At 50.1% G+C, this 112,531-nt stretch overlaps 25 protein-coding genes across 25 annotated transcripts; 12 read left to right on the top strand and 13 right to left on the bottom strand.

The window, feature by feature from the left end:
* Positions 1-17,612: 17,612 nt before the first annotated feature.
* On the top strand, positions 17,613-23,342 carry CLAFUR5_11619 (Threonine synthase; the record flags this gene model as incomplete). The annotated part of the gene is made up of 3 exons (XM_047910767.1): positions 17,613-19,761; positions 20,609-20,880; positions 21,714-23,342. The coding sequence occupies 3 exons, from the start codon at positions 17,613-17,615 to the stop codon at positions 23,340-23,342; spliced, it is 4,050 nt and encodes a 1,349-aa protein (XP_047765494.1).
* Positions 23,343-23,818: 476 nt separating this feature from the next.
* CLAFUR5_11618 (uncharacterized protein) lies at positions 23,819-24,970 on the bottom strand (the record flags this gene model as incomplete). The annotated part of the gene is made up of 1 exon (XM_047910766.1): positions 23,819-24,970. One exon carries the CDS (start codon positions 24,968-24,970, stop codon positions 23,819-23,821), a length of 1,152 nt encoding a protein of 383 aa, XP_047765495.1.
* Positions 24,971-25,057: 87 nt separating this feature from the next.
* On the bottom strand, positions 25,058-26,608 carry CLAFUR5_11617 (uncharacterized protein; the record flags this gene model as incomplete). The annotated part of the gene is made up of 1 exon (XM_047910765.1): positions 25,058-26,608. The coding sequence occupies one exon, from the start codon at positions 26,606-26,608 to the stop codon at positions 25,058-25,060; it is 1,551 nt and encodes a 516-aa protein (XP_047765502.1).
* A 545-nt stretch (positions 26,609-27,153) lies between these two features.
* Positions 27,154-29,061, bottom strand: CLAFUR5_11616 (uncharacterized protein; the record flags this gene model as incomplete). The annotated part of the gene is made up of 2 exons (XM_047910764.1): positions 27,154-28,798; positions 28,880-29,061. 2 exons carry the CDS (start codon positions 29,059-29,061, stop codon positions 27,154-27,156), a joined length of 1,827 nt encoding a protein of 608 aa, XP_047765503.1.
* A 43-nt stretch (positions 29,062-29,104) lies between these two features.
* On the bottom strand, positions 29,105-30,132 carry CLAFUR5_11615 (uncharacterized protein; the record flags this gene model as incomplete). The annotated part of the gene is made up of 3 exons (XM_047910763.1): positions 29,105-29,313; positions 29,430-29,702; positions 30,042-30,132. The coding sequence occupies 3 exons, from the start codon at positions 30,130-30,132 to the stop codon at positions 29,105-29,107; spliced, it is 573 nt and encodes a 190-aa protein (XP_047765500.1).
* Positions 30,133-30,585: 453 nt separating this feature from the next.
* Positions 30,586-32,752, bottom strand: CLAFUR5_11614 (External alternative NAD(P)H-ubiquinone oxidoreductase B1, mitochondrial; the record flags this gene model as incomplete). The annotated part of the gene is made up of 2 exons (XM_047910762.1): positions 30,586-30,602; positions 30,661-32,752. The coding sequence occupies 2 exons, from the start codon at positions 32,750-32,752 to the stop codon at positions 30,586-30,588; spliced, it is 2,109 nt and encodes a 702-aa protein (XP_047765501.1).
* Positions 32,753-33,107: 355 nt separating this feature from the next.
* Positions 33,108-34,572, top strand: CLAFUR5_11613 (Lactaldehyde dehydrogenase; the record flags this gene model as incomplete). The annotated part of the gene is made up of 2 exons (XM_047910761.1): positions 33,108-33,512; positions 33,571-34,572. The coding sequence occupies 2 exons, from the start codon at positions 33,108-33,110 to the stop codon at positions 34,570-34,572; spliced, it is 1,407 nt and encodes a 468-aa protein (XP_047765498.1).
* Positions 34,573-36,076: 1,504 nt separating this feature from the next.
* CLAFUR5_11612 (uncharacterized protein) lies at positions 36,077-36,800 on the top strand (the record flags this gene model as incomplete). The annotated part of the gene is made up of 2 exons (XM_047910760.1): positions 36,077-36,214; positions 36,300-36,800. 2 exons carry the CDS (start codon positions 36,077-36,079, stop codon positions 36,798-36,800), a joined length of 639 nt encoding a protein of 212 aa, XP_047765499.1.
* Positions 36,801-37,291: 491 nt separating this feature from the next.
* Positions 37,292-38,216, bottom strand: CLAFUR5_11611 (U2 small nuclear ribonucleoprotein; the record flags this gene model as incomplete). Its single annotated transcript, XM_047910759.1, has 4 exons — positions 37,292-37,651; positions 37,704-37,964; positions 38,016-38,056; positions 38,138-38,216. The coding sequence occupies 4 exons, from the start codon at positions 38,214-38,216 to the stop codon at positions 37,292-37,294; spliced, it is 741 nt and encodes a 246-aa protein (XP_047765496.1).
* Positions 38,217-38,601: 385 nt separating this feature from the next.
* CLAFUR5_11610 (Thioredoxin-like protein 4A) lies at positions 38,602-39,033 on the top strand (the record flags this gene model as incomplete). The annotated part of the gene is made up of 1 exon (XM_047910758.1): positions 38,602-39,033. The coding sequence occupies one exon, from the start codon at positions 38,602-38,604 to the stop codon at positions 39,031-39,033; it is 432 nt and encodes a 143-aa protein (XP_047765497.1).
* Positions 39,034-40,238: 1,205 nt separating this feature from the next.
* Positions 40,239-40,886, top strand: CLAFUR5_11609 (uncharacterized protein; the record flags this gene model as incomplete). The annotated part of the gene is made up of 2 exons (XM_047910757.1): positions 40,239-40,475; positions 40,539-40,886. 2 exons carry the CDS (start codon positions 40,239-40,241, stop codon positions 40,884-40,886), a joined length of 585 nt encoding a protein of 194 aa, XP_047765068.1.
* Positions 40,887-41,475: 589 nt separating this feature from the next.
* CLAFUR5_11608 (uncharacterized protein) lies at positions 41,476-42,274 on the bottom strand (the record flags this gene model as incomplete). Its single annotated transcript, XM_047910756.1, has 2 exons — positions 41,476-41,754; positions 41,807-42,274. The coding sequence occupies 2 exons, from the start codon at positions 42,272-42,274 to the stop codon at positions 41,476-41,478; spliced, it is 747 nt and encodes a 248-aa protein (XP_047765067.1).
* A 422-nt stretch (positions 42,275-42,696) lies between these two features.
* Positions 42,697-43,688, bottom strand: CLAFUR5_11607 (uncharacterized protein; the record flags this gene model as incomplete). The annotated part of the gene is made up of 2 exons (XM_047910755.1): positions 42,697-43,059; positions 43,116-43,688. The coding sequence occupies 2 exons, from the start codon at positions 43,686-43,688 to the stop codon at positions 42,697-42,699; spliced, it is 936 nt and encodes a 311-aa protein (XP_047765074.1).
* A 375-nt stretch (positions 43,689-44,063) lies between these two features.
* CLAFUR5_11606 (Pre-rRNA-processing protein esf1) lies at positions 44,064-46,157 on the bottom strand (the record flags this gene model as incomplete). The annotated part of the gene is made up of 1 exon (XM_047910754.1): positions 44,064-46,157. One exon carries the CDS (start codon positions 46,155-46,157, stop codon positions 44,064-44,066), a length of 2,094 nt encoding a protein of 697 aa, XP_047765073.1.
* Positions 46,158-46,433: 276 nt separating this feature from the next.
* CLAFUR5_11605 (Ribonuclease P/MRP protein subunit POP5) lies at positions 46,434-47,018 on the top strand (the record flags this gene model as incomplete). The annotated part of the gene is made up of 1 exon (XM_047910753.1): positions 46,434-47,018. One exon carries the CDS (start codon positions 46,434-46,436, stop codon positions 47,016-47,018), a length of 585 nt encoding a protein of 194 aa, XP_047765076.1.
* A 475-nt stretch (positions 47,019-47,493) lies between these two features.
* CLAFUR5_11604 (UPF0643 protein) lies at positions 47,494-48,700 on the top strand (the record flags this gene model as incomplete). The annotated part of the gene is made up of 2 exons (XM_047910752.1): positions 47,494-48,481; positions 48,534-48,700. The coding sequence occupies 2 exons, from the start codon at positions 47,494-47,496 to the stop codon at positions 48,698-48,700; spliced, it is 1,155 nt and encodes a 384-aa protein (XP_047765075.1).
* A 318-nt stretch (positions 48,701-49,018) lies between these two features.
* Positions 49,019-51,637, bottom strand: CLAFUR5_11603 (uncharacterized protein; the record flags this gene model as incomplete). The annotated part of the gene is made up of 1 exon (XM_047910751.1): positions 49,019-51,637. One exon carries the CDS (start codon positions 51,635-51,637, stop codon positions 49,019-49,021), a length of 2,619 nt encoding a protein of 872 aa, XP_047765070.1.
* Positions 51,638-52,755: 1,118 nt separating this feature from the next.
* On the bottom strand, positions 52,756-54,411 carry CLAFUR5_11602 (uncharacterized protein; the record flags this gene model as incomplete). The annotated part of the gene is made up of 1 exon (XM_047910750.1): positions 52,756-54,411. One exon carries the CDS (start codon positions 54,409-54,411, stop codon positions 52,756-52,758), a length of 1,656 nt encoding a protein of 551 aa, XP_047765069.1.
* Positions 54,412-61,101: 6,690 nt separating this feature from the next.
* CLAFUR5_11601 (uncharacterized protein) lies at positions 61,102-61,428 on the top strand (the record flags this gene model as incomplete). Its single annotated transcript, XM_047910749.1, has 1 exon — positions 61,102-61,428. One exon carries the CDS (start codon positions 61,102-61,104, stop codon positions 61,426-61,428), a length of 327 nt encoding a protein of 108 aa, XP_047765072.1.
* A 1,653-nt stretch (positions 61,429-63,081) lies between these two features.
* CLAFUR5_11600 (Cytochrome P450 monooxygenase lcsK) lies at positions 63,082-63,836 on the top strand (the record flags this gene model as incomplete). The annotated part of the gene is made up of 2 exons (XM_047910748.1): positions 63,082-63,490; positions 63,544-63,836. 2 exons carry the CDS (start codon positions 63,082-63,084, stop codon positions 63,834-63,836), a joined length of 702 nt encoding a protein of 233 aa, XP_047765071.1.
* Positions 63,837-64,379: 543 nt separating this feature from the next.
* On the top strand, positions 64,380-65,397 carry CLAFUR5_11599 (uncharacterized protein; the record flags this gene model as incomplete). The annotated part of the gene is made up of 3 exons (XM_047910747.1): positions 64,380-64,655; positions 64,709-64,945; positions 64,999-65,397. The coding sequence occupies 3 exons, from the start codon at positions 64,380-64,382 to the stop codon at positions 65,395-65,397; spliced, it is 912 nt and encodes a 303-aa protein (XP_047765048.1).
* A 1,078-nt stretch (positions 65,398-66,475) lies between these two features.
* CLAFUR5_11598 (uncharacterized protein) lies at positions 66,476-67,555 on the top strand (the record flags this gene model as incomplete). The annotated part of the gene is made up of 1 exon (XM_047910746.1): positions 66,476-67,555. One exon carries the CDS (start codon positions 66,476-66,478, stop codon positions 67,553-67,555), a length of 1,080 nt encoding a protein of 359 aa, XP_047765047.1.
* Positions 67,556-68,423: 868 nt separating this feature from the next.
* Positions 68,424-69,680, bottom strand: CLAFUR5_11597 (uncharacterized protein; the record flags this gene model as incomplete). The annotated part of the gene is made up of 1 exon (XM_047910745.1): positions 68,424-69,680. One exon carries the CDS (start codon positions 69,678-69,680, stop codon positions 68,424-68,426), a length of 1,257 nt encoding a protein of 418 aa, XP_047765054.1.
* Positions 69,681-70,766: 1,086 nt separating this feature from the next.
* On the top strand, positions 70,767-71,715 carry CLAFUR5_11596 (uncharacterized protein; the record flags this gene model as incomplete). Its single annotated transcript, XM_047910744.1, has 2 exons — positions 70,767-70,812; positions 70,865-71,715. The coding sequence occupies 2 exons, from the start codon at positions 70,767-70,769 to the stop codon at positions 71,713-71,715; spliced, it is 897 nt and encodes a 298-aa protein (XP_047765053.1).
* Positions 71,716-74,804: 3,089 nt separating this feature from the next.
* Positions 74,805-77,026, bottom strand: CLAFUR5_11595 (Maltose permease MAL31; the record flags this gene model as incomplete). Its single annotated transcript, XM_047910743.1, has 6 exons — positions 74,805-74,993; positions 75,028-75,499; positions 75,854-76,143; positions 76,198-76,269; positions 76,321-76,500; positions 76,964-77,026. 6 exons carry the CDS (start codon positions 77,024-77,026, stop codon positions 74,805-74,807), a joined length of 1,266 nt encoding a protein of 421 aa, XP_047765056.1.
* Positions 77,027-112,531: the final 35,505 nt, after the last annotated feature.

Here is a 112,531-nt window from a genome sequence, read left to right as displayed (position 1 = left end):
AGACGCCGGACCCGCCTTCTTTACGTATAACTTATAGGTATAGTTTCTTAGTCTATATTAGCGTAGCGGAGGTGAAACTAGGGATAGTTTCGTAATAGGGGAGGATATATTAACGAGCTAAGGGCCCCTTTAGACCCTGAAATTTGCGCGTCGAATCTCGTTAACCTTTAACGGTTAATTACGTAGTAGGGGTGTATAGGGGTACTACTAAGATATATATAGCTAGGAGGCGACCTTAGTAGGAAGCTAGGATTTACGAAAATATCTCTATAAGGTAAAAATACGGGAATCTAAGAATTTCAGATTCATTATCTTTTAGGATCTTAGTATATATTTTACGGCCCGCGGACCAGCAAATATATACACCTACGCGAAGCCATTCCAAGGTCACTAGGCGCGCCCTTGCTTACTAGGGTGGTTAGTCGTCTATAGTAGTAAGCTAGAGAAATACGACTAGGAGGATTCTAAGCCTAATACTATAGGCGACTTTACCTTTATCGAGCGCGGCGGCTATACTAATTGTTTCTAGACTAGTAAGTACTCTACCTACGACCGTAGCCGGTCTCGTACTAAGTCTAGCTATACTAAGCGGTCTTTCCGGTTAAAGGACTCTAAGCGCCTAGTCACCCCTAGTAAGGTAGCTAACTTCTCTAATCTTTCCTAGGCCTACGATATTACTTAGGTTACGGAGTCTAGTTAGTTCTAGAATACTAAGTTTAAGTATCGTAATCTAGCTTAGATTAACGCCCTGACCCTAGCTATATATAGTCTAGTCTTCTAGGTTAGTCGTAAGCCTTATACTACCCGCGACGCCGCTAGCCGCCTAAAGGCCGCGTTAAAGGCTAACTTAGCTCACGTCCGCGCCTTTATTTGCGAGAACGCCGAGACTAATATAAATAGACCCAGCTAGGAGGAGAACACCTTAGATAAGGAGGACGACGGCTTATTCGTGTTACTAACTAAGCCTAGTAAGTCCGCTAGTATACCTAAGGTACCTAGGAAGCCTCCTAGTAAGAAGCCCGTGTCTTTAGCTAGTAAGAAGCCCGCGGCCTTAGCTAAGAAGAAGTCGGCTCCTAGGACTCGGCGTAGCCCTCGGTAGATATCGCCGCGCTATATCCTAGACCGTAACGAGCCGTAGGAGGGTCTAAGCGATACCTCCGACTACGTTAGGTAGCTCCGCGAGATTCCGGTATAGACGCCTCTCCTAGAAGACTCTAAGGGTAAGGGCGAGGCGGACGTAACCTCGCCTACGGTCTACGGTCGTATAGCTAGTCCTCCCGTTCTTCTAGTAGCTAAGCGGTTTATACGGTTAATCGCGACTAGACGTACTTTACGATTCGGCTCGATTACCGAGAGGCCGAGAGGGGCTATAGTTCTATCTAGCTCCTTAGCTCGTTCGCCTATACCAATAATAGAGGATAATAATATAGAGGATCTAGAGGTAGTACCTAGTAATTTCCGGTTCCTAGGTTAGAAGTAAGGCTCTAAGAGCCTAGATAATAATAAGCCCGAGGCTACTTTATAATTTAGTACTACGTTCTTATTTTATACGAGTAATAGGTAGCCGAGTAGCCTAACTTAAGAGTACTATAGACTAATAACCCTAATTAATAATTCTTACGACCTAACTCCCTTAGCGCCGCTTCGGTAACTAGGCTTACTCCTATAGTTTCTTCTTCGTTATCCGCTACCTTAGTCCCTTTAGGCGAGCGGTCTTAGCTACTACCTCGGCTTCTTAAAGTAGCTACTACGATAGGTTAGCTTATCTAACCTCCGGGTCTACTAAGTCCGGTATATCTATATCTAAAAGGCTATTAGCCGCTTTAGGTTCGGCTATAACTTCGTCCGCTACGCTTGATCTAAGTAATGTTCCCTAAGGTAGGGCTTACTCTTTTTCGTCGGCCTAGGGATAGAGCGTTGAGCTAAATACTTTAATCTCCCTAACCGGTATCTCCTACGGGACCTTAGCGGGTTTAGCTAGGGTAGGGATGGCTTCCTAAGGACTTTCTTATTATAGAGGCTAACGATCTTCCTAAGTGTCCTTCTCGAGTAGTAGGGAATGTACCTAATCTTACTCCTTACCTACTCTTCTTAACTTAATCTAATAAGATCGCCTTTAAGACCTAAGTGCTTTAGCTAAAGTCTTTTACTCGCTCCTTTTCCTCTAAGTATTCTTCGTAACTCTTAGGTCTCGCTAAACTTACTCTAGTAAGTTAGCTTCTCTTCTTTAACCTTCCTCCCCTACTAAGAACCCTTACGCTCCTACGTAAGGTTAGCTACGTTCTTTCGTAGTCTAGAGTTTAACTTATTCCTTTAACTACTTAGCCTCCGGTATAGTTAAAAGGTCCTTTAGATTAAGACTCGTGTCTTAACTAGGACCTAGAACTTCCTTAAGTTCTAGCTTATCTTCTAAAATACCGGACCTATCTAGAAGTCTCCTAGCTAGATACCAATACTAGAATTTAGCTAGATCCTTATATACGGCTAATATAAGCCTATTCCTATAGACGAGATGCCTTAGAATCCTACCCGTAGGGGTCTAAAGTGTATACGTCCCTAAGAAGCTCGCTTTACGGATCTTATAGGGTCTAAAGTACTTAGGTTCTAGCTTACGCGGATCTAGGTTTATTAGTAAGACCTATTCTCCGACTTTACGTCTTAGCTATACCTCCGGCGGAAGCAACTTTAGACTTATTAGGTTCCTAGTCTAAGCTCGAGAAATTAGTCTTTTATTTACGAGCTAACGCGTATAGCGGACGCGGACGAGACGCTTTCTATAGTCGTTAACTAATATATTCTTAGCTTGTAGCTCGTTCTCATCTTCTAGGATTCGTAGGTGTTAGCTATATATAAGGTAGAAGGGGCTAAGGTAGGTTATTATATACTAGCGGTTAGTAAAGCGAGAACATACTATAATATAAAGGCGGCGGTAAGAATCTAAGGCTACGAGACAAAGCTATTAGCGGAGCTACGAGTACTAGGGATCTAGCTCGACCCGAAGCTAAGCTAGAATATACAGGTTAAGAAAGCCTAGAGTTAAGTACAAGTTAACGAAGCCTTAATAAAGAGACTTACGGCATCTATATAGGGAGTAACATTCGATAAGGCAAGAGTAATATATAAGGCGATCGTTAGACTAGCTATGCTATACGGCGTATAGATTTAGGGAACAGGAGGCGTAGGCAAGCCGAGCCCGAAACGGATAGAGCAACCCCTAAATAGGACATAGGTAGGCAACCTACGTAGGGTACTAGGCGTATATAAGACAACGTTAATAAGCACGGTAGAAATGGAGACAGAAATACTACTAATCGGCTAGTACATCCGGGGAATAAGAATTCAATACGCGGTAAGGACGATAGGTTACCTAGTATAAACTACGATCTAGGAGGCAAAGAATAAGATAGAAAGCTACTACCGGAGAGGGGCCGGACATAGGACAAGCCAAAAAGAGGATGACCTTACTACCTTTACGGCTATACAGACAAGCACCAAATAGCTAGCACAAAAAGAGGAGGAGCGTAGGGCTCGCTAGGCCGGCGGGAGCAAGGCTAAGACCTAAAGCCTAGCGGAATAGATAGCGAGCTACCTATAGGAGTAGGACTAGAAAAGGAAACCCCCTAAGACAATAGGCCCGATAGCGCTCCGAGCCTTCTAGAGACACAATTACTAGCTATATAGGGACCTAATAAGGGCCGAGGCAAGCATAGCGATCCAAATTAGGTCCGAATATATTAGGTTAAGGACCTACCTATTTAGAAGACGCGTACTAGACATCTATAGCCCAGCCTACTAGTATAGCTACCTATCGCAAAACCTAGAACATATGCTACTACGATGCCCGTAGTAGGCGAGAGGTAGGGGAAATTGGAGGCACTAAGCGGGAAGGAGAGACTATAAGTCAATTATTAGGGACAAAGGTAACATTCGCCGAATCTCTCGGTAGATACTATAGTAGGGATACTTCTAGCAGTTTAGCCTCGCTAGCGAGACGGAGGAGTGGATAGACAAGAGGCGGAAGCTAGGGGGTAGCAGATAGGGTAGTTATTAGGGCAGGCCTATAACACTAGCGTACCCCTAATAAGGGAAAATTAAGACAATAACTAGGAGGAAAAGACAGGCGGGAAGGAGGAGGGGTTTTTACTAACACGGTTTCCCCTCTATATATACGAAAACAAGATAGTATAGCTATATAGGTCAAAGGGCACTACAACAGCTTAATAAAATATCTATCTATCTATATACTAGCGGTATCTAGTATAGTAGATTACTTTAGGTAGGAAGGTATCCTATAGCCTAATATCGTTACTAATATATAGCTTCGTTAGTATCGATCCTAGTATACCGTTTAGGTTTTCTACCTTCCTATTCGTTATAGGATAATATAGGGATACTAGACGATAATTAGCCTTAAACTGCTTTATTAGGTAGCTTATAACTCTACTTAGGAAGTTCTTACTATTGTCTAAGAGGAGCTCGCGGGATAGCCCGTAGTCCTAGTAGATTCTCTCGTATAGGAATACTATAGTCGCTTTAGTATCCGTACGCGGAACGGCCTAAGCGACTAGTTAACCCGTAGCGTAATCTATCGCCGTAATAATATACTCGTTTCCTAGTAGACTCTTCGGTAAAGGCCCTACAATATTCATCGCCTATCTCTTAAAGGGTCTAAGCTTATTATTAACCTAGTAAAACCGCGGCTCGCGTGTTTTAGGCTTATTAGGCTTCTTTTTCTACGTTAGCTAGTATCTAGGGTAGGATTCGATAAACTTTCGTACGTCCTTTCTTATACTAGGCTACTAGGCTCTTATCTCGAGCTAACCTATTAGCCCGGGTACCGTAAAGTGTCCGTATCGCTAGTATACGTAGTTTACTAGATCAAGACGCTAGGTTAGTACGAGGAAAGGCGCTATTTCCTTATCGTCTAGAAGAATAAAGCCTAATCTAGGTTCCTTAGACTCGTCGATTAGTAGGAGTAGCTCGAATTCCTCTTCTCGTACCTTAATTAAGCTCTCGAGGTAGGGACCGTAAGTTAGTATCTGTCCCGTTAACTTGAACTACCTTATTAGTTTAGGGAATAAGTCGGTCTCGTTAGCTTTGAATCTTATAGCTACGAGTTGCTTAACTAGCTAAGCTAGGTTAGTAGGTCCTTCTACGATAAAGTTAGGCCGACGGGAGAGCGTATCGGGAACGATTGCCTCTTCTCCCTTACGATACCTAATATCTAAGTTATATTACTAAAACTCTTTAGCCTATCGTACGATCCTCTTACTCTAGCCCTTAGTACTATTGAAGTACCTAAGCGACTAGTAATCGGTTAGGATCGTAACCGTATAGCTATTTTCTACGTAGTTATCCTAGGTTCGGAGGGCTTCCTTAATTACTAGGCCCTCCTTTTCGTGAACTAGGTAATTTAGCTCGGCTCCCTAAAGCTTCCTTCTAGAGAAGGCTATAGGGTATAGCTAGTTATTAGCTCCTATTTAATAGAGAGTAGCGCCTATAGCCTATTTAGATATATTAGTCTTAATTATAAAGGGCTTCTTAGGGTTAGGCGGGATTAGTATAGGCCCTAAGATTAGCGTAAGCTTTAGGCTCTTAAAAGCGTATACGTACTAGGCGTTCTATCGTACTAGGCGACGCTTTTTCCGCCTAAGGGACTCGTCGCTTTCCTTAAGAAGACCTAAGAGGGGTGCTACGAGTTTTGCGAAGCCCTTAATAAAGCGGCGGTAGTAGCCTACGAGGCTAAGGAACTACCTAATCTACTATATATTAGTAGGCATAGGCTAACTATTAATCGCGTCGATCTTGTCTTATAGTAGCCTAATCGAATTCTTCTCGATCTAATGCCCGTAGAAGGTGACTAACTTGACTCTAATATCGTACTTCTTAGGGGAGTAGAATAGTTTAGCTTTCTTTAGGCGGTCGAAGACCTCCTTTAGGTCTTTTTTGTACTGTTCCTTAGAGTCTAAGAAGACTAGGATGTCGTCGAGGTATACGACGACCTTCTTCTAAAGTAGATCTCTTAGGATCTCGTTTATTATAGACTAAAACGAGGCTAGGGCGTTTGTTAGCCTAAAGGGTATAACAAGGAACTCGTACTTCCTATCCCTAGTATTAAACGTAGTCTTATACGTATCGGCTAAGTCAATTAGTAGCTACTAGTACCCTAAGACTAGGTCTAGTTTACTAAAGTATTTAGCCTTCGCGACCGTATCTAGGTACTCCTAGATACGTAGGAGGGGGAAGCTGCTTTTAGTAGTTACGGCATTTAGGGCGCGATAGTCGATATATATACGCTACTAGCCGTTTAGCTTAGGGATAAAGAGGACTAGGGATCCCTAGGGTAAGGACGAGACCTTAATTAGTCCGTATTAGGGCGAGAGCCTAGCCTATAAGATATAAGAATAAAAGCGAGAATATAGGTACGAAGTATAGATATAAAGGGTATAGTATAATTGCTATATAAAACGAAAGACGAAGAAAGTAAGAGAGGCCTAGGGAAGGCCGGATACTTATACGCGACCCTCGCGAGTATATATCCCCGTATTAATAGGGCTAGACCCTCGCGAGTACGTGTCCCCGTATTAATAGGGCTAACCTATACGAAGCCGCGCTTAGTAGCTTTACTTAAAACCTTATTCTAACCTGCCCTACGTTCCGAGTCTTCTACGTGCTTCTTCTAGGGTCTAGCGTAGTCGCGGGTACTCGCGGGAGTACCGTAAGTTATATAGCTACGAGCCGAAGTAAATCTATTAAGGTTTAGTAGAGTAGTAAATTTGGAGGGCTAGGTCCCGTAGTAAATGTTACGGGGTATATAATTCTTAGCGCTTATATACTAAGCTAGAATTTTACTTCTTAACGACTTCTAAGCACTCTAAGGCTCTTCTGTCCCTACCTTCTATATACTCTATAGAGAGACTATAATAGTAGCCCCCCCGAACAAAGCTAAGTTCCTATAAAGCCGTAGTAGTTCTATATATCGAGGATATTTAGCTTTAGTACTAGGCTTAGGCCTAATGTTATAGTCGATATACTATTAGTAAGCCCCGTCGAAGAGCTTAGATTCGAAAAGCCTACCGATATTAACCTCTAGGCCGTCTACGCGGGCGTAGTATTCTTCGATTACTTAACGATTAAAGATAATATGTTAGATAGGTTCCTATAAGATATCCTACTTAGGGCAACCTTACTATTCGACTTTATACTTAATTAGCGGTAGCCCTTTAACGTCGTTAGGCTCTACGCGGATTCCCCGGATCTTACGGACGGTATAGTCGTTAGAAGGTAGGTTAACCGGCTCGTCGACTTCTACTTTATCGGGAGGACCTAGTATGTCTTAGTTCTAGTTTAGGAATAGGTCCTTAGCCGACGGCCGAAGGCGTACGGGATAGAAGACGTCGTAGATCTTTATGTTTACGGGAAGAGCTAGACGGTAGGCGTATAAACTAATACGCTCGGTGATCTTAAAAGGACCTAGGTTTTTCTAGCTTAGCTTCTTAGAGGGGCGGTCCGTCTTAATGTTCTTAGAGTTAAGGTATACTATATCGCCTACTTAGTAGTCGGGAGCTAGCTAGCGACGACGATTAGCTTGATCCTCGTAGATTACTTATACGTATACTATCTCGTCGTAGACTTCTTTATAGATCTAAAAGAGTATAGTAGCGAACTCGTCTACTACTTACTCGTTTACGTCTTCGGTAGGCGGGAGAGGCTCTTCTAGTTCTATACCTATACGAGGGTAGTAACCTCTCGTAGTATAGAAGGGAGAGTAGCTAGTAGTCTCCGAGTCCTAGTTACGAGTAGCGAACTCTACCTTAGGGATATACTAAGGCCAATCCTTCTAGTAGTAGTCGACGAAGTAACAGAGGACCTATTCGAGGATAGCGTTCGTAATTTCGGTCTAGCCGTCGGTCTATAGCTAAAAACTAGTCGAGAGGTTATGCTTAATACCTAGGATAGTATATAGACGCTTCTAGAAGTACGAGATAAACTAGGAGCCTCTATTAGAGGTGATACTATCCGGGAGGCCTTAAAAGCGCTAGACGAATTTGTAGAATAAGCGAGTAGTCTCCTTTACGGTTATACTCTAGTACGGGATTATATACCGGTCCTTAGAGTAACGGTCTACGATTACTAGAAGGGCCTTTACCTTTACGCCGCTAAAGGTCTTACCGTAAGGAAGATCGGTAATAAAGTCTATAGTAATATACTTCTACGGACAATTAGGAGCCGGGAGAGGGTATAAGAGACCGTAGGGGCGGTAGCGGTTAGCTTTAGCTCTTCGATAAGTAGCGTAGTTTAGTACGTAGCGGCGGACGTCCTTCTAGGAATACGGCTACTAGTAATACCTTACGAGAAGCTTATAGGTCTTAGCTACGCCTAGGTGACCCCTAGAGGCGGAGTCGTAGACAATTTAAAGAATCTTAGCTCGAATATTAGAGCCTTCGGGCTACGGTACGTAAAGCTTTTTACGGAAGTAGACGACACCTTCCTAGAGCTCGTACTTAGATAGCGAGAAGCCCGGGAATGTCCTCGCGCTAGATTTAAGGGCCTAAACTAACTCTTAGGCGTCTAGGTCGGTATCGTACGCTATTCGTACTCGTACTATAATGCCCTTAGGTTGCTCCTTATTATTAAACCCCTTAAAGTCTAATTCGGATAAGCCGTCGGTCGTTATTAAGCCCTCTTTATCGTCGTTTAAGTCCTTAGCGTCCGAGGCGTATTCTTTAGGCTCGGATTTATTATTACTCTCGTTAAGGTAGGTAGGAGCGAGCACGAGAGTAGTAAAGGAAGCGGCGAGCGTAGGCTAGCCGTTCGATAGGTACTCTCGAAGCTCGGAAGAGAGGTTGTACTCTTTAATAACTTATTGCTCTACGATTTGCTAGCCCCCTCTTCGATTAACTAGAGAGTCGCTAGGGCGGCGGGTAACGGCGTCGGCTATCGAGTTGGCCTTACCGGGCGTATACGAGATTATAAAGTTGAACCGGGAGAGGAACTCGCTCTAGCGGGCCTAGCGACGATTAAGTAGCTTGCTCTTTATAAAGTAGACGAGGTTCTTATAGTCGGAGCTTACTTAGACGGGTATAGTAGAGCCTTCGAGCTCGGGGCGCTACTCTTTAAAAGCTTTAACGATAGCGAGAAGCTCCTTATCGTAGATCTCGTAGTTATACTCCGTAGCGGTCATCTTCTTAGAGAGGAAGGCGATAGGTAGCTAGGGAGATTTAGGCGAGCGGCGTTATAGTAGGACACCGCCTACTACGCCGTCGGATACGTTAGTCTCTATACGGGTCTCTAGTTCGAAATCGAAGTACTATAGAAGCGGGTTCTTAATAAACTTCGCTTTAAGTAAGTCAAAAGCTACCTAGTACTCGTTAGTTAGGCAAACTTCTTACCCTTACGTGTAAGCTTCGTTAAAGGGCGTACTACGCCCGAGAATACGTAGATAAAGCGGCGGTAGAAGTTAGTAAAGCCTAGAAAACCCTAGACCTCCTTAACGTTCGTAGGAGTATCCTATTCGACGATAGCGTCGATCTTCTCTTAGTCTATCTTAATGCCGTCTACGGTAATTATTAAACTAAGGAACTTGACTTCGGTCTTCTTAAACTCGTACTTGTCGATATCGAGCTATAAGCCGGCGTCTACGAGCTTCTAAAGGACCTTATAGATATACTCGCGGTGCTCCTCTTTAGTCTCGCTATAGACTAGGATGTCGTCGATATAGGTAGTATAGAACTGATCGAGGAACTCCTAAAGGATATCGTTAATAAAGTTCTAGAAGGTACTAGACCCGTTATAAACGCCGAAGGGCATAACGAGCGACTCGAATAGCCCGTAGCGAGTACGGAAGGCTATAAGATACTCGTGTCCTTCTACTATTCGTAACTTGTTAAACGTAGCGATAACATCGAGCTTAGTAAAGTACTTGGCCTTAGAGAGGCGTTCGAGCGTCTCCTAAATTAACGGTATTAGGTAGCGGTTCTTCTTTATAATAGCGTTTAAGCCTCGGTAGTCTACGTAGAAGCGTAGGCTACCGCCGGGCTTCTTAATAAACATAACGGGACTACTAGCGCTAGAACGGCTCGCTCGAATGAACCCCTTCTTTAGGTTTTCTTCGAGGTATCTCTTAAGAACGATAAGCTCTTCTCGGGACATAGAATATAGCGGTCCGAACGGTACCTCTATACCTTCTTCTAGCTTAATCTTATAGTCGTAAGGGCGATAAGGAGGTAGCTCGTCTACGGCTTTAGTATCGAATACGTAGAGGATATAGTATACCTAAGGAGGGACCTTCGTAGTAGAGTCGGTAGGTGTACGCTTCTTATCGAGCTTCTCGAGGGCAATATCGATATCGCGGAGAGAGGCGGCGAAGACTTAAGCTTTAGGCTACTTAGTAGTAGTAGTGAAGGTAGCGGCGTTTACCTAGAAGATCTTAGTATACTTAGGACCGCGCTAAGGCGGCGGAGAAGGCGGAGGTGCCGGAGGAGCTTCTAGAGGGAAGCTAATAGTAAGGGAAGTCTAGTCGATAATAGGTTAGTATCGTCTAAACTAGGGGAGGCCGAGGATAAACTTCTAATACGGTAGGGACGTAAGGAAGCTAGTAATCGGTATACGCTTACCTCCGAGAGTGATTAACGTATATGTAGTATAAGTAATCTTACTAGTAGTAGTCTCCGTACTGTTAAAGAGTTCAAGGGTACGAGGGTACTTTAGTTCCTAGGGTTCGAGGCTAAGAGAGGTCACGAGTTTATAGTCTATAAAAGACTCGCCTAGTACGCTAGTATCTATAAGAGTAAGATTAGAAGAAGAGAGTTTCTTTAAGCCGATATTTATATTCGTAACGAACGGTTTATAAGCGTAGTCCTTACCCGTCTCGTCGTATAGGTCTAGCTATACTATATTAATCCTCAACTTCTTCCCTCTCTTCACTTTCGGTAAACGTTATTCTTAGTCTTTATCGCGTCGATAAGGAAGACCTAGGCTTTTTCCTACTTAGCGGGAGTAGTAGGAGTAGGCTCGATAGCGCCGATAGCGCTACGAACCGGGTTACGGGCGTTACGGGTAGCGAGCTACGGATAGTTAACTACGATATAGCCTAGACCGCCGTAGTAGGTATAGAGTCCGGCCTAGCGACGGCGAAGCTTCTCTTCGGGAGTAAGCTTACCGTTAACGAGGCCCTAGACTCGAGGGACGGCGGTACTAGCGCTAAGATCTATAGTATTACCTATAGAGACGGGAGGGAGAGCCGTAGGAGCGGCGGCGCCTAGTAGAGTAGCGAAGTAGCTTCCGGGACTACGAGGCTAACGACCTTAAGAACGGGAAGCGAGGAGAGAGGCGGTATATTTTATATTAGAGTCGAGGCGCTAGTAGGTCTCGACGAGCTTACGGAAGCTTATAGTACCGACGTCCTTATCCTCGAGGGCTCGAAGAAGCTCTACTAATAAACCACGGCGGAGAGTGCTCTTCTTAGTCTCTTCGTTATAGCCGGTAAACCCGATGTCGCGGTTAAAGGCCGCGAGGTACTCGGCGAAGCTCTTGTTCCTCTAGAGGAGGTTATAGATAGCGTTCTAGGCGGTAGCTCTACGGTCTAGATTACTAAAGGTAGCACGGAGGTCCTATATTAAGGTAAGGACGTCCGGGCAGCCGATAGTCTACGTAGCGTTATCGATATAGTACTATACCTAAGCCGCGGCGTCTCCCCGAAGGAGGGAGAAGACGTACGTAACCTTGTCCTTCTCTTACGGAAAGTAGTCGGCATTAGCTAATAGCTTAATAGTGAGCTATATCTTAAATGCCTCGAACTTACTCTTATTACCGTCGAACTTATCTAGGTTATTAACCTTCTTAGAGAAGTACTAGCGGCGGTTATCGTCGGCGTACGGTACGAGGTTCTAGAAGGTATTTATAATACCTTAAAGGTATATTACTTAGTTGTTTACTTACTCGACCTACTAGGCGGTCTCGCGGAAAGAGGAGACGGTGCGGTTAATAAGAGTATAGGCGGTGTCGGGGTTAGCGTTTACCTAGGTACCGAAGGTAGCGGCGTTCGAGAAGGGGATATTAGCCTACTTACTAAAGCGGAATAGGGTATCTTAGTTGTCGAGGTTGACACCTTCATTAGTAGCGTAGTTACCTATAAGGATGACTCGAGTAGTTAACAGTTTGTTAGTCTTTTATAATATTAGGGCGAGAGCCTAGCCTATAAGATATAAGAATAAAAGCGAGAATATAGGTACGAAGTATAGATATAAAGGGTATAGTATAATTGCTATATAAAACGAAAGACGAAGAAAGTAAGAGAGGCCTAGGGAAGGCCGGATACTTATACGCGACCCTCGCGAGTATGTGTCCCCGTATTAATAGGGCTAGACCCTCGCGAGTACGTGTCCCCGTATTAATAGGGCTAACCTATACGGAGCCGCGCTTAGTAGCTTTGCTCAAAACCTTATTCTAACCTGCCCTACGTTCCGAGTCTTCTACGTGCTTCTTCTAGGGTCTAGCGTAGTCGCGGGTACTCGCGGGAGTACCGTAAGTTATATAGCTACGAGCCGAAGTGAATCTATTAAGTTTAGTAGAGTAGTAAATTTAGAGGGCTAGGTCCCGTAGTAAATGTTACGGGGTATATAATTCTTAGCGCTTATATACTAAGCTAGACTTTTACTTCTTAACGACTTCTAAGCACTCTAAGGCTCTTCTGTCCCTACCTTCTATACACTCTATAGGGAGACTATAACAGTCTACGATTAAGGAGTATCTAGATCTAGCGAGCCTATTCTCGAAGCTAACTAGGGTTTAGACGGTATACGGGCTAGTTAATAGGTCGAGCGTTACTAGTAGGGATAGTATAGTCGAAAGCTCTCTTCCGTAGGAGTCTAGCCGGGAGCTAAGCTCTCTAGATCTCTAGGAAGAGATTAACTAACGTCTAGAAGACCTAGTTACCTATCTACGGTAGCTAAGACTCGTCGTCTAGGTCCCCTACTATAGCTATAAGGCGTTCGTATACCTTATCTAAGCCGTGTTCCTCGAAGTCGATATTAACTAGGGTATCGTCGGGGAGTCGCCTAAGCGAGTAGAAGAGCTAGGGTCCTTCGTATCGTATAGCGAAGTCTACTAAATATATAGAGTTGAACATTTTTAGCTCGCCTTCGTTGTCCTTTAGGTTGAACACCTCAGAGTACGACCTAATCGTATAGTACCGGCTACGCCGGTCCCGTAGTCTAGTAGAGCTAGACTACTAGTTTACGTTAGGGTTAACTTCCTAGAACTACTTAAGGCCTAGGATAAGGTTAAATTCTTCTATATCGATAACTCTAGCGGGGACTATATCCTACTAGGTACTAATCTAATATAGTAGAAGGACACCCTAAGTAGAAATGATCTCCTTACCGTTTAGGAGGACGATCCTTACTAGCGGTAAGTCCCTAAAAAGCGATCGAGGGAGTTACTTCGATTTTTAGGCTAAGAGGTATACTTTAGAGGCTACGTAGTCTAGGGTAACCTTAGCCTAAACCTAATTAGGTCCTAGGCGGGTATCGATAGTAAAGAGCCCTCCGCCTATCGCTATTAGCCTCTCTATCGTATAGTTAACCTCCTCTTTAGTCTCCGACTCGGATTCTTTAGATAAAGATAATGCTCTATCCTCTTCTACTTATGTCTACTAAGCATTACTCTTAGTAGCTAGGGTCGTCCTATCCTAGTAGGATTCTCTAGGTAGAGGTATAGAGGCGTCTAATAATCCTAAGTACGTCTACCTCGATTAAGACGTCTTAGGCTCTATTTTTTTAGCTTAGAGTAGTCGCGCGCAAAGTAGCCTATCTTACTATAGTTATAGTATTCGTCTAAGCGCCCGGAGGGGCCTCTACGATTGCCTCGCCCGCGTCTACGTCCGCCGCGGCCTCTACCGCGGCCTCTACCGCGCGCCGAGCTACCTAAGTCGCTCCGGAGAGCTATAAAGGCTTTAGTATCCCTATCTACAAACTTCTCGACGGCTAATATTATTAGGGCTAGCTTCTAGTCTCTTCCGCGGCTAAGATAGAGTCGCTAGTCGGCTATAATAGCCTACTAGAAGTAGACGCGGATATTTATATTAATCGCTCGGAAGTTACGATTGTCTAGTTTAGCTAGTATATCGGGCTTTAGGCCGGCTAAAAACTTACGTAGGTAGGTAAAGTTATCTAGTAGGGGAGTTATACGGCTCCTAGTTAGCCTAAGCGACCTAATAAAGGTCCTAATACTCCTAGTTTAACGGGTAGTCTCCTACTTACGCTAGATCTGCTCCTAATAGTCTAGGTCGACTATAAAGTTAGAGATCTACGTAATTATATCGTCGAAATCGCCGTGCCTAAGATAAGGGGGCTTTAGGCGCGTTTCTTCGATCGCTTTAAACTATAACTAGTTAAAGTCGCTACCGACGAAGCTACTAATAAGCTCTAGTTTCTCTAGGTCGGAAAGGCGTTATTTGATAATATATTTCTTATTTAGGCTAATCTAGGCTCTAATAGACGATATCTAGTTAAGGTACTCGTCGTTCTAGGCGTTAGACTTTAGAATAGGGGGATCTCCTATCCTAGGCGCCTTACCTCTACTAGCTAGCTCGTTATATAGGCCGAAGTTATCTTCGTCTAGGTAGTCCGCCCTATCTATCTCCGCGTCGCTAACGCGGTTAGGGCGGCGGTACGACCGAGTAGCTAGGGGTATAGCCTAAGTAGCCCTAAAGGTGTCATTTAGGCTAGTAGGCTAAGCTACGTAGTTATTACCTAGGGCGCGACTATAGGCTAGACCCTCTCCGACTAGATAAGTAGCGAAACCTTACTAATCCGGTAGGTAATAACCGCCTTAATTAGGGTATTAGTTAGTATCCTCTATACTAAAGGTTTAAGTAGCCCGCCCCGTTCGTAGGAGCTAAGATAAGGTTAGTAAGGTTACCTCGCTTAGCTTTAGTACTAAGGTCCGACTAAGGCGTAAGTTAGAGACTTATAGCTTAGGAGATTTACTTATAGACTGATTTAACCTAATAGAAAGGCTAAAAGGAAGGGAAGCTACTAGATGTGAGAACGTTGGCGAGTGTGAATCTGAGATATAGAAAAGCTACCTGAGAAAACTCTAAGTACAAAGCTGAGCGCCAAGCCGGCGGTGTGCTCGGATAAGAACGTCACACTTCACGGATCACACCAACGCAGGCTAGAGCAGCTTCATCACACAATCGCGCCAACGTCCGCGCCCATGACGCAAAGGTGGATCAAGGTTTTGAGGCCAGTACAGTACACGCGCTGCCGCATGCGTTTGGCAGTTTGAGCATGGATGCTAGGGTGACTTTAGCTCTAGCCCTGGCAGACGCTCACCGGAAGATACCCACCCGTCATCATCAAAGTAATGAGCCGCACTGTTTCCTTTCCACGCCCCGACTTCGTATCCTGACTCCTGTGATCAATATCAGTAGACTACATAATGAGCGCGTTGTTCGCGGCTCGCCGTGCCCTACTGCGATGACGACGCCGTCGGTGCCGAGATCTACCGGGAGGATGGAGGCATGCGCACCGCGACCCGCTGCGAGATCATCTCCCCTCCCCCTCGTGAACGAGTTGAGATGTTGGTGGCGTTTTCGTGGGTCTAGGTCTGGGCGTTGCACGGTTGTAACCGTTGCTCTGATGTGATCGCAGCAGGGTCGCAATCTAAACCCGCATATGGGAGGAATCACATGATGACATGCGGTGGAGGCTTCTGTTTTGAAGGCCGAAGAGCTCGCGTTTGCAGACTGGCTTGACTGGTGGAAGGTCGAGAGTTTATGGTCAGGCTAGAATTACTTGGTTGATCGTGAGCTTCACAAATGATGCTGACGTGTACGAGCTTCGCGATATGTTGTCGAAAGTCACGCACGAGTCAACTAGTCTACACTGGTCTCTAGGACACAGGACAGAGTGGTGCTCGTCGACATCGAAGTAACCACTGGCTAGTTGTTCACGATCTTTGAGCATGACGAAGGCAATGCGCTCGGTGTAGCACGGCCGATTCATCTACGACCACCGCAATGTCTAGCATCGTCAGCGACATTCTACAGCTGATTTTACATTTGCAGGTGTGAGGACTATGGCCTCAACTTTCCATCAAAAGAATCACGATGGCCTTCTCTGCGGCATGTCCCAGGTGCCGGTTCACTCCTACAGCAATGGTGTACACAGCTTACGATGTGAGTCCGGACGGAAACACACACAGGGCAACAATTCCCTCGAGCCTGGCTATGTACCTACTTGACAGCCTTTCCCGATTGCACGTCGACCCTCTCATCAGATTTCCAAAAACGTAAAGTATCATCCGATGCGATAAGACAGGACACTGCTGGACTGTCCAATGTACAGTCGTCCCTACGCTTCAGGCTCTGGACTTCATACTGCGTGATGGAGATCCGTACTCTGCTCTGGCACGAGGATTGCAACCTCGAGAATGCCACACTGGTGAATCAGGGTGGATGACAGACACCGTCGGAATGATTCGTCCGGCTTGGTGAAACATGGGCCATCGTGGGAGACATGTGCTGACGTTCCTTGGGTCAGAGCAAGACCCTGATGCGAACGTGGATGGTGAAATTCTGAACCATTGCGCGTGTTTCCGGGCCATCCAGACATGGCGGTGGCACGCATATCATATCTGCTGCCATTCGTACTGCGGCCATGTTCGGGTAGGGAGACGGCCATCAACCACGCCTTGCTGCCTCGTTGCTGCCATTCATGCAGTACTGCAGAGGTCGCAGCATCGCTGTCATATCTGGGGGTACCCATCCAAGATGTGGTTCTGATAAGGTCCAAGAAGCATCGTTGGGAAGTAGCCACGAACACGCCCACGCATGCATCGAGGGGAGTCGGGTGCAGTGCAGGATCCGGGGCTAAGCATTGCAGATCTTGATACATTTATTGGTTGAGCTCACTCCGGACTCCAGACTTGATCTCGAAGTGGCAACGATCTACTCTTCACCACCGCTGAGATACTCGAATAGGTGCTTGTAGCCAACCGGTGCACGCGTCTCAGTGGAATGCGGCCGTCGCCAGAAACACCGCCATGGCGCCTCGGTGTGCTGCACCACGGCCACGCGAGGTAAGGGGTTGTCGCATCACCGTTTTCCTATTCTCACACCCATTGATGTTGACCTTTGCTAAGTTTGCAGGAAGAGATCTAGACAAACAGCGCACGTCACACTGGGACCGACCTGCTTGGCCGCGGAACCAACGCAAACCAACCGCACTCAGAATCGGGTAGCGTAAAGGAGCTTGCTGCTCCGCTTGCGACATCCTCTTTCCCGCGTGCCAGCGCCGCATACCTCGAGCGCCCCCGGCTTTGATCTCTTCAGACTGACATCTTCCCATTTCCGCATTCAACGAGCACAAGCTCTTGCCAGCGACCTGGCTTGCTTCCCGGACGACAGCCGGCACTCCAGGCACTGCATAGTGAACAACGAATTGTTGCGCTTTCAGCTATGCCGTTATAGCACAATCTGCGGATTGGTGCACATTGAACGCACCTTCCGCTGAAGCTACACCTAAAGGCTCTGGCCACAGATCTTGGACCCACTTGCTATTCCATGACATAGCAAGACTTCAACTGCTGAGTCGTCGCTGCCACGCATGGACGCCGTGGACTTGATCGCTCACGAAGCTGGGAATGCCGTGAGAGATGTCCTCGGTCTGACAGCCGCAAGTGCGGTCGCAACGCCAATGGCTCCGTCTTATCCTGATATACAACAAGACATATACAAGAGATCTCTCCTCTACCAGTCACGGGCGTCTGGTCTGGGTGCCGATGGAGCATTCAATGCTTCCTCAATCCTGGCAAGACAGCAGCAATACAAGATCCAGGTCATAGCCACAACCTTCTCCAGTTGTAGCATAGCTGCAACACTATGTGCGATCTACTGGTTCTGCATGATGAGGAGGAACTTTCGGAGGGACCTGGTGTTGCTACTAATCTGTGGCGACTTCTGGAAAGCCGCCTGGTTCCTGGTGTTCTCCGCTACTACTCTTGGACACGGCCATATCGAAACAGAATCTTCCTTTTGTCAGGCTAGTGCATACTTCCTTCAAGTCGGACTGGAGGCATGTGATATCGCGATTCTGTTGATGAGCTTGCACATGGCACTACACATCTTCCCGCCCAACGACTCTTTCCTCGGACATGACGGCCTTTACCGCGTTCGTTACTACGTGCTCGCGGCTTGGTTCACTATACCGAACTTTATAGCGTCCTTGGCCTTCATCAACGACAACAACGCATTCGTCTCCCAAGGCGGCTTCTGTTCCTTGCCCATAAGACCCTTCTGGTACCGATTGGCACTTTCTTGGATTCCTAGGTATCTGATCTGGATCTACGTGATGTATGTAGCTATCCGGATATACCGCCATGTCGGCTACGAGTTCAAAGTCTTCGGCCAGGTTAGGGATCAAAGCTCGAGCATCGGTATGATAGGTGCCTCCAGCGCCAACACTAACCCGGCAGACGTTGTCGTGCCCATGCAGCGCACTCAATCCTCTAGGGACGATGCGACAGTAGAGAAGCAGGCGGGAGGCGATGATGAGGAGGTCGCACCGGATGACGACTCACTGAATCACAACACACCGCCTGTGACCTCAAGACTAAGCCTCTTCGATCCAAGCCGCCGACAATCTACTCCCAGCTGGGCATTGCCGTTCGGACTGTCCCCTTCGGATAACCTCGCTGGATCTTCGAACATGCGACCCAAGAGCAAGAGCAATCCGTCATCTCGCCGGGGCAGCAAGCAGATTGGGGCCGGCATGAGCGCGGAGGACTTTGCGCCGCCCCCTCTGCTCACCACTGACCACCATCGCGGCTCAGTCTCGACTGTGGGCTCCATGAAATCGTCCGGTGGCCACTCCTCCTGGGACACAACGTCGCCAGCGCTGCCCCAAATAACAGAACAACACGTCGCCACATCCCTAACCCAACCCGACCCCAACGATGGCGCAACTCGCGCCCTCCAACAACGCCACAAAGCCATCCAGCGCCAACTCCGCCTCCTCTTCATCTACCCGGTTGTCTACCTCGTCCTCTGGATCTTCCCCTTTGTCGCTCACGCCCTCAATTATAGCAACTATTATGCTCAACACCCCATCTTCCCCATCTCCGCTCTCAACATTTTCTGCCAGAACATCATGGGTCTTGCGGATGTCTTGATATTCTGCTGGAGAGAGAAGCCGTGGAAACACATCCCAGGCAGTGACGGGACGTTCCTGGGCAGCTTTTGTTTCTGGAGGTACATGTTCGGGACGAGGTGGATGGAGCAGAGGCGTAAAAGCAGTGCGCCTAGCAATCAGGGTCTTCACGATCGTGAGGAGAAGAGGGACAGTAAAGCTGGACTCCTGCGGACGATTAAGCGATGGAGCCTCAGCATCCTGGGCAAAAATCCTTCACCAAGACCTTCAGAGGCATCGATCAAACCCCCGGGTACTGCTCCACTTCCTCGAACGAGAACCTCAGCACCGCCAATGCACCGCCGCACCCGCAGTGGTGGTAGCGACCGCCGCGTCATGCAAGCAGAGCAAGCACAGGAGCGTCTCGCGCTGGAGAGAGCAGACTACGAACGGCACCGGACGAGTTTGCAGGAGAGGAGGGCTAGTGTCGTTAGTGCACCGAAAGCCGAGGGAAAAGAAATACAGGCGTCGCCGCCGTTACCGTCTCCGCCTCCGACGCAGAGGAAGGAGTGGTGGGATCGACATATGAGTGTCGGTGGTGATGGCGATGAGATGCATGAGGATGTTAGTCCGTGATGAGGACGTTGTAGGATAGAGATAGAGGCAGATGAGATGATACCCCGTGAATGATATCTGATGCGAAATGGGTTTGGAGTGGTGTGACTTGAGAGGGTGAGGTGAGTGAGGTTGTGATGCTACTACTGAGTCGAGATTTAGAAGACTAGAGAAGCATATGGCTTGCCGCTGTTGATGCAAAGCACCCCAATTCTCGTGGCCCCTAACTCTCATCCTTGGTCGTCGTGGCAGCTACGATTCTATGTATCGCCATCACGTTGCACTAAACTTCATCAGGTAAACCGCATCCTTCGACAACGAAAAAATATGCAAGCCATGACGCGGTCCAGACTGCCATTGCGACTTCTCGCGCATTATTGTGTTCCCTGCTAGAAGAATGTTAGCGCTCACCTGCCAGCTCACTGTTCTATCGAGTTGGTCGTTACATGGAGGGAATGCGTCCTTGCAGGAGACCTAAGCACCACATAGAAGCATTTGATCAAGATCACATGTGAGATGATCTCCACAGGCCGGCACGCTAGCGTCTAGCGCGGCTTTCTTCGAGGCCAATCCAGGTATGAGCAGCAAGATGCCGTATCGAATCAGGCCTCCCATTGATCGACGAGGAGGCCTTAGCTGGAGAAGCAAATGCAGAAAGTCGATCGCAGCATCGCTACAGTACCGAGACAGGATGTCTGCGACTCATTCCTGCGATTGTGTCTACTCATCCTTCCTTCGTTCTACCACCCCTGGTGATTCGTCGCCACGATAGAATTCCCCTTCCCATCCACACTACGCACCACGACACACCTCACCCTCCTCCTCCCAACACTAATAACCCCCCCCCCCCCCCACCCTAGTAACCTCCCAACCCAACCAATCCACCTTCAACAACACCGCCCTCTGCAACGGCTCCTTCACCACCGCCAACGCAACAGGCCTCCACTACCTCAACCCCCGCGTCGACCAAGGCTTCCAATCCTCCCAACCCGACAACAACCCCGGCAAAACTCTCCCCGTAGCCATCGCATCCACAATCGCCGAAACTACCACCAACAAGCGCCTCTCGTACACCGTCTGGCCTAACCCCGGTGGCGCGAATTACTCGGATGAATTCAGTTTGGGTTATGATGTGTGTGGAATTGTGCTGGGGCCGTTGATGGGGAATATGAATAGGAGGGGACAGGCGGATAATGGGAGTTGTGTGTAGACTTTTGATGAGTACTGAGTTGACGATACAGTAGCCAGTGAGATCTAGAATGATTATTTTCATGAGATGCAGTCGCAGTATGTCGACTATAGCGACCACGCGTACGACACTCTCCAGATACGGTGGAGGAGAAGAGCAATGCATCCTACGACGGAGTTGCAAGGGAGTGATGTTCCTGCAAACATGAAAGGTCAATAGTGCGGGTACAATGATCTCGTTGGGACTCGAGTGATCAAGATACTCGTCATGTGCATGGCTTCGATATGCTTCGTTCTCGCCAAGGACAGGGCAAGAACGATGCCGTGATCATCCGCACACGAGTGTAGAAGAAGGCCTTCGAGCTGCAGACAGCGGTCTTGTGTGCACGACAGATGCTCATTGTTGCTGCCATCATGATCGTCGTGGTCTCAATCGTCGTTGTCCTGCTGACTTTGGTCCTCCAGAGGCTGGTGGGAGGGCTCGGCATTGTCGTCGGTCCCTGGAAGCGCCGATCTCGCCGGCAACTTGGAAATGTTCCATTGACTCCATCGTGGACAATACCACCATTCACCCACCTTCCTTTCACACGATCAAGACACAGGCAATATGGTCGCACACTCTCCCTCCCAACGCTACCTTTCGACCAGAGGCGGCAGCTACGATGTAAGCACTGCACCCACTGCTATGCATTGCATGGGCAGAACAATGCCCCTCCATCGTGCATTCAGTGTCCTTCGTACAGCCTTGGAGCGCACACTCACCAAGCACTTCTCTAGCTCTCCTTCGAGACCGTCGTCCTGAAAGGTCTTGCCCAAGATGGTGGCCTCTTCATCCCCGACGAGATCCCACAGCTGCCCAGCGACTTTCTGACCAAATGGAGCGACTACACGTTTCAAGAGTTGGCCTTTGAGATCTTCTCGCTGTACATCAGCAGAGAGGAGATCCCGGAGCAGGACCTGAAGACGATCATCGAGAAGAGCTATGGCACTTTCAGAGCGAAGGACGTCGCACCGATCATAACGTTGGATGAGCAGAAGAAGATACATCTGCTGGAGCTCTTCCACGGCCCGACATTTGCATTCAAGGATGTCGCGCTGCAGTTTGTGGGCAATTTGTTCGAGTACTTCCTGGTGAGGAAGAATAAGGGCAAGGAAGGCGCAAATCGCGAGCACTTGACAGTCATTGGCGCGACGAGTGGTGATACGGGATCTGCAGCCATCTATGGCCTGCGGGGCAAGAAGGATGTCAGCGTATTCATCATGTACCCCAAGGGCAAGGTCAGCCCAATCCAGGAAGCCCAGATGACGACCGTGACGGATCCGAACGTACACAACTTGGCGGTCGAAGGCACATTCGACGACTGCCAGGACATCCTCAAGACACTCTTCGCCGATGAGGACCTCAACTCGACCCACAAGCTCGGTGCAGTGAACAGCATCAACTGGGCACGTATCCTCGCGCAAATCACATACTACCTCCACTCCTACTTTTCGCTCGCGGAACAGCTCGACCAAGAACAGCCAAAGGCACGCTTTGTTGTGCCAACAGGCAACTTCGGCGACATTCTAGCAGGATACTTTGCGACACGAATGGGTCTCCCAACCGACAAGCTGGTCATTGCGACGAACGAAAACGACATCCTGCACCGTTTCTGGAAGACAGGGAGGTACGAGAAGCAGGCCAAAGATCAGGGTGCGTCAAATGGCGTGAAAGAGGCAGATGGAGCAAAGGCAGATCCAAGTGGTGTGAAGATGACATACGCTCCGGCGATGGATATTCTGGTCAGCTCTAACTTCGAGCGATTGCTGTGGTACCTGGCGTACCAGACGAGCGATGTGGAAGAAGTGAACAGGAGGCGGATGCAAGCTGGTGAGAAGGTCAAGACCTGGCTACAACAGCTCAAGCGAGATGGTGGTTTCGGTGTGGACAATGCGATCTTGGAAGCTGCAAAGCGTGACTTCGAGTCAGAAAGAGTCAGCGATAAGGAGACGATCGACACAATTAAGCACATCTACAGCCAACAGCTGTCGAGTTCGAAAGCTTTGTCAAATGGCTCCGCGAATGGCACGAGCAAGCCAGCCACAACCGGCACTTCGAGAGACGGCCACTACATCCTCGATCCACATTCCGCTATTGGTATCGCAGCGACACTACGATCAGTCGAGGGCAATGGCAAAGACATCGATCACATCTCACTGGCAACAGCACATCCCGCTAAGTTCTCGAACGCAGTCGAGCTGGCGCTGAAGGACCAACCTGGTTTCAGCTTCGACACCGTGCTTCCCGAGCAGTTTATTGGATTGGACAAGATGGAGAAGCGTATCACAGAGAGCAAAGCGGACTTTAAACAGGTGCGCGAGATCGTCAAGCGTGAGGTCGAGCAAGAGCTGCAGGCAGAGCGGTAGAAACGTTCCCCGGGAGGTTTAATTGCTGCGACTACAGTTTCCGCTGCTGTGAGCGCTGGTATAGCGCTTTGGAATGCGTGATGGTGTTGACGAATAGATGTTATGGGAAAGCTGGATCGCTTGGGTACTGGTGGTGTTATGCATCTTACGCAGGTTTGAGGTTTAGATATGCAGCTGCTTGGTAGGCTGATCGTGATGGAAACCAGGAATTCTTGACCTACTGCTGAAGTCGAACGCATCTTCCTTGTCTGCACTTCACCTTCAAGCCATCCTTGGAGCGAGTATCGATACGCCGTTGCTTAGTATACCGACCATGACAGACCCCAGAGAAAGTCGACCACACTGCACCCCTTCATGCTTCGTAGCCTAGAAACGACCAACCTCATCCTCGACCCCCTCCTCGATCACGCCTCGCCTAAACACATCATCCCCGCCCAGCTGGCCGCCGCCTTCACCCCGACCTCACCGCATCCATCTCATCGCGCCAGCTCTGATACCCAAAACGCGCTCTTCCCCCGCCGGATGCATGCGGTAGTCCCGGGGTCTGAACACAACGTCTCGGACCTCTTGGCGCGGTTCCGACAGTGGGTGTCGCTCTGGCTGTTGTGCTGCCCCGCTGTGGAGGTGGAAGTTGAAGGTGCTGTGGCGGTGGTAGAGGTTGAGGGTTTCGTGGTGTGTGTGTTTGCCGGGAAGCGCGGTTGTGGGGTGGGGTGGGGTCGGGTGGGGTGTGGGGTCGGGGATTGTGTTGAAGCTTTGCTTGGGGGAAGAGGTAGGTGAGGGTGGTGTGTGAGTGGGGGTTGGGGAGGGATGAAGTCGTAGAGTATGTTGCGGAGGGGCGCAGCGAAGTCGATCATCTCACCGACTTGGTAGAGCATCGTGTTGCCCATACTGCGTCCAGCTTTCTCGACTTGGCCGGCATCCCAGAGGATCTCATTGACGATCGCGGCGATAGATAGGTCGTGTGATTTGCTTACGCTGCTCGGGTGCTTGTAGTATGCCTCGCGGACCTTGTGCATGATAGTGAGCACGTTCGTGTAGAAGTGATAGAGGTTGAAGTGTAGGTAGACGTCGTCGCCGAGCAGAATCTCCTGAATTACGGTGAGGAGCTGGCTTGTACTGAGCTTTCGGGTCTCCTTCCGTTGTTTGGCGATGGCAGGGTCTTGCATTCCGTGTGTCTTGGCGTAGACCTTGAGGGCTGAGTAGAGACGGCTCAAGTCCACGCCCTTTTTGTGGACTAGTGTGCTTCTTGTAGCAGCTTCGTGGCGATGTCTGGTTGAGTGTGGGTCTGTAATACCAGAGCCTTCAGGGACGAATCGTGATGTGTTGGTCAGCTTCAGGTGGTCTTTCGTTTCCTTTGGAAATTTGACTCGTCCCTTGCCAGCGAGCTGCTTGACTTTGAACCCCATGGCGAGGCAGTACTGCGTTGCGGCATTGTTCACAGAGCCATCACCAGGCGAAACGAAAGGAGCAACCTCGTTCTCACGGTCAACAACGAAGTCCATATCCTCCCATGGCTCGCTCGATGCTTGAATGAGCTTGGTTGCGCTGTAGAGATGTGCGGCTGCCAGGACAACTGCTTTGGCATTGCATAGCATCAGTCCCGAGCTGTTTGTCTCCAGAAGCATCATGTTGATCAACTGTGCCGGGAAGACGGGAAGCTTACGCAGCACACCGATCGGAACGAATCCCTCAGGCCGAAGACCAGCGCTCGCTAGTCAGGCGACTTTGTCTGCGCGATCCTTCTCATCAGCCTCCCTGGCCAATGTGTTGACACGCCTGCCGCTCTGGCCGTCTTCGACACTGTCCTCGAAGATCTTCTGCTCCGCCATGTGCCTGTATGGATATCCCGGGGGCATATAGTCCGTGACGGCCTTGTCAGACTTGATGTAGAACGCGGTGAATGTGGCAGCACTGAATGTGACAGCCTCCCTGGCCGGCTGGATCTCGCGAAGGCCTCTATCGAGATCCCCGCCGAGGGCATCGTACAGGTCCATGTAGAGTGTAGTCGCAATGACCAAGCCAGTAGTCATGTTTGCGTAGAACATATACTCGCCCAGCTCGCGCGAGTACATGTCAGAGACCGCATTCTGAGTACGACAGTGGCATGTGTGACACTCTTTGCCAACAGCGAGAGTGGCAAACGTGGGTCGCAAATCGCCAGCGACCTGCAGTAGGATCTTAGCGAATGGGTGTCCAGGAAAGACCGATGCTGGGACTCGTCCATCATAATCCTTGCCGCCGGCTCGTCTATGGATGTAGCGTGACAGATCTCTCACGTCTTGCAAAGCACACCATGCTGGCTGCATGAGGAATTGTCGTCTGTGATCCATAGCCACATCATGAGCGGTCATAGAACTCCCTGCCAAACTGCTCATGTAGCCCACGCGAGTGTCAGCCTCGCGAGCCTCCGCCACATACTGGTGGAAGCCCAGCTTCACCGCGACGACGTCGAAAGACTTGATGTCCGGATACTGCGCCTCGAAACGCCTCGCTAGCATGAACCCAATGCTGACTGCTTGGTCGAAGATCTGACAAGCCAGGAGAAAGGTGATGCGACCGTCGAGACAGTCCTGCCAGACTTTACGTGTCTGCATGCGCAGCTCGCCCAGGAACTGGAGATGACAGTAGAGAGCGAACAGCTGCTCTTCGGTTCCGTCTTCGTCAAACCCGCCCTCGAGTTCGATCTTCTCCGCCTTGGTCTTATTCGTAGGCTTGGCCTTGCGCTGGGAAGGACCTTGGCTATTCTCGTCATCGGATGGCAGATCTTGCAACTCGAGGTGAAGGTAGAGATTGGTAAGGTCGTCGACATCCGTTGCAAGCTCGATCTTCTTCTTCCGCTTCGGTCTACGGCTCTTGGCCTCCTTCCGCAAGATCTCGTCGCCTTTTTCCAGAACGCCGATGAAGTGTTGATGCCTCGAGTTGGACTCGATGACTTCTTCCGCCTTATGTGCCTTATTGCTAGCTGTCAAGTTCGAGTACCACTTACATGAGAACCTCCGGCCTTTAATCACATCGTGTGTGATATCGAGTATGTCAATAGGGATGTCGATCGTAGTAGGGTCTGCGGCGATGATAATAAGCGCAAGCTGCACAAGCTCATCTACCTTCAACTTCCTCGACGGTGCATGCGATGTCGTCTTGGATCCTGCCTTTGTTCTGGCACTCTTCGAGCTGGCTTCCTGTGCCGAGTCCAACAGCCACCGGAGCAGTTTATTGGTACTAGCTTTGTATCGCCGATATGTGTCGATGAGCAGGATGGCGTCCATCGCAGATAAGGGTGTTTGGCAGTCGTGATTGTGGTGCGCCTAATGTACAATGATAATGTGGGATACTAAGAGTGGCGTGGGAGAGCAGAATTTGCTGTGGCCAAGTCTGTGTCGTGGCGTTGTGTTGAAGTGGGCTCTGCAAGTTTTATGCGCTTCTTAACAGCATAAACTGTGGTGTTGCGCACGGTCTCAACCCAGAAAGCTTCGCGGGCGCTTTGTTGCGCATGTGAATGGAGTGAATGAGCTCGACATCGTGACATATCTCGACTCAGCGGCGCTATGACATATCAGCATCTTAACTCACCGTGTACATCAAAGCGAAGGTAGCTTAAACAGTAACTGTCTGGTACTGCTCGCAATGCAGAAGTCTCTCTCTGCACATTGTCCAGCAGTCCATAACATCGGATAAACAGCACTCGGCGTCAGTCTCCAACTGTAGTCGTCCAGCAGTAGTACTATCAAGACGCTCCAGTGGTTTCACGTAGCTCCCATAGACGCCTCCAAATTCTCAGTCGTCGGCACTACACAGTGCTTCGTCAAAGTAGTTAGGCGGTCTGTGCATCCAGCATATTGCCAGAAGCCCGATGCTCGCGCAACACCTGCTGCATGCACTGAATCCGCTCCAGGGTGAACAGCCTGATCCCATCCTTGCCGTGACAGCAAGGACAATCCGCGTTGGGCCGCAAATTATCAACAGTGATGCCGTCCTCATCCTCCCTCACAGCGAACCCGTCATCTTCGTTGATCTGGCCAGGATCACCCCAGTCTCTTGTATCGGTCATGTTGACTGTGTACGTTCCTCGCAAGCGCTTGTACTCGTCCAGCTCGACTTCATGCACGACCAAGGAGGACGGCTGCAATGCAGACGGCGCCATGACTGCGGTGTCGGAGTACAAAGTCGCTGGCTTGAGGTGCTCTGGGATCCGACGGCTGGAGAAACGCTGAGCTTGAGTCGTGGCGACGCTGAGATTGCTGGGTTGCATAGCGTTGAGGATCTGGCCGACGTGGTATAGCATTGTGTTCTTCATGCCGTGCTTTGAGCCCTCCAGCGCGACGGCGTCCCACAGGATCTCGTTGACCATGAATGGAAAGGACATCTGTCGTCGGCTGTAAGCCATAGCTCGCTTTTCGCTGATGAACTCGCGGTGGTGCTTCAAGACCTCATACATGAAGCTAAAGCAACGCATGTAGAATTGGTGGAGGTCGAAGTGGATGTAGGCTTCATCTTCCACGAAGATTTCTTCGATGATCTTGAGCAATTGACTCGGGCTTAGTCTCCGTGTGGCTCGCCATTGCCCCGAGAGTACGGGATCCCTGATGCCGACGGAGGATGCGTAGCCTTTAATGACTGAATAGAGCCGGCTGAGGTCAAGGCCATTCTTGTGAGCGAGCGTAGTCCATGCAACCTTCTCGTGTCGATGCCTCGCTGTGTGCATGGACCGGAGTCCCGAGTCGTGAGGAGTAAAGCGCGAGATGTTGCTCATCTTGGCCGACTTGTTCTTGCCAATGTGCGGAATCGCCACGCGAGACTTCCCCGTGACCTGGGGGAGAGTCATTCCCAATGCAAGGCAGAACTGCTTAGCAGCACCACATACTGTTCCATCTCCGGTTCCCAGATAGCGTGAAACTTCATTTTCTCGCTCGATGACAAAGTCCATATCGGGCCAGCTTTGGGGGGCTGTACCTGAGATTTTGGCAGCGTTGTACCAGTGTGCAGCGGCCAGAACGAGATCCATGTTGTTGCACAGATTCAGGCCGTGGCATTGAACGTCGTGCAAGGTCAAGTTGACAGCTTGTGTTGCGAATATGGGCAGCGAGCAGAGAACATTGCTGGATATGAATGCGCCTGGCCAGTCATCCTTCTTCCAGCAGCTTGGATCGCGCGCAATGTCGTCTCTCGTCACATGCTTGTTCGCTCGCCAACCAGTAGTTGTAGATGTATTGCGAACCGGCAGAAACTGCTCTCGTAGACTGTCATATTTGAGGGGACCCTCGTCGATGGCATGGTCGCTCAGTAATGGGTTGCGTTCGTGAGCGGGGTCATTGTAGTCCTTCCAGTCTTTGAGAGTCGTCTCGAGTCTCTCCATGTAAGGCATAATCTCTCGGATCCCACGTTCAAGGTCACCGCCAAGAACGTCGTAAATGTCCATGTAGAGCGTGGTCGCGGCAACAAGACCAGTATCGAGGCACCTACAGTCGAGACTGTGGCTTAGCTCACGGGTATACGCATCTGCGGGACTGTTCACGGTGTCAGATGAGCAATCAGTGCACCTGGCACGGAATCGCAGCTTCTCGGAGAAGCCCTTGAGATCTGGTGCGATGGCAAGCAGCACTCTGGCGAATGGGTGCCCACTGAAGACCGAGGCGGGTTCCATGCCAAGGTATTGCTCCTTATCAGCATTGATGTACTTGCGAAGCCCTGTGACGTCCTTGATAGCACACCAAGCTGGCATCATCAGGAATTCTGGATTGTGCTTGCAAGCCAGATCGTGTATATCAGGGAGCGTGCGAGTTGTGTTGGAGCCGAAAGCAGTCGCGGTGTATACACGGGCCTTTGGTGATGTAGTCCTGCCGACCAAGATCCTCGACGATGTTGTCGAACTTCTTGAACCTGGGGTGTTCCGCTTCGAATCTTTGAGTGAGCATGCGAGCAAGGTTCGCGGCCTGGTCGAAGATCTGGCTTCCAGTGAGGAAGGTGAGATCACCTGCAAGATACCGTTGCCACATCTCTCTGGTCTGTAGGCGAAGCTCGAAAAGATCAGTGACTGTCAGTTTCACGTTTCCACGGCATGCGAGGACCAGCCGAGTGGGCCAGACTTACCTGTAAAGTGGCAGTACAGCGCAAAGAAATGTTCTGCCATGCTATCCTGCTCAAGTCCGCCTTCGAGTTCGATCTCGACCTGTTTGGGCACATCCTTCGAAGTGCGGCTGCTCTCGGACGGCTGCGAGGAATCCAGTTGCTCGAGAGGCTCCTCAACCTCGAGATTCGAAAACAGGTTCGACAAGTTGTTGGTATCGGCGGACAACTCTATCTTCTTCTTTCTCTTAGGGCGTCGAGCCTTGACCTCCTTTCTCAACACATCGAAAATCCGCTCTAGCACACCCAGAAAGTACCGGTGCTTCGCATTGGAGTCCAGGACGTCCGGTGACAGTAGGGATCCCTGACTCTTTGTGAAACTCGTATACCAGTCACACGCAGCGCGACGGCCGTTGATAACGTCGTTGGTGATGTCGAGGATGTCGATGGGAATGTCGATGGTTGGGTCAGTGGCGCTGACGATCTGGGTAGCGAATTTCGCGAGGTCATCGACCGCGATCTTCTTCGTGTGCGAATGTATGGGTGTGGTTGCGTTGGACTGCCTGACGGCCTTGGGTGCTGTATGTGATACTGGAAGTCAGTCACTAGAGAGTGCTGTCAGGCATCTGTGCATACCGTCTTTGGCGTTGGTCGACAGCCACCTTATCAACTTGTTTGTGCCAGCTTTGTACCGCTTGTACGTGTTGATGAGCGGATCTCCGTCCATGTCGAGTGTGCAATGTACTGTGCTGGGGGACAGCAGTGACATGTTGTGATGAGGCGGGAAGTCCAGAGGATGAAATCCAAGAATGGTCGGCCGAGAGCTCCACAATACCGCGAGCAGCCATCCGTTAGTGCGATGAGATGCTTGTCGTCACATGCATGCAAACGCTGTAGTCAACAGCCGACCAGGAGACATGCCCGCCGTGATGCAGGACCTGATCAAGTTGTCTTTCGAACAGGTGAGAAGTGAAGTAGAAGCGCAAAAAGTAGTGTTAAGTGAAGTGAAGCGAAGCGTGATAGGTCCAGGACTCTGCTTTCACATGTGAGGATGGCCTCGCGTCGAGCCGCACAGCAGAAACATCACAACAACATGCGAGCTGCACTACACCATTTCAGTACGTCGAGTGCCCGTTTCTGCCATGGGTCCATATCAATGTACAGTTTATCCATTCCCGATCTAGTAGTTCATCATATCTGCATACCACATTAGCACACAACCACAACCACACAACAACATTGAATCTGCACTCACCTCTTCCAAAAAGAGCCCTCTTACTCCAATCCATCGCCAGCAACATCCTCGTCCTCAGACTCACGCTCTGCGCAAAGTAAATACTCCTCCACAAATACACCGCCAGCAACCCACCTCCCCACCCCACTCCATTGAAGTCAAAGATAGCCGCATTACCAATATACGCCAAGCTCCCCATATGCTTGTAGTCAAAAGCTTTATACGCCGCCTCATCCACATCGCCATCATAGATCTCATTCAACTTCATGCCATACTCTGCTTGAGCCAGCTTGTTGAACTTCCGGCCGAGGTAGACACCCTGCTGGTTGGCGCGCTGTGCTGTTGCCGGGAGGGAGGTTAGTTTGCTGTCGATTTGCTTGAGGAGTTCGCTGAGTTCGCCAAAGTCTAGGGTCCCGCTCTTGTCCTTGTCGTATTGTTCGAAGAGTTTGCCGAGACGGCGGAGGTGGTCGTTGGCTTGGGGGAAGCGGGTCTTGACGCGTTTCGCTACTTCGCACCACTGGTTGTAGCTGATGGTCATGTGCTCGGGCTCCGTGCCCTTTTCCCAGGCCAGTGTGCGGAGGAATGTGATGATGTGATCTGAGACGTTGTTCTGGACTGTGCTGCAGTCGCCAATGGCATAGACGTCACCAAGAGGTGCACCTGCTAGTCGAAGATGGGTGTCAGTCTCGAGGGCGTGGCGATTGTTTTGGTTATCGAACTTCTTGGCCAGGTTCTGAGCAAATTCGGTCTGTGAGACACCTGTGGACCACAGGCAGAATCCCATAGGCAGCTCTTTCGTAATCGTTTTGCCTTCGCTGTCCTTTTGCGTGTACAAGATGCTGTCCTCTCGAACCTCCTTCACTCTGGCGTTGGTCTGTACGTCCACATTGTCGTGAGCCAGTCGATCTTCGGCGTACTTGCTGAGCGCTTCATCGTAGGTGTTCAGGATGTGACCTCTAGACTGGATAACGTGCACCGAGATTTCATTCCGCAGAAGCTTTGGGTAGAACTTGGTCAGGTCCTCGTTCAGCATGTCGTAGAGCTCTGCAGCGAACTCTACACCGGTTGGACCACCGCCAGACACAACGAAAGACAGCAGCCTTCTTCGCTCGGCGTCCGGTGTGGTAGGCAATGAAGCGACTTCGAGGTTCTGGATGACCCTATTTCGGATCTTGCGAGCATCGCTAATGTCCTTGAGGAAGTGGCAATGCTCGAGACCCTTCACACCATGCGGGTTCGTGGTCGATCCAACACCGATGACCAGCTTGTCGTAGGGCACGTAGAAGCGTTGTTTGTTCCCATTCGCATCCTGCGACTCCAGCTCAAGTAGCTTGTTACTAAAGTCCACATCCACCGCTGACGCCTTGATGAAGTGTCCCTTGACGCGTCGGATGATCTTTCTGACAGGCTCTACCAAACTCCTAAACTCGAGGGTGCCGACTGTCGCGGAAGGTAGCATGGGCGTGAAGAGGAAGTGGTTCGATGGCGAGACTACGGTGACGTGGTACTCGCCAGGTATGAGCTGCTTGAGCATTGCTATGCTGCCCCAGCCTGTGCCCAGGATGAGCAATTTCGGCTTGTGCTTTTGCTCCAGCATGTCCGGATCCTCCTCATCGTCGATGAAGTACTCTGCGATCGGAAGGTTCTTCGGGCCACCTTTGCGCGGGCTCAATGCCAGCTCCGACACTGACATGTCGATGGCCTGTGGGCCATCTCGGTAGGTGGTAGCATCGAAGATGAAGAATGCCACAACAAGACCACCACTGATTGCCACGAAGAGACCCAGTGCTGCGGCCGGTTTGTATGCCAATTGCACTATGCGTGATGGTGGTCGGGGCTGCACGGTTTCTGTCGCCTTCTCGATCCGACCTGACGCCCATCGCGCGTGGATGTACTTGGTGGTGGGAGCTTGTTGACGGGCATTGCGGCGTACTGTTCGTAGCATCTGTCGTGGTGGTGGTGGCTGGGTGGTCATCGCTCGTTTCGCGGCGTCCTGTGCCGTCTGCGCGAAGGCATTGGGTCTGTGTTGGCGCGTGGCCTGCTGGATCTGCGCGTGAAGGAGAGACGAGCGAGCAGAGCCGGCCAAGGCTCGCTGCGTACATGTAGGAAGCATTCTTAGGCGCGCAGTTAGCGCATCGAAGCTCTATCTACTGCTCAATGTCGGGGATGTTGTTGCTGCGGGACCAAGATCAGGTGTGGGACCGAGAAAGTGAACGACTGGCGTGCCGCAGACAGCCTACGGCGATGAGAGGAAACAGGAGGACGAGAAACAATGCTACACTACTCGTAGGAGACAACCCGACGGATGCCACGGAAAGTTCAATGTTGTTGCAGCTGTTGCTCGCCCACGTCATTGCTCCGATTCTGGTCCGCTGCTTCAAAGGTTCAAAGCCTGCCATCGACGGCCAACGATAGACTACTGTATATGACTGTATCACCAATACACTCCTCTACTACATCACACAAACATGGCCGTCGAGAAGATCACAACCATCTCTCCCACAACCAACAAGCCCGTCGTTGAGCGCGATGGCCCAACCGACGACGAGTTGGCACAATTGCCCAAGACGGCAAAGAAGGCTTTCGTCAAGTACAGCAAAACGCCACTGCAGGAACGTCAGCAGATCGTGAAGAAGGCTCTCAAGATCATCAATGGTAGGCGGGATGAGCTCGCAAAGGAGATCACAGAGCAGATGGGAAGGCCTATCGCTTTCACTGCAAAGGAAGTCACCACTGCTGTGGCAAGAGGCGAGTATTTGCTCAAGATCAGCGAGGAAGCCCTTTCAGACACGCCAGGTGAGCCGGAGAAGGGGTTCAAGCGTTTCATTCGCAAGTGTCCTCTTGGACCAGTGCTTATTCTGTTCCCGTGGAACGTAAGTTGATCCTGGCTATGTCATACTATGCTTGCTCATCCTGCTAACATGTGCACAGTACCCATATCTGACGCTAGTAAACTCTCTGGTGCCAGCGCTCCTGGCCGGTGACAGTGTCATCCTCAAGCCGTCGCCTCAGACCCCAACCACTGCTGAGCAAGTCCAGAGAGCCTTCGTCGAAGCTGGCCTTGACAAGGATGTCATCCAACTCTTCCACTGCGGCGACTTCGGCAAGATCGAGAAGCTCGTCCAGGCACCCGAGATTCAGCTCGTCTGCTTCACTGGATCTGTTCCTGGTGGTCTGGCCGTGCAGAAGGCTGCTGCAGGACGAGTTGACTGCCGTGTCGGTCTCGAGCTAGGCGGCAAAGACCCTGCTTACGTCCGCTCTGATGTCGACCTTGCTTGGGCTGCCGGAGAAATCGTAGATGGAGCCGTCTTCAACTCTGGTCAGTCCTGCTGCAGTCTCGAGCGCGTCTACGTCCACAAAGATGTGCACGACGAGTTTGTGAACGAGGTGCAGAAGGTACTCGCAGGCTACCAGCTCGGCCATCCAAGCGACAAGGGCACTCACGTCGGACCTGTCGTCAGCAAAGCCGCTGCTCAGCGTGTCAAGGAACACGTCCAGAACGCCATCAAGCAGGGCGCTCACGATGCCACACCTCAGAACGCCTCCTTCAAGAATCCACCTGCCGACGGCAACTATGTTGCTCCAGCCCTGCTCACCGAGGTCAAGCAAGACATGCAAGTCATGCAAGACGAGACGTTTGGCCCCGTCATTCCAGTTCTCCGCGTGGACTCGGACGAGCAAGCTGTCGAATGGATGAACGACAACCAATTCGGTCTGACCGCCTCCATCTGGACCAAAGATGTCGCAAAGGCCAACGAGCTCGCAGACGATGTCGAAGCCGGTACCGTCTTCGTCAACCGTGCAGACTACCCAGCTCCAGATCTCGCATGGATCGGGTGGAAAGACAGCGGCAAAGGCCAGACACTGTCACGATTCGGCTTTGACCAGTTCGTGAAGCTGAAGAGCTACCACGTCAAGGACCACCCAAAATGAACGCCTGCATCAATTATAAATCATCGCAATGAGGCTCTGATATGCTCGGCAGTACCTTGCAATGTCGCGGCAGGAATGCAATTCATCCTTATATGCGCAGACCTGCATACGGAGCCACGGCCGAGCATGCAGGTTTCAGCATGAGACCCATGACTGGCGATCTGTGAAACGAAGCGATCGAGTGGGCCTTGGCGACGCGCGACGCGTTCGTGCCACCCCTGCGTGCCCTGCAAGGCATGTAGCACAAAGACGACATGCAAGTGGAGCTGGAGTGTGTAGGCGTGGTAGGAGATTGTGAGATGATTTCTCCAGCCTCAGCGATTCATGTTGCGAAATGTGGCGTAGACTATTCGAAGCTGTTTTCCAGAAGAACTCTCTTTGGAGACATTTTCTCCATGACTTATCGCCTCCTTGGTAACTGTGAAACGGGCAAGAAGACTTACATGTACTGATTATGATGACGTTTGTGCTATAGGTGAATCGATCGGAAGACAGGCCCTCCCGCGACCGAATCCCAAGCACAAGCACTCACACACCCCAGCACGTTCCTCACCACACACCCTCGCACGATCGACGTCAAGGTGTAGCAAGAAAGTCAAGTACATGATTGTACCCACGATGCGCCACAGCGCCAACGTCTCTTTTGTGGCCCTGCAACATTCCAACGAAAGCGGGACCGGGTCTCACATGGCTGGCTCCTACCCACCCACGCAAAGAATGTACACCTAATCGCTACGGGCAACTAACGCATTCACTGTACTCTCCCATTCAAGCAAGGACGATCTTTGAAGTTACTAAGTTCTTGTCACACCAATCTCATCAAGACAGGCACAAGCTTGTCCCTCTCATCAGTGGTATTACATTACAGCACAGTTTACAGGCACGACTAGTCAGTTCAACTGGACTGCAGCACAGCACAGCACGGCGAAGGCGACACAAGGCACGGCACGCACAAAGCTGGGGAGAGCCTTTGATATAGGTACCGTACCGACGAACTGTACCTCATCATATTCGACAATCGGCTGTACCTTCGCTGCACAGTCTGCCTGTGCTGTACACACACTTCCATTACTCATTACCCCATCTTACCGGCTCCAGCGCACCGCACCGCACCGCACTGCACGCTTCATTATACGTGCCATCGTTTGTTCTATATCCCGTGTCTTTGTTCTTGAACCTTCACCTGACCCCGTTCTGGACCCAAGGCTTCATCAAACCATGCGAATCACGACGCGTCTTCCAAGCACGACAATCGCCTACACAAGATCAGATCAGATCACTGCAACATATCCGACACCTCAAGCCCCACTCGCCTGGCCCGCGAAACTGTCTCTACAGCCGCCTCCCGCCCGTGCATCAGGGACCCTGGCGCATCCAACAAAGGCTGCATCTGGAATTATACCCCGTTTCGAGACACGACTCAGGCTATTGCTGAGACTTTGAGACAGCGTGGACGTCGGTGGGGGTTTAAACAAACGCAAAGCGCAGCTCTTTCTTTCTGAAGATGTCAACAAGTACTACGACCGATCAACAACAACAACAGTCATCGAAACCATCCTTCTGGAAAAGCATGTTCCTCTGCTGCGGCTCCAGCGACGCATCAGACGATGAAGATGAGTATCCCAGGAAACCATTGCAGATTGTAAGTGTCCCCCTTCTTCCTTCCTCACCACCCTCTCCCCCAAGCCCCACCAACCCCACCTCTAACCATATCCCCCTCTCCACAGTCCTCACCAACCAACTTCCGCCGGCACGAAATAAACATAATCGGCCTCGACCCGGAACTCCAAGACCGTTACCGCCGAAAACAACAAGAAGACGCCATCGCCATGTTCAACGACCTCCGACCCCTGCAATCCTCCCCTTCCTCGCAATTCGCGGAACGGCCTGCCACTGCGACTAGACTCACGTACGAGCAGTTTACGCAGCCGCGGGCGGCGCCGAGTCGTTTGTCGCTTTCGGCGGGCCAGAGGGTGGTTAGTCATGCGAGGAAGTTGAGTGAGACTCTCACTGGGTCGAGGAAGCATTCGGCGGGTGGGGGGTTGGTGGGGGAGGAGGATGTGGAGATGAGGAGGTTGATGGAGGGGAGTCGGACTGATGTGAGTGGAGTTGCTCCGCCGAGTGATGTGGGTGGGATCAAGAGGGGACAGGCGAGGGGGTATAAGATGAGTGAGGAGAGCCTTGACAGTAGGGACGATAGTGCCAAGGGTGGGATTGGAAAGTTTTGATCTGAGCAGGTGTTGTGGGTGTAGGATACCGGGTGTGGTGATGGCCGTGGGAAAGGATATGGAGACGACTCTGTACAACACATTGGCATCTTAGCGTTGGGTATCATAACATAGAACGAGACGCGCGTGAAGCTGCGCTCGCGGAGTAATGGGAGATGGGATCCGATCTGTGTGGTTCATCAGTCTTTGCATTGGTGGTGCTATAGCGTGTGCTCTACCTTGGCCATCTCCTGCCAGATGTTAAAAGTCGTGTCTTTCCCCATGCTCTTTCGCTCCTTCCACTGGAGCATAATATGCCGCGTTCCTTCCGAGTCTAGCATGCAAAACAAGCATGCCTCTCCACTCAAGCCTCGCCAGTATAGAGTGGCTGCCAGTTGTCGGCTGGGGCGAAGTCATCTGGGACGCCAGAGGCACCATCCATGTCGTGTCGAAGTAGAGACCAAGGCTCGCTAGCTCCTTATCAAGCTGCTCTTGGCGATACTGCTCAGTGTTCAGGTCTCATCCATAGCCTCGCCACCCATGACTCCAGTGGGAAGTCGCCCTTCGTTCAACGCCTTTTCGAGACGCTGTACTTCGGCAAGTGTCTTCGCTTTCTTAACGAGGATCTGAAAGCGTTTTTTCTCCTCGTCCGTGATCTTCATCTTCTTGCTGCTGCCGTTGCCGTTCGCCGTAGGCGCACCTCCGAAACTGGAGCCCTTCGATCGTGTCGCAATGATCTGTTGTGCAAGTTCTGTAGGTGCGTCTTTGGTGCCGAACAGCTCGGCGGCCCTCTTCCGCTCGGCATCCTTGACCTTCTGGAAATCAAGAAAGCGGACTGAAGGACACCGCCAGAGTACCCAGTATCTGTAGTTCTGCCACATAATCAGCAATCGCTCCTTCCATGTCTGCCTCTGTTGCCCTTACCTCTTTCTCTGCCACTGGGTTCTCCTTCAAGCTCAGATATGTCAACTTCGTGAAGCCCTGCAACGAATCCAAGTCTGCCAGCTCGTTGATGTGGTTTTCTGTGAGGACGAGCGTGTGGAGGTTCGGCACGCTTTTCGACATGTTCTCGGAGATGGTGGATATGCGATTCTTCGCGCATAGCAGCGTCTGCAGTCGGTTCGATAGTGGGAAGTTGCCGAGCATGGAGATGTTGTTATCGGTGAAGTCGATGCATTCTTGGTCCTGACCAGAGTGTTAGAACAGTCACTGCCTTCCGTAGACTGGTAGACTCACTTTTGCGACACCCAAGTTCTCGACGCCAGGAATTTTGTGCCCTTGTGTTCACTATGAATCAACTAGCTCTTGACAAAGTGTAGTATCTGTCCCTCTCAGGGCATCGTCTGGGCAGTCCATACCTCGTAGGTCGAGTTCGCGCTCGTTTAATGCGTTGTTGTATGAGAGAGAATTCGTGATCAGCTCTGCCGTGAGCCTCATCTTGTGATCAGGTGGGGATTGGTCGCGTGAGAGTCAGGAAGGTGATCAGAATGTACCGGGACCAGCGTAGTGTGTAATGCGACAGCGATATGGCAGGGTAGTGAAGCACGCGAGGGCGTAGAAGAAATCATCGAGCCGGTTCTGAACTTCAAAGAGCCTCATCGGCGAATCTGCATGACAAGCTCCGACTTCACCATCTGCCACCACCTGTGAGTCTTCTTCCACAAGACTTCTCCTTCTTTCCTACATACACACACTTTCTTCTCACGACAACCTCAACCTCAACACACAGTCAAAGAGCGACTCATTATCACACCGAACCAACTCTCACGCGCAAAGACAACCACCACATCACCATCGATCACACCCCACCACCTCCACCACCATGGGCTCCGTCGTGATCCCCCATCTCGTCACCGGCTGGCACGTCGACCAAGCCATCATGTCCGAAGAAGATCGCCTCGTCGTCATCCGCTTCGGCCGCGACTGGGACCCGGACTGCATGCGCCAAGACGAAGTCCTCTACAAAATCGCCGACCGCGTCAAGAACTTCGCCGTCATCTACGTCTGCGATCTCGACCAAGTGCCCGACTTCAAGCAGATGTACGAGCTCTACGATACCGTCACCCTCATGTTCTTCTTCAGGAACAAGCACATGATGTGCGATTTCGGCACGGGAAATAATAACAAGTTGAACTGGGTGCTGGAGGACAAGCAGGAGTTGATTGATATTATTGAGACGATTTACAAGGGCGCGAAGAAGGGACGGGGTCTTGTGGTGTCACCGAAGGACTATTCCACGAGGTATAGGTACTAGGTGCTGGTTGGAAGTGGGGACAAGCGGAGTCAGAAGCACTGTGCTGTGGTTGGGCAAATGCTGCTTGTGACAGCATAGCAGAAGCATGATGAGACGCTGAAGCCGCGGCTTCGAGATCGTGCGGATGGAGCGAAGGGCGATGAATCACGACTGAGATTGGGCACTGCGGGGAGTCTAGGGAGCGTTGGTGTTGAAATGGTTGGTCTACCCAGATTGCTTTCTGTACTTGAGTTGAATGCTAATACGACTTGCCCCTCGAAGGCTCTTGAAGTTGCTCCTTAAGTTGCATGTGAGTGACTGTCATTCTTGGCTGCTGATACTGTAGGTGCCGTGACCGTTCATATCCAGGCTTGGTTGCCTGCTGCCCGCACCAGAAACGCCAACTGTCTACAGTGGCCGTGAAGAGATCGCATGCCATGTCCACATCCATGGACCCGTGACCGTGACTCGGTGCCATCCCCATGGACCTACTCTGAAGAAGGACTCTGAAGAAGCCGCGTTGCCTACCAGTCGAGACGAACCCCAGGCAGCTACTCACCACGAAAGCGGCGGCCACCGTTGCAACCCCTCCAACAATCTCACCCCTCGGCCGCTCCCGCACCTACCTATATATCCCACTCCAACCACCGCTTATTCATCAATCAAGTAAACCAGAATTACCAACGTAAAGACCTCCCGCAGCCAACATCTGCGCAAACAAACAGTTACTGGTCCTCAAGTAGGACTCGAGTTCAATCCCCCGGGATTGTAACTTGTATAAATTCAGAGTAGATGCGAGAGAATCCTTGACACAGTGCACTACTTTAGGAGGGTTGTTGGTTGGATATTCGAGTTTCTTGTCCTATCACGTTGAAGAATGTGGTAGGTTTTCTTTTTGTCGGGTTCTTTGAGGAAGTGAGGAGGCAAGGTAGTGAGGTAGGTGAGATAAGTGAGGTCGGTCAAGCTTGTGCATGCGAGCATACCAAGTGAGCTGCATGAGTGTTCTTCTTTTGCTCTTCTACTACTCGCGCGCCTTCCATGCCGCAATACGTTTTGCCCCACTTTTTTGCCTACAAAAAGGTTGCGCTGTTTTGTTCACACCTTTGCCACCATCTCACCAGACAAGACAGCAGTCAGCTTGATACCACGCCACCCCGACTTGCAACTTGCAACAGCTACATCGCGCTCTCCGTGAGACCAACCACGCTCGTCAACCACAAGCAGATATGGACAACTTTGACCGCGCTGCTGAGACACAGTATACCATGAATGGTCTGCTGCGGTATGAGCTCTGGCAGCTTTTGGCACAAACACAGTATGCTGACTACAATGGTAGCTTCTACAAAACTGGGGCTTTCTCCGACGTGACCGTCACATGCGGCGGGCACGCTTTCCCTTGTCACAAGATGGTGCTGGTCACCAGATCTGAATGGTTTTTCCAGGCATGCGCGGGACGCTTCAGGGTGAGTCGTAATCATCGCGCCGCGTATCCTCTCCCACAGACAACTTACTGACGCCATGCTCAGGAGGCGAACTCCCGCATCATCGTGCTCCAAGAGGATGACCGGGAGCTTGTTGGCGCGATGCTCTACTTCTGCTACGCCCTCGACTACGACCAGCCAAGCGCAGATCTCCCCGCCGTCCTCTTCCACGTCCGCATGTTCGCACTCGCTGAGAAATACTCCGTCTATGGCCTGACCTGTCTCGCGGCGGACAAGTTCAAGAAGGAGGCTAAGAACGGCGCTGATAAGGCAGTTCTGGCAGAGGTCGTCCGCGAGGCCTACGATACGATATCTGATGAAGAGGGCATGTTCGGGAGGGCGATCATGGAGATCATGGGGCACGAGCTGGAGACGATCAATCTGGACGGGTAAGTCCTCGACCGACTGTTGACGATGGTCGTGGGATTTGGTGGCGACATGGCGCGGGCTTTGGTACATGAGCGGGCAGAGCAGACCATTGAGTGGCAGACCATGAGCAGACCATTGGGACAGAACGATGATTGAGGTTGGGGAGAGTGTTTGACATTCAGCGCGGCGCTTGGACGGGGCTTTTGGAACTGGACGCGACGAAGCAGGCATGGAGGACGATCGATTGGCACCAGGATGAACGTGTCCTTTGGCGCGATTACATTGGCAGGCGACATTGGTAAGTTCAATCGCGACCGATGAGCTGCAGACTACTGACCGAATGTCCAGGACTCGATATACGATAGGATGATGTTCGAAACCTCCACTGAACAGACCATGGGTTGAAGTACGTGAACATGAGCATGATACAGATGTTTGTTCTCCTTTCGAATCTCCAACGCAGGCAAAAAAGCTGACGATCAACAGTTGACGCAAGTCTCAGACATCGGTATCAGCAATAATGATGTTGTACGTGGCTACATGGCAGCGACTCCTTTCTCTAAGCGATGACCAAAGCTCCTTCGTCCGGCTCCATTAGTGATGCTTCATCTGTTTATGCCTCACCTTCATCCTCATCCACCTCATCCCAATCTCCAATTTCCTCCTCGTCCTCGCTCCACCCGTCGTCGTCTTGCCAGCTGGTGCTCTTGGTGCCTTTGCCGAGTATGTGGCCTTCTCCACGAAAGTTGCCGTGGCTATGCAGCTGAGATGGCGCTGTGATGGTCTGCTGAGGTGTGCTGGCCACAGAGACGTTGGCTGAATCGTTCTGCTGCTCAGAAGTCGCTATAGCCAGTATTGCTTGACTCAGGTAGTCGTCCAGGTCTGCCGTGATCTGTTGCGTGTTAGTCACCTCGCCACTCCCAGTCTCAAGCTCATCCTCTCACCTCATCTTCGCTCCCGAACCGCACGGCATGTTCCATCCTCAGCACGCGGAACTTCCCACGCGCATCAGCTTCGAAGGCATCGTTCCAGGCAATCGAGTCGTTAGACGCCACCGTAACACATCGAATATCCTTCACCTGATAGCGCAGCTCCTTGTCCAGCGTCTCCAGCCACTGCACGCAGAAGTCCACCGATTTGCCGCTGAGGTAAGGGACGATGAAAACTCCGTCGAGGAAGCTGTTGAAGAAGATCTTCCTGGTGCGTAGGCAGATCGTACGCCGGTCCATTCGTGCAGGTGAAGGAAGGAGCAGTCTCGGGCTTGTCGCTGGCCAGTCGTGGTAGCCCAGGCGTTCTGCCACTTCGTCAAGGTAGCGGATTGCTGATGGCGGTTTGACGATTTCGTCTAGGATCATGTCTTGGAGCTCTCGAGGTAGGGTGCGGATCGCGGTTGTCAGAGTTGGTCTGGACATTTCGGTAGGTGGTTGCGTCCTGCAGCTAGTGATCAACTTTGATGGTTCTTGAGCGGGTCGCGACTGATGATAGCGATCGTTGAAATGTTCAGATGGTGAAGATGGTGTAAGTTGCTAGAAGCGCATAGAGTATGATATGCGGCGACATGTTCGTGCCTTCCGCATGTCTCACCCCCGTTTGTCCCATTCGAAACAAGCTAGTGGGAGCTAACGCAGCGCACGGTCAATCTACAGGTGTTAGGAAGCAGCGACTCTACCAATGTAGGTGCCATCATACATTCTGAGACAGGTATGCCTTGCCGTTGCTGTTGTTCAGTTCAGAGCGACGAGTTTATTTTAATGCAGAGAGCGACACAGGGCTGAACAAGGCGAAACTTGACACAACCAGAACGTAGCAATTGCCCTCAGCTCACGAATCCGTCCTATGCATATTCCTCATCTGGATCGGCTTCGCCAGTATCGTCCTCGTCCTCATCGCTCTGATCGTCGTTGTCCTCAGCTAAATTTTCCGGGCGGAACTCATTACCATGCATAAAATCATCATCATTGTCAACCACGATACCAGCCGCTCGCGCTTCTTTGAGGGATTGATCTTTCGCGTAGTTCATCTGAGCCTCTTCCATGAACTTGCTATGGTCTGGAGGTGACGGCTCCCACCCCGAGTCTGACCCTGGTGCTGGTGGCGGCAGCGCAGGCGGCGCAGGTGGTGGCGGCGGTGATGGCGGTGGAGCATGTCTAACGTATGAAGGGCTTCGAGTCGCATAGTCGGCAAGGCCCCCGGTCAGCTATACCCACGGCCAGTCAGTTGAGTCATCTACCCCAAGAGACCAGATATACTTACCTCGCCTTCCTCATCGCCTACATGAATGATCCGATCCATCCCCAGCTCTCGAAGTCTCCCGCGCAGCGCCGACTCGTTTCGCTCGGAAGCTGAAGGCATCCGACCACGGTTCCGTACCGTGAGAGCTCGCACGTCCAGGACCAATTCGCGATGATTGGGGTCCCGAAGTAGAGACCGGTACCAGCTGACACAGATATCTGTAGCAGAACCCTGTAGATTATCGGCAATGAATATGGTCCCTGCCCCGCCAAAGAACGATAGCGCATACTCCTCCGACGACTCCCTATCCACGCGAAGCAGATGAAACCCATCGGGCGACGGGCAGTAAGGTCGTCTTGCAGCATGAGCTGGTTCGAGACCGTGGGTCTGAGCGTACTGATCCAGGTATCGCAGTCCCGGCTTGGCTGTGAAGACCTTGTGGTATATCATGTCCCAGAGCTCTTGAGGGAGGACGTCCATGTAGCCGGCTGTGTCATCGCAGCAGATGAAATGTCGATGTCGACCTTGGGGGGCGGCGACCTCGTTAATGAAGCGAGGCATTTTGCTGTAAAATCTCATGCATTGCTCGAGCATGGCGTCGTCGATCGTGTCGAGTAGCTGGGAGTAGTGTCGAATGCAGCTTTGAAGGAGGTTATCGTTGCTCGTGCAGGTTGGAGACGGAGACGAGACGCTTGAAGTACTGCATACAGCTTTGCAGGATAGAGTCGTCCATTGGTGATCAATTGTGGGTGAGCTATTGCAGAGCGGACGCAGTGGATTGTCCGCAGGGTCTACAGTGCGCTGTCAATGGTATTTGGGCATTTCGCTGGCCATTGTCGTTTTGATTGGCGTTTGCTGTTGTGCTGAGCAGTTGCCAGAAGGTACGAAGACATGCGCGCGCGTTTGGTGCAACTCTGGACAACGGATTGTACCTGGAGACGAGTAGCTAGCATCTGATGGGACAAGGGCTTACTTCGCCTTGCTCTTATTCTTGTTCTTCAACCTCGCAACAAGCCCCTTCACATCCTCACCACCAGCCTCAACATCACCACTGCCCTTCCCTTTCCTCACCTTCTTCGACACCTGCGCCTCGCCAACATCATCATCCTCCACCTTCCTCTTCTTCCTCCCCTCCTCCAACAACGTCTTCATCCCCTCCGTCTGCTTGAACCTCGGATTCGTCGGATCAATAGCATACTCATGGCTGTCAAACAGCTTGCTGAAACGAGGATCTTCAGTCTCGACTTTGAAGTCATCCTGCACCTTCTCCACTTCCTTCTTGCCCTTCTTCTTGTTGTGCTTTGCGCGCTTGGCTTCCTTCTGCGCCTTCTCGATCTCGCGCATGTCGAAGTGTCGGACGTCTGCATCTTCCTCGGCCATGAGGAGCTCGAGCTCGCCGCGGCGTGCTTCTGCTTCAGCGTCTGTGGCTGCTTTCGCATCGATCTTGGCTTGGCGGGCGGCTTTCTTGGCGGCTTTCTCTTGCTTCTTTGCGGCTTCGGGGTCGTTGAAGAAGGGGTCGTTGAATGGATCGTTGTCGTCACTGTTGGCTCCTGCCTCAGCTTCAACGACCTGCTCCTCTTCCTCATCAACGCCGTTGCGTCCCGCCTTCATGCGCTCCTTGCGTTTCTGCTTTCGCTCCTTCTCCTTGCGGATGTATCGCTCACGTGTTGACTCTTCGTCCTGGGGCTCATTCTCGAACACACCTTTACCCTCCTTGCCATTTCCTGCAAGACCTGAGGTGAAGGTGATCTGCATATCGCCCACGGGCTCATCCTTGCCCTTCTTCGATGAAGCGGTACCTTCTGCCGGCAGACCGAGGGCTTCACGCATTGTCGCGCGCTGAGCTTCCTTCTTCTTGGCTTTCTTATCCTCGGCGGATGACTTCCGGGAGGTCGTCGAGTCTGCATCGCTATCATCTGAGCCAATGTATGCTTGCAGATCGTTCTCGTCCATTTCTGCTCGCGAGAAAGCTCGCTTCTGCACTTCCTTTCTCGTGGCATCATCGTCGTCCCAAGTCAGACGGACCCTGGAATGTGTCAAAGCCTCGGTACGGAAGTCGTTTGGCTTGTATCCTCGCGGCAGGTCGTTGCATTCGTCGTGAGGTTCGTCATCTTTAAAAGATTTATCATCTGGCACGAAGCGCAAGTCGAAAAAGTTTGAGGTCGAAAGATACTCTCTGCCGTCCATCGCGTCGTAGATCATCTTGGCCGTCCCGTGACCGTCGCATTCAATGACAGCGTAGTAGTAGCGCAGTCTCTCCAACTGATACTGTCGCAGCTTTGCAGTGTCAAATTCGTCACCTTCGCTGGCTTGCTGTTGGAGCAGCTTTTGCTTGATCTTCTCGTCGTCGTCTGAGCTCTCGTCCTCCTCCTCGGTCCTCTTCTTCTTCTTCGACGACGAGCTCGCAAAAATCTCTCGTGGTGGTCCCTCAATCTCCTCACGTTCCAACCGCTCTCGACCAAACTCGCTGGGGTATATCGTGACATTGCGGACCTTCCCACCAGTGGGCGCAAAACTCTGAGCTACAGCCATGAGATCTGCAGCACGTATGTTGTCCCAGTCCAGGTTCACGCATGCAATCCTCCGCGACACATCTCCCATTGGTATATCTTCAGTCTGTTCCTGGCCTGCCGTCGCTTCTGCCAGCTCCAGCTCATTGTCCTCTTCATCTTCGTCTGATGTCTCCTCTTCAGAGCTTTCACTCTCGGAAAAGCCATCGCGAGCGGGATCGCGCTCTTTTAGCGAGTCTTCCTCCTCGTCGCTCCCATCTTCCTCGTCTTCTTCACTCTCATCAGAACTGCCAACCACATCTCTTTCCACTTTTTTCTTCAGTATTGACTTCGGCTTCTCCTCTTCGTCTAGCCTATACAACCTCTCCAAGTCCTTCTTGCCCGTCTCAGGCTTGATCTTGCGGCCATAGCGATCGACTTTGGCCTTTTTGCTGAATTCCTTGTCGGTGAAGAGAGTTTTGAATCGAGGGTCGACTGCTGTGCGGGCTTCTTTGCGACTGGGTAGCCGATAGCGAGGATCTGAAGAGAGCGCACTGAAGCGACTGTCGGACATGTTGGGTGTTAGTACAATAGTATATGTACAAAATGTTGTTGTCGCAAAGCAATAAGACGTTGGAAGAATCGAGGTCGTGAACTTTTCTGCTATCGATAAATGCAACCATCAAACGTTGATGGGTCCACATCAATATTTGATGTTTGGCCTGGACCCAGATCTTTCTCGTCTGTGCCTCTCGCGCAGCATCATCTTGACTATGACATCGACCATGATAACAAGATTCATCATAACCTCACTCGAGCTCTACAGATATTGCATGGACACATCTCCAAGATGGTCCGGATAAAACACCGCTACCTCCTCCTCAACATCCTCTATCCATCCCTGGACAAAGCCAACACTCCCGCCACCCAGAATGACTCCATCCCATACACTGTCCAATTCCGCCGTCCCAGCTCAGACTATCTCGATGCCAAACTCCTCGGTCGCATGATCCGCGATGGCGTAGCAGAGCTCTTCGGCGACTACGGAGCTGGAACCACAGCCGGTAGTCTTCAGGTCAAATATGTCAGCTCAGCAACATCAACAGCTATTGTCCGCGTAGCGAGAGCGCATTACAGGATGGTCTGGGCGGCGCTGAGTTTTGTTACGAAGTTGCCGAAGCCTATTGATACGGTCTGTGTTGTGCAGGTGGTGAGGGTTAGCGGGACGATCAAGAAGGCCGAGGAAGAAGCTATCCGGAGGGCGAGGGCTGTTATCGTGAGAGCGCAGAGGGCGAGAAGTGTAACGGGGGCGTTGGAGATGGGTGGTGGGCTTGGTGCTTCATCTCTTGATGAGATTGATGATGATGGGCTAGGCTTTGCGAATGGTATTGAGGATGCCGACGGACCGGACGACATGGACGAGGATGAAGACTGAACGCTGCGCACTGGGAGCTATGTTTGCACGAGGACGACGCTTCAGCTTTCGAGCAGAAGCCTGAGAATGCTGTGATGATTGGACCCAGATCTATGCACAGCACTGGAACTCTTCAGCAACTCGTCTTCCCAAAATGGACCACGAAATGGACCACGAAGTAAAGCACGAAATGGACCACAATGACACAACATAGCACCTGCTGAGTCATGGGTAATCGTCAAACGTCAAAGAAGACGCCTAGAACAAGGCGACAAAGTGCGTGTTCGATCACAAAGACTTTGTGTCTTGCTGACCACTCACGATCCCGGCTGACTGACATGCACCCCATGGGAATCCCGCATCGGTAGACTACCTGCATGATGATCAACAACCACAACTCGGCCTCAGATACAGCCTTTCGATCGTATAGACGTCTTTGTAGCTCGAAAATCGCGATGATCGGTTCTTGGGAGGGGTGGGCCCTTTGCAAGGCGAGATGATCGCTCACCGAGAACATCGCAATGGAGGACACGATCGGCTCGTCGCCATCACCACGGAGAAGAGTCAGGTGCAACATGTCATGCTGTTATACGCTCGATTGCCCTTCCTGCTTCCGCCTCTTTTCCACACTGCTGACCGTCCTGGCGTGAGCACGTCAAATTTCGGAACATCGCACCGAAATGGCGCAATCAACTTCACCTCTTGCGTTTGCCGCCAGAAAGTCAAGCACGAGCGATCACGTTTCGATCACAACACACCGATATTCTTAGTAACCATGGGGAAAGTTCTTGCATTGTACCACTACGACACCTACGAACCTCCACCTACGTACCGCAAGGACTGGCCACAGCAGCGAGACACAACAGTAGTGGAAAGCACCCGATCACCGACAGAGAAAGCAACACACGATTTGCATCGCCAGTGTACAGCAGTACGCAAGATGGCTGCAGTAGCAACACAACTATCACCAGAAATCCCAGTTGGCAAAGATCACTACGCAGCTGCTAGTACAATCGTCCGCACCAGCATCGACTCTAATCCGGGACACATCACCACGGACACCAGCAACCTGGAAGCAGGATCGCATATCGACCTGAATGCCACTCACCTCATCAGCTCACCATACCCCGACTTCGAGAATCAGCTCCGCCTAGCAGATGTTGACATCCCTTACCAGCTCTTCGCCTTCGCGCTCACAGCACTGAAACAAATACGCCCAGACTACGCCACGGCACCATATTTGGAGTCCTTCAACTGGTCTGAAGTATTCGCTTTACTACGAACACTCTGCAAGCAGGCTGGCTATCAATGGGAGGGGCGACAGTTCTACGTGGTCATCTTTCGATCGAAGCTTCAAGTAGGAATTGATCGTGAGAGGTTGGGTCTGCTCGATCAGATGAGCCACCAGGAAGCTTGTGCAAGCGGAGGATTGTTGAAGTATTGGTTTGGAAGTACTGATGGGGAGAGGAGGAATTTGGCGACTTGTGAGTGGCTCACGAGAAGAGAGCCAGTAGCATGTACTGACATTCGAGATAGGCTTGTGGCGCAACCACGAAGATGCAGTGGCAGGCGGAGGCGGTCCATGGCACAAACAAGCGCGAATGGCTGCAAGGACGATGTATGAGTACATCGACTTCGGTGTGCACCAAATGGTCGTGGGAGCTGGCGCTGAGTCGTGGCATATGGAAGATTGCAAGCGGTGATCAATTTTGCTGATGAGAATTTTGCGAGAAGTCGAAGTTCTCCCCAAGTTTTGACATGGCATTAGCGAGGCGTTGGGGTATACACCATGACGACTTTCAAGCACAGCAGAAAGCTCAGCGATAGAATTGGATACTTCTCATGGAGCTCTACGGCTCACAACGTAAGGCAGAAAGCCTGGTATAAACACAGTAAGAAATGATCTCCCTCCCGAAACCATCGGAATGTCCCGTCGCAGTACGCTAAAGGATGTGAAAACGCCAATCATAGTGTGGAAATGTGGTACCCAGGCCTCCCAACTCCTTGACGCCCGGAGTTCCTTACTGTGCACCGCCGAATGAGTCGTCCAGCGGTGGCCAGACGAATTGCTCGTTGCCATGGTTGAAGTTGCCAACATCGCCCTGGCCCTCTTGAGCCCCAGACATGGCTTGAACGTTGTCAACGCTGGAGTCCGGGCCTGAGGCAAAGTCGGCCTCGTTGAACTCGGACAGCGGTGCTTGACCAGATGGCAAGGCGGCGCTGGAGTCCAGGCTAGAGAAGTCGTCCTCGTCGAAGTTGAGCAGCTCATCTTGATCTCCTGGCACGGCGACGCCGAAGTACTCACCGCTCGGGACGTTCTCGCCAGGCAAATCAACCGTGTTGTGAAATTGACTGCCCACTCCGAAGAGATCGGCGTTTTCAACTGCCCTAATGCCTTTAGCATTGTCCGTGGAATTTATGGAGTTAGTGGGTTGTGCGGCGCTCGCGAGAAAGTCGCGCCAGATCTCCTCGTTGGTCAGATGGCTAAGGTTGGAAAGCGGCTGTTCGTTCTGTTGGGGCTGACCATTGAAGTTGTAGGGTTGAGTGATGTGCTGGTTGAGGCCTTGAGTCGGAAGGGTTTCTGGCTGTGGAGGTTGTGCAGAGGTTCTGAATAGATGGAGATAGTTGTGTTGTGAGTTCTGGGCGTATGGTAGGTCATTGTTGTTCTGCGGTCCAGATGGTGCAGTAGATAGTGTCGTTCTTGGTCGCTTGGGTGCTGAGGAACCCATGTAGACGCGTTCATCGTCATCTTGCTCATGAGCACGCTTGATGGTAGAATTGGTGCGAGCTTGTGGAAAGCTCGTGGCTGGAAGCGGCGAGCGGTGGAATTCAGGTGCGTTGTTGTTGCTCAGATCGCCCAAGGGGTTAGCCCCCTCTCCAGAGGTGTTGGTATGGGGTTGGAACTGGCTCTGCGGCTCGAAATCCGCACGCGACGAGCGCTCGTGGTCTGAGGTGAGACTCGGGATTTGGTCGGTGGATGTAGTCGGTGCTGCAACGGCCACTAACGCGTTTGCGCCAGCCTTCTTGGCTCTAGTCCTCTTGGTGCTTGACGTTGCGCTTCCTTCAGGCCCCTTCTTGGTCTTCCTCTCGCTACCAGCCACACCAGCAGGCGGGGGAGTGACTTCAGCGGTTGGTGGTGTAGACGAGTCTTCCGGCGCAGTAGAAGAACGTTGACTTTTTTGACTCTTCAGCGTCTTGGTGATCTCAGCCCGCCGAGCATTATTGTTTTCGTTATCTTTCTTGTCCTTGACGTACTTCAGCGGCTGAGCTAGCACCTTGATACAAGTCTGTGCAGTTGGCGCCTTGAACAAGTCGAGACAGACCGTCTTCTCCTCCAAGAGGGCTTGTTCCACCAAACGGAAGCGCTTGCAAGCCTTCAGTGACTCGTCAGCACTGTTGCCCTTGAACAGGTGTCCCAAGAGGTTATCGCCCTCAAGGTGATACTTGATGATGTACTCAACGAGCATGTGACTGATAGCAGACGCAATCTTGTGGGCTACTTGCTTCTCAATATGGCCCAGATGTTCATCCCACTTCTTCTGCGCTTTGCCCTTCTTCTTGCTGAAGAACGCCGCGAAGAGTCGCTGGAGGCATTGCGGCTTGTTGTCGCAGATCCAGGCAATGTCGTCGTCTATGACATCAGACTGTCGACGAGTTCTGTGAAGCCAAGACTCTGCTGCTGCTGGGCTGTCGAAAGGCACGAGTTTGGTCAAGAATCCCTTTATGACTTCGACATCGTCTTCGTCTTGGTCTGAAGCGTTCGTGAGATCAATGACATCTTCGTTGCTTGCATCAATGAACCGTGAGTCGAGCGCCCCGTCGGTGCGTTGCTGCTCGCGAAGCTGGTCGATGAAGTCGGCCAGTATACCACTTGGTTGGAGCACGAAAGCTCGTCCTGGCTTGATGTTCATTGCCAAAGACAAGCAGTAAAGCTTCAACTGTGGCGAAGCCACTGCGGCAAGTAGGTGCTCTGCCTTCTCAAGCAAAGTCACTGCGTGAGTCTGATCAATGGCATTGGGGTTGAGCAGGATTTCCATCAGGTCTTGCTTGAGGCTCCCCAAGCCATACGAACTCTCCCGGTAGCCTTCTTCCAGTTTCTTCCACTCTTGCTCACTGTACTCGCGCGGCTGTAGGTCGTCGAGTACTCCGAGGGCGTGGTCGATGACCGCCTTCGCATCTTCAGGGGATTTCTCATCGTCCAAGGCGGCTGTCGCAGTGGCTTTGACTCCTCGACGAAACCCTGGCTTGGTGAACCGGTACGCCGTGCGACCCGGACCGCTAAAGTAGGTAAGTTCACGAGCAATGTTCCAGGCACGGTGAGCCGAGCGATCGTTGTTGCGCATCGCGGTGACTGCTGAGTCGTGGGAGAAATTCACCAACTCCAACATGTCTTCAAGGTCGCACTCTACCTCCCGCTGTGTGTATACATTTGGTGCGTTAGTCTGATCGCTGCTCAAGACCTGAGCAGTGACGGGCCTTAGTATAGCAGATCGCGTTGCCTCGCGGTTGTCGTTGTCGGTGGAGTATACACTTAGTGGATTGCGCATGAGCTGGTCATGAGACGAGACAGCAGGGTTGGTGGCAGGAGGGTTGTTGTTGCGGCCAAGCTCGTCGGCGAAGGCGCGCCATTGACTCTCCATGGTGTAACCTGGCAATGCCAATGTCTCGTGGTGATAACTGATGTCGTGGCGAAGAATGTACCTGGTGTCGAGTTTGCTAAAGAGTGTTGGTGGTCGGTCCAGATGAGAAGCCAGTAGGAAGCAGAAGAAGCACATCTTCCTCACGTAGAAGTAGCCAAACAACCCTGTCAAGACAATAGGCGGCAGAGCCAATGGGACCACGCCCTTGGGACTGTGCTAATCCCCATCTGGCCAGGATCACATTTTGACGTGAATGACCACCAGCCTTCTTGCCTGACTCAATGCCTTCCCGCCGGCCGATGGTGGTGAACGGATTTCTAGCGATTGTTGATACGTCAGTCATAGCGATCCTCCATTGTCGTAGGCTTCGAGACTCGGGTGGTCCATGCTAGGACCGAGTCGTGCTCGAGGTATCGATCACATGCTAGAATCTAGCGCAGTCGAGTCGAGGCTACCTTGGAGCCGAAACTCGACATAAGCGCGACCTTTTCCCTAATCGTAACGTAGGACTGCGCAGACGTCTCAATGGCTTGCTGTCGTTAATGCTCAATATCTTAGCTAAGGATGATAATTTCGACGAGGAATGGACTAGTGATCCAACCTCCGCTGGATATTCAGTCCTCCTCAGCCATTCCAATAGGCCTCCGAGCGTCTCAGGTATACAGTAGGCGCGCGTATATACGTCTTCTAGTAGATCATGAAGTGTACGACCATGAAGGTAGACGATGAACGGTGGCTTCAATTGACGGATTTGTAGCCAGCAGCTGATAATTGCTCCGCGAACATGCAGAGAGACAAGCAAATCCTTCATGCAGGTGCCCGACGATCCGTGATGTAGCAGGAGCGATGATGCGCAGTAGTCAGAGTGAAAGAGGTCTTGACATGTCGAGATTATGTATGCTTTTGATGGCAAACCGCGCGATTGTACGTAGTAGCGATCTTCGTGATTCCAGACCGGATTATGCTGTGAACTGAATGTGTGCTCGAAAGATCTGTAGGAAGCGCTGCGATGCTTGCGGTCCCTGGATGTTCCCCTCTCGCCCTTGTCGATGAATTCTGGACGTCGCTACAAGGTCATAACCTTTGCCAATACTGCTCATCGTACTATTCCACCTCCTTTACTCATCCCGGCCATGCTCCTCCTGCCCTTTCTCCTTCTCCTTCTCCTTCGTCCTGGCCAGCTCCTCCGCAGCAGCCTTCGCTTCATCCACGGTCTCCTTCTTCTTCTTGTTACTCCTAGCACCGGCCAGCTTCATGCTGTAGCACTTCCGTGGCGCTACGACAGCCGGAGCCCCAACATCAGCACCACCCTCCGAGATCCAGTCGGTCGGAATAGCCTTGATGTCAGTGCAGAGCTGTAGCAAGGCCTCGAAGCGCTGAGTCGCTGTGAGCCTGATGTCGTCCTTGGCGCCCTTCGGTAAATGTATCCAGTGCAGACCCAAGCCCTCTGTGTGGAGCTTGATCAAGCAGTCCACCGCGGCTTCTGCCTTGGCTGCGAGGAATTGCCTGTTGAAATCGGGTGCACTGCGCGCTAGCTGTCCCTCGAAGCGGACGATCATCTCTTCCTTTGTCCTGTCGTCCTTCGCGTCTCTTGTGCTGAAGTCGTCGGCGTCTGTGGTGACTTTGCACTTGCTCATCATGGCCCTCATGAGCTCCTTGACCGCGTAAGGTCTGTTCTCGCCAATGACATGTAGGTCGTCATCTACGCCTCGACCCAGCTGGATCTTGATTCGTGGCTCGTAGAGGAAGCGCTTCGCAGCTTGAGCGCTCGTGAAGGCGAAGTCGTCGGTGCTGATACCAGCGATCTGGCCATCGAGCAGGCCTTCTTTATCGACCCTTGGCAGCTCGACAAGATAAGCAGCACCATCATCGCCTGGTAAGCGCAGCTCAGCACCGAGGACTCCATCTAGCTGCCACTGTACCTGCTGCTCGTGGAGGACTCGCGGTAGGATGTAGGACTCTGCAAGTCGGAAGCTGCGGCGTGGTCGAATGGTAGCTGCGAGTGACAAGACCATGATCTTGTAGAACAGGGAGTTTGATGAGGAGACCATGCTGTCGACCTCTTCCATCCATAAGATCTCCTGCCTGTCGTCCACAGAGTCCTCGTCGATGAGTAGTAGCAGCAAGTTCTCCACGAGATCCTTGGCACTTTGCGTCACGTCATTGCCACGGTCATGAACAGTGAGGCTGGCTTGCTCGGTCGGGGTAAATACCACTGGAGACAGCCTTCCGAGACGGGCCTCGATCTTAATGATCACAGGCTTCAGTAGTGCTGGGCACTGCTGGTGCTGATATAGCTCTCGCATTGGCCCTACTAGTCTCTGCAGTTCCATGCCCATCAGGTAGCGACAGGCAGTGCGATCCATCGTCATAAGGTACACCATCGAGATGACAGTCATGTACGCGTCTCTTTCGAAGGCGTCGATCTCGCCCTCGGCAGGCTGTGCCCAGGCGTGAAGGCGAGAGAGATCGTCCATGGCCTGCGGAATGTTGCAGACGTGTCTGCCTTGTCGGATTTGGCGCTCGCAAACCTGGATAACGGCAGGGCAGAGGTGTGGGTACGAGGCGAATCGCCGGAGCAGCGATTCGATGGTCTGCACGGCAGGTCTGCCTTCCCTGCGTAAGTTCACCTCGCCGTGGGGTCGTGGGAGCTGTATCTTTGATCTCATGTGTGCCCGGAGACTGGAAGGTACGACGATGCCGATGCTGAAGAGGTGCTGTGTGATCGCGTTGATTGGCGCGACAGGGGCCGACTGGTTGTTGGTTGACTGCATGGCGGCGTATTGAAGTCTTCAGCTGATACTCCAAGTCAGTCATGGAACATAGCATCACGAAGGAGATATCTTACCTTGTAATAAGGCCAATCGCGGAATAGGTAGTTCTCCGAGCCGATGGTACAGGTCCAGAAGCTGAGGTGGTCGAGCTTGAGATGTTGGTCGAGAGAGGAGGAAGTGTCGTTGTACACCACGGTAGAGAATTGCGGCAGTGGTAGAAATACCCTCGAGACTCTGAGTCGAGACAATAGACGGCATGTCCATTGACGTTCACCACTGCGGGACTAGGTAGCGGCTGACAGAGGCCACGACGACCTTGGGGTGAACGATCAGTAGGACGCTTGGTACTGAATCCTGGCAGCGAGCCAGAGTCGCGTTCTGGGCCATCACAGATGGTAGAATGACTCTGCTGCGGTCCTGCATCGGCTAAGGAACGATCAGCATTGGAGTTGCTGTGACATTCCGGTGCAATGCAGCTGAGTCAACCCTATTTCTGTCGCAGGGGCCGTGTCATAATCGACCAAGGCCAAGTACGGATTGTCTGTGTATACATGAGATCTTGTTAGTTAGATGTCAGTAGTATAGCTCGATGTCAGTGATAGCACGAGGAGCCCAAATGTTCCTGTCCATGAGTCCTGCAGCAGTACTGCTGATGTAGATCGAGCGTGCGCTTGCTCAGCTGCACCCTCAGCACATGCACAAGGGCAGTCTGCACAAGCTACATCGCATGCGCGAGCCCGCCTACCGATCTGCACCATCCCGACCTCATCTCTTGATCGTGTGTATCATGTAGAGCCTCGATGGCGGAGAAATGTGGTATCGCGGGCAGAACGTGCTCGTGGAGGCTGCGCTGGCTTTCGACTGACATCCATCCCTATAGTGTCCAACAACTCACAGCAGACGACCACCACTCGCCACTTCCACAAGCTACGTCAGTAACGCGTCGCGATGAAGATCCTGTTCGATACGGAGGCGAGGAGGGGGCGGAGGAGGATAGAAAGCCGCTGATCGTCGCATCGGGCGCAAGACGATAACCTGGTGGAGCGATATGCCACTATCAGCGCACCACACAACACCCATCGCCTCAACGACCTCATTCTCCCCGACGAGCTTCATCAGCACACATCGAGATCGCAGCGCGGAGGAGGATATCTGGGCAGGCTCATTGTCCGTGGCGGTGGATCGAGAGAGGAGACCGCGACCGACCTCGACGCCAACCACCTTAGCAGCACACAACAGCAGCGACATCGCGAGATCATCGAGAAAAGCGCCTGCCAAAGACGTGAAGAACAACAGAAGGAACAGCACAAAGACGGGAAGACGCGATGTTGACAGCCGGAAGAGCCAAGAGCGACAGGCATCGGAAGAGGGAAAGCGTGAATCCTTCGACGACACCTCTCCTCCGACCACACCATCCGCTTCCCTGCGATAACCACGAACGAAACAGAGTAGATGCCCATACAACCCTGGCTGCTGAGCTGATACCCACCGAGGGCCCGGACGAAGAGTAAGAGCTCGATCCGGAGGGATATGCATGCGACGAGGGAGACATGCATCGTCGCATGCCTCGCAGCCAGACGCCGGCAATCATCTCGACATGAGCAGGAGTACAACATCACGGCGAAGATCACAAGCTCCATCGGACGAAGATCTTCGGTGATATCAGCATGACACGCCACAGGTATCGCAGTAAGCGATGAAGAGAAGACCGCGGAGCTCGCAGCATGGTCTTCGTGGTCACAGTGGACGGCGCCAGAAAAAGGCGAATGGCGAAGAAGCTGATACAGTGCTATGGCCTATATCGGGAGAGGATCGTCTGAAAGGATCCTGGAGTAGCAGCTCTCGGTATATGGACATGCTCAAGGAGTGAACGATGGACGGACTGCCTCTCTTGTCGCAAGAAGACGTCTTTCCCGCTGCATGATCCCATCAAGGCCGATCTGGAAAGCAAGCACAAGATGAGCAAGAGCAGATCGCCGCTGCGAAATACCTGCTGTTCTGTGCCATCTGGCAGCTGCAAGGAATACCGAAGGGCCCTGAGGTGGAGAGGCGGCTAAGCTGAAGAGATGGAACTTGTTGTGAATATCTATGGACTGTCTGGACTTGCCATACTCAAAGTACCTTTTTCCTGGAATCCGGCCGGTGGATCTTGGAGCCTTCGATGTTGCCAACGGAGCCAGCATTCCATGAATCTGCACATAGCTCGATCGATCGATCATACACCACTCGAGCGGTAGTGATTTTGGCCGAGGAGCGCCTCGAGTGAGACGACTGTATCACACGGGGTGGAATGGCCTGCTTGTTGCGTTGCGACGGCGTGTGCGATGGACCAGCCACAAGTATATCGTCGGACGACTTGGAAGAATTGTCGGAGGCTGTGCGCACCACCACTGAATGCGGATCCGGAGCATCGCTCGCCGCCCGGGGAAGTACCACTGCGAATCAGACTTTCAAGAGTCGTGGTTCGTCTTCGCCCATCTTACCGCGAGGCTAGGCGCGCTTGACTTCGATGGGCTTACCGAGGATAGAGAGTGGTCCCTCGAGGGTACATTCGACGGCCTTGTCGTTGTCGAAAGTGACAAAGCCAAAGCATCGTGGGCGGCCAGTATCCTGCGCACGTTACCGTCCTTGCGTTGAGACTTCCGACGAGCCTGCTGACGGTTCCCAAAGAGCGGCGTGATCACCCTGGCCGGCGGCCGAGCACGTCTCCTGACAACTCTTCTCTTCGCCTCGACGATGCAAGTTTGAAGATCTTGTAGGCATCGAAGACACGCTGGGCTTTTCTCACGAATCTCACGAACTCCACGAGGCAGCCGGAGCTTATATGGCGCGGGCGCCATACTGTGCAATCGCCGTCTCGATCGCCTGTGCTTCCTAGCTGTCCTGCGTGGCCGTCTACACAGCGTGGCTTCTCCAAAGCAGCTGAAAGAACGCTTTCTGGAGGGCTCGATCTTGTACTGCGATCCGCCACAGGAGCTTACGCTCTCCTCGTTGCTTTGGTCAGGAACATCAATTTCCAACCCAGTCCTGGTTTAGGCTCAAGACTCAAGTATTCTGGTCTAAAGCAATGAGGATAGCCGGCGAGGCGAGGTCAACACCCTCACCTGCCAAGGCACCTCAGGCCAGACCGAAGTACTTCCTGCCACCCAGAACACTCCCGGTCACCCTCGTAGCGGTAGCTGCAGAAGCAGCCGGACGAACGAAAGCAGACGTTCGGGTCTGAGGGACACCGGAGTCCGCCCCCAGGTCGCCTCCTGGTGAACTGTCGTGCATTGTGTATGGGTTGAAAGGACTTGGTGAAGATACTGCTCTGTCTGCACTTCTTCAGCCCCCATCTCAGGTCTTCTCGGCATTCCGCGAAGCTCTGCCAGAGTGCGAGGTGTGGTGTAGCTTTCCCACAAGGCTTCCATCTCTTGTCTTTGCCTGTTACTTTCCTCTCGGCCAACACCGAGCGCCCGAAACCTGGTATTGGCCTCTTCATCACTGGGGCCTGGCAAGCTGTATGGGCCTTCGCCTGCACCTTCGCCAGAAGATGCGGTGGATCCAGCAAACCATACAGTGACTGATCTTTGTCTTCCCAGCTTGTGGGCGATGTGCAAGCGTTTTTGCAGAAGATGAAGCAGCACGCTGGGGTTCTGCAGACCCAACTTATCTGCCGGGCCAAGTTCTCTGTTGCCGAAGGAGTCCTCGTTGAGTTGCTCGCTGCCGCCGTCAAGCAAGCTGTGGCATCCGCTTCGTTGCAGATGCTTGCCGCTGCGCTTGGAGCAATGGCTAAGTGATTATCAAACACGATGCTCTTTTCAACGCTGCCGTCCTTGTCTCTGCGAGAAAGGCCCCCGAGATGGCAGAGCTCTTTGTGGTTGGTGATGGCAGGCGCTGCTGTGCTGTGGTATCTTTGCCGCCGATGACGCTGCCGCGCTGGCTTGCCGGTGCCTGTCCATCACGCCTGTCTCGACCGGTGTCTCTGCTCTTACTGTGGGAGACGATCGCATGTCGGCTTGACAAGTGGTTGATGGTGGCTCTCTCACTGCGCTGGTATCAAGAGGTCGTGGGCTGGCGACGACCTCGATGGACGCATCATCTTTCTGTCGTCAGGCACATTTCTTGCCTGCCCGCGGTCAGTATAGCACCGCAAGCGGCTATGCTCATCATGTATCTGCCTCTTCCGCGCTATTTGCTGCTGTCAACTGCAACGAATGCTAGCTGCTGGCGATGGTGATCAGACACGCGCGATGCTGAGCATGAGGTCCGATGGACTCGCTGCCCGTCCAATGCTGCCTCTGTGGCTTGTCCTCCAGCTTCTCGTGGTCGGTGTTGTGGTGCCGCCGCAAGCAGTGGTGGCTGGACTGTGGCATCGGCGATATCCATCTCCTCTTCCCAAAGACGAAGTGTAACATCCTCATGCCGCTCCTGAGTCTGCCCGCGTCTGGGTCGTGTCGCCGTCGCTGACAGGCGCGCCGCGGATGAAGTACCACTTGCTTCTCGTTGGTGTTGCTGGATCAAGTCTTCGATGTCAACGAGCTTGGTAGCCGATTGGCGTTGCTGTCGCCCAGCTTCTTGGGTCTCTGCTTTCCACTCAGCTGCAGCCAAGTCTTGCTGCTCGCTGCTACCACCCTTGTTCGCCGCCGTGCTGTGACTGCTTCGGTGCGGCTCTGCTGTCTGATAGGCTGGGTGAGGATGTCCTGTACAGCTTTGTCAATGGCAGATCATTCAGCGCAGCATACACTGGCGCAGATACTGCCGTGTAGAAGCTGTATTCGAGGAGTTGATGCTGCCGACCTTGCTGTGATCGTGGTGGACTGCCGTGTCGGTTGCCGCTCGTCGCGTTGTGGTGTTGCTTGCTTGCAAGCCTTTCGAACTGGCTGGATGTTTGCCTCAAGCTACTGCAGCCTTCCACTGTCGCCCGATTTCCTCTTTCGATGCACCTGGGGTTGTTGTCCTGATCAATATGACCCTCCACAGTGTGTTGGCAGGTGTGCACTTGCTTGTGGAGAGTGTCGCGACCGTGGAGCTCTTCTCAATGGCCGCATCCACCTCCGTGGAGCCGACTTTCAGCGGAACACCATACCACGACGACGTTGACCCTACCGGCCATATCTCACGACACAATGAACGGATCATCACCAAACTCGACACGGAAGGTGCATACATCATCCTCTCAAACCTCCATGTCTCACAACGACGAGGTGTGGACTATGAGAGATGTTGTAAGCGGGGGAGGGAAAGCAAGTATTGAGGTATATAATTGTACATCGAATTTGTCCTGCGCCTTCGGGCCAACTACATCAAGATCAGTCGGTGGTTTGGTGTAGTTGTAAAATTGCTCTGCTCTGCTCTGCTCTGCTCTGCTGTACCCGTCGCCTAGATAGCACATGTTTGCCATATTCTCCATCTCACCCATTTCAGTCATATCGTGATAGCCTTGTACCAAATATTGAAGGCTTCCGCTAAGCAATTCTCTCAACAGTTACACCTATTCCTCGCCCCAATCGAGTGCACCGATCGAGCACACCCACCGAGTACACCGATTCGAGTACATCCCCCTCCGCGATATCCTCTTCCTCCCCCGCGTCGACCGACCGATCAGCACAAAAATCCCACGCCGGGGTTTCTAGGGTCACCACCGCTCGAGGTGGCCATAGTTTTGCTCTTTTTTTGCCCGGTAGAAAGGCTTGCTATCATATCAAGTCTGCCGATCTTTTTGTCCAGGTGGCCACTGAGGCCTCCTGAACGTTTGCCAACGATCAACTCATTCGCAGACTGCTTGAGATACATCATCTCAGACTCCTCCAACTTTTTGCTGGGTGCCAATGGCATGTTGTGCGTTGTGGTAACGATGTGTGTGTTTGGTGCTGGTGTGGTATGTGCAACGTCAAGCCGAAGTGGCCGGAGGGCTTTTGCCCTCACAGCAGATACGATGAGCACAGGCGAGCTGCAACGACCCCTCAAGCTACGAGCAGTACGAGATACACGGTGAGAAAGTCCTCCAACAATTTGGCCAGGACGAGAGGCATTCTCTGCTTTTTTGAAGAGGGTAGATGCCTGGTGAGGCAGCCAGTGCGTGCGGAGTGGCCTTGAAGCCGCCGCAGGTTTCGAACTCACGGGAAATGGCACGATGACGGAACAACATGAGACACACACGAATGAGCTTGCACAGCCGAAGGGACCTATCTCGAGCCGTTGCAAGTGCTTGCATGCAATCAATGGCAAGGTGTGACGATCAATGGGTGTGGCGGACATTTGCGCAGAAGACTATCATAGTAGCTGCGTGAAACCGCGGGAGAGATGGCCAGACTCTCCGCTCAAGGTTCGCATCAGAGCGCAACGACGACGAGCGACCTTCTCCTTGCTGCTCGAGGGGCGAGTGGTGAGGACATACAAAGGTCACGCTTTTTGCGGACAGGTCAAGGAGATGATGCGACTCGATCGTGATCTGAAAGAAGAGCTCGCCCACGGGTTGCGGCTTTCTTCACCGTTGTTCGGCTATTCAGCCCTGACTGATCGCTGGGCAACGGAGAAGATTGCCTCAAGCCAACTTCAACATTCTGCGCACCATCGCCACCTACCCATAGTGAACAAAGCGAGATCAGCAAGCAAACGTCGCGTCAAGCAACAGCATCACACGCCCTTCGTCACTTCCTGCAGCGCCCTACCGAGACCCCTCCAGCCACAGAGCACGCGTCAGTCAACATGAAGGACATCCGCACCACCCTCAAGAACCTCCTCGCAAACCTCAAAGCGAAGCTGAAGATCGGAAGCAAGAATAAGAAGCGCGGCGACCAGGTTATGGCTGAGGCCGCAGGCGACCCGCACGCCAACTACACACCACAAGACAGACTGCGCGGCCTCCCGTACGAGGCTACTACCAGTGGCAAGCCTCCTTGCATCGACGAAGAGCCAGAGCCATCGCCCGCGACATCAGTGGAAGAGCAGAGGAAGCTGAAGAAGGGTGCAGATGCGCGCGTGCCAACAGATCTCACGGGCGTAGCGGAGGAGCTGGATAGGAAGCTGCAGTGAGCATTGGACAGTCGGGAGTCATGAAGGCATCAGGGAATTCGTAGCGCTCGTAGAGCCTCAAGGTTTGGCATGCACATGTACACTGAAACAGAAGCAGGAAGCGCTGATATCGTAGCTCACAAGACCGGTACCGTGAACTCACAAGGCTGGTGAGACTACAGCAAGCAAGTCTGTCCATGTCTCCCATACTTCCACCTTATCATCGCAGTCATCCTGTCCTGCCCAAATCCAGCTAACCGTCAACAAGGCAGAATCTTCGGCTCCGTCCTGTCGACTCGTCCACCAATCTCAGACCCCGGCGTCGTTCCCTGCAAGGGCCCCGGACTATATATATTTCACAACCGACCGGAGCAAAATCTCACTCCTCTTCCGGCCGCTACAATGGCTTCGCAGCTACTGGTTACTTGCACAAGCTTTCAAGCCATGTATAACGACTTGGACGAGTGAAGGAGTGTACGACAGGGCGAATGGTAGAGCTTGCATTGTACATATGTACGCAAGAGGGCAGTGCGTCACTTGGCGCCCCTGTCTCATGCGGCCGCGCTAGCTTATGGGCTGGTGGGTCTCGTCCGGATGGCTGGATCTGCGATAATATAAGCGCTGGATGTCGTCTACAAAGCACTCTCCCATAAGACTCTTTAGGAAGTATCGATCGAAGCTATGATGGAAAGCATACTGCTTGCAACACTGGGCGCAGGCCTTGCTACCCACGTCTTCATCCTCGATCGCCACGAAATCCAGCGGCATATTCTGAAGATTGTTAGTGGCTTCTTCGCAGCGACGATCGTGCTGGACACTACGATCAGAATCTTGACAGGATGGTGCATGATCAAGGCTGCTGCGGTGACAGTCCTCATTGCGGTGACATACATCCTCGGAGCATGCACGAGTACTCTGGTGTATCGCCTCTTCTTCAACCCGCTTAATAGGTTTCCTGGTCCTTTCAGCGCGCGATTGACCGACTTCTGGATGGCCAAGAAAGTAGGCAAGAACCTTAACCAGTATCTCGTGCTGGACGATCTCCACAAGAAGTATGGCAAGATCGTGCGAAGAGGCGCAACCAACCTGTCGATTGTTGACCCGGACTTTGTCGATGCGGCGTACAGCCTAAACAGCAAATGCGAAAAGCCATCGTGGTACGACTTCGACCACCCGACTTCGACTCTGCTGGCCGAACGAGACCAGGTGGCGCATCACAAGCGAAGACGGGGATGGGTGCCCGCCTTTTCTGACAAGGCTTTGCGGGAGTATGACCCTAGGGTGCAAGCTTTCAACGACAAGTTCTCGCAGAGGGTTGCCGAGCACCGTGGTGGTCCGATCGATCTGGCGAAATGGTTCAACCTGTACTCGTTCGATGTTATGGGATCTCTGGCGTTTGGGAAGAACTATGGGATGCTGGACTCTAGCGTGAAGCACTCTGTGCTCGGCATCATTACGGATGGGATGGCGCCGATGGGTCTTACGCTTCCAACTTGGTAAAAAGTGTTTGTGGTGTGGTACAGTAACAGCGCTGAAAAGGTGTGACAGGCTCATTCGACTGGCGAAAGCGATCCCTGGTGCCATGCAGGGAATGATCAAGTTCAACGACTTTGCACGGGTGAGCTCGTGGGCGCTGTCCAGAACAACTTCTTCTCGGATCCGGAGAAGAATGAGATGGCTGGCACCACGATCTCTTCCTGGCTGATCAAGCAGTATCAGCACGAAGCACATCCGGAGCAGAACCCCAACTTCGTGAGAGACGCGAAGCTGCTTATCGTGGCTGGAAGTGATACCACTGCTGTGACTTTGACCTGGCTGTTCTATGAGTTGGCCAATCATCCCGATCAGCAGGCGAAGATTCGCAAGGAACTGCTGCAGCTGGGTCTCGTGCCAGGGCGATGGTCTGACAAAGACATTGCGCACTGTGAACATCTCAATGCCGCCATAAATGAGACTCTCAGACTGCACTCGCCTGGCCCATCTGGTATCTTCCGCGTGGCACCAAAGGAAGGTCTGCAGGTTGGTAAGACATACTTGCCTGGTGGAACTGTCTTCAACATTCCTACCCACACCATGAATCGAGGTGCGTAGACATGTCTTATGTGTTGTATCCACCGAAGCTGACAATCCATGCAGAAGAGTCTGTGTATGCCGATGCCTCCACCTTTGTCCCCGAGCGCTGGACTACCAGGCCAGATATGGTCAAGCACAAGAAATGCTTCACTCCCTTCCTCCTCGGCCAGCACTCGTGTATCGGGAGGAACCTGGCGATGCAGGAGATGCGGACGTTGACGGCGCAGCTGTTGTTGCGGTATGATGTGGCTTTCGCGCCTGGCGAGGATGGATCGAGGTTGGAGCACGATTCGAAGGATCATTTCACGATGAGTCTGGCGCCGCTCGAGTTGGTCTTCACGCCGGTGAAGGTATAGGCGGATCGAGTCTAAGATGATGAGTGTATCGAGCCTATGTCCGGTGAAGGAACATTCGTGTATGGAGCACATGCTCGTGTGGCGACAACACATGATTCCCGAGTCAGGAGGTGTGGTTGTCATGCGTCGCCTAAGGCAAACAGCTCATGACCCGAGTCGCCTTTCAACCAAGAAAGCCACTTTCCAAGCCTTCGAAATACAACACCGGCGGAGAGTGTATTGTGTACCACAGCATCGGCGGACAACATACATACAACTACTACAGCATCGCAGAGTACACAACACGTCCTACAGCACTGTCAGAGAACCGCACGCATCGCAGCACCAGTAGACAACATATCGCCCTCTCCAGCGTCACACGAAAGCACATAGACCATCATAGCGCCAGCATAACTCCAGCACCTACTACAGCACTGTCAGCCAACAGACCACCCACTAGAGCATCGACAAACAGCACAGCCCATACTACGCCCTCGTAGCACCAGAAGCAGCGCTTCCTTCAGCACATACGCCAAAGTCGAGACACCAGCACCAACACACCATATGCCAAGGACCACAGCAGACATGGCTTCATTCTACCGCAAGCAGTGCCTCACATGCGACGAGAGCTTCGACGCCCAAGTCGACCGTGCCTATCAGGACATCTGCCCCAAGTGCCAAAAGTACATGGATGCGACAGAGCCAAAGACTGATGACGAGCGCAAGATGAACGACTACATCCAGGGCCTCAACGACAATGCCTTGGGAGCCGTGGGCATGGGCGGCTACTTCTCAGGACTCGATCGCGCACAGCATCAGCAGGCTTCCGCCCAGCATGAGGTAGCTACACCCCCTATCGTAGCTGTCCGTTGTCACAAGCTAATATCTAGTAGCAAACACCGCTCCGCGCACCGGCCCCTTTCCAAGCACCCGAGACCTCGACAGAAATGCCAGAGACCCCACGCATGCTCTATCCGAATCCATTGAGCCCAATGAATGCAAGCGCCGCCAACTTCAACCCGGGCATGACCTACCCAAACCCATTGAACACGATGACTGTAGGCGCCGCGAACGTCAACACCGGCATGCCCGCCACATATCCCATGCCCGTTGGCGCCCAGCAACATCAGGTAGCTAAAGCCTACCATGTCAATGCCGAGTATCGCAAGCTGACATATAATAGCAGCCACCGCTTCGTGAACCAGTGCCGTTCCCAGCAGTCGAGGCCCCGACCAACATGCCACAGCAACCACGCGTGGCCTGGCCGGCTCCAACACCACAGGGCTGGAATGCGATCAACGCGGGCGCCCCCGCCGCCGACTTCGGCATTGACATGCCATACGCTATGCCAGGTACTGCCCAGCAGGGCGCCCCGCCTGCGGCTCCCAGCATGATGTCGCCACCAGCTGAGGGTCAGGAGGATGTGCCGGTCGCTAAGACTCCCAAGAAGGGCGGAAAGAAGCGCATGGTGTGCCGCCACTGCCGGAAGGACATGCCGATCACTAAGCACAATGATGGTGTGAATTGCACTAGGTGCTACAACAAGATCCGGAAGTATGCTGAGCGGGAAGACAAGTCTTGAAGCATACCGTTACTGGACGCGGAAGTCGCTTCCTGCTGTGCTTGAATACTACATTGCTGTTGTGCTGCACTGCTGATGCGTCCTTTGTTAGATTCGGGTAGCTTGCGAGGTCACAGTATGTGACCTATGCTCGACGCGATACAATGGCATTGTGGTAAATTTCATTCACTTGACGAATGTGAATTGTGTTCCTTTGTTCGCTGATTACAACACCTTGTATCAATAACACACTGACGCTAAAACTCCCCATTAGTCAAGATGGCAGTTCTTCCTACTCATCAGAGTGCTATTCGAACAACACCACTTCTACTATCTCCACTCAAAAGATCACACCGAAATCATACACCAACACCACAACAGCAACAGCATAGACGAGATACCACAACAGAACAGCAGCATGGACAGCGCGATGCAGGTCTTCGGCGCCCCCTTCAACCCAGAGAATATGGCTATGCCGATCGACGGCGACTTCGACGTTTATGAGGCTCTCAACTTCAACGAAGCAGACTTCGCAGACTTTGCTGGGGCAGACATCCACGATGGCGAGGACGGCTATATCATCAATGACGAGAGCCTGTTCAATGACATGGTCCCTCTCCCAGCGCAGACGAACACCATCGCACCTGTCCTGGAGCAGCCAGTCGATAGCGATGCAGCGTTCATAGCACAAGTCATGGCTGGCGCTCAGCAGGAACCCAGAAACAACGACTTTGGCGACTTCGGTTCGGGTCACGTCGACTATGGGGAGGGCCAGTCTGCTTTCATCGACCCAGAACTCCAACAGATCGATTTCACCTATGAGATTCCACCGCTTCAGCAGATGAAAATGCCCACAGGAAACGAGAGCGAGCAAGCCTTCATGCAAGACAGAGAGTCTCAGTCGTCACCTAAACAGACGGGTGTTAGCCAAACTCGAACACCACGTGCCAGTGTCTCAGCAACTAGTGCTGAGATGGAGATGCAGCAAGCATGTCTCAGACGGACGACGCCTCCTGTCCCTCACACTGACTCAGGTATCCATCAGGAGCTGCCTACCTCAGAGTGGTCGGAGGTCTATGCTGGTCAGAGTGAGATCCAGATGGCAGATGACGAGCCACTTTCTCCTCAGGGAGGCTACATTGCTCCACCGAGCACACCAGCTTTCGCGGGAGAAGACTTCTTCGCAACGCCAACGTACGCAGAGATCATCAATCAAGCTTCAGGACCACCAGAGTCGGATTCTCGCCCAGTACATGCACCTGTCCCGGTTTATGAGAACGCGACTGTCCCCATTCAACGGTGGGAGAGCGAACAGCATATCGACCAGCCGACGCGACCTCATTCAGCTACTAGCTATCAGCACCGCTTCCACGACTTCGACGCCGCTCGTCAGGCACTCACAGCGCCAGACGATGCAGAAAGTCTGGTCAAGCTTTCCCTGGAGGCCGAAGACGACTGGCAATACGTCAAGGAGCAACAACTCCACGGCTTTGCAGCACAGCTCTACGATGCTATCCAAGCCGAACCAGGCGAGCCACCAGAGGGCTTCACCGACTTCCAGCGTGCCTACTACTACGAGCACCAGTCCAAAGTCCTCGGCAACATCAAGGAGATGATCCTCACCAAGCCTGACCACGCTGAGGCTAGAGTCATGCTTCTCTTCGAAGAGCTCATCAGCCTCCACGAGAAAGGGTTCCCTGAGGCTGCGCTCAGCCGCAGAACTACTACTGGAGGCAGTTTCGCGGTCGAGACCAACTTCATTTGCTCGGCGAGAGCGGAGAAGGTCATTGAGATTGCTGGGGTCGACAAGTACGTGGCTCTCGACATCCTTAATGGTACCAACATTACGGATGTTGTGCGTTCGCCGATCAGATACCTCGAGCGCAAGCGACAGAACAGCCGGGTCAACGCAAAGAAGGCGGAGAACAACCGTATTGTGGCGCAGGTGCAGGCCGTTCAGCCAGCTGCAAAGACCGTCAAGCCTACATCGAACCAGACGGCCGCACAGCAGATTGCTGATGCTGCTGGGAACTGGTCTCGTTTGCCAGCTCCTCGCTTGCTTCCTGCTACGTCAACAACGATGCCTCGAGCGGGGCCGGCCCCTCGCATCAAGGCGACGCTGAAAAGAAAGGTCGCTGGAGACGACGGTCAAAGTGCAGCTAAGAAGGCGAAGAATTAGACTGGCGATGAAGAGATGGGTGATGCCTAAGGGGGTAATTTGATGGCTGGGGATGTTGTAGGATGGTAAATCGGATGTTGGGGAGATTTGGCATTTGGGATCTTGTGAGAGGCATCTTTGATGACTTTGACTGAGGTAATGGGTGGAATTCAAAGCTCCGCAAGTGTATATGTATGGACGATAGATCGAAATGTTGCAAAGGAGGAGTGAAGTCTCGATCAAGCTTTCACGCCTATCCCTTTCCGTCCACCATGTCAACAACGGACTTCTCTCCGACTTTGATCTTTACCTCCTTGCTCTCCATGAATTGTACCTTTCGTCAACTCCATCACAATCGCAGGGCGATGTCGACTACGTATCTCATAAAATAGTACTGACCGAACCACGGCTGGCCACGGATCCTTGCAAAAGGGCTCATGCCAACACGACACCACCGACATAGACTTCCAATGAGCCACATCCAGCGCCAGTGTCTGCCAAGCATACCGGAGGGCGCCAGCACATCCAAGACAGTCCGGCGAGGCGTAGCTACTTGCCAAACGGACAGCGCTCTTTTGGCCCCTGGAGTGCTGTATCTTGAGAGCTGTGTGGCCACGAGATAGCATATTCAAGGACGAGACGACATGGAAAGAAACTGAGCCAAGACTTGAAAGTGCAGAGAACGCTCAATACTGTCATAGATACAGACTCGATCTACTAGTAGGAAACATCGCACACCTGGGTATCACAAGTCAAGCTTCAACGCTGCCCGTCCTATGCCTCGCTGTCAGTAGACCATGTACCAAACGCTTCGCAATGGACGTCCTTCCTCTCCTCCCGTGAACCTTTGGTCTCGATCTCTCCTCACGCTCTAGCGACACTGCAGACACTATGCAGCCATCGCTCCCGCTGCACCGCCCCTTGTTGGCGGCGATGGCGATCTGTAGCCGGGCTCGCCTCTTCTCGGGAAGTTCGAGTAGCGAATCCTGGGCTCCACGCTCTTCTTCACCCTACCACGCTTCGGCTTTGGCAAATTGGGTGCCGGCAATGCGTCATCCGTGTTGTCCAGCAGCCCGCTACGCTTGGTATACTGTCGTGCTGGGGGCATGGCGACTGTGATGTTGTCACTGATGTCACTAACCTCAGTGCTAGGTGGCTGCTGGGCGATTTGGCGACTCCAAATCGTACGCTGCGCCTGCCCTCGGCGGGGCCGCTGCTGCTCCTCCTCCTCTTCACTACTCTGTGCTGCGTTCTCATCATCCTCAAAGTCTTGGTCTTGGGTGTTGGCTGCTGAGGCGTACTTGCGATTGGGTACGCTTGCTCGACTGCTGCGTCGAACGCCGGTGGAGGGTGGCTGGTCGTCGTCGTCATTGTCATTGTCACCCTCATCGTCTCCGTCGCTCGGTGGAGCGCCTCCATCTTGGTCATCTCGAGCAGCATCATCTCTTGGTGCTCGACTCGAAGGGCCTGAGGATGCGGCACCTCCATCGCCACACTGGTCTGCGACACCAGCATCGACGCAGCGTCCACATGGGCGCTTGCGATCGCAGCCCTTCTTCCAGAGTATGCATCGCGCACAGCGCTCTGATGCAGCCCGGCGACCATCGACTGAAGGCCGAGCTGATCTTGGTTGGGGTGTGGCGCGAGGAGGTGCGGCGCGAGGCGGAGCGGCGTTCCCACCATCACCCTCTTGGTCATCGTCGTTATCGGCATCCTGCTCGTTAGCATGAGATTCTCGCTGTGCCTGAAGCTCGTACTCCTGCATCGCGTGCTCCTGCTTTCTCTTGAACTCTCGCCAGATCGCGACTGCAGCAGGGTGTGCTGGGAGACCGGAGCGCGAGCGAGTGGCATGCCACATCACACCCCAGTAGACATACCGTGCGTTGCCGTCCTCTGTGTCGTAGAGGCGCACGTACTCGGACAGCTCGTGCTGGAACCTGCTCTTGTAGATGTCTACTGGAGGGCCAATGTCCGAGTCGACTGGTCCAGTCTCCACGATCCATGTCTTCGAGATCCTGCCCGCTGATATGGCCTCCTGGATGAGGTGCTCGGAGTACTCGGTGTGTGTGCCGTCAAGGCTGAGGCGAAGCTCCATTAGTGGACGAGTTGGTAGTGCAGCCTCGTGGGTAGTCGCGGTGTCTTCCATTTTGTCAAGAGTCTTTGTTGTGTGTCGAGATATTCAAGCCGACAATGATCTGAAGTACCCAGTAGTGGAGATCAAAAGCGGCGGTGATGTTTGTATTTGAGGTTGAGGTCGCGTAGAGAAGTTCCCTCACCTCGTGCGTCACGCGCTAAGGGGAAACACCGGGTCCGAGCTTCTTGCAACGTGGACTTGGCGGGAAATTCGTTCACCGGCTGATGGATAATAAGGCACTGTCTCGAGATAGACTAGTCGCTCCTCTAGGGCACTGTGGGATTCTGAGTATACTGCTACTAGTCCTGGCATATACTATCAAAAGCTGCAGAAAGACGTATTATGGCCATGGAAATATCTGTACGATGTGGTGATTGCTGTGCCGATTGCTGCATAGTAGCACAAATGTCTCGCGGCTTGAGCCTCAAGACCCTCCGACATCTTGTCTCACGTGGACTAATCACAGACGAATGCTTGTCATGGGGCATCGAGACTACTATCCTCTTTGGACTAGACTTTCGTCACCATGCTCAGACTTCAAGCCTCACGGGCGCTCTATCCGGTGTAATGTGCGGTAACATCGGAGGATTCACTTACAAGGCGTGTGGACCTATAGTCCGGGATGCTTCTATGGACGACGTGGCTTTAGATCATGTCATGATTCACGAGATTGCTCTGCGGCTGGCGTGGTATCCCCAACGTCAAAGGCCCAGAGATCGTAAGTTTGACCTCATGGTTCAACGGCTCCTAAATGACTATGATCTGATCAAAGACTTTACATTGAGGCTGCCATGATTCAACAGGTCTTCGTAGCCAGCGAGGTGACCCTGTCTTGACGCAAGCTCCACGAGTTGAGAAGTGTTGCAAGGTGAATGGGTAGACGCACGTGAAGACATATGCGCTTGGCGAGTCGCACAGACCTTCACCGATACTCAAAACTACTCATCGTGGGCTTCCCACTCTTCTCATTTTTCCAGGACATCAAATCGACCCACGATCGCAATCGAACTTGCGACATCTTCTCCACACCTTACCGCCACCCACCCAGGGAGCTTTTAAATAACTTGCATCTGATCGTCCACAGCGGCAACCATCAACATGCCTGACTTACGCCGCTCCCAGAGAGTCGCAGCTTTGCAGGAAGGTCTGTACGCACCGCGAGTATCTGACGAAGGACGCAGCTGATGCCATTATAGCTGCAGACAATAAGAACGACACGACACTCGATAAGTCTCCGAACACCTCGAACCGAGCGCCACCGAGAAGCACTGTCAAGAGTGGTGTCAACTCGAAGGGTGCCGTCTCCAAGATCCCTATTTGCGACCTCGGTGCTCAGAATATGTCCACCACCAAGCTCGTGGCAGTCAAGAAGGCCGGCTCAGGCAAGAAGGCAAGCCCGGTCAAGAAGAGCAGTCCATTCAAGAAGGCCAGCTCCGGCAAGAAGGACTCCAATGTCACGACTGCCACGATGGAGACTACCGAAGCTGCACTTGACAAGATCCGCAACCTGAACAGCAAGAAGCCGCTCATGCGCATCCCCGGCGAGCTTCGCAACAAGATCTACCTCCTTGCCATCGAAGACGACCTCGTCGAGGCCAAGCTCAGAGTCAACGACTCGCGCATCTCGGGGGACGTGAACGTTACTACCCTCTTCAAGCAGCTACTCAACACCCCCAGGTTCATCAACACCTGTCACCAAATGCGCACCGAGTGCTCTGGACTCTTCAACCCAAAGACGGTCGAGTTGTATCATCGCCTTTCCAAGCAGTACGCTGGTGCGCGAATGTCCGCCCTCGGTCTCCGCCACCAGCTCAAAGGCTGCTGGCACACCACTGCGTACCAGCACGAGACAGCCCTTGAAGCTAAGAAGAAGTGGCAACGCTTGGTCCAGCGTGCTCGGCACTACACTATGGTGGGAGTCGTCACCTGGGACTCGAGTCTCGATGTCAAGCCGATGTGGTTCGCTGGCGAGAGTGGAGAATCCTGTATGTCCTTTTGGGACCCAAGGTTCGAGGGTCGGCCTCTGGCAGGTTCAGTCGGCATCTGATGGGTCGAATTGGCACGCGATAGGAGGGGAGAGGTGATACTGACGGTACGCGAAGTATAGAGCAAGTCTGCCAGTCGCAAGAGGGGACGTCATGCACAGTGTGTACGTCGATGAGAATGTATAAATGAGGCGATCATAGACACGTAGCATGCACATCGAAACGACGAGATGTATGTGCCTCCATGATTAAGATTCTTCGAGTCTCTCCCTCTGCTCTGTTACACGCTGTCCCTATTCATTCTGCATGGGTGTTGTGTCCTAGCTCATGTAATATGTGCCTAGTTCATCGTTTCGCTAACAACAGATAGATAGCCCACCAACTCTGAGTCACAATCGAAGTCGGGTACTCTCTCAAGTCCCAGCGATTGAGCGCTGACAACAACGGTCATCGTTCCTTGAATAGTCTCTCCAGCTGCCTCGCCGCTAGCCAAGCCATTAAATTTAGACACGAACAATAGCCCATGAGCTGCAGGCTCGGGTCCTGTTGCGAGTGCTTTGGCGCTCGACTGCGGCGTAGAACCTTGCAAGCAAGTGTGTGCATCTCTTAAAGTGTATCAAGCAACTGCTAAGTGTGTACCCGCCACGCTCATTTAGATGTCTTCTTCGTCACGGCTTGGTATCTTGGACGTCCCTGACGGCGCTTCTAATGGCTCAAGTCACGGTCGTTGTTCTCATACTGTCGCAGAGAAGGTCTGACGACGACGTCTGTACGTCGACTTGAGCCAGTCCGCTTCTTCATGCTGACAAGGAAGGTGTCGCAGTCCTCAAAGCGGAGGTCGCTGTGCTTCTTATCGGGCAGCACAGAACCTTTGGACTAATCGGCGTGATGCCAGTCACGCATTCGGGCGTCTGAGAGGACGACCTTGTCTTGGCTGCGGAAGATCTGGCATTGTGCATGCGGCACAGCAACATTTGCTTCGATAGTCTGACCACTCGAGTGGCATTCGTTGAGCACAGAAAGATGCGTCATGTGCAGTAGTCTGTCACATTCGTCTGCGGTAACGCCAGCCTATCTGTCCGACTTGCATCGTTCACCGCAGCTCTACTGTAGCGAGGTGTAAGATCCAGTCTAGCTGCAGGTAGCTCTTGATGTCCACCGTTGCAACGTCAGCTCTTCACGAGGGTCGTAGATATACATGCTCTCCTCCGACAGCTCGTCGTTCTCTTCTGCGCAATGGGATGACGAGTGAGAGTACTGTCGACCCGTTCCCGAGTCGATCATGTCGGCAGGTTGATGTTACCTTTGGAATGGGCTGAGATTGGCGTCTACCTGCTGATTAGCAAGACTTGCATCAAGTACGGTCATGCTCTCTTCGAGCCGTTGTTTGAGTAGACGATGGCCAAGGAAAATCCGCAGTTGCATGGCGTTGTGGCTTGACCCCTGCTTGAGTCGTTGTGCAGCAGTATGAGTGAGATGGTACGGTTGATCATACATTTTTGTCGAATATCATTCGTTCGTTCTTGGGTTCAGGAGTCAATTGATCGATGTCGAGGTACTGCGGTATCTTGGTGATTGACGATGGTGCGCGTGACTTAGCAATTATGCTATGGGAACGCATGTAGATAGGGAAAGACACATGGGGTCTCATATAGTATTGTCATCAGCTTGCCATATCCTCCATCGATGGGAGACCAACAAGCCGCAATGCATCCGCCGGAGACGGTCGGCGACTGTGCTCATGTGACAACGCTTTTGTGTCTAGAGAGCATCGCTCTGAGCTGCCACACCCAATGACGGGCATGAGCAATGCTTAAGGTGAGCTATGCGATGCTAGAGCACACCGAGTGAAGTACACTAAGCTTTTGCTGACCAAATAGCTGCAGGAGCTTGTGTTCCAACGTCGCTGAAGCAATAGACGAGACAGTGATTCAGCGATCAATGATACTGACCAGCAGCTCCACAGCAGAACACAACTGCAGCTGCTATCGTGCTGCCCAGGAGGAGACACATTACCTGGAGAGGTCGCGTGTCCTGATTCGAATGGTAGCGACTCATCGTATACTGGCCTGAGCAAGGACAGGGTGCGAAGCCTGATCGTTCGGACGGAGTCGGAAAGCCTATCCTGACTCCGCTCGCAACATTTGTGACTGAGATCAGGATCGTTCTCGTTCTCGTGGCCTATTGCGAACTCACGTAAACATAGCTGCTGTGCCATTCTTCCGACTCGTCTTCGTTACCCCGTGGGGACTCCAGGTCTGACGATGCATGTTCGAGCTCGATGCCTACGCTCCACTCCCGCAAGCACACGCGGTCCCAGCTACGCCTCAGTTGAGAGCAGAGGCATATCCTTGGAAACCAGGTAGCTGTATAGCATGATGTTGTGCTGGTACTCATTGAAGAAGAAACCGCATATGATGAGCGGGGAGAGTCGGAGTCACCAGAGTGACCAAGCTGCGGCATTCAAAACCATAAAGAGCTGATCGAGACCACATTTTCTCATGCTTCCTACTACTCATTTCCGCTCTCGTTTCGCTGCATCACAACTCATCATCTCTCGTCTTTGGGCATCGGTCGTAGCTTCTTCTCCCTCGAGCGACTCTGACAACTCCAACGATATGGGTGCTGTCCACAATGGCGACCCTGAGCTTCGGTCAAGTATCGATGGCGTTCGGTACACAGAGCGAGTTCCAGCTGCTACTCGTCTTCGCCACATGCTCTCGGATCCACGCAAAGCAGTCTTCGCACCTGGAGTCTACGATGGTCTGTCTGCGAGAGTGGCGCTTGCCCAGGGCTATGACTGTCTGTACATGCTGGGTTGTTCGATGTGTGTGGCCTGCAGGATCTAATGGCTTTTGATGCATCGGTGGAAGGTCGCCAATGGCGTGTAGGATAGTCGTGTGTTCGTCAGCTGTCTTGATTGAGCCATATGCCAAAAGTCAGAGTGTCCGCCCGGAGCCATCTCAGCAACCGGTACGGTCCATCGTTCGTGCACTTAGACAGCACTTCGATAATGTTGACGTTGGTGTCGAAATCTCGGTGGGGGAAGAATGCAGCGACAGAATGGCACCCTGGCTTGCATCGACGTCATCTCTATTAATAAGAGCGGCACGTGATACTCAGGCAGAATGTCGGCCGGACTGAGACTAGTCTACACTCTATCCATCCATGCTTCCACAACATACGTCTTGAAGTCCCGAGTCTTCACACTCCTCAAGAACATTGTGTCCAGCTCATCGAACGCTCGGTCCTTTGTCTCAGGCAGCGCCAAGAAGCACCAGATCAAACAAGGAACAGAAAGACCAAAGAACACAAAAGCCAGCTTTCCTTTGTGCTTGCCCTGGTCTGGGGTTGATGGCATAGGGGATCCCGACAGCGCACGCAACATTGATCAAGACGTTGATTGTTGTGGCGATGGCAATCGTCTTTCCACGCAGCTTGGCGGAAGACGTCTCGCTGATGATGACGAAACAGAGTGGACCAATCGCTAGGTCGTAGAAGAAGTTGTATACGACCATGAGCGAAGACTGTACCCATGTGATGGTCAACCCGCTAGACCGAGTCGGAATGACATCCAGAATGGCAATCAGGAAGAGGAGTACGACCAGAACGACTAGACCCCAGTTATAGATGCGACGACGTCCAATGTTGTTGATCAGCGGCCAGGAGAGACAAGTACCGACGGATCCCACAGCAAGCAGGCCGACTCCCAGGCTGAAGGCATCACTTGTTGCAAGGCCTGCTAACTCGAAGAAGTATACAGCATATCCAAAAATGTGCTGTTGGCGGTTGTGGACCTCCAAAGGTAAGCGTAGCGGAGTGGAGCTCTCTACCAACCCTTCTAGACTGCAAAGTAGCGTGCGATCCACGCTACCGCTACCCGATGTACAGTGCTTATTATACGACGACATAGGCGTTAGCGACGAGTATATGTTTGCGAGTTCGCCAACAGGCACAGTGCGGCAGGTCACATGACCCTAAAACTTGAAAGTTGACCAATCAGAGCGGGCGCCAAGGCTAGTTGAGGGCTGGTATAGAGCTTCACTCCCTCGCTGACGCCTCACCTACGTACTCGCAAGCTCGTACTCCGGTGTGGCTAGCGCTCGGTCGCTACGCTTAATGACGAGGAAGTTGCCTGCAAGTGGCTGAATGGCGTAGACCATTGTCGAGATGACAGTCCGTCGCAGGTTGGTACCTTACAGGCAGTCTATGAATCTCTCAGAATGCTCCTCTTCTAGCTCCATAGCGGCGGTGAGTTTGATGTGTGCCAGTGCCGCCTTTGCATCCACACTTGAATGTGAGAGACGAACGAGCGCTCTCTCGGCCTTCTCATCCTTACCCTTGCGGACGAGATGCCACGGGCTTTCTAGGCAGAAAGGTAGCAGAGCAAGGATAATAATCAGAAACATGAATTTGACTTGGAGCGGGATATCATAGCTCCATCGATCCGAGCGATTCCGAGTACCTGCGAGTAAGGCGCTAGCCACAAGCTGCCCAATGACAAATGATAAGTTAACGAACACTGTAGCAATGCCTCAAAAGACAGCTAGCGTCACCTCCGAGATATATGTTGGGGCGATGACGGGATATGCGCCAAATACAATTCCAGTCACCAGCTCGGCCACCAGGATTTAAGGCTTGTTCTGTGCCGAAGACTAAAGAGCCACGGCAACGCAGGTAATGAGACAACAGCAGGCCAGCGTAATGCGACGTTCAAACCGGTCCAAAGGCCAGCCCACGCCCAGGGCACTAACGACTTGTCCAACTAGTACTCCAAGATTGAAGGCGGATTGCCACTGCGCTGCTATAGCATACTTCTCATTCCCAATAGGCACGCCGAATTGCTTCTAGAAGGTCGAAATAGCCACTAACGTTCCAATAAGCTAGGGATCAAAGCCAGTGAGCTTATTGGTATGGTTGCTAATGGTTAGTGGTGCTAACCGGTGGTTATTGGTTGGTTGTGGTGACCTCGCTGTCGCTGTTGGTTATCCAGTGGTGAGATACCTCACTGCCCTTAGTAACCAGATCCATATATAGCCTAGAGCCCGTATCTAAGCCGCTCCAGTAGGATGCTAATCCGCAGTTAGTACACGCTAAATTAGCATGATCTTGGAGTCGCGTACCTACGCGTTTTGCGTGTGTATTCACCTCTCTTTCTTTCACCTTACTATCGCTACAATGCCCTTCGTATAGCCATCATTTACCGGCAATCGAGCCCTAGCATCTGATATTATAACCCTCTCTTTGAAGAACCTAGACTTCTATCCGGATAAGCACAAGGACTGCTTCAAGCTCTATAGCAAGGAGTACACGCGTAAGAAGGCGATACAGTCGAAAGGGACGCGTAAACGGACCTCTCCGGTAGAGTAACATAGCGAGTTGTTGATGCGGCACGATAATAGTAAGGAGGTGTATTACTACTAGACCTATAAGCTAGAGGGTAAGCCTTAAGAACTGCCTACCGTTAACGGTAATTAAGGGCCACTTTCTCACCTTACTGTCTATAGATCGAATAAGCAGGGTCAGCCTATTGCCGTTGTTAAAGAGCCTGTCGTTAATCCGGCGTAGACGACTTTAATATAGGCGTTAGTCTCCAAGTTTGACGAATTCAAGCGACTACTTATCCGATAGATTATATACTACTATAGAAGGTCCATCTCTATACTTGTCTATTCTTCCTAGGCTTATATATCTTAGGTGAAACGATCAACCCCTGAGGACTCGGAATGGCGACGACGGCGACGGAAAGAGACAGAGAACGAGGAGGAGATGAATGGGGAATGCTTTGTAGAAAGGCAGAGGAGATGGTAATGGCAGAAGAGGGACAATTCCCAGAAAGAGCACTAAAAGGGGTAATAAGTGAGCTCCTCGGGGGACTGAAAGCACTCAAACAACAAACAGGAACTACGATTAATAGAGCAATCGAAGCGACAAGAAACACCTTCCAGAAAGACCCAAGGCAGGCCCAAGGCCTAAAGACATATGCTGCAGCAGCAACGAGCCCCCCATTAGCCCCCCAAAGCACGGTAGTCTGCATACACATCACAGACCAGCAGGAGAAGGAAGAGGTAGGCAAGATGACAGGAAGGGAGATAGTAGAAAAGCTTGGGATGAAGGAGGTAGTAGGAGCAAAGGCAGACAATAGAGGGGTAAGACTGTTTACAGCCCACACACAGGACAAGAAGACCCTAGAGATGAACAAGGAATGGACACTAAAGATTGGCAAGACAGCAAAGGTCTCCCATCAGCAATACATGGTCATTGCACATGGAGTCCCAAGATCCTTCAACATACAAGAAGACATGCCAAGCCTTCAGAGACAGAACCAAGCAACAGTCCCAGGACTACAGATCACAAAAGTGGCATAGATCAGGAAGAAGATTGAAGAGACTAAGAAGGCCTCATCTCTCATCTTATGGGTAGGAACTGCAGCCCAGGCAAACAAGGTTCTAGACCAAGGACTATTCTGGGACTACGAGAGACTTGAAGCAGAGATACATCAGAGTAACCACAGAGTCCTCCAATGTTTTAAGTGTCAACAGTATGGCCATATTGTCCCAAAGTGTAACAGACCTACACCAGTCTGCTCCCACTGTGCTGGTGATCACGTAACCCAGGAGTGCCAGAAGAAGAAGGAAGACACGAGATGTGCAGCTTGCGGAAGGAAACATCCAGCATGGTCAAACCAATGTCCAGCTAGACTTGCAGCCTAGTGGAAGGCGAGGGAAGCAAGAGTAACAACTCCTGCAAGATTCTTAGTGGGGGAAAAAGACCAGCCAGCAAGGACCTTTCACCCAAACAAGAGACCAAGGCCGCAAGATGAGCTCATACCTGCAATGGGGAGGCCAACACACCTGTTCAGAGCAGGACAAAGCAATGGACAGATGAAGATACACCAGATGATAGGGAGCCAGCGGGAGGAGTCGGAACAAATAGAGCAACAAAGCCAGGAGAACCAGCCCTACAACCAGCCACATGACCAGCCAGACACACCCATGTCCTAATGCCTCACACCAACAAGCTAACCATCATTCAGTACAATGTCAATAAAAGCAAGGACAAGGTCCAGAGGAGCTTCCTGCAAGCCCTGGACCCAGAGGTACACCACATTGTGGCAATACAAGAACCATGGATCAGCCCACATACCAGAATCCCCTCAACAGTGAAGAGCCCAGAGTAACACTCAGTGGTCAACAGAACAGAGGGAGTCCCAAGGTCCTGCATATACATCAGCAAGAAGGTGTCAACTGAGGACTGGCAAGCCTTGCCAAGGGCTGACAGGGACATTACCACAATACAACTAACGACATCACATGGCCAGATCCTGGTCCACAGTGTGTATAACCCACCCCCAGAGTCTAGGAGTAGCACACAGCTACACACATTGGAAAGACTTCCAGAGGCAATGAGTCAACAAGCCCAGAACATAGTGGTTGGTGACTTCAACCTCCATCACCCAACATGGGGATCAGACTTCTCCCCAGCACACCACTTCCTGGCAGGCAGGCTTATTAGCCAGATGGAGACAGCCCAGCTAGGCCTAGTCACACCAAAGGGAACAGAAACATGGGCAAGAAACAACAGCTCTAGCACACTAGACCTGTGTTTTATGTCCCATGCCCTGACACAGAAGGTGGAGAGTTGCAAAGTGAGCAGCCACCTTGAGTCCTCATCGGATCACCTCCCAATCCAGACGGACATCCAGCTCACGGTTGAGGAAGAGAGGGAGCCAGAAGAGAAGCTCAACTGGAAAAAGGCCAACTGGTCACTAGTGCAGGAACAGCTAGAGGGTGAACTTGAATGGGTGAACATAGACAACTTGTACACAACAGAGGGGATTGACCAGGCTGCCACACAACTGGTGACAGCCATAGAGAGAGCAGCCCGAGCCCACATACCCAAGAAGAGGTGGTCACTATACCAGAAGACATACTGGACACATAAATGCACAACCAAGGTCAAGGACGCAAGAAGGGCAAGGAGAAGATGGGAGCAACAACGTACCCAGGCCAATTGGGAGACCTATAACAATGCCTGCCAAGCCAAGAAAGCACAGATTAGGAGGGACAAACAGCAAGAATGGAGGTCCACTGTTGGGATGATCACAGAACATCCAGAACAAATCTGGAGGCTAGCCAAGTGGGCAAGGAAGCCCGAAGATGAGAAGAACTCCCTACCCCAGTTTCCCCCAATACAAGACCAGAGAGGACAGGTGCAACCACTCTTAAGGGGAAGGCAGAGGCATTTGCAAGCCATTTCTTTGGGACCCAGGTGGAGGCAGACCTCAGCAACATCCCAGGAGCTCACATCCCACAACCAAGAGAGGCTAGCTGGCATGTAGATGCTAAGGAGATTGAGGGAGTCATTAAGAAACTCAAGGGAAACAAGACCCCAGGCCCGGACAAGATCCCCAACTGCTACCTGAAGGCATGTAGAGACCTTATCACCCCAGTACTGGCACCAATCTTCACCCAATGTATGGCACAAGGCTATTGCCCAGGGATCTTCAAACAATCCCTCACATGTGTCCTAAGGAAACCCCAGAAAGAGGACTACACCAAACTAAAGTCATATAAGCCAATTGCATTGCTGAACACAATAGGAAAGCTCCTTGAAAAGATCATTGCTCAGAGGCTTACAGAGATTGTGGAGGAACATAACCTCCTCCCAGCAACACAGATGGGGGGCAGGAGAAAGAGATCCACCCTTACAGCAGTGGAGCTAATTACAGAACAGATAAGACACATCTGGCACTATGGCAACAATAGAGTAGCATCACTGCTCTCACTTGACATATCAGGAGCCTTCGACAATGTCTCCCACACTGGGCTCATCCACATCCTAAAACAGAAGGCTACCCCAACATGGATGGTCATATTTGTGCAATCATTCCTCCAAAACAGAACAACCCAAATCCTCCTTGGAACCTACAAGGCCCTACAGACACCAATAGCACGCACAGGGATCCCACAAGGATCCACACTCTCACCAATCCTCTTCCTCCTCTTTGTGGGAGACCTAATGCCACTCCTGGAGACAACAAACACTACAGCATCAGGATTTGTAGATGACACAAACATCCTAGCATGGTCAGACTCCACAGAACACAACTGCAACCTCCTCGAGGAAAGACATAAACAGTGCGAGAAATAGGCAAGGGAACACGGGGCAAAATTTGCACCAGACAAGTACCAGCTTATCCACTTCAGCAGGGCAAAGACAAAACACAATTTGCAGGCAACAGTACAGATCCAGGGCTTTGAAACTCACCCTACACAGGAACTCAGGGTCCTAGGGATATGGCTAGACCCAAAGCTTAGCTGGGGTCCACAGGTGAAGAAGGCTCAGGCAAGAGCAGACACAAACAGACAGTCTATAGAAAGGCTTACAGCCTCCACATGGGGCGCAACCTTCTCTAAGGCAAGGATCATGTACAAGGCTGTTGTCAAACCTGCAATGATGTATGGAGCAGCAGTCTGGGCAGCAGCAAAGCACACCCCAAAGAGGATTGAGGAACCCCTTAACAGAGCCCAAGCAGCCTGCCTGAAGAGAGTACTTGGGGCCTACAAGTCAACTCCCTACAAGACATTGGAAATGGAGTCAGGAACTGCTCCTATCAAAGAATACGTCCAAGGCCTAAGGAGCCAATATGCAGGCAGGACATCTGCATACCAAGTACAGGGAGCCATCCAAGCAGCCACACTGAAGATCAGAACCCAATGTACAAGGAAGAGGAGACCCAACAGGCCACACATGATCCCACAAAAGTAAAGAGACCTTGCAACATTTCAAGAGATCACGGCAGCCCTTGAACAAGGGGAGGCCCACAGAGGCCAAGCCAGCTCAAGAGACAAAGACAAGAAGAAACAAAGCCAAGCTGAGCAAATTGCAGGATACCTCTGGGAAAATATAGGTAAATAGTACATTAGTACCTAGTACTAAGACGGCAACTTAGGTCTAGACTAGATAATCGGGCTAATAGAGAACGGCTGGACTAATAATAAGTTCGGTATACGGTAGCTAGAGCATTTCTAGAAGTATACTATAGCTCGTACGACTAGGGTATAGAGACTACTTATTATCGATAGCTACGAGAGCTATAACTCGAAGGCATTCTAGAATCTGTATAAGGAATACGAGATCTTAGCCCTATATATACTATCGTACGCCTCGTACTTACTCTAGCTATTAGATATAGGTTGCTATTCGCCTTTAAAGAAGGTATACGGTACTTAGCTCTCGGGCTTAGTACGCTAGCGCATTACTTATATCGATAAAGTAGAGTTCCTACGCGCCTTCCGGGTAGCCTATAACGCTATATTTAGATAGGAGAACATCCTATCGAGCTTTAGAGGCGCTAGTTTGGTTCTATTCAATCTATAGGTAGTAATAGACAGGCTTAATATTAAGCTACGTACGCTAACCCCTCTAGCTCCGGACTCTACCCCTTAGGAGTCGAAGACACTACGAACTACAAAAGAATTCGACTCTTAATCGACACTAGTAACGAACAAAATACGTGCCCGGGCAGGTTCATCGCTAAACTCGTTATAGGAAGGGGTGTATTAGCTTATAAAAGGGAGTAGAGAGATAGCGTATTAGATAGCTCTTATACGAAGCGAGATTAGTAAGCTACGTAAGTCTAACGAGGCCCTTATCTAGCGAAAAGCATAAAAGTGTAAGTATATTTAGTCTAGAGGGTCTCTTACCTTCGATAAGGCGTCGCAATTAATACCTCTAGAGGATACTAGGAGGTAGGAAGTGAGTAGAGAGTCGCTAGATAGTGTTCGGCTAGTACTTAGGCTACGACGCTATAAGCAATATAGCGAGTCGGGGTATAATATACGTACTTATTAAGTAGACTTACTAGATAGCGAAGAATCTAAAGAGGAATTGTCCTCCTAGTAACGATTCTATAGAATATCGTCGTATTAAGATACCGTTGTAATTAAAGTAGAAGTAGTATAGTTCTTAGTAAAAGTAGCCCGCTCGGTAGTATAGTCCGCTCGGTAGTAAAGTACGTTAGTAGTAACGGATAGTATATCTATCGACTTAGCCGGTAAGGCCTCTACACTATAGTATCGTCTAGTAATAGCACTTCTAATAGTCGTAGTAATAGCTAGGTAAGTATTAATATTAGTAATAGTAATAATAGGCCTGCTATATCTAGTAGTAGTAACGACAGCTTAATTAGTATAAACTAGTATATAGAGCGCGTAGATATAGGGCTGTAGGGTAGAAGCTAATAGACCCTAAGTAGATAGTAGTAACAACACCTTTTCTTAGCCTTATTCTAATATACTCCTTATAGCGAAGTAATAATAATACTAAGTATAGAATATAGGCGTAAATACGCTATACTACGTATATTATATATCGTCGGTTATTGCTAGGGGGAAGGCGGCGATCTAGGGGGAACGGAAGTATCGAGGTGTACGAACACGTATTAGTACGAAAATTCGTATACTTATCGATCTCGTACGCCGTAGTAAGTGCCGACCGAACTACGCGCTAGAAGCCTCCTTAGACTATATCCCTATCTAAGCGACGCTAGGGGTGAAGGCGATAGAGGAGCTAGTAAACGAACCACGCCGTAACTAGAAGAAGGCACGCTAGGACGATATAAGAGGCTTCCTAATAGCGAACCTACTATAGTATAGAGAACTCGAGACGACAGCTTAGCTAGATTAAGTAGCGGAACAGATTACCTCGGTTATATAGTAAGCAGCGGAACAATATACGCCGTTACTCCGGCCCTTAACGTAGTAGAAGGCCTTCTAGACCCCTAAATGCTCTACGAAGGTAAGGGAGGCTAGAAGGGCAAGGCGACAGTAGACGAAGGAGCACACCTAAGAGACGTAGGAGCAATACTGTCGCGCGACACAAGAGAAGAAGGCACAGATAAGACGCGATAAGCTATAGGACTAGAGAGCGACGATCGGGCTCGTTATAGAAAACCCGGAACAGATATAGAGACTTGCTAAATAGGTACGACTACCTAAAGAGTAGCAAACCCCTTACTTCCCCCTAATCGTAGACCGCGAAGGGATTGCCTAGGCTACGCCCCGGGGCAAGGCAAAAGCATTAGCCGACCATTTCTTTTCGACGTAAGTAGAGGCAGACCTTACGGATATCGACCCGAGTATATACCCGGAACCCCTAGACATAGATTGGGCGGTTAGCTCTAATATAGTAACAGGAGTTATAAGTAAGCTAAAAGGACGGAAAGCCCTAGGCCTAGACAGGATACTAAATATACTACTAAAAGAGTATAGAGAAGAGATCGCGCCGAGCCTAGCAAACCTGTTTACCGCGTACCTACGGCTAGGGTATCACCCGAAGCCGTATAGAGAGTCTATGATAGTAGTGCTACGTAAGCTATAGAAAGAGGACTATACTTAGCCCAAGTCGTACAGACCAATCGTACTTCTAAATACGATAGGGAAGGTCCTAGAAAAGATAGTAGCCTAGAGACTTACGTAGCTAGCCGAGGACAACTACGTACTCCTAGCAATATAGATAGGGGGAAGAAGCTAGCGATCGACACTAACAGTAATAGAGCTAATTACGGAGCAAATTCAGACCCTCTAGCACTACGGTAGGAACCGAGCGGCGTCCTTACTATCCCTCGATATCGTAGGAGCCTTCGATAACGTCTTATACTAAAGGCTAATATATATCCTATAGCAGAAAGGTATCCCCTAGTAGGTAACGACGTTCGTCTACTCCTTTCTCTAGGAACGGACGACATACCTAGTCCTAGGAAGGTACACGTCCGACCCGGTAAAGGTAGAGACTAGAATACCTTAGGGATCTACTCTCTCCCCTATCCTATTTCTGATATTTATGTCTGATCTGTTGAGAATATGCAGGTCATAGGGTCAACATTGAGTGCTTAGGGGGATTAGTAATCAGGGCTTGCTAGTCAAGTCCTGAGTACAGCTGTCCCTCCTGAAACACCTACACCAACACCGGCGATACTGTATGTAGATACACGCTATCCCATTGGGTCCTTCTTCGTCTTTGGTGTGATCCGCCGTCTTCCACTGCTGCGCAACTCGTACCTGTTTAACAGGTTATGAGCCCGAGTTAGCAACTCGGTGTTTCACCCTCGACAAAGTCGTATTGGAGTTATTCCTCTTCAGAACAAAAGGAAGGCAGACTGGAGGCCGCACCCGCATTGCACAGGAAGCTACAGCCGCGCTGTAGGTGCATATAAGACGTGAAAGAGCCTAGTGAGGCACTGTCAGACTCCGAGTCAGGGAGCCTGTGCCAATACCTCAGACAAGTGGGCGAGCTTACTGAGAAGAGTCGCTCTCCGGACATCGCGTTCGCATCGACTAACTGTTCCGTCTGAGAGAGCCGTAGTGTCTCAGAACACCCTCCCCTGAGAGAGCTACAGACAGTGTCTCAGAAACACGATCCTTACGACCGACTTTCCTCGCTTTCTTGTGGACAGCCATTCTCTCCACTATCAACCTCGCGTTCGGTTCACCTCCTATCGATCCGATCGCGTACGAACGAATACCTTTCTTCTGTAGGCAGCCATCCTGTCCTATATATAAAAGCATGGAGGAAACCGGACACAGCACCCTTGGTAGGAGGAGAGCAGCACCTATCCTAACCAAGGACAACTAGAGGACATGGTTCTCATTGATACAAGACCATCTTGAAGCTCAAGATGTGCTTTGGGTTGTAGATGGAGGCCATCTATTATCAAGCACACCCAGCTCCTCAACACCATCTGAGTCATCAGATCCCTTACCTGGACTTGAAGAGTCAAGATACAGTCCAGTTTGGGAGGAAAGCAAATAGATGAGACAAGCTGGAGAGATCTGGCTCAAGATGAGGGCAAAGTACAGCAAGGTTCATGCTGCATATGCAATGACAGTTGTTCAAGAATTGATCAACTTCAGAATGATAGATGGCATGACCATCAGACAGGCCTGGGTCCACCTCGGCAATCTTGTAAGAAGGATTGCTGAAGTTGACCCAGCAGAGGCTCACTACAGAGAGCCTACAAGGAAGCTGAAGCATCTGCTTCAAGCCCTGCCTGAGGTGTATCTTGGGACCAAGAACACTATCCTGGCCTAGCCAGGACTGTCATATGAAGATTGTCTACAACTGCTTGAGTCACATGAATCCAGGCTGGAAGTTGCATCCAAGGAAACAGCAATGTTTGTAGGAAGAGGTTTCCAGGGCAAGATCACCTGCCATCTCTGTGATGGTGATCATGTGATCAAGGATTGCCCACACCTCTCTGGAGCCAAGCATGCTGTCAGGAAGGACAAGCTCAACAGAGGAAACACCTCTGTTGCAAAGAGACAATCATCACCACCGAGAACGAGGTCCCCATCCCCAAGCCTGAGGGACATCCTAGTGGTGATGAAGGACCTTACAAGGAAGAGCCTATGCAACCCAGGAAGACTTATCAGACCCTGAGACACCATCAGAGGATGATGAAGTTGATGAGGTTGCCCATTCAACTGTGGAAGCCAAAAGCAAGTACCCCTCCTCAGAGTGGTTGCTTGACTCTTGTGCTTCATCCCATATGACTGACCAGGATTCACTTTTCAGGACCCTGAAACCTCTTCAGAAGAGGAAGTGGATCAAGGTTGGGGGTGGCTACCTACATGCCACACATGAGGGGAGTGCAGTGATGGGTGGTCCTTCTGGGAAGCAGATTGTCTTGAAGAATGTTTTGTTTGTTCCTGGCCTTGGAGTTAGCCTTGTCTCTTGGAATCAGTTCAGCCAACAGTTTGCTGTCCAACCGCCCAGTTTCACCCTCAAATCCCTTCCTGGAAAACCTGTTGTCCAGACAAAGCTGAGAGGGGGTGTTCCATTCATTCAAAGTGTTTCAGAGCAGCTTGAAGCTATGCCTCAAGCATATGCCTCTCTATAGGAGCATGACTTGGATCTGTCCAAGTTAGGTACACATTTTGAGTGTGAATTGGAACAGGCTATGACTGCCACTGAGTCCCAGGACCAGTGGGAGCTATAGCATAGAAGATGTGCACACCTTAGCAAGGGACTGCTAAGAAACCTGCATAGAGTCACTGACAAGAAAGATCCCATTCCTGTTCCTTCTGAACACCAGAACTGCAAGGTCTGCTCCCTTGCAGACATGACGAAGTTCAAAGGACCTGCCACAGAGAGGAAAGGAGAGAGGCTGGCCCTAATCTCTATTGACATCTGTGGGCCTTTTCAAGGTGCAGTCTCAAGACTTGGCTTCAAGTACTGGCTTGAGATTGTAGACAACTTCTTGAGGAAGAAGTGGGTAGTCCCTTTGAAGGCTAGGAGTGATGCTCCTACAGCTCTAAAGGAATGGAAGGTTCAGGTAGAGAACAGCTCAAGGTGTTTTCTATCTGCAATCCGTAGTGATGGTGCAAGGGAAATTCTTTCCTTGCTAAAACAGTGTTTGTGCAACTTCCCCAACCTCCAAAAGACATTACAGAGTACCAGAAGATTGGAGTAGAGGGGACTCCAAGAAAAGAAAAGGAAGAGGAACTTGTTCAGGAGGATCAACCTCAACAGCCACCTCAGCTTGCAGGCAACAAGAGGTCAAGGGGGGATGAAGATGATGGCTCTGCTGAGCATGAAGCCAAGCATCATAGGGCATTGATTGCTCAGATGTTTCATCTTGATCCAACTATGAGCTGGGTTGAGGAAATCCTGAATGATGTGGAGGGATATGCATTTGCTGCTGTTAGGCAGGCCATAGCCTACCGGCAGGAAGTGCCAATCCCAAAGTCCTATAAGGAGGCAGTGGGAGACCCCAATTGGGGACATATGTGGAAAGAGGCAATCCAGAAAGAACTTATTGCCTTAGGAAGCAACAACACCTTGGATCCAGTTGTACTACCAAGGGGTGCAAACCTGGTTACATCTAAGTGGGTTTTTGATGTGAAAAGAATGATCAGTGGAGCCATTGAAGAGTTCAAGGCAAGACTGGTTGTAAGAGGGTTTTCACAGAAATATGGTGTTGACTTTGAAAAGACCTTTGCACCTACTGTTAGGCATGATACCCTTAGGGTCTTCATGGCTGTAGTATGTGAGAGAGATCTTGAGATGCACCAGGTGGATGTGAACAATGCTTTCACCGAAAGCAGCCTTCTTGAAGACATCTACATGATCCCACCCCCAGGTGTCGAAATTCCACCAAATATGGTCTTCAAGGTCCTTAGAAGCCTGTATGGACTGAAGCAAGCAGCTAGAGATTGGAACAAGCTCTGTGTTGCCAAGCTAGAACAGATTGGATCCACCTAGTCCCAGGTGGATCCATGCCTACTCATCCACAGAGGAAGAGACATCATGGTCCTCACCTATGTGGATGACATCTCCATTGCAGCTCCAAAGCTGTTAGATGTTCAGTGGTTCAAGGCTGAATTTAGAAGAGTGTTCAAGATCAAAGATCTTGGGGAACCTGAGAAGATCCTTGGAATGAGGATTACAAGAAACAGGTCCCAAGGTACTGTAAAGCTTGATCAAGGACACTACATCCAAACTAACCTTGCCAAGATGGGCATCTCTCCAGAGAAGGCCACACCCACACTCTCACCTATGGACAGCTATGGGGATCTGAGACCTTCAGCTACTATGGATGAGAGGTGCAACAAACAGGAGTACCAGAGTTGCAATGGTACCTGGATGTGGCCAATGACAATGACAAGGCCAGACCTTGCTTTCCCCCTTGGAAGAATCAGCTCATATGTTGCTGACCCTTCAAAGCAACATCTTAGAGCCTTGAAGAAACTCTCCAGATATCTGAGATCATACCCAGACCTGGGCTTGATGTACAGAAGAGGAGGAGGTATTCTCCAGGGATACTCAGATTCTGATTATGCCATGGACAAGGCAGACAGAGTCTCAATCCTTGGACATGTGTGGTTCCTTTGTGGATCACCTGTGTCCTGGATGAGTAGGAAGCAGAAGTCTGTTGCCACATCAACAATGGAGGCTGAGTTCATGGCCATGAATGCAGCAGCTAAGTAGTCACAGTTTCTTGCTGCAGTCCTTAGAGAGATGAGGTGTCCTGACCTGGTTGGAGAGTGTTCATTCCAACCTAGGATGAAGGCAAGCAGTACTGTTGATGAGCTGAGACCCGTGAAGCTTATGGGTGACAACCAAGCAGCTTTGACCTTTGTCAAAAATGCCCATGTCCATGACAGGTCAAAGCATATTGATGTGGCATACTACTATGTCAGGAATCTCTAGTGGCAAAAGAAGATTGCAGTGGATTACTGCCACACAAAGGACATAGTTGCTGATGGGCTGACTAAGCCCCTCAATGGCCAGCAGTTCCAAAACTTTGTGAGGCAGCTCTAGCTTGTATAAGGGATTGTTTGAGACCTTCTGACCTGAGTGGGAGTGTTGAGAATATGCAGGTCATAGGGTCAACATTGAGTGCTTAGGGGGATTAGTAATCAGGGCTTGCTAGTCAAGTCCTGAGTACAGCTGTCCCTCCTGAAACACCTACACCAACACCGGCGATACTGTATGTAGATACACGCTATCCCATTGGGTCCTTCTTCGTCTTTGGTGTGATCCGCCGTCTTCCACTGCTGCGCAACTCGTACCTGTTTAACATGATCTAATCCCCCTACTCACCTCTCCGCAAACCTTAGTATCGGGGTTCGTAGACGACATAAACATCCTAGCCTAGTCAGACTCGACAGAAGAGAACTGTCGCCTCCTCGAAGATAGGCACAAGAAATGCGAGGAGTAGGCAAAGAAGCATAGTGCCCAGTTCGCCCCTAAAAAGTACCAACTTATATACTTTAGTAAAGCGAGAACACACTATAATATAAAGGCGGCGGTAAGAATCTAAGGCTACGAGACAAAGCTATTAGCGGAGCTACGAGTACTAGGGATCTAGCTCGACCCGAAGCTAAGCTAGAATGTATAGGTTAAGAAAGCCTAGAGTCGAGTATAAGTTAACGAAGCCTCGATAAAGAGACTTACGGCATCTATATAGGGAGCAACATTCGACAAGGCAAGAGTAATATATAAGGCGATCGTTAGACTAGCTATGCTATACGGGGCATAGATTTGGGGAATAGGAGGCGTAGGCAAGCCGATCCCGAAACGGATAGAGCAACCCCTAAACAGGACATAGGTAGGCAACCTACGTAGGGTACTAGGCGTATATAAGACAACGTTAATAAGCACGGTAGAAATAGAGACAGGAACACTACTAATCGGCTAGTATATCCGGGGAATAAGAATTTAATACGCGGTAAGGACGACAGGTTACCTAGTACAAACTACGATCTAGGAGGCAAAGAATAAGATAGAAAGCCACTACCGGAGAGGGGCCGGACATAGGACAAGCCAAAAAGAGGATGACCTTACTACCTTTGCGGCTATATAGACAAGCACCGAATGGCTAGCACGAAAAGAGGAGGAGCGTAGGACTCGCTAGGCCGGCGGGAGCAAGGCTAAGACCTAAAGTCTAGCGGAATAGATAGCGAGCTACCTATAGGAGCAGGACTAGAAAAAGAAGCCCCCTAAGACAATAGGCCCGATAGCGCTCCGAGCCTTCTAGAGACACAATAACTAGCTATATAGGGACCTAACAAGGGCCGAGGTAAGCATAGCGATCCAAATCAGGTCCGAACATATTAGGTTAAGGGCCTACCTGTTTAGAAGACGCGTACTAGACATCTATAGCCCAGCCTACTAGTGTAGCTACCTATCGTAAAACCCAGAACATATACTACTACGATGCGCGGCGAGAGGTAGGGGAAATTAGAGGCACTAAGCGGGAAGGAGAGACTATAAGTTAATCATTAGGGACAAAGGTAACATTCGCCGAATCTCTCGGTAGATACTACAGTAGGGATACCTCTAGTAGCTTAGCCTCGCTAGCGAGACGGAGGAGTAGATAGACAAGAGGCGGAAGCTAGGGGGTGGCAGATAGGGTAGTTATTAGGGCAGGCCTATAACACTAGCGTACCCCTAATAAGGGAAAATTAAGACAACAACTAGGAGGAAAAGACAGGCGGGAAGGAGGAGGGGTTTTTACTAATACGGTTTCCCCTCTATATATACGAAAACAAGATAGCATAGCTACATAGGCCAAAGGGCACTACAACAGCTTAATGAAATATCTATCTATCTATCTATTTCTTAACGGCTTTATTCTCCTTCTCGGCTAGTCCGTATAGCTTTCGATATAGCGGTTCTTAAGGTCTACCGGGGTTAATATAAATCTCGTAGTCGATACCTAGTCGGTAAGGTAGGAGTCTCTTATAGTTCTTTACTAAGAAAGTATCTATAATGTCGTAGTATATAGGCGGGAGCTTCTCTTTAGGGTTGTAGTTAAACTGCTTATTTAAGAACTAATCTAGGTTATTAGCTACTATCGCGCTTAGTTTAAGGCTATTATCGTTATTATCGTTATCCTCGCGCCCCGTAGGTATAATATAGAAGTACTCGGCCCTAGGCCGGTATACGTACATCTCCTATACGCGCTACGAGACTTCCTAGTAATCTACCTCTTTATCTACCTCTAGAGCGGACATATTTAGCTCCGCCCCTCCGGCTATAAATCCTACTAATTCGCTAGTAAAGGGCTTTAGTCTATATTCCGTTTACTAGGTTCTACCGATATAGTTTAGAGATTGTACTATTGTCGATATCTTATTATATAGATAGTAACCGAAGCAGTAGTTAGATCTAAACGCTACCTCGCTAGTTTCCTAGAAGATGTTTAGGTTATACGCGGAGAGCTACGGTAATCTAAAGACGATATCGTATTCGAGGTCGGTAATATAGTATAGTATTTACTCGTAATAACCGCCGATAACTACGTCTATAAGGGCTATATATATAATCTAACGCGCTATAGCCGATCTATCTCCTAGTATTAATCGTCTGTTCTTTGTTAAAGGGATAAAGGGAGTTATATATTTACGTATAAATTTCTAATTAAGAAAGAGAGAGGTAGAGGTAGAATCTATAAGGCCGCGAGCCTTTTTATATTGTATTATTACGGGTAATACTATATGAGGGTGTATAGCTAGTTATTGTTTATCTAGTATATATGCCGATATCTTAAGCTCCTTACTATAGTCCGTCTCTTATATTATATATCTCTTAATCTTATACTCTTTCTGTCTTAGAAAGTTCGGTCACTAACCGCTATCTACTACGCTTAGGTAGCGGTCGTACTATTTCCCTATTACTATAGGTCGGTAGTAAGGGAGCTAAGGTTTCGATTAGCGTTCGCGTTATTTCGTAGGCGTAGAGGGCGGTAGTCGCCGTCGTAACTATATATCGGGTATCCGGGGTTCGTTAATACGTACGAGTCTATACGGTAGCGGTAGTACTTACCCTACTTCTTAAGGTCCTCCCGCTACTTACGGTTTAATAAAGGTAGGTTCTATAAGTAAACCGGTAGGTCCTTCTTCTTCTTTATACCTACGTATTATAGTAGTCGCTAGACGGTTATAGCGGTCGTACTAGTAGCTACGGCGCCTACGGTATTACTACCGCCCTATATACCGTTATTGTTCGAATTAGGGTTACTACGTAGGCGCTCCTTCTATAGATATAGTCGGTCCGTCTCGTAGAAGCTCTTATCTAATACCGTATATTCCTTAATAATATCCTATATATCGTATAAGCGTCTATCTACTTCCCTATCGCCGAAAGTCTTAATAAAGTACTTACGGTTTAGGCGGTTACGAAATAGCATTAGCTTAGTCTCGTCGGTCTACTCTATCTAAGTACGTAGCTTCGAGTAGCGAGTATAGAAGGTAATAAAGGTCTCGCCCTACTCCTACTTATAGGTAGCGATATTAACTATAGCCTTAGTTCCTTCGTTACGGGTGCCGTACTAGCGCGTTATCTAATCTAGTAGTTCTTTACTAGTCTAAAACTCGTTAAATAATTGTTGTCTAGGTACGGGGATCCTCGGCTTAATACTTCTCTAAGGGTCACCCTATGTCTATCTATATATAAAACGTAGGCCGTCTACCTCGGAGCGGAAAGTAGTTATAGTTAGCTTAAGAAGTACGCTACTATACTAACTATCGAAGTTAGGGTCGTTATCGTTCTTAAAGTACTTCGGGTTAGGTACGCCCTTACTAACCTCGATACCGTATATTAGAGTACGGTTAATAGTAAATAGGCGTTCTAAAAGTTCGGTTAGGGGAGTCTATATACGGGTATTACGCGCTCGAGAGTCGCGACCGTTGTTATTATTAGGTCGTAGACAGTTTCTATTACGTCCTCGGTCGTTATTACTATTACCGTCATTATTATCGTTACTACCGCCTCCGCCGCCGCCTCTACTAGTAGCTTTACGATACTTACGTATTAGCTACTCGAGTAAAGTCTCGCGCGGAGGTGAATAGGAGGGTCGGCGACTAGAGCGGCCCTTACCTCTGATCTATATAGTGTCTTTAGTAGCTTAGAGTCGAGTCTTTAGATCGTTAACCTCCTATAGAGCCTAGTTCTTAGCTTTAGTATCCTATACCTTCTTCTTCTCCTTTTCGCAAATCTCGCTAAATTACTTATAACGTACTTTACTACCGAGCGGGCTATACTACCGAGCGGGCTATACTACTAAGCGGGCTACTTTTACTAAGAACTATACTACTTCTACTTTAATTACGACGGTATCTTAATACGACGACATCCTATAGAATCGTTACTAGGAGGACAATTCCTCTTTAGATTCTTCGCTATCTAGCGAGTCTACTTAATAGGTACGTACGTTATACCCCGACTCGCTATATCGCTTATAGCGTCGTAGCCTAAGTACTAGCCGAACACTATCTAGCGACTCTCTACTTACTTCCTACCTCCTAGTATCCTCTAGAGATATTAATTACGACGCCTTATCGAAGGTTAGAGACCCTCTAGACTGAATATACTTACGCTTTCTTGCTTTCCGCTATATAAGGGCCTTGTTAGACTTACGTAGCTTACTAATCTCGCTTCGTATAAGAGCTATCTAATACGCTATCTCTCTACTCCCTCTCTATTGCCCTATTAAACGACCTTCCTCTTTCTACTACGCCTTTCTAAACCCGTAACGACGCTCTAAGACGTTATTAGGGCGAGAGCCTAGCCTACGAGATATAAGAGTAAAAGCGAGAATGTAGGTACAAAGTATAGATATAAAGGGTACGGTATAATTACTATATAAAACGAAAGACGAAGAAAGTAAGAGAGGCCTAGGGAAGGCTAGATACTTATACGCGACCCTCGCGACTACGTGTCCCCGTATTAATAGGGCTAACCCGTACGAAGCCGCGCTTAGTAGCTTTACTTAAAACCTTATTCTAACCTGCCCTACGTTCCGAGTCTTCTACGTGCTTCTTCTAGGGTCTAGCGTAGTCGCGGGTACTCGCGGGAGTGCCGCGAGTTACGAGCCGAAGTAAATCTATTAAGGGTTAGTAGAGTAGTGAATTTAGAGGGCTAGGTCCCGTAGTAAATATTACGGGGTATATAATTCTTAGCGCTTATATACTAAGCTAGACTTTTACTTCTTAACGACTTCTAAGCACTCTAAGGCTCTTCTGTCCCTACCTTCTATATACTCTATAGGGAGACTATAATAGTAGCCCCCCCGAACAAAGCTAAGTTCCTACGAAGCCGTAGTAGTTCTATATATCGAGGATATTTAGCTTTAGTACTAGGCCTAGGCCTAATATTATAGTTGATATACTATTAGTAAGCCCCGTCGAAGAGCTTAGATTCGAAAAGCCTACGGATATTAACCTCTAGGCTATCTACGCGGGCGTAGTATTCTTCGATTACTTAACGATCAAAGATAATATATTAGATAGGTTTCTATAAGGTATCCTACTTAGGATAACCTTACTATTCGACTTTATACTTAATCGGCGGTAGCCCTTTAATATCGTTAGGCTCTACGCGGATTCCCCGGATCTTACGGACGGTATAGTCGTTAGAAGGTAGGTTAATAGGCTCGTCGACTTCTACTTTATCGGGAGGACCTAGTATGTCTTAATTTTAGTTCGGGAATAGGTCCTTAGCCGACGGCCGAAGGCGTACGGGATAGAAGACGTCGTAGATCTTTATGTTCGTAGGAAGAGCTAGACGGTAGGCGTATAAACTAATACGCTCGGTAATCTTAAAAGGACCTAGGTTCTTCTAGCTCAGCTTCTTAGAGGGGCGGTCCGTCTTAATGTTCTTAGAGTTAAGGTAGACTATATCGCCTACTTAGTAGTCGGGAGCTAGCTAGCGACGACGATTAGCTTAATCCTCGTAGATTACTTATACGTACACTATCTCGTCGTAGACTTCTTTATAGATCTATAAGAGTATAGTAGCGAACTCGTCTACTACTTACTCGTTTACGTCTTCGGTAGGCGGGAGAGGCTCTTCTAGTTCTATACCTATACGAGGGTAGTAACCTCTCGTAGTATAGAAGGGAGAGTAGCTAGTAGTCTCCGAGTCCTAGTTACGAGTAGCGAACTCTACCGTAGGGATATACTAAGGCCAATCCTTTTAGTAGTAGTCGACGAAGTAACGAAGGACCTACTCGAGGATAGCGTTCGTAATTTCGGTCTAGCCGTCGGTCTATAGCTAAAAACTAGTCGAGAGGTTATACTTAATACCTAGGATAGTATATAGACGCTTCTAGAAGTACGAGATGAACTAGGAGCCTCTATTAGAGGTGATGCTATCCGGGAGGCTTTAAAAGCGCTAGACGAATTCGTAGAATAAGCGAGTAGTCTCCTTTACGGTCATACTCTAGTACGGGATTATATACCGGTCCTTAGAGTAACGGTCTACGATTACTAGAAGGGCCTTTGCCTTTACGCCGCTAAAGGTCTTACCGTAAGGAAGATCGGTAATAAAGTCTATAGTAATGTACTTCTACGGACGATTAGGAGCCGGGAGAGGGTATAAGAGACCGTAGGGGCGGTAGCGGTTAGCTTTAGCTCTTCGGTAAGTAGCGTAGTTTAGTACGTAGCGGCGGACGTCCTTCTAGGAATACGGCTACTAGTAATACCTAGCGAGGAGCTTATAGGTCTTAGCTACGCCTAGGTAACCCCTAGAAGCGGAGTCGTAGACGATTTAAAGAATCTTAGCTCGGATATTAGAGCCTTTAGGCTATAGTACGTAAAGCTTCTTACGGAAGTAGACGATACCTTCCTAGAGCTCGTACTTAGATAGCGAGAAGCCCGGGAATGTCCTCGCGCTAGATTTAAGGGCCTAAACTAACTCTAAGGCGACTAGGTCGGTATCGTACGCTATTTATACTCGTACTATAATACCTTTAGGTTACTCCTTATTATTAAACCTATTAAAGTCTAATTCGGATAAGCCTTCGGTCGTTACTAAGCCCTCTTTATTATCGTTCAAGTCCTTAGCGTCCGAGGCGTATTCTTTAGGCTCGGATTTATTGTCACTCTCGTTAAGGTAGGTAGGAGCGAGCACGAGAGTAGTAAAGGAAGCGGCGAGCGTAGGCTAGCCGTTCGATAGGTACTCTCGAAGCTCGGAAGAGAGGTTATACTCTTTAATAACTTGTTACTCTACGATTTACTAGCCCCCTCTTCGAATAACTAGAGAGTTACTAGGGCGGCGGGTAAGGGCGTCGGCTATCGAGTTAGCCTTACCGGGCGTATACGAGATTATAAAGTTGAACCGGGAGAGGAACCCGCTCTAGCGGGCCTAGCGACGATTAAGTAGCTTACTCTTTATAAAGTAGACGAGGTTCTTGTAGTCGGAGCTTACTTAGACGGGTATAGTAGAGCCTTCGAGCTCGGGGCGCTACTCTTTAAAAGCTTTAACGATAGCGAGAAGCTCCTTATCGTAGATCTCGTAGTTATACTCCGTAGCGGTCATCTTCTTAGAGAGGAAGGCGATAGGTAACTAGGGAGATTTAGGCGAGCGGCGTTATAGTAGGACACCGCCTACTACGCCGTCGGATACGTTAGTCTCTATACGGGTCTCTAGTTCGAAATCGAAGTACTATAGAAGCGGGTTCTTAATAAACTTCGCTTTAAGCAAGTCAAAAGCCTCCTAGTATTTGTCGGTCTAGGCAAACTTCTTACCCTTACGCGTAAGCTTCGTTAAAGGGCGTACTACGCCCGAGAATATATAGATAAAGCGGCGGTAGAAGTTAGTAAAGCCTAGGAAACCCTAGACCTCCTTAACGTTCGTAGGAGTATCCTATTCGACGATAGCGTCGACCTTCTCTTAGTCTATCTTAATGCCGTCTACGGTAATAATTAAACTAAGGAACTTGACTTCGGTCTTCTTAAATTCGTACTTATCGATATCGAGCTATAAGCCGGCATCTACGAGCTTCTAAAGGACCTTATAGACGTACTCGCGGTGCTCATCCTTAGTCTCGCTATAGACTAGGATGTCGTCGATATAGGTAGTGTAGAACTGATCGAGGAACTCCTAAAGGATATCGTTAATAAAGTTCTAGAAGGTACTAGGCCCGTTATAAACGCCGAAGGGTATAACGAGCGACTCGAATAGCCCGTAGTAAGTACGGAAGGCTATAAGATACTCGTATCCTTCTACTATTCGTAACTTGTTGAACGTAGCGATAACATCGAGCTTAGTGAAGTACTTAGCCTTAGAGAGGCGCTCGAGCGTCTCCTAAATCAATAGTATTAGGTAGCGGTTCTTCTTTATAATAGCGTTTAAGCCTCGGTAGTCTACGTAGAAGCGTAGGCTACCGCCGGGCTTCTTAACGAACATAACGGGACTACTAGCGCTAGAACGGCTCGCTCGAATAAACCCCTTCTTTAGGTTCTCTTCGAGGTATCTCTTAAGGACGATAAGCTCTTCTCGGGATATAGAATATAGCGGTCCGAACGGTATCTCTATACCTTCTTCTAGCTTAATCTTATAGTCGTAAGGGCGATAAGGAGGCAGCTCGTCTACGGCTTTAGTATCGAATACGTAGAGGATATAGTGTGCCTAAGGAGGGACCTTCGTAGTAGGGTCGGTAGGTATACGCTTCTTATCGAGCTTCTCGAGGGCGATATCGATATCGCGGAGAGAGGCGGCGAAGACTTAAGCTTTAGGCTACTTAGTAGTAGTAGTAAGGGTAGTAGCGTTTACCTAGAAGATCTTAGTATACTTAGGACCGCGCTAAGGCGGCGGAGAAGGCGGAGGTACTAGAGGAGCTTCTAGAGGGAAGCTAATAGTAAGGGAAGTCTAGTTGATAATAGGTTAGTATCGTCTAAACTAGGGGAGGCCGAGGATAAACTTATAATACGGTAGGGACGTAAGGAAGCTAGTAATCGGTATACGCTTGCCTCCGAGAGTGATTAACGTATATATAATATAAGTAATCTTACTAGTAGTAGTCTCCGTACCGTTAAAGAGTTTAAGGGTACGAGGGTACTTTAGTTCCTAGGGTTCGAGGTTAAGAGAGGTCGCGAGTTTATAGTCTATAAAAGACTCGCCTAGTACGCTAGTATCTATAAGAGTAAGATTAGAAGAAGAGAGTTTCTTTAAGCCGATATTTATATTCGTAACGAACGGTTTATAAGCGTAGTCCTTACCCGTCTCGTCGTATAGGTCTAGCTATACTATATTAATCCTCAACTTCTTCCCTCTCTTCACTTTCGGTAAACGTTATTCTTAGTCTTTATCGCGTCGATAAGGAAGACCTAGGCTTTTTCCTACTTAACGGGAGTAGTAGGAGTAGGCTCGATAGCGCCGATAGCGCTACGAACCGGGTTACGGGCGTTACGGGTAGCGAGCTACGGATAGTTAACTACGATATAGCCTAGACCGCCGTAGTAGGTATAGAGTCCGGCCTAGCGACGGCGAAGCTTCTCTTTAGGAGTAAGCTTACCGTTAACGAGGCCCTAGACTCGAGGGACGGCGGTACTAGCGCTAAGATCTATAGTATTACCTATAGAGACGGGAGGGAGAGCCGTAGGAGCGGCGGCGCCTAGTAGAGTAGCGAAGTAGCTTCCGGGACTACGAGGCTAACGACCTTAAGAACGGGAAGCGAGGAGAGAGGCGGTATATTTTATATTAGAGTCGAGGCGCTAGTAGGTCTCGACGAGCTTACGGAAGCTTATAGTACCGACGTCCTTATCCTCGAGGGCTCGAAGAAGCTCTACTAATAAGCCACGGCGGAGAGTACTCTTCTTAGTCTCTTCGTTATAGCCGGTAAACCCGATATCGCGGTTAAAGGCCGCGAGGTACTCGGCGAAGCTCTTGTTCTTCTAGAGGAGGTTATAGATAGCGTTCTAGGCGGTAGCTCTACGGTCTAGATTACTAAAGGTAGTACGGAGGTCCTATATTAAGGTAAGGACGTCCGGGTAGCCGATAGTCTACGTAGCGTTATCGATATAGTATTATACCTAAGCCGTAGCGTCTCCCCGAAGGAGGGAGAAGACGTACGTAACCTTGTCCTTCTCTTACGGAAAGTAGTCGGTATTAGCTAATAGCTTAATAGTAAGCTATGTCTTAAATGCCTCGAACTTACTCTTATTACCGTCGAACTCGTCTAGGTCGTTAACCTTCTTAGAGAAGTACTAGCGGCGGTTATCGTCGGCGTACGGTACGAGGTTCTAGAAGGTATTTATAATACCTTAAAGGTATATTACTTAGTTGTTTACTTACTCGACCTACTAGGCGGTCTCGCGGAAAGAGGAGACGGTACGGTTAATAAGAGCGTAGGCGGTATCGGGGTTAGCGTTTGCCTAGGCACCGAAGGTAGCGGCGTTCGAGAAGAGGATATTAGCCTACTTACTAAAGTGGAATAGAGTGTCTTAGTTATTGAGGTTAACACCTCTATCGGTAGCGTAGTTACCTATAAGGATGACTCGAGTAGTTAACGGTTTATTAGTCTTTTGTAATATTAGGGCGAGAGCCTAGCCTACGAGATATAAGAGTAAAAGCGAGAATATAGGTACGAAGTATAGATATAAACGGTACGGTATAATTACTATATAAAACGAAAGACGAAGAAAGTAAGAGAGGCCTAGGGAAGGCTAGATACTTATACGCGACCCTCGCGAGTACGTGTCCCCGTATTAATAGGGCTAACCCGTACGAAGCCGCGCTTAGTAGCTTTGCTTAAAACCTTATTCTAACCTACCCTACGTTCCGAGTCTTCTACGTACTTCTTCTAGGGTCTAGCGTAGTCGCGGGTACTCGCGGGAGTGCCGCGAGTTACGAGCCGAAGTAAATCTATTAAGGGTTAGTAGAGTAGTAAATTTAGAGGGCTAGGTCTCGTAGTAAATATTACGGGGTATATAATTCTTAGCGCTTATATACTAAGCTAGACTTTTACTTCTTAATAAATTCTAAGTACTCTAAGGCTCTTCTGTCCCTACCTTCTATACACTCTATAGGGAGACTATAATAGACGTAATGACACCTATTATAAACCCTATCTCGTCGAAGTTATAGGTGTCCTAGTTAAGGATGCTATACTTCTCCTTTATATTACGTATAAGTAAGAACTACCTCTTAATAACATCTAGATCTTCTATTTAGGCTCGCTAACGATCGTATCTACGTATTATACAAACCTTTAGCTTATAATACCGCCTAATAAACCTGTCTATCTAATTAAGACTAGCGGGCTTAAGACCCTTCTCTTATAGTAATAAATCGGCAATTACTCGTATACTAGCCTTTAATAGTAGGAAACCTCTAAGATCTAGCTCGAGTATATAGATAGATAGATTTGTCATTCCCCTATTCTAGGACCCTATCCGGCCTATATAGGTATATATCTATTGTTATGTATAAAGGGAAACCCGAATAGGTAAAAACCCTTCCCGCCCCCGACGACTCCTTATCTAGTTTAGCTTTCCCTCTAAACGTACGTAGTCTATGTCACTACCCCGTTAGCCCCCGCTCCTAGCCGGTCTCGTCGCGCTACGTCGTGTCCTCTCTTCCTATACTATTCCTACTAGGCGGTACTGTTCTACCTAGCCCTTCTCTAGTATCTAGTTCGTAATGCGCCGTAGGTCCTTAGCGTTGTTAAGAAGTGCCCTAATCGTCCGGTTCCTCGCCTTTGCTATCTACTCCCCCCTTCCTAGCGACTACCTCGGATAGACGAGGAGTACGTACCGTACGTTCTAGGAGCGATAGCCGTAGGGGTAGCTAGTATTCGTGTATCCTAGAACCTTCCTCTATAATAGGTACCCCTAGAGGCCGATGTGTTCGCTTCGTAGTTAGGTTGCTATACTACTCTATACCCTCGTAAGGCGGTAGTAGATAAGCTTCGGGGGGTGCTTAACCGCGGATTTTGTAGCTAACTATTCCTTAGGTTGTCCCGCTAGCTAAGGGCGTCCACTATACCCTACAACCTAGTTGTTCTACCTCTCTTTCTATAGTTGCTCTATAAACGATTTCTTACCTTCCTATTATGTTACTAGCTATTCGTCCCTTACCCGGTAGTTCGGCTCGTTTCCGGGTCGAATGCCCCTATACGCTAGTACTAATTCGCGGGCCCTTACGACTGTACTAGCGATGACCTTCTATACTAGGTACTATACCGACTTGCCTAAGTAGGAGGTCCGTAGTCCCTAGATATATAGGTCGATCGGCGGTATAGCGGTCTCGTACTTAAGTATCCTCGTTAGTATCGACTTATATACCCCGGTGACCTTCCTTAGGCATTAGTTTTGGATCTTCGCTAGCGGCGCGACGAGTCCCTTCGATAGGCAGGCCCTCTCGCCTAAGGACTACACTTAGCTACTATAGGTAAGGACTGGCCGTATAATAGCCGTATATAGAAGTCGTGACTACCGGAAGTCCGCCCCCTATATAGACGTAGTAAGCCTCTAGTATAATGCTATATTCTGTTTAGCTTTCCGTAATATTGCCTATACGTACTTCCTCTACCGTAGCGCCGGGTCCACCTATAGTCCGAGGATCCTAAGCTGATTTGCCGGGTTAGTCGTATACCCCTATATCTAGATAGAAGCTTGTATATTGTAGAACCGTGGCCGGCGCGTAAAGTGTATTAGATTGTACTTTTCTAGGGCAAACCGAGCCCCGTGCCTCCTAGCCTAGTCCTCGTAGATCTTGTGCTTCTCTTCTAGTAGCCTATAGTTCTCCTTAGTCGAGGAAGACTACGCTAGGATGTTTATGTCGTCTACGAAGCCGCTCGTAGCGGTGTTCTAGGATTCTAGGGCTGGGAGTAGCGTCGCTATAAAGAAGAGGAACAGAATAGGTGCTAGCGTTAAGCCTTACGGGATTCTAGTATAGACTACTTAAAATAGGCTTCTATACTAGCCGACTAGGATCGACGTACTACGGTTTTAGAGGTAGGACCGTACGAAGTTAATAAGCTACTTAGGGAGTCCTTTCGACCTTAGGATATAGAGTAGCCGCGGGTATAACACGTAGTCGAAGGCTCCCGATATATCTAGGCTAAGTAAGGAAGCCACCTTGTCCCTATTCTTATACTAGATGGCCTTTACCTAAGAGGTAATAAGTTCTATCGCGGATAGCGTCGATCGCTATAGGCGCGCACCTATCTAGGTGTCCGGGAGTAGGGAGTGTTCCTCTACCGCCTCGGAGAGTCTCGTTATAACTAGCTTCTTAAGCGCCTTCCTAAGAGTGTTAAGGAGCGTAATTAGGCGGTACGACTTTACCTACGTATAGTCTTCCTTCTACGGCTTACGTAGGACCACTATCGTCGATTGTTTAAAAGCTATCGGGTGGTACCCGGTCTGTAGGTAGGCGTTAAAGATCGCTATAACTACTAGGGCTAGTTGATCTCTACACTTCTTTAGTAGCTCGTTTAGGATCCTATCCGGCCCCGGGGCTTTCTTCGCCGGCAACTTCCTTAGTATAGCGGCAACTTCTCCCTCGGACACCTCCTATTAGACCGCGATACTAGGGGCTAGGGGAGTAGAGCTGTTTATGTCGCTTAGATTAGCCTCGACTAGGGGCGGGAAGAACTTACTAGCTAGTAGACGCGCCTTGGCCTCGGGGTCGCTAACCGGGCTACTAGGCGATTGTAGCGCTAGGATAGAGAAGGAGGGGCCCTGTATAGGGTCCTGTCGGACCCATTTCGCTAGCTTCTACATCCTCTCTAGCTTGCCGGCGATTTCATCTACTATAGCCCTCTAGCCGACTACTTTCTCCCTCCGTATTATAGCTTTCTTCTATTAGTATGCCTCCCTATATACGTTCTAGGCCTCCTCGCTATAGCTACTCGTCTATACCCGGCGGGCTCTCCTTACTTCTCTTACTACCGTAGTGTACTCCGGCGTCTAGTATAGTTTAGACTATATCGTTAGTTAGGCAAGCGGAACGTGAAGTAAGGTCGCTTTTCTTATTTCGTCTATTAACCCCTAGACTGCTTCGTCTATCTCGTCTTTACTATTGTATTGCTACTACGCGATCTAGACTAGCCTCTTAGAGTCATCGAGGTACGCCTAGATATTGGCCTAGTAGGCCTTTCCCTAGTTTAGCTTAGGGGTTCCCGCTAGTATACGTTATATCTATATCGTAATAGAGGTCCTAACTAGTATATAGTCTGACGACGCCTCGAGTTTATGTTCGATCCTATAGTAGGTTACCGTATAGTAGTAGCTATCTAAGATCTAGGAGAGGTCGATCGTGCCTTAGAGTCCCCCTCTCTTCTAGGTACCTAGGTCCTTCGGGGTATTAAGGGCAATTACGTTGCTCGCTATTAAGTCGAGTACTTCGTCGGCTATAGGGTACGGCTACATAAGGCTTTCCTAGGAAGGGTAGTGTATGTTAAAGTCTCCTACTACGATGTGGCACCCTTGTCTCTTAAGCGTACTGTCTAGGTGTCTATAGACCCCTAGGTCGCGGCTAGACCTCGAGGCTAGCGGTTGTATATATAGGTTGTGTATCTAGGTGCTACCTACGTAGAGGGAGGTAATATCGCCCCCGCCTTCTTCGTCTACGTAGTACACTACCTCCTAGTCGGATTCTAGTATGTCCTTGCTAATATAGAAGCACGTACGGGGTCTGCCGTCGCCTCGTAGGCATGTCGTATAGCCTAGTGACTTATAGGTCGTTAGTCTCTTATAGTACGGGTTAATCTATAGCTCCTAGATTGTAAGGACGTAGTAGACGCGCGGGTCCGCCTCGTATAGGAAATGGTTCTAGACTATATCCTTGCTATAGTTGACGTTATACTAGATAATACTAAGCGTGTCGAGGCTAGTTATCGGTATCGACAATCATTTCCTCTATATCGTCCTATGTCCTACTGCCCTATACGTCCTAGTCTACGCCTATCGGCTATATACTAAAGGGGAGCCGGGCCTAGTTAGATTCCCTCGCCGTAGCTAGTAGAGCACGTGGCCTCCCGTACGCCCTAGGTTACGTATCCTTTATATCGTTCTCGGCCCTAGGGCGCTTATGCCCGACCGCCGCTAGTTAGTTCCGGTGTAGGCTAGCCTTACGGTTGCCGTAGAATCTTAGGGCGACGGTTCTGTTTGTGATTGCCTTGTTTTTCGCTAGTTTCCGCTATAGGCATTCCGTACTATACGATAGGTAGTACCCCGGACAGTTCGCGTACCGTCTCGTAGTCGATATATAGTCCCTAGACATATAGTCTCCTACACAGTTCGAGCAGGCCTACTTGTTTATATACGTATAGGTTTGGTGTCTATACTGTTAGTACTTAAAGCATTAGAGGACACGAAAGGATAAGGAGTACTTTTCTACTATCTTAAGGCTATATTACTAGACTAGGCCTTGTTCTATTGCTAGATCCGCCGCTTTCGCGTCTTATAGCTATACTATTAGCGCCGAGGCCTTCTTGCCTTCTAGCCATTTCCTATAGAGCCAAGTCGCCTTCTGGATTAGAGAGTTAAGAGTGACCGGGTTGTCCTCTTAGAGAGCGCGTAGGTGACCCTAGTTAGTTAGGTCAAACTCCTTAGGTATGTCGTGGACTAGGATCGTGAATTGTTTCGTTAAGACCTTCGCTAATACCGCAACCTTAGATACCTACTATAGCTATACCTCTAGGTGCCTCCTAGTAGTAGTAGAGCTAGTATAGATCTATAGAGTACCGTTAGACTATTAGTTCACTACGACCACCCCTAGTTAGTTAATTCGTTAGGCGAGCTCCTTGTTCGATAGCTTCGTAACTTCGGCCTAGTCTTCCTTTACTACAATGCGGATCGTAACTATATCGTACGTTAGGCGGGGGCCTAGTATCGATGCCGCGACCGATGCCTAGCTATAGGGGTGTTGATTCCGGGTGGCCTTACTAATCGCCTAGGACGTCGTCCTTATTTCTTATTACCCTCGGTGATACGACAGTATAAGCGCCGTACGTAGCTAAGTGATCATTACCTATAGAGACCGGTAAGGGAGCTAATTGTTAGTTTCTATACTTTTTGCGTCCTCTATAAGTTGCTACTAGTTGTCTTAGGGGGGCTTCGCCTATAGGGCCGTAGGCGCCGTTAGTGCCGTAGCCTAGGCTACTATTACCTAGGAGTTGCCTAATGTAGCTAGGCACCTCCGCGGCGTTTAGAGCTAAAGAAATAGGGTGAAGAGAGCTTTAAGCTATCTAGATTAAATGAGGTAGAACTCCCTTAGTCCTAGGGGTAGTAGCCTGCTTTATATATCGTTAGAATGGCCTTAATAAGAGCTTTCGAATGTGTCTTGTTTTGGCGTAGAAATCGATAAGCCGACGCGTCGAGTAGGTAGGGTTATATAATTATTAATATTTAGCTCGAGTATATACTTAAGTATTACCCTCTCTTCTAGCTCTATAAGCTTCTTCGAACTAGGCTCGTAGTCACCCCGAGGAGGTCGTCTATTCAATCGATACCCTAGTATAGTTCGAGAAGCGTCGTATACCTTTATAGTAAGTCGATTCGTAATTGTCGCGTTGCGTTTTATAGCCTAGATAGCTAAGGTCAGTTTGGCCTCGTTTAAAGATAATATACGCTATAATAGTAGTTATATAGCTATATCTATAGAAGTAGTATAGTTCTTAGTAAAAGTGGCCCGCTCGGTAGTATAGCCCGCTCGGTAGTAAAGTACGTTATATCTATATAGAAGAGAAAGGAGTTACTCTTAAAGAGGCTATAGGTAACTAATTAAGTTACTTACCTCTTTAAAACCGGACTTCTAATATTTATAGCGAACTAACTACCGTAAATTACCTCGCGTTCGCTTTTCCCGAGGACTATAAGAGTTCTTAAAGTGTTTTATACTTATTAGCACCTATAATAGCCGTAAATATTATACTTTTACCTTTCCTACTAATAATCGTTCCCTCCTATAATCTATCGTTATAGTTACGGCCTATTCGTCTTACCTTCCTATACTAGAGACGGCTAAGGATAGTAGGCGAATCTAGATTAGCGGAGACGAATATATCGATCTAGTAGTATATACTCAATATTATATTAGAAGGATCGGAAGTTATTATACGGGCTTATAAAGAGTGTTTCAAAAGTAGACTATATATTATATATATCTATATAGAATAGATAAGTATTACTCTTAAAGAGGCTATAGATAACTAATTAGTTACCTAATCCTTAGCGTACGTAGCCTTATATTTAATAATAGGCTATTACCTATAAATACGCTCAGATCGCAATATACCCCCTTAGCTTATACGCTAGAGTAAATAAGCTAATCTTATATAATTGCGTATACCCTATCGCAATTACCCCTATCTATATATAAGTAAAGAAATAAATATATTTATAATGCCTATCTAGCTCCTAAAAGGTCTACGAGGCCGGGGGCTATTAAGGAAGAGAGAGGGGAAAACCGTCGTACGGAGAAAAACCCTCTTTAGGTATTAGTAAGTTCTCTCTATTACTTATTAGTCAATCTGTCGTACTAGAAGCGGTAAGTACTAGGTAGTTAGCCGCTCCGGGGTACTAATCTACCCGGTACCTAGGAACGAGTATTAGTAGCTAGCCGACTATCGAATAGACGACAGGTCGACTATTAGTAAAGACGGGTCGCCTATCGAGTAGGAGACAGGTCGACCGTCGAGCGGAAAGTAAGCTAGCCGTCGAGTAGACGACGAGTCGACCCTTCCGGGCTCCTATACTCTATTAGTACTCCTATCGCTATTCCTCCTACGCTCGGGGTCGCTATAGGCTACGGTCTACCCGCTTACGTAGTCGTCGGTACTACCGGAGCTCTACTACGTCTATAGGTAGGGCGCCTTCGAAGGCTTCCTAGAGCTCTTCCTCCTAGGCTATCTCCCCTATTCTTACTACTATCTTACCCGCTATCTAGAACTACTATAGTAGGCCGGTCCGTATTACTATTCGTACCGCTACTCGTATCCTACGCGCTATACCTATTATATATTAGAAGTCTATAGCCCTAGTCTCGAGGCGTATTACCTACCGGGCTTCGATAAAGCGTAGGTGAAATAGTACGACGTATTTTGGCGTCTAGATACGTCTATATTTGTATAGGCTACTATCTACTCCCGGTACCTTTCGGCGATATAGATAGTCCTTAAACCTAATATATTCCGAGCGGAGTAGTATCGCGACTATTACCTATAGGCGGGTAAGGGCTCGGAAGAGTATTACTCTATCTCGGCTAATAGGTCCTATCTTTACCGCTACCTCGTCTTCTCGTCGGTATACTCGTCGCCGTAGTAGTTACCCGTTCGGGTACCTTTCGCCTTTCTCCTAGCGCTCGTCCTAGATTCCCTATATATATCTACGGACCGCGTTCGCTATAGTATTCTATTCTTCGCGTCCCTATCCCGCTCCTATTACTAGTATACTACTAGCTAGGGCCTATACTCGGAACTTTACTATCGGGGTATATTACGTATCTAGCTACCGCTAGGCCTATAATCCTATCTTCTTTTTAGGCGCTATAGATCGAAGGCGTATCGTAATCGCCTAGTACGCCGCGCGGATATTGCTCTCTACCTTACTATTCGCCGTCTAGAGCGTATAGTCTATAGCGAGCTATTAGAGGTAAAGGTCTAGTAGCTCGATCTACGTATCCGCTTCTAGGACCTACGTGAATATAGGGCGGTATACCCCGGTCGCCCTACGTAAACATTCGTTCTATACGTTATAAATCTATTTTATCTAGCTAGTCGCGTAGAATAGATACTAGACTAGTGCCCTAAAGGTGATCGCCGGTCGGACGATAGAGCTATATAGCTAGCGTACCTTTACGAAGGCTACGCCCTATATAGAGGCCGCGAGGCGTATAACTAAGGCTTTGTTCTAGTCTCCCCGCTACCGGAGCTACTTTAGGTAGGCGTACTACCGGAGTTACGTATCTACTTAGAATCCTAGGACCCGGATAGATAGCTATAGAGTAATCTAGCTTACGCCGGTCCCGGCCTTAATCGTAGCTTAGAGGTTATACTTCTTCAGAGTTCTCGTAAGGTAGATTATCTAGTACTTCTTAGGTACGAAGACTACTCCGTATCGCGCTACCTAGTCGTTATATACCTCGAGCGCTACTTCGAGTTAGTAGTAATTAGTCTCGGTTAAGTCGCTATATATTAGGATATTCGTGTCGTCGATAAAGCCTATATAGGAGTTAGTACCGCCGGCGCTTCCCCTAAGTAGCGGGAGGAGCGTAGAGGCGAAGAAAAGGGAGAGGATCGGAGAGAGTAATAAGCCCTACGGGATCCCTATTTCTATAGGCCGTATCTAAGGTTTACGCTACTCCCCTAGGACGAGCTACGTAGACCGGTTACTAAGGAAGGACTTAATAAACGCGACGAGCTAGCTAGGTAGACCTTTCGCCTAGAGGTTATAGAGTAGTCGGGCGTAGGAAACTTTATCGAACGCCCCCGAGATATCGAGGGATAGTAGGGTAGCGACCTATTATCGGCGTATTACCTAGATTATATAAACCTATTTCGTAACGAGTTCTAGGGCGGTCGTCGTTAACCGCTCTAGTCGGGCTCCTATCTACTCGGCTAGGAGGAGCTAGTACTCCTCGGCTAGCTTAGAGATACGATCGGCTACGATATACTCTAGCGCCTTACCGATTGTACTAAGTAGGGCTATCGGGCGGTAGGCCTTCCTAACGTCGTATCTAGCCTTACCCTCCTTACGGAGGACGACTATACTCGAGTACCTAAAGGGGGTTAGTACGTATAACTACTAGAGGTATACCGTAAATAGCCCCGCGAGGTACGGGGCGAGTATCTAGTAGTAGTACTTAAGGAATCGGTTCGGGATCTTATCTAGTCCTAGGGCTTTATCTAGTAGCGCCGCTTTTAGTACTATTAGTACCTCCGCCTCCGTTACTTCTTAGCTAGTCTCGAGCTTCGTTAGGTATACGAAGCCTTCGATATCGTCGAGTCGGGTAGTAACCGGAGGAGGGAAGAACGCCTCTACTAGCGCGTCGGCTCTACCTTACTAGGCTTCCTAGAGGACCCCTTACCTATTAAGGATAGGTAGGAACTATAGTAGTAGTAGCGGCGTCTCCGGCTTCCTCCTACGCGTCTACTTAACGAGCTTCTAGACCTTACTTCGGTCTCCTATAACTTTACGGACGGCGTTACGCTACGTAGTATTACTCTAGCGCCTAATAATCCTACCCTTCTCGTTATTAAGTCGGCGGTATCGGGCGTATATAGCGTCCTATTTTATCTCGTTCTACTAGCGCCGCGCCGCTACTATTATACGGACTACGTCTACGTATTCCTACGACTAGGCTAGCGACGCGTACTTCGAGGGTCGGGTATAGAAGATCTTATCCCGGACTACTCTTCCTATATACTACTCTAGGCTCCCTACCGCCGCGTTGATTTCCGCCTCTAAGCGGAGGGGTACCGGTAGTACGAGGGCCGTTATTCGTTCTTTTAGTACCTTATTAATCTCCTTCTAGTCCGCTCTCTTCTACTAAGGCCGTAGTTCTAGGGCTAGTAGCGCCTATAGGTATATTACGTCGAACGTTATACGGATAGCTAGGTAGTCTAAATAGCCGGTATCGAGTTCTAGGTCCGTATCGTAGAAGATAGTCCGCTAGGCTATCTACTATATTACAAAGGTTAGGTTAAGCGTCTAGGTCGTGTTTTTCTACTAATACGTAGCTATACCTACGGGAAGTACTAGGCTAAGGCCGGATACCTCTACTAGACCGATAAGCGCGTCTACGGCGCTATAGGCCGAGAGTACGCTATTGCCTCCCTATCTTAATAGTAGAGGTTAAGGTCGCCGACTAGGATATATATATTAGCTTCCTCTTAGAGAGCTTCTTAGAGCTAGTAGAGGGTGGCCGACTACTTATCGTCTTCTATCGAGCCCGGTACTAAGTACGGGTTATAGGCGTTATAGATAGCTACTATCTTACCGTCGGTAAGGCGTAGCCGTAGAGAGGCTATATCGCTAGAGTAGGTATAGGTCGTCTAATTTATTATCGCAATTTCTTTACTTACGTAGAAGTAGACCCGCGCTACCGGCTAGTTATTATAATATATAAGAGCTAAGGTATTACGGGTAGCCCGCGACCCTCTACTATAGCTACGTTAGTCCGGCTAAACTACGGACCTTCCGTATCGGGTTAGCGCGGCTTAGCTTTACTTTATAACTTCGCCGCGCCTCGCGCTCCTCTTTCGTAGCTTCGTAGAATAATAACTATCTCTCTCGGACCCTATAGTACGCGCGCCCTTATAGTTTGTTCTACTAGTCTACCTAGATTACGGATCTAGGTAAGGGACGCGTAATAATAGGAATAGACTTATAGAACTAAAGAATACGCGACTACGAGCGTATAGTAGAATATAGTAAGGCGCCGAGTACGTAGATATCTAGGGAAGTTAACGCCGCGAAGACCTTAGCGATAGCGACAGGTCGCGTTAATAACTATACTATAACGAGTCAGTAGGACTTATAGACCTAGAACGGTATACTACTACCGGCAAAGCCCTTAGCTAAGCGTATATCTCTTTTCCTAGATCTCTTATCTTTTCTATAGTCCTAGACTTAAGATAACGACCGGCGTATTACGATTAATACCGGCGTCGCTCTTTAGTAGGAGTTAGATATAGTATAGGAGAAGGTACTCGATAGGGAATAGAGAGGCGCTATTAACTTTATAGAACTCTACGAGCTAAAGGAGTACTAGGAGAAGGGTAGCGACGACATACTACCTATTTACTACTCCCTCGACGAAGCCGAACATATCGCCGCTAGCGATTTCTAGAATGTCGACGCGAACGACCTCGCCGATTTAGTCCGAGACTATCCTAAGACTTTATACGACTTTATCCTACGAGGCTTTAATACCGCTTAGACCGCTACCGAGCAAGTCGACGTCTTATAGCGTATAAACGCCCTCTAGAACGACTAGTACCGTAACCTCTACGCTAAATACGACCGTATCTATTAGATGCTTAGAACCGAGAAGTCCGCCTTATAGAAGATAGTATAGGATCTTAAGAACGTACTAGACCTAGCTAAGATAAAGGAGGTCTAGGACAAGTATAAGTAAGCTAATAATCTATATAAGTAATTTTACGATCTTAGCGAAAAGGAGAAGAAGAAGGCATAAGAGGCTAAGAAGAAGATATAAGATACTAAGAGTATAAACTAGGCGTTATAGAAGGAGATCGATAACTTAAAGACTCGACTCTAAGCTATAGAGGACAATACTACTAACGGTAATAGGCGTCGAGGCCGTAGTCTATTACGCTCGCGCTCTTACCCGCGAGAGACCTCCCTCGAGAAGCTTTAGCGTATATATCGCAAAGCCGCTACCGGGGGCGGTAGGGGTAGTAGTAGAGATGACGGTAATAATAACGGCCTAGGCCGTAGCGATAAGGACAAGGATCGAGGCCGTAATCGCCGCCGTAACTAGCGCTAAGAGACGGTACGTACTAGAGGAGGACGTACTAATCGTATATAGACACCGCTAGTAGACCTCGCTAAGCGTCTTATTAATATCGACCGTACCTTAGAGCGTAGTATAGAGATCGGTAAGGGAGTACTAGATCCTAAGAAGTTTAAGAACGATACCGACCTATCTTTCGATAGTTAGTATACGAGTATCCTACTAAAGCTTATAGTAGCGACCTTCCGTACCGAGTAGGATACCCTCCGCTTCCTATATAGATAGACTAATAGTAAAGTCTAGACTACTATTAAGCTATATATCCCTATCCTAGGACATTAATTATATAACGAGTTTAGTACCGGCGAGGAGCTACTAGACTAGATAACTCGATAGTACGGTACCCGGAACGAAGCTATAAAGGCTATAGTCGACATTATAACCTATAAGTAGTAGTAGAAGGAATCCTTTATCGTATTCTTCGTACGTTACTCGAAGTTACGTACCTAGATAGACTAGGGGGATAATACCGAGCTAATACTTTTCCGTAACCGCCTAAACCGTAAGTACTTCGTTAAGACATTCGGCGACCGAGAGGTTAACCGTCGCCTAGATAGTATATAGGATGTTATTAAGGAGTATACCGAGTTAGACGAGACCTTCTACGAGACCGAGTAGCTATACCCTTAGTAGGACAATAACCGCCCTCGTAGTAGCGGCGGAGGAGGTAACTAGAACCTAGGCCCTACTAGTAACGTAATAACTACTATAGCTACCGTAGCTAGCGCGACCGGCGCGATCGTATAGCGCCTACTATAGTACTTAGGCATTAAGAAGAAGGAAGACTTGCTAGTATACCTTTAGAATCTACTACCGCTTAACCGTAAGGGTCGCGAAGATTTAAAGAAGTAGGGTAAGTACTTCCGTTACCGTACCGGACTATATATTACTAGTAACCCCGAGTACGAGATATACGGCTACGACGGCGACTACCGCCTACCTCGACTACGTAACGCGACTCTAAACTTAAGCGCCCTCGCTACCGAGTAGGGAAATGCCGGGGCTACTACCTAAGTATAGTAGATAGTAGTTAGAACAAGAATTAGAAAGAGTATAAGATCGAAAGGTATAGAATATAAGAGACGGACTATAGCGGAGAACTTA

The sequence above is a fragment of the Fulvia fulva genome, chromosome 8, assembly GCF_020509005.1.
Source record: "Fulvia fulva chromosome 8, complete sequence".
NCBI classification, from domain to species: domain Eukaryota; kingdom Fungi; phylum Ascomycota; class Dothideomycetes; order Mycosphaerellales; family Mycosphaerellaceae; genus Fulvia; species Fulvia fulva.
This window is presented reverse-complemented; position numbering and strand designations above follow the sequence as displayed.